This window comes from Hemiscyllium ocellatum, chromosome 1 (genome assembly GCF_020745735.1).
Source record: "Hemiscyllium ocellatum isolate sHemOce1 chromosome 1, sHemOce1.pat.X.cur, whole genome shotgun sequence".
NCBI classification, from domain to species: domain Eukaryota; kingdom Metazoa; phylum Chordata; class Chondrichthyes; order Orectolobiformes; family Hemiscylliidae; genus Hemiscyllium; species Hemiscyllium ocellatum.
This window is the reverse complement of record NC_083401.1, coordinates 159083687-159227865: the sequence shown is the minus strand read 5'-3', so window position 1 is coordinate 159227865 and position 144179 is coordinate 159083687. Positions and strand designations below refer to the sequence as shown.

At 40.4% G+C, this 144179-nt stretch overlaps 1 protein-coding gene across 2 annotated transcripts; it reads left to right on the top strand.

Moving 5' to 3' along the window:
- Nucleotides 1-48169: 48169 nt before the first annotated feature.
- On the top strand, nt 48170-141085 carry smad1 (SMAD family member 1). Of its 2 annotated transcripts, none has more exons than XM_060827147.1 (7): nt 48170-48245; nt 67690-68322; nt 97633-97884; nt 101042-101161; nt 116722-116943; nt 119132-119388; nt 138784-141085. In XM_060827147.1, exons 2-7 carry the CDS (start codon nt 67923-67925, stop codon nt 138925-138927), a joined length of 1395 nt encoding a protein of 464 aa, XP_060683130.1. In that variant the 5' UTR covers nt 48170-48245; nt 67690-67922; the 3' UTR covers nt 138928-141085. The 2 variants fall into 2 exon arrangements, with proteins under 2 accessions (XP_060683130.1, XP_060683121.1); XM_060827138.1 differs by having other exon boundaries at nt 101039-101161.
- The last annotated feature ends 3094 nt before the right edge of the window (nt 141086-144179 follow it).

Below are 144179 nucleotides of genomic sequence, written 5' to 3'. Positions count from 1 at the left end.
TTTCATTAGTGATTCATTGCCTCTGTGTTAAATGATTGAAGTTTCACTTCACACTCAAGAGACTTGAGAACAAAATCGAGGCTGACACTGAGTGCAATATTAGGGAGTGCGGCATAGTTAAATCATGACCTCATCCACTCTCTCTTGTGAACATTGAAGATCTCACAGCAAAGGAGCGCCAGGATTTTTCTTTTGTGTACTGATCAACCTTTATCACTACGCATAATAACTAAAGTTGTTTTTAGTACAAAGTAAGTGATGGTGGGAGTGTTCATGAGGAGGAGGGCGTAATGTGATTGGTAATATGGGCAGGTCCCCTGTCCTACCTGATGCTAAGTCCTTCAATTAGGCACTGAGTGACTTTGAATAAGAATCCCCCTCCAGGAAAGTACAAGCAATCTAGATAGGTTTGTTCCCATATGACAACAGGCCCACCTGCCTAATTAGCAGTGGGGTGTGAATGCCATCCATGGGCCTTACCTCCATGGATTCATTGGGGATGGAGGCAGGAAAGTGGTAAGGTCCCTTGCCCTCTACCAACTTGCCCTACTAAATACTGCCCCATCTCCAATCTTCCCACAGAGGAAAAGGTAAAGTAGATTTCCTGGATTTTGGCTCAGAACAACAGGAATGTCAATAGTTTTCCAACTCAAGTTGGGATGTGAATTGAAAGATATTTGGAAGTATTGACATCCTATGGTCTTGAGGTTTGACTGCAAGGCTCATGGTTAATACACGCACAGGCAACCAACTTGAATGAGTCTTTCTAATGTTTTTGAAAGTTGATAGGATACATAAAACTAATCATCTGAATAAGGAATAGTTGATTGGTTAAATCTGAATTAATTGAATTCACCAGAAATGGATTAAAAGATATTTGGTTGAGGGACAAGCCTACTGTCTCCAGTTTAATAGATTAAATCTCCTTGTAAAATTAGGTTACATACATGTATAATGAACACTTATACAGACAAATAGTGTGCATATAAAACAAATAAATGAATACAATCTTAAACCTATAAGAAGTTCCCTAAAGTACATCCTCACAGTACCCATTACCCTGCAGTTAAATTAAATCTTTAAAAAGAAGCTCACATTACTCAATTAACAAATGATTTTTATTAGTCCATTAATAAAATTGGATCTCAATTTAGTATGAAGCAAAACATCTTTTTTTAAATGAAAGCTGGCATATCTTGTGGACGCTACTTAAATTTAACTTGCAACTTTCAAAAACTAACAAAGCTAAATAATAAATATCCTATTACAAGCACTGTTGAAATTGCTTTTATTCAACAGCATTTTAATTCCTTTGATTAAAAAACGAAAATACACAGAATACAAACAAAACATGTGCACATTTATTGATTTGCATTAACACACTCTAAAGAAAATCCTGGGAAAAGGTGTTACATAAATTTGAAGTTTTGGAAGTAACAGTTGTTAAATTGCATATTGGGTGCTCTTTGCTCTCCATCAGTAATTGTACTGACAGTGTGCAATTCGAGCAGATACTCATTACTTAAATATTAAATACAGGTACAGGGTACAAGTAAATTGTTTATACTTTATTGTTAGGCATTGAGATTTCATTCACACTAAACTATTGTATTAGTTCTTTAAATGTTGCAAATAGGTTTACTCGTTTGAGGGCTCTGAGTATACTCAATCCAAGCCTTCTTCCTTATAAAGCATTCAAATGACATTGCAGTTTCTCATTAATCTTGCATTTGCCTCAAACAAGATTATTAAAATAGACAATTTGATCATTATCACTCAGTAGTTTTAGGGACCTTTCTGTGCATAAATTGACTGCTGCACTGCCCACTGTGCAAACTAAAGTAATTAATTGTTGAAAAACATCTTAGAAAGTCCTTAGATCACGAAAGATAATATGTGTAATTTATTTAATTTTTTAAAACATCTGAAGTCAGTTACACTAATAAACATTAGAAGCAAGTTTCCCGGGTCATCTGATATGCCTGGAAGTCTTTTTTATTCATCATTCATGGGGCCTGGGTATCACTGACTGGGCCAGCATTTGTTGCCCATACCTAGTTGCCCTTCAGAAGGTGACAGTGAGCTATCTTCTTGAAATGCTGCAGTCCATGCCATTAGGGAGAGAGTTCCATAATTTTGACTCAGCGACCATGAAGGAATGGCAATATATTTCCAAGTCAGAATGATGAATGGCTTGGAGCAGAACTTGCAGATGGTGGTGTGCTCATTGTTTTGTTGTCCTTGTCCTTCTAGACGGAAGTAGTCATGCGTTTGGAAGGTGCTGTTTAAAGAGCCTTGCTGAATTTCTACCATGCGTCTTGTAGATGGTGCACACTTCTGTTTCTGAGTATTGGAGGTGGATGCCAGTCAAGTGAGCTGCTTTGTCTTGAATGGTTTCAAGTTTCTGAGTGAAGTTGGACTGCACTCAAACAGGCAAGTGAGGAGTATTCCTGACTTGTGTCTTGTAGATGGTGGACAGAGTTTTGGGAATCAGGACATGACTTACTCACTGCAGGATTCCTAGCTTCCAATCTGTTCTTATAACAGCAGCATTTATATCTCTAGCCCTGTTCGGTTTCTGGTCATCCCCTCAGTTGTGGGGGATTCAGCAATGATAACACCATTGAATATCATGGGGAAGTGATAGATTTTCTCTTAAAGGTGATGGTCATTTCCTGGAATTTGTGTGGAACAAATGTTATTTGCCAGACATCAGCCCAAGCCTGGATATTGTCCAAGTCTGGATGCATTTGGTCATGAATATACATCAGTTGTGAATATCGCTAACATTGTGCAATCATCAGCGAACTGGTCCCGATTACCCACACTCGGTCCACATCCGTTTAAACCTTTCCTTTTCATGTACCCGTCCAAATGTCTTTAAATGTTGTAACTGCAACTGCATCCACCACTTTCTCTGTCATAAAGTCATAGAGACAGAGAGACATAGAGATGTACAGACCGTGGTCCAACTCGTCCATGCCGACAAGATATCCCAACCGAATCTAGTCTCATTTGCCAGCACTTGACCTGTATCCCTCTAATTCCTTCCTATTCGCAAGGTTTGTGAAGGTTTGTAGCTCAGGTTGAGGTTTAGGGTGTAGGTTTGCTCGCTGAGCTGTAGGTTTGATATCCAGACGTTTCATTACCTGGCTAGGTAACATCATCAGTGGCAACCTCCAAGTGAAGCGAAGTTGTTGTCTCCTGCTTTCTATTTATATGTTTGTCCTGGATGGGGTTCCTGGGGCTTGTAGTGATGTCATTTCCTGTTCATTTTCTGAGGGGTTGATAGATGGTATCTAGATCTATGTGTTTGTTTATGGCGTTGTGGTTGGAGTGCCAGGCCTCTAGGAATTCTCTGGCATGTCTTTGCTTAGCCTGTCCCAGAATAGATGTGTTGTCCCAGTGGAAATGGTGGGTTTTTTAAATCCGTGTGTAGGGCTACGAGGGAGAGAGGGTCATATCTTTTTGTGGTTAGCTGGTGTTCGTGAATCCTGGTGGCTAACTTTCTTCCTGTTTGTCCTACATAGTGTTTGTGGCAGTCCTTGCATGGAATTTTGTATATGACTTTGGTTTTGTCCATGGGTTGTACTGGGTTTTTTAAGTTTGTTAGTTTTTGTTTGAGAGTGTTGGTGGGTTTGTGTGCTACTAGGATCCTGAGGGGTCTTAGTAGTCTGGCTGTCATTTCTGAAACTTGGAATCCTAGTATTCCAAAAGTGGCCTAACTAGTGTCCTCTACAGTGCAACATGATCTCCCAACTACTATACCCAATGTGCTCCTGATGAAGGACATTTGCCTGAAACATTGATTTTCCTGCTCCTTGGATGCTGCCTGACCTGCTGTGCTTTTCCAGCACCACTCTAATCTTGACTACTGTACTCAATGCTCTGACCAATAAAGGAAATTATATCAAATGCCTTCTTCTCTTCTCTATCTGCGACTCCAATTTCAAGAAGCTATGAATCTGTACTCCAAGGTCTCTTTGTTCAGCAACACTCCCCAGGACCTTACCATTAAATATACAAGTCTTGCTCTGATTTGCTTTCCCAAAATGCAGCACCTCATGTTTATCTAAATTAAACTCCATCTTCCACTCCTCAGCCCATTGATCCACCCGGTCAAGACCCTGTTCGATCACATTGCTGAGGGCTTGAAGTCACATGCACATCAGAGAAGACAGCAGTTTGCTTTTCCAAAGATGGCTTTTGATGATGGTAGTTTCATAGTCACCATTATTCAAATTCCACCAGCCTACTGGTCTGCACTCTACCATTGCACCCTCACTCAGCCTGCCTGAAGACTGCTGCACGCTTCACTGGTGACTTCTACAGCTTTAACTTTTTGGAGCAATGATTTCGGCATGCTCACTGAACAACCTTGGCCTTGTTTCCAAACTTTCCTGCCGTAAAGGTTTTTGACATCCCCTGCTTCAATCACCCAGCCATAGTAAGGTCTTTCTGGAGGCTTTCTTCCTGAGCTTATTTTTGCATTGTTCTATCATTGAGGAGAGAGCAGAGAAGCTCCATCACATACCATGCACGAAGTTACAACTAATCTCATCTGTCCGCATTGTACTGTTTGTATTTATGTGAATAACAAATTTACTTAATTTTTACAGTATTCGATAATTTCAGGTCAGCACAGAGCAGGCAGATCCTTGGAATATCAGGCAAGTACAGTGTGCACTTTTCAACTGACTGGTGCATTTCACAGACAAGTTAGGGAAATCATTGACTTTTGAATCCCAGTAAGGAGGATCAGACAAGGCCAATCAGGTTTATATAGTGTTTTTTTTGTTTTCCCAAGGTCCATGACTACCTATTCTGACTAGACAGACTGCATGTGATAGAACGATTCACCTTTTGGAATTTGTCTGTTCCTATTCCATTCATGGAATAAAGTCACATCACCGGATGGCTAATGGAGGACCCACCTACTGCTTGCTCCCAGGAATAATGATCATGTTAATGCCCACAAACGTCAGCAGAGTAGTGCCATAATGGGGCTCAATCTTAATTGTCATGAAGGTGACTGAAAGTAGTGTTTTTGTTGTTTTGAAGGATCGTGAGAGGGTTCCATAGCAATGTTTAATTTCAAGTAAAATTGTCATGCAGTAAAGTGTGCATTTGGACAATGTGGGGAAATGGCATAACTTCTAGGAGTTAGATGTATAGCATGGGAGCATCTCAATGGTCATTACTAGAGCACTCCTCAGTGAGTGCTGAAAGATACATTAGAATACAAACGATTACAGTGGTCTTGTGTTTAACACAGTGTATCTTTGTCACCATCGATTCAATTACTACCCCCACATTCAAGTAAAGAACAGGGACTTCAACCCTGTATACTTCCAGGAACATGCTAGCACTTCAGATATTTTCCCTTCTACAGCCCATGCCAATATCCTGACTGAAAAAGCATCTTTGATGTTTAGAACATAGAACATACAGTGCAGTACAGGCCCTTCAGCCCTTAACCGACCTGAGAAACCAATCTGAAGCCCATCTATCCTACACTATTCCATTTTCATCCATATGTTTATCCAATGCACATTTAAATGTCCTTAAAGTTGGTGAGTCTACTATATTATGGGCAAGGTGTTCCACGTCCTTACAAGTGTCTGAGTAAAGTTTCACTGTAATCTCCACAAAAAAGAATATTTAAAACAGCAGGTTCTAGTTTAATAAAACAAAATGAACAAACTTGTTTTCACACACTGTTCTTTCTCTAAGTGACTAAACTTGCCCTTCTTTTTCATCTTGTTACAGGGATGCTCCTGCTGAATACATTGGTGGAGCTGGTTCCTGGCAAGCCTGGTATTACCTCCTTCGCTGCGTGTGTACAATGAGCTGAGGAGGAAGGACAACTGGCCTTAGTTGAATAAGAGAAACTGCAGAGAAATCAACAGATATTATTGAATTCAAATTTCACAAGCTGTCATTGTGTGAGTCAAGCTCATGTCCCCAGAATATTAATCTAAGGATCTGGATTACCCCCCAGTGACATTATCGCTAACACCACCACCTCTCCATGGCAATCACTAGATTCTGGGAGCCCTGGAACACAAAAGGTTGTATTCCAGCTATTGGCCTGGAAGCCAGTGCAGAGATTGTTGTTTTTGTTGTTCTCTGCTCTGTACCAACCTTCCCCCAACCTTCTGCCTTGGGACCCTCCAACCACATGGGATCAATGTCAATTTCACCAGTTTCCTCATCTCCCCTCCCCCTACCTTATCCCAGATCCAACCCTCCAACTCAGCACCACCATCTTGAACTGTCCATCTTCCTACCCACCTATTTGCTCTACCCTCCATTCCGATCTATCACCATCACCCCACAACCTTCATCCACCAACTGCATTCCCAGCTACCTTCCCCTCAGCCCAACCCCCCCCCCATTTATCTCTCAGGCCCTTGGTGCACCCCCTCATTCCTGATGAAGGTTTTATACTCGAAATGTCAACCTTTCTGCTCCTCGGATGCTGCCTGATCGGCTGTGCTTTTCCAGTACCACACATTTTGACTTCCCCCAACCTGACATCTGTGTTCGATATTCTGGGTCACACCTTAAATTGGAGTCTCCATAATTACCTATCAAAACTTTCATATGTTCCATTAATGTCTGCAATGGGCCAGACTTTCCAAAAGTTAAGAGGAGAGACTGAAGTCAAATACCTTCCAATACATGGCATAAGCTGCATTTTTTGCATTCTTCACAAACAGATACTTTTTCTTAATTTATTGTGCTTGCTGTCATCAGAAAATGATATGGAGGTCGCTAGCAAAACAAAAAGATACATTTTTCCTCCAAACTCTTTTTTCAATGATTTATCCTTCTTTGATTGAAGATGCAAGTTCTGTGGTGCAACTATCATAATATCACAGAAACGTGAAAAAACAGAAAAAGGACATTTAGCACATTGTACTGGTACCAGCTCTCTGTAAGAATAACAAATTTTGAACAATCACAATAATGTATGTTCCAGGAATAAAAGAGTGCTGACTGATTAGCAAGTTGTTGCAATTGTTTGAACTTGGCATTCTTGCATTTGTCCTGACGGGTGTAAGACAAAAAAAAATGCATAGTCAACATGGCTCTCTTTTCAGGAATATTCAGCCATTACTGAGACAAGGTCACAAGGAGATTGAAGTTGGGATTAAGTATACAGGTACATGTGACTTTTGAAAGGACAGACAGGAAGGAAAGGGTGGGGGAGCATTGTTATTACAAGATAGAATGCAAAAATAGCAAGACACGCATCCTAGATTGGAAAATGTAGAATCCTTCTGGGTGGAAATGAGAAATAACAAGGGGAAGAAGATGCTGGTGAAAGTGGTCAATAGGCCAGCAAAAAGTAGTTATTCTGTAGGATGTAGAATAAATCAGGTAATAATAAAGGCATCCACACAAGCTACCAAGATTTTTTGTTTTCAAAAGAGTGCACCAATTATCTTTCCTCTCAATGACAATCTCATTATAGAATCAAACTGCTAGAAGAAATAGTCCCAAAACCATCACTTGAAATCTTCAAGACTCACCTTTAGGTGATTTCTATTTATAAGTGATCATTGTCAAGCTCACCATTCAGGCAATGCTTGGTATAACTAAAGTCTCCACATAAATGTTGATAAACTCAAATTATAGTCTGTGAGCCTGACATAAGAAAAGTGGAAGAAGCTGAAGCAGGTTTTATTGAATCTTATTTTCCAACAAACGTATCGAGCAGCTAACTAAGTGTCAAATGCATTGCTGCTGATCTGATTCGACATTATGCTGTAATCTTCAACCTGAAATTTTTATTTTTAAGATGCACACTAATTTTAGATTACCTCCAGAAACTGACTCCCACTTGAAATTTGCACAGATGAATTCTCCATTAGATAAACAAATTTATGGTTGCCGACATGCTGAAGATTGGTTTGCTCACTTTCTCCTACATGCTGAAATTAGTCTCCTCACTTTCTCCTACATACTGAAGATTCAGACCTGGGAGCATCTAAAAGCTAACCACATCAGTGCAAATGAACTTCAACTCATCCCATGGAATTTGGGGCTCATTACCTTTAGTGTCTGGATTAAACTCAAGAAAATACATTTTTAAAGTTATACTTTTCTCTTTGCCTCCTCAATCCTCATATCAAGCAAGTGCAGAGAAGATTACCATCCATTTTAGCTTCCCAACCTGCATTATTCCTTCTCCTTGGTTCTCCAAACCACACTACATTTAAGTTCTCCCACCCCTTCTGTAGAACTGAGCTCACGCCTCTGTCTCATTGCTCCTTATTCTGCCCTTATTCTGACTGAAGTACTGACCAGCCAACTTCACACTCTGCCCCCACCACCACCATGCTAGCAGATCTCACCTCCTCAGAAACTATCCCCTTCACTTTCAAACCTGTGATCTCCATCAACCTCCTCCAAAGCCCTGTTGACCTTTTGTCTTTGTAGGTGACCAAAACAGCTCTAACCTTGCTGCATCATCCCACATCATCCTTCCCAACATGTCTTCAGCCTTTGACTTGGCTGACTGAACTACCTTGTTCCAAATATCTTATCTCAATTATCTAGCTGTGTGGGACTGCCTTATCCTGATTCTATTGTCATCTATCCACAGCTCAAGAATCTCTTTAAATGGTGTCTGTTCTTTCAAAAAACATTTACCTCTGGGATCCTCCAAGAGTCTTCCTGGTGCATCCATTCCATTTCTCTTATAAACGTAGTGCAATGTCAATGTCAGTTAGCGCTGGAATTATGAATCCTACATGAATGCTGATGATGAGCAATTCTATGTCACCATCGATTCTCTCAAGTCCTTCATGGTCTCTGTAATGTCAGGTTGCTTGTCTAATGTACTATATGGAATGAGCTGAAATTTCTTCCAATTAAACATTGACCAAATTAACACCATTGGCTTTAATGATTAATGCATCCTATATGAATTGGAGGTAAGCTTCCAACTGCATTGGCAATCCATCATCAAGACCATCTATGTACACACCTGTAACATTGTCCCTTGCCTCTAACCCCATTTGCTGCTGAAGTGATATCTGTGCTTTTGTTCCCTCCAGACCCCAATTATCTCTGAGCCATCTTTCATTTTCCAACCGACATTAATTTGAGCTCCAACAAAATTCTGATGTTTACATCCAACCTCACTGATTGTTCACCTATCAATTTACATTGGTTCTAATCCATGAATGCCTCGACTTTAATATTCGTTCTCATGTTAAAATCACCACATGGTTTCATTGCTGTTTTACTCTACAAACTCCTTTAGCTCTAAACACTCAAACAAAACGTTGTTTCTCTAATTCTGACTACTTGCTCATCCCAGCTTCCTTCACCCCAGCGCTGGCAGTCATCCTTACCATGTCTTGGTCTTAAGCCCTTATTTTCCTCCTAAAATCTCTTGACCTCCCCACCTCTCAGTCCCCCTTTAAGGTGCTTTTAAAGCAAACATTAAGAGAAAGCTAAATAAATACCTGACAGAGAAAGGGATGAAAGATTATGTCAATCAGGTGAGATGAAGAGGAATAGGAAGAGACCTGGGCATGTAGCATTAGCAATGGTAAGGTCCAGCTCGGCTGGATGGGCTATTGCTGTTCTGTAAATTCTATCTCATTCTAGAAATTAATATGAATGGTCCAAGTATTTCCTTCTTTAACTTGTAAATTATTTTTCTGATTACACTCCCATGAAGTGCCTTGAGATGTCTTACGAGGTTAAAGGTGCTGTATAAATGCAGTGCTATTGATGTAAATTTGATTCTCACTTTCAAAATTCAGGTACAAATAGAAAAGAAAGAAAGGGACTATTTGAACAATATATTGAGCACAGTTAGAGTGTTCTTACTTTAATGTTAGTTACGGTTGTGTTAGTATTTATTTAATATTTTAAAGTTATGATAACTAAACTATTTCTGATATTCGATTCTTTTTCTTACTGTGAAGTTAATTTTGCTTTCAGAGTCAGAATGGCACTTACACAGATAAACAAAATCAATCAGCATTTTCCTCAGTCAGGTGACTGAGAATAATGGACCACAGCTCCCTGAAAACAAAATGAAGAGTTCACAGCTGATTTCATCAGCAAAATATCCCGCAAGCTCAAGACATTTACCACCAGTTAAAAATCTCCAGAAGCTGACAGTTGATTTTTACCACCTTGTCATGTTAATTTGTAGGATGCAAGATCACTGGTGAGGCCAACATTTGTTACCCATTCTTCATTACCCTTGAACAGAAAGGACAGTTCAGTGTCAACTGTATTGCTGGGGTCATCATAGACTCATAGAATTCTTACAGTGTGGAAACAGGCCATTGACCCAAAAAATCCACAACGACCCTCCAAAGAGTAACCCACACAGACCCATTCCCCTACCCTATTACTCTACATTTCCCTTGACTAATGCACCTAACCAACACATCGCTGAACACTATGGGTAATTTAGCATGCTAATTCATCTGACCTGCACATTATTGGATTAGATTAGATTCCCTACGGTATGGAAACAGACCCTTTGGCCCAACAAGCCCACACCGACCCTCCAAAGAGTAATCCACCCAGACCAATTCCCCTACCCTATATTACCCCTGACTTGGCAATTTAGCATGGCCAATTCACCATATCTGCACATCTTTGGACTGTGGGAGGAAACCAGAGCACCCGAAGGAAACCCACGCAGACACGGGGAGAACGTGCAAACTCCACACAGTCAGTCGCCTGAAGCGGGAATTGAACCTGGGTCCCTGGCGCTGTGAGGCAGCAGTGCTAACCACTGAGCCATGGCGTTGCTATGCTTTCATGTATAGTCCTGAGTCAGAACAAGAGATTTCTTAATGAACCAAATGGGAGAATGACTTTCAATTTCAGAATTATTAACTGCATTTAAATTCCATCAGCTAACTGTGTAATAATGATGTCAGGCTGCCATGATTATGTACAAAAAGCAGTAGAATTTCTGCGTGAGTCAAAGAGTGTGCATGTATCCACCATGCTGTAAATAATGAGTTTTAAACATTTTTGACTCTAGAAGCAGTATTTGAGGGAACTAATGCTAGTTAGATCCCATGCACACAATAAAACAGCTGTTATGGGGGAATAAATAAGCACTACTGCAGTAGTGTGGGGTAATAAGAAAATTAAAAAGGAGAGAAAAGATAAAAAAGAATAAAACAGTTGTCATAGTGGGATATGAAACCTAATCTGCAGAGAATAGCTTAGACCTCTGATGTACTAGCCAAGTAGCTAACGTTACCACCACACCAGAATACCAGCACCACTCAGTCTCCCAGTAATTCCTTATTCCAGCATCTTTAAAAAAAAATCAAATTTCACCATTTGCCAGAAGTTAAAACCATGACCGCAAACATTGCCATGGCTTCTGGATTGCTGGTCTACTGATATTACCACAACACCACATCTCTTGCCAGGCTCGTATTATTTTAAAGAACTTGCCAGATTTATGCATTAATCACCCACTAAGTTTGCAGTAGAAAGTCAGTGCTAATAATTAACAAGGTAAATACTTTTTTAATGATGTGATAGTCGTCAATGCAATACCAATCAATCTCTCTGCCCAGAGGGAGAATAATTTAAATCGTTGAATTTTATTTTCACATTTGGTGATTATTTTAGAGATCTTTTAACATTTATTCCTCACTTTTCCTTTCTGTCTTAATCCAATTGTTTTCCCTTCCTATTATTCCTTTAGTACTTGATTTCATAGAACCTAGAAGAGTACAGTACAGGAACAGGCCCTTTCGCCCACCATATCTGTGCCAGCCATGATGCCATTATAAACTAATGCCATCTGTCTGCACATAGTTCATATCCCTCTATTCCCTGCCTGATCATGTGTCTGTATAAATGCTATTGTGTTTACTTCTAGCACTTCCTCTGACAGCACGGTCCAGACATATATGTTTTAAAATCTTGCCTCCTACAACTCCTTTGGACTTTTCTCCAAAGTTCATGTCAATATAATTCAAATTCTGGAGTCTATAGGATGTACAGCATGGAAGCAGACCCTTCTGTCCAACTTATCCATGCTGACCAGATATCCTAAATTAATCTAGTCCTATTGGCCAGCACTTGGCCCACATCCCTCTAAATCCTCCCTATTCATATACCCATCCAGATGCCTTTTAAATGTTGCAATTTTATCAGCCTCCACCACTTCCTCTGGCAGCTCATTCCATACAAACACCACCCTCAGTGTGAAAAAGTTGCCTCTTAGATTTCCTTTAAATCTTTTCCCTTTCACCCTAAAGCTACATCATATAGTTTTGGATTCCCCTCCCCGGGGGAAAAGACTTTGGCTATTCCTCTTATTTATGCCCTTCCTGATTGAATAAAAGAAGGAAATATACAAAGATCATGAGAATAGTTGAAAATCAAGAAGCAAAAAAAGTTGGAAGGCAGTTAAAACAATCATTTTCACGAGAGGAAAAGAAATGAAGATGGATTCTAATGTGATTTAACTCTGACAAGAACTCTGAAACTGATAACCTGCATCCCAAAGTAGAGTCATAGATTCGTACAATATGGAAACAGATCCTTTGATCCAACCAGTCCATGCTGACCATAATTCCAAACTAAACTAGTCCTACCTGTCTGAATGTGGCCTATATCCCTCCTAACATTTCTTATTCGTGAACTTATCTAAATGTCTTTTAAATGTTGTAAATGTACTCATATCCATCACCACATTGGGAAACTCATTCCATACAAGAACCACTCTCTGTGTAAAAAAATTGCCAACATACCTTTTTAAAATTTTCTCCTCTCACCTTAAACCTATGTCCTCTAATTTTGGATTCCCCTACCCTGGGGAAAAGACCTTGTTTGTTCACTTTATCTACGCCTCTCATGATTTTATAGACCTCTCTAAGGTCACCCCTCAGCCTCTGATGCTCCAGGGAAAGTTGTCACAGCATATTCAGCCTCTCCCTCTCGCTCAAATCTTCCAACCCTGGCAACATCCTTGTAAATCTTTTCCGAATCATTTCAAGTTTAACAACATCCTTCCTATGTCAGGGAAACCAGAATTGAATCCCATCATCGCCAGAGACCATATTATCAAGCAGAGTCAGCATGGTTTAAACAAGGGAAATAATGTTTAACTAGTGTATTAGAGATATTTGAGGAAGTAACAAGCCAGATGGGAACCTATAAATATGATGTACTTAGATTTCCAAAAGGCATTTAATTAGAGCCACAACAAAGGTTAAACCATAAAAAATGGCTCCTGCTGTAGAGGGAGCCTGACATGTTAGTATGGATAGAGGATAGCAAGATTAGCTAACGGAAGCAGATAGTTGGGCTAAATTGATCACTTCTTAGGTGTTAAAGTGTTAATAGTGGTGTACACGAGAATCAGTGCTGGAGTCTCAATTAATTACAAACAATATCAATAACTTGGATTAAGGCACTGAATGTATGGTGACGCAAATTTGCTGACGACATAAATCTAGATAGGAAAGTAAGATCATTAAAGAATCCCCACTGACTACAGTGTGGAAACAGGCCATTTAGCACAACAGGTCCACACCAACCCTCTGAAGAGTAACCCACCCAGACCCATTCCTCTACCCTGTTACTCTACATTTACCCCTGACTCATGCACCTAAGTTGTCAAGAGTGCGCACAGTGTCTGCAAAAGGATTTAGAAGGATAAAGTAAGTGAGCTAAAATTTGGCTCAATTTAAGAATTGAATGTAGTATTCCAAAGGTGGCACAACCCATATCCTGTACAGCAGCAACATGACCTCTTAACTCCTATCCTGAATGCACTGATCAATAAAAGCAAGCATATCAGATAGCTTCTTCCTGCTTACCTGCAACTCCACTTATAGAGTCATAGAGTCATAGAGATGTACTGCATGGAAACAGACCCTTCGGTCCAATCCGTCCATGCCGACCAGATGTCCCAACCCAATCTAGTCCCATCTGCCAGCACCCGGCCCATATCTCTCCAAACCCTTCCTATTCATATACCCATCCAAATACCTCTTAAATGTTTCAATTGTACCAGCCTCCACCACATTCTCTGGCAGCTCATTCCATATACATACCACCCTCTGCATGAAAAAGTTGCCCCTTAGGTCTCTTTTATATCTTTCCCCTCTCACCCTAAACCTATGCCCTCTAGGTCTGGACTCCCCCACCCCAGGGAAAAGACTTTGCCTATTTATCCTATCCATGCCCCTTATAATTTTGTAAACCTCTATAAGGTCACCCCTCAGCCTCCAACGCTCCAGGGAAAACAGCCCTCAGCCTGTTCGGCCTCTACCTGTAGCTCAGATCTTCCAACCCTGGCAACGTCCTTGTAAATCTTTTCTGAACCCTTTTGAGTTTCACAACATCTTTCCGATAGGAAGGAGACCAGAATTGCATGCAGTATTCCAACAGTGGCCTGACATAGTTAATGAAGTGAGTTTGGTAAAACAAGGTGAGAAAGCTTGCTAGGACTTATGGTTTGAGAACCTCTATTCCAAAAAACTCAAAGCAACTTATACTTTTTTTTGGCAAAGTCTAAGATTCAGTTCAATGATTTTCCAGCTTTCTCCTGTTGCTTTTTTAATATCTGTGGACAGGGAAAGTCCACAAAATTGATCTGGTATACATAACTCAGAACACCCAAGTTGCTATACTGCTTTCCCCCCATTTCCTGATGTCAACATTGATGGAAATACTGTAAAGTATTCTTTCAGGTCCATGGAACAGCTTGTAGACTATACTTTGCATTGGTCAAAGAGCAGAGAGTGAAACAAAACAATGTCATTTTACAAAAAGGTGTTTGTCTGATTTTAGCTTGACTTTCATGACAAATTATAAGTGACCCTCCAGTAGGTTATGGAATGATGAGAGCATAGACAAAAGCCATTATACTTGTCAGCTCTGTTTTCATTCTTTGCAAGAGCAATCTCATTCATTCACCCTTTCCAAATAGTTCTGCAGTTTATTTCTCTTCAGCAATCATCAAATTTCATTTTGAAAGCCTTCGTTGAACCTGTCTGCACCTCATTCTTGAACAATACGTTTCAAATTCCAACTACTTGCGGCATTTGAACAGTTTTCCTCATATCAGACTGTCAATTCTTTGCTATTCATATTAAATCAGTGTCCTCTGGAGCTGGATGTTTCCACCAATAGGAATTATTTCTCTGTACATACTATGTCAGGACCCTTCTAATTGTGAGTCTAGATCCTCTCTTGTGAAAACCTTGCCTGAACTTTCTCTCAACCTTATCCAACCATCCTAACCATCCATGCAATCTGCTCACCCTGAAACCATTTTCATAAACCATTTCTCCACCCTTTCTAAACCCTGCAGGACCATCCTAAAGAGCAGTACTCAAAATTCAAGATTCCCAGACCTACAAAGGAGACTTTGAAAGCTGGGTGTGGGCATGGAATTTGGAATGCTGCACACAAGGTTAGCTCCCCACTTTTTTGTCAATTCCAGCAGATCTTTCCCGGGGCAGGTTTTAAGTATACGGCTCCCCCAACGGTCCTCACAATTGTGGCTGCTAGCCTCTATTGCACTCCCATTTTGAGTGATCCTTGACTGGATGGTGACTTCAGAGATGCATCTTAATTGATTGTATTTCAGAATATTCTTCCTGTGAAACACACCTGACCTAAGTGGGGAGAGGAGCCAGAAATAGTCTCAATCCCTGAAAATATTTAAAGACTAGATGATTGTGTTCCTAGGTGGTAGGCTGAAGTAAGAATCGGGAGTCATCAAAGCATGGGCTCAATTGAATTCATGACTTCATTTAATAACTTATGAAATAAGATATTTTAATAACTTCAGTCTCCAGTTCTTAAATATGATCAGACAGCTACTTCTCAAAACGTTTAAACCTTAAAATTTATGAAGCGCCTACCCTACAGTTATTTATAAATAGTTAGAGATATTTATTAAGAAACTATAGTTAAATATGAAAATGCAATTATTTTAGCATTGTGCATGATCTATTATAATGCAAGCAAAACAACTTTCACAGGAAATATTGCTTCACTACTTTCAGTAAAGCCATATATTAAAGTTAGTGACCTGCTTTGGCTTCATTTATAACAACACATTAATATTTTTTAAACGGTATGTCTGGAAGTGTTGGTTTAAATCAGCAATATAAAGACATAAGTCGAGAGTGCGATGCTGGAAAAGCACAGCAGGTCAGGCCACATCCGAGGAGCAGGAGAATCGATGTTTCTGGCATAAACCCTTCATCAGAAATGAGGCTTTTGAGCCTTGGGGGTGAAGAGATAAATGGAAGGGGAATGGGGCTGGGGGGAAGGTAGCTGGGAATCCGATAGGTAGATGAAGGTGAGGGTGGAAGTGATAGGCCGGAGGGGAGGGTGGAGCGGATAGCTGTGAAGGAAGGAAGATGGACAGGTAGGACTACTCAAGTGGATGGTGCTGAGTTGGAGGTTTGGGACTAGGATAAGCTGGCGGGGAGGGGAAACAAGGAAACGGATGAAACCCACTGATCCCATGTGGTTGCAGGGTCCCGGTCAGAAGATGAGGCGTTCTTCCTCCAGGCATCAGGTGATTAGGGTTTGGCAATGGGGGAGGCCCAGGACTTGCATGTCCTTCATGGAGTGGGAGGGGAAGTTAAAATGTTTGGTCACAGGGCAGTGGAGTTGGTTGGTGTGGGTGTCCCAGAGATGTTCTCTGAAACGATCCGCAAGTTGGCATCCTGTCTCCCCAATGTAGAGGAGGTCACATTGAGTGCAATGGATACAGTAGATCATGTATGTGGAAGCACGGGTAAATTTCTGTTGGATGTGGAAAGATTCTTTGGGGCCTTGGACGGTGGTGAGCGGAGAGGTGTGGGCACAGGTTTTGCACTTCCTGCAGTGGCAAGGATAGGTACCGGGGGTAAAAAACAATGACTGCAGATGCTGGAAACCAGATTCTGGATTAGTGGTGCTGGAAGAGCACAGCAGTTCAGGCAGCATCCAAGGAGCAGTGAAATCGATGTTTCGGGCAAAAGTCCTTCATCAGGAATACAAGGGCTTTTGCCCGAAACGTCGATTTCGCTGCTCCTTAGGTACGGAGGGTGTGCTGGAGGTGGGGGGTGTGGATCTGACAAAGGATCCGGAATGCAGATGGGATGGGGAGGGAAACATATCCCTAGTTGTGGGATCTGTTTGCAGGTGGCATAGGTAACGGAGGATGATGCAATGTATGTGGATGATGGTGGGGTGGAAAGTGAGGACCAGATGGCTGCTGTCCGTGTTGCAATTGGAGGGGTGGGGGTTCAAGGAGCAGGAAGTGGAGGAGATGCATCCAACAGGGAAACCCCACCCCTCCAATAAAAACAGGGACCAATCCTCCACCCTTGAACCCCACCCCTCCAATTGCAACAGGGACAGAACCCCCATGGTCCTCACCTTCCATCCGATCAATCTCCAGAAATATCACATCTTCCTCTGCCACTTCCGCCACCTACAAACAGACCCCACCTCTGGGAATATATTTCCCTCCCCACCTCTATCTGCGTTTCAGAGAGACTATTCCCTCCACGACTCCTTAGTCAGATCCACACCCTCCACCAGCCCAATCCCACACCCTGTACTTCCCCTGCCATTGCAGGAAGTGCAAAACCTGAGCCCACACCACTCCCCTCACCTCCTTCCAAGGCCCCAAAGGATCGTTCCACATCTGACAGAAATTTACCTGTGCTTCCACACACATCATCTACTGTATCTGTTGCACCCAAAGTGGTCTCCTCTACATCAGGGAGACAAGATGTCAACTTGCAGATCGTTTCAGAGAACATCTTTGGGACACCCACACCAACCAACCCCACAGCCTCATGGCCGAACATTTTAACTCCCCCTCCCACTCCATCAAGGAAATGCAGGTCATAGGCCTCTTCCATTGCCAAACCCTAACCATCCGACGCCTGGAGGAAGAACGCCTCATTTTCCATCTTTGGACCCTGCAACCACCCGGATTCAAGTGGATTTCGCCAGTTTCCCCATTCCCCCTCCTCCCCCCCCACCTTATCTTAGTCCCAAGGCTCCAACTTGGCACCGTCCCCTTGATCGGTCCAACCTGTCCATCTACCTTCCTTTCCATCTATCCGCTCCAGCCTCCCTTCTGACCTACCACGTCCACCTGCACCTTCATCTACCTCTCACATTCCCAACTACCTTCACCACCCCCCCCACCCCGCCCCAGCCCTTCTACATTCCCGTTTATCTCTCAGCTCCTCCCAACCCACAAGCCTCATTCCTGATGAAGGGCTTATGCCTGAAACCTCGATTCTCCTGCTCCTTGGATTCTGCCTGACCCGCTGTGCTTTTCCAGCATCACACTCTCAACTCTGATCCTCCAGCAACTGCAGTCCTCACTTTCATTTAATATAAAGACATAAGCCAATTTCACTTGAACAGGCAGTGTTCAGTTATAAATGGAAAGTATTGTTTAGTCAAATGGGATTCGTCTCCCAATAAATGTTTTAATTGGTATTTAGGAAAATTCAACATCACTTATTTCATTAAAGCTGTGTTTTGAATAGAGATGTTCAGAGACAATGCAGATTAGCAAGAATCGTATTACTATATCACAAGTGAGTCAGCAGGCATACATGTGAATGCAATGATGAATGGGTTTCTTCTGTTGTGACTGTGCTCTAACTCACATTTACAGAATATAAACAGAATTGCCAAAGGCAATATCTGTTGATGTTTCACAATCTTACCAGGCTTGTATGCAGTAATTAATTGATAACTGTTTTTCCTGGTTTACAGATCTGTTAGTGTGCTACTGCAACCTTTATAAAACTACTAACAAAATTAAGGGACATTTTTCTGTCTGTAGAAGTGACCATCAACAGACAACTAAATTTCCACTAGGACAATATACGTAAATAGATTTCTTTTCACATCTGATTAGGAACTATTTAGGGTGGTGACCACCTTTGCCATGTTGCAATTTATAGTCGGGTGTTCTAGATTCTGCATGTTGAATGAGGAAACACAACCTCAAAGGAATCATAAATTTGCTTTTTCGTAAATGAATGATTTCTCAAAGGAGAGAATAAATACAGGAGCAACAATTGGGCAATTGATGTATAAAGGTAGGTAAAAACAAAGACTGCAGATGCTGGAAACCAGATTCTGGATCAGTGGTGCTGGAAGAGCACAGCAGTTCAGGCAGCATCCAAAGTGCAGCGAAATCGACGTTTCGGGCAAAAGCCCTTCATCAGGAATAAAGGCAGTGAGCCTGAAGCGTGGAGAGATAAGCTAGAGGAGGGTGGGGTTGGGGAGAAAGTAGCATAGAGTACAATGGATTGGTCAGGGAGGAGAGATTCCTACTCAGGGAGTCCCTCTCCCACTGCAACTCTCAGGTCATTTCCTCTGCCCTGAAGCTCTTCAACCATGTCGTGCCACCTATCCACTCTACCCTCTCCTCCCTGACCTATCACCTTCATCCCCTCCCCCACTCACCCATTATACTCTATGCTACTTTCTTCCCACCCCCACCCTCCACTAGCTTATCTCTCCACCCTTCAGGCTCACTGCCTTTATTCCTGATGAAGGGCTTTTGCCCGAAATGTCGATGTCGCTGCTCCTTGGATGCTGCCTGAACTGCTGTGCTCTTCCAGCACCACTAATCCAGAAATTGATGTATAAAAGCAACTTGTTATATAATTAGGAAGTGTGGGTGTTTTGTAGTGTTGGTACAGAAATTAATGCTTCGCCATCAGTCTCCCAGATTGGTCTGTATGACCCCAATTAATGACGCTATCAATTTCAACATTATTTCAGGATCATTCTTTAAGGAACAGCGGCCCAAAACTCTCTTCTTACTAAATTATACCTTCTCCATCACAGAATTTAAGATTTTACAATCACCATGGGGATTTTGCCAGTCGTGTGTATTAACTCCAGGGGGAGAATGGTGATGCCTTTCAGTCAACAGCACGGATGCAGCTGCCGTAGGTTTCTGTTATTTTCAGGATTGCTGGTTGAATTAAGTCCCTTCTTACTCTTCCAGACAATTGTAGGTACCAATCCACCCTCTCCAACCTTTCTTCATAACACAATCTACCCATTCCAGGTATTAGCCTGGTTAACATTCTAAAGCAATAATGCTTCCAGAGTATTAATGATTCCTTCAATAAGGTGACTGATATTGTGCACAGTACTCCAGATATGGTATCATCAGTGCCTCTCTAACTGAAGAATAACCTCCTTCCTTTTGTATTCAATTCCCTTCGTGATAAGTGATAACATTTTATTAGATTTCCTAATTACATGCTGCACCAGCATATTTGCAATTAAGACACCCAAATCCCTCTCCAAAATCTCACACCACCCAGATACTATGTTTTGTCTTTCTTCTTTCTGCCAAAATGGACAATTTCATATTTTCCAACATTATATTCCATTTGCCAGATCTTTGCCCACACACAAAATCTATTTATATCAGGATTTTATCCTCCTTATATCCTCTTCAGAACTTATTTTTTGATCTATTTTTGTGTCATTAGCAGATTTGGCAACCATACCTTGCATTTCTTCATCCATGTCATTTATATAAATTATGAACAGTTGAAGTCCCAGAACTGATCCCTTGTGACACAGCACTTGCTACATCTTGTCAGCCAGAAAAGGACACCTTGCTGCCTACTTTATGCTTTCTCTTATCCAGTCAATCGTTTATTAGTTAGGTTTGGTGGAGTGGTAGCATTCTCATCCCTGACATTGAAAGCTGTTGGTTCAAATTCTATGCTGGAGACTTGAAAATGAATTTGAATCAGCTACTCCAGTGCAGTACCAAAGGACTGCAGGACTGTCAGAGTTGTTTCTCTTCAATGGCATCACTAGATAAGTGGCTTCACTGAGGGGGAAAGTCAGGTATGGTGCAAATAGAACTATCAATTTGTTATTTCCTGCTTTCCACCAGACGCGAATAAAAATTTCACACCATTGTCAGATAAAACACTAAACTGCGACCATTTCTGCTTCCTCAAGTGGGTGTAAAATCTCCCATGGCATTCACAAAAGAGCCAAACTAAGATTTGTTATTTATAAATTGATTACATTTAACAAGTAGGACATTAGTCTGAGATATGCGAGTTGCCCTGGGAACAGGGAATGTTCTACATGGATTATTGTAAACCAGGTGTATCAGAATATCTTGGGTTGAATATTTTCCTCCTTCAGGGAGGGATGAGTTATCTGCGTGATTATGTACGTTAAGTCTATGGCTGTATGTATTGATATGTGAGTAAACTGCCAAGTGGCCAGCAGACAGGATGGTCTGGCCCCACTGAGATATTCCAAGCTTCAATATCCCAGTGCCATATTTAACAAACACAACTTCACTCTGTATGACACGGGCATCATTCATCCTCTGCTCATCATCCCACACAGCCCTGAAGATGTCAGGGAGCAGTAGTAAGAGAGCCCCATGCTTTACTGATACCTCTCTGGGTTTCCTCCTCCAGACTATCCACGGATTTGCTGTTTCTCAGGGATGGTAATAGGAAGCCATCGCAACTGACCAAGACGGCCTAGTTGGAGGTAGTTGTGGTGGTCACTGCCCATTGCAACCAGAAGAGAGATGGGATACATTGCCACAAGAGGATGTAAAATCTCTTTGACAATGTCACTGTCTACTCAATGTTTAATTCCCCTAACAATGTGAGGTAGCAATGTAAGCCTGCCACTGCACAGAACTGTCATCATAAGATTAGGTGCCAGGCACCTCCATCAAGTACCTCAGGTGCAATCAATGGTTGCTGCAATGAAGTGACAGGTAATGTAGACCAACTAGCACCCCAGTGTGCCTGCCTCTCTCCCCTCTGCCAAGGGTCATATTTCGAAAATTAAAAGAGTGACAACATTCAGCAGCTCACACGTCACAAACTCATTGATCTTTTATGAGAACTGCAGAACCTACACATTTCATAGCTTCTTACCAAAGATTTGCATAAGGACACAGCCACAAAAGATGGCTTTGGGATGGACACCATATTAAATGCGTGAATTTCCATCAGCTATAATTGTTTGACTACACTGAACAACCTTTCATTTAGAGGCTTTCATACTTTCTCCTATTCCACATGATGCTTCTCAGTAAACTGCACATATCATCACAGCCCTGGAGATACCTGTGCATCTGTGCAGCCCCTTTACCTCTTTCTGATAGGTGAATGCTCCTGACAAACTAAGCGTTTTGGCATTCCCATCCATGCAGTCCCAGGTATGCCTGCCGAACTCCATATTGATGCTCATGGTCAGCGAAATGAATGGATAGCTGATGGTACAAAGGGAAAAAATAATGTACATTGAATGACAAACAGAATATCTTAGAGTTTGACAGACTTGAAACAAGCATTCCCTTGAGTGCAGGAATGCCCCTGCATTGTAATTGGCTCTTGTTTCTGCGTCAAAAAGCATGGTACTGGAAAAGCACAGCCATTCAGGCAGCATCTGAGGAGCAGGAAAGTTGACGTTTTGAGCATAAGATCTTCATCTTGTTTCTGAGTGTCCATAAATCATAGAATGCTTACGGGGTAGAAACAGGCCACTTGGCCCAATAAATCCATACCAACCCTCCAAAGAGTAACCCACCCAGACCCATTGCCTTACTCTATTATCTATATTTCCCCTAATTAATGCACCCAGCCTACATATCCCTGAACACTATGAACAATTTAGCATGGCCAATTCACATAAATTGTACATCTTTGGACTGTAGGAAGAAACTGGAGCATTCGGGGGAAACCCACACAGACTTGGGGAGAATGTGCAAACTCCACACAGTCACTTAAGGCTAGAATCGAACCCGGGTCCCTGACGCTGTGAGGCAGCAGTGCGAACCACTGAGCCACTATTCATTCTCAAACCCAGCTCTATCAGGTTCTCATGGGCCTGTCTGCCTTATCTCAGAATCGTCCTGTTTTCCTTCGCATCCTCAGCATCAGCAGTGGCTCCCTCAACATCTCTATCAGATTCCTCTTCTTTCTTGGAGACAGAGGCTGCTCCATTTCCCCCTCTTCTAAGTTCTCACTCTGCTTGGTTGTGCAGTAATCAATGACTATTCTTGAGACCAAGTGCCGACAAGTACTGGAGTATACCTCCTGAGCGGTCCAGGCAATGGAAGTTGGTCTTCAATCAGCAAGTGTTTAATGATAGCTGTAACAGGTACATGTACTGCACTTAACTCTGTTTGACAATAGCTGGAGGGTCTAGTACTGGGGTCATTAATGATGGAATCGGGGGTACTCCTTGGCATCCAGTAGCAAGCCCTTGAAATGATGCAGGAAAGAGTTTATTCGAGTAGCCTGGGAACTTTGCAGTGTAACTGTCCTAACATCACTCTGGGTGTATCTACAGATTGCAGCTGTTAAAGAGAACAGTTCACCACCATCTTCTCAAGGGTAACTAGAAATGGGCAATAATTGATGGCCCATATCCCATAAACAGATTTTAAATAAAAACATGAATGGGCAACATCTGAAATGCATGAATGATGTCAAAATAGATCAGGAAGAGTTTCAGGACAAGGCAGGCAAGTGGCTTTATATGTCTGCAGAATATATACAAAGAGATTTTATTTCAAACTAAATTATAAAAATAAGACAAGGAGGTACATGCTTTAGCTAATTAAACCAAGGAATCACAGAGCTGGTCCAGGACGGAAGAGGCCATTTGGCCTGTGATGTCTGCCCTTTTTTTTGGTCGGAGTAATTTACCCAGTGCCACTTCCCTGTCTTCTCTTTTTTTTGCTCTCCACGTTCTTCCTGTTCAAGTGACAGTATAAGGTATATTTAGGATTGTTGTGAACTTTTTTTTCATGTACTGGAGAACGAATATGGAGAATAAAATTGACCTGCATTTCTTCAAGATGGCTACCGAAGGGGCCAGAATTTGCTGTACAAGTGCTTTGTGAGCAAGAAGATACTAGAGCAATGGAGTACCAAGCCAGAGAGATGGCTCCTCAGATCATAGATGCAGCGCTGAGAGGCAAAGTTCAGGAGAAAGAGGAAAAGAAATTGACTTTCCACATTGATTCAGGATGTCCTCCAGAAGACTGTCAAATAGCTAGCCACTGAGGTTAGTGCCATGAATCTGATCATATTCAACCCAAAAAATTAACTCTGTTTCTGTCTCCACAGTTGCAGTCCAACATGCTGAGCATTTCCAGTACTTTCTGCTTTTATACCATCTACCCTGATAGACCTAACCACCACAACAGCTTGCCAACCACACTTCACAACTTCCACGTACATCCAGCTATTCAGCTATGAAAGGCACATCACCCAAACACATTGCAACACTCTCACTGACACTCTTCCCTCCCTCTTGCAGTACATTATTTAGCAGCCACCAGGTTTTGGTGAATGGAGGAGACTGCTGTGGACAGGGAGTTTGTACTGCTAGCTTCCTCCCAGGCAGTGGACTCATTGCTTCATGACAGCCTGTTTCATGACAATTTATAGCTGTAGCATGGCTCTCATTGTGGGACCACTGTCTATCCATAAGACCTTGTGACCATAAGATTTCGGAACAGAATTAGACCACCCCATCATTGAGTCTGCACTGTCATTCAATAATGGCTGATATGTTTTGTAACCCCATTCTCCTGCCGACTCCCCATAACCCTTGATAGTCTTTTGAATCAACACACATAACCCAGAATATTCTCTGTTAGGCAGTTGCCTCATGCGAACTATGAAAGCTCCAAGTTACCTGTGCTCACTCTTAGAAGAAGGCCTGCTAGATCTTCTGGCCATCCAGGCACCTGTGTGGTCACCTGTGAATATTCCCCTCAGATGTGGATCCTGGGACATCTTGTCCACATGTAACCTACAGCCAATAAAGGGCACTCAGTAATACCACAGTAGAGACAGGGACTGCTGTAGGACCCTATCAGTTGTATTGCATGGAGCTGAAAAAGATGCTACAAAGTAGCCTTTAAGTTTTCTTTTGCCCACTTAAGGGACATAGGGGAGGTAGAGTGGGACGTTGCCCAAAGGCCTTCCTACCTGGATCTTACTTGAGAGGATGCAAGGTATTGGTCCTGACAGTAGCCCACCTAATTTTCCAGACTTCCCACCTCCTTTCTCACCTCCGCTGCGTCCTGAAATGTCCCCCCATTGTTGGGTTGTTGAGGGGAATCATCAGAAATGTTTACCACAGCCAATCCTTGCTACTGAGAAGTCTCTGATTAGAACCAAATTTCAAAAGTCATTAGAAAGACTGAGTGGTGCAAAGTTGAATGCATTGTAAAAGTTACATTTGCTGAAGTCATGAGGGGCATAGATAACGTGAATAGCCAAGGTCTTTTCCCCAGGGTAGGGAGCCCAAAACAAGAGGACATAGAATATGGTGCCAGAGAAAGTGGTGGGTACAATTACAACATTTAAAAGACATTTGGACAGGGACATGAATAGGAAAGGTTTACAGGGATATGAGCCAAACGCAAGCAAAGATACTAGTTCAGATTAGGAAACTGGTCAGCCTGCATGAGTTGAGCCAAAGGTTTCCATGCTGTGTACCTCGATGATCCTATGACTCTTTGACTCTAAAACGTGTAGACTGTGCAGAGTGCACTTTATTAGTGGAGGAAATAAATCAGCAATGAGGATTTTTGAGCTAATCATCCAATATTCTTTATGGTTTAAATTTAATTTTCAGTAAACAACCAGATCCTGTGGTCCATCCTCCATCAAAACCTTATAGAAGAAATTATTTATGTGCAAGAGAAGAATATTTTATATTTACAGGAAAATAGCATACTATATAATTTATTGGCTATAGAATTTTTCTGTAATTAACTGCATATTATTCATGTCTATCTTAGTGGTAATCGGGCCCCAAAATCTTGGCTATCCTTCAGGAACCATCTTAGGATCCTGGAGGTCTACGCTACATTAAAACACCATTTAGTTTATTGCGTATCTTTGGTTTCAACACCCAATCCCAAATCATGTTCACTCACTAACCCTGTGTTTTTCTCTGAGGAGAAACTGAAGATTGCAGATGCTGGAGATCAGTGTTGACAAGTGTGGCGCTGGAAAAGCACAGCCGGTCAGGCAGCATCCGAGGAGCAGGAGAGTCGAGGTTTCGGGCCTAGGCCCTTCCTGGTGATGTGTTTTTCTCTGTTTATTTCTGTTGTACTGTTACTAGACCTATAAAGGCTAAAAAAACATGGTTCTGTCAGTTTTCTTTGTATCACTATTAACAATAATATAAAAATAATTATATTCCACTCAGATAACTTTTTTTTAAAGTTGAGTGGCAATAGGTCTTAAGTCAGAACGTTTTAAGTTAGGTCAGAATGCTTTAACTGCATATTATTCATGTCTATCTTAGTGGTAATCGGGCCCCAAAATCTTGGCTATCCTTCAGGAACCATCTTAGGATCCTGGAGATCTACACTGCAGGTGCTGCGTCTCAGCTTTCCTAAATAGAGGACAACAATTCATCTAAAGGAAAGGGTGACAACAGGCAAACAAGTTGTATGTTGCACAACTTGCAGCATGTGGGAAATCTTAGACACACCTGGCACCTAGATGACCACACCCGTAGCAAGCACCATCGGTTTAATCTATATGAGGGCTTTGGAGCTTGAACGTCGGCTGGAAGCACAGTACATCTGCCAGGCTGAGCGTTACGTGGACAGTATGTTTTTAGCTGTAGCCACCATACAGCTTAAAGAAGTGTAGTCAGGGAAGCTAATGGGTGACCATCAGTCAGAGGAAAGGTTGCAGGCATGTGCTCAGGAAAGCCCCAAGAATGCATCTCACTTAAGAACAGATTTTATGTGTTGTGTGAGTCGTGGTTCCTCTGAAGGTGTTGGTTTGTGGGGTGGGGGCGGGGGGCGGCGATGGGGGTGGAACAGAAAGTGAGAAGAACAGTAGTGATAGGAGATTCAGTAGTGTGAGATATAAACAGACATTTCTGCAGCTGCAGGATAGTGTGTTGCTTCCCTGAGGTCAGGGTCAAGGGTGTCACTGAATAAAGAAGGGCATTTTGATGTTGGTTCACATTGGGACCAATAATATAAATCAAAAGAGGGATAAGGCCTTGCAACAAAGAACTTTCGGATTAGGTAGCAGATTGAATAGCAGGACCTCAAAGGTTATAATATCTCCTTGTGCCACACACTAGTGAGTATCGGAATAGGTGATTCGGTCAAATTAATGCGTGGTTGACAAGTTTGAGCAAAAGGGATATATTTCTGGGGAAGGTGGGAATTTGTACAAGTGCACTTGAACAACAAAAGGACCACCACCTTTGTTTAGTTTTGTTGGTGGGAAATTAAACTGATTTGAGAGCAATGGGATACAGAATGGAGGTACAATAGTGCACAGTCAAATGTGGAAGGAAAGCCAAGTCAGTCTGGCAGGTAAAATATATACTGTATTGTCAAATTAAGGCAGAAGTAAGCTTAGCAAAGTTGGATGGCATTGTTTTAATGCAATGAGTCTTGCTATTAAGGCAGATAGCAGCCAAACATTCGGGGGTATAGAATCTTCAGGAGAGATGGGGAGAGGGTAAAAAGAGGAAGAGATGTTGCAACATTGATCAAAACGGTAATTATTGCAATAAAGCAGGCTGATATCTTGGAAGGTTCCTCAACTGAGTCTATATAGGTGGAACTTAAAAACAATAAGGGGGTAATCACATTGCAAGGATGTATTATAGACCCTGTAAACAACCAGAGGGATAAAAAAGTGGATATGAAGGCAACTTTCAGAGAAGTGTAAAAGTAATTGGGGAATCATAGTAGGGAATTTCAACATCCCCAATCTAACTTGATATGGAAAAGGACAATGATGGTCCTGAAATCAAAATCTTCAATTAGGGGAGGCTAATTTTAAAAAGATTAGATATGATTTTGCCAGAGTGGACTGGCAGCAAATACTTTGAAGTAAATCTGTCTCAGAACAATGGGATGCAATCAAGAAGGAACTATGGAGTGTACAAAGCTAATATATTCCATTAAGTGAAGAGGTGGAACTGTCAAATCATGTGTGTCATATCAAAGGATAGACATCATCAGATTAAGAGAAAAGGGAGGCTTATTGCTGAGTGTTAAAAGCAGCAGAAGCCCTAGAGGAGTACAGAATGTGCAAAACTGAATTAAAAAAAATTAGGAGAGCTAAAAGAGGATTTGAAAAGATACTAGCAAGTAAAGAAAAATCCTAAATTGTTTATAGGTACCTTACAGATAAAAAGGGTAAAGAGGGAAAGGTCATGCCCATTAAGGACCACAACGCTGGAGGACAGACAATAAGATACTATTATTCAAGAAAGAAGCAAAGGATAAACCAGGGTATTAAAGCATGATAAGTCTAATCTTGGTGGTGGCAAAACTATTGGAAGCAATTCTGAGGGACAGAATTAATCTGCAATCAGAGAGGCAGGGATTAGTCAAGGATAGTCAACGTGGTTTTGTCATGTCTGACCAACTTGATTGAATTTTTCTAAGAGGTGATTGGGCCTGTAGATGAGGGTAATGCTTTTGATGTAGCATACTCAGATTTCAGCAAGGTTTTTCATAAGGTCCCATATGGGAGACTGATGGGAAAGGTAAAAGCCTATGGAACCCAAGGAACTTTGACAAATTGGATCCACAATTATCTGAATGGCAGGAAGCAGAGAGCGATGGTTGAGGGATATCTTTCTGACTGGAAGTTTGTGTCGAGTGAGTTCCCACAAGGGTCAGTGTTGGGGCCTTTGCTGTTTGTGGTTTATATGAATAATTTACAGTTGAATGTAGGAGCAGTAAGTTCACAGATGATACAAAATTGATTGGGTGGTGAATATTGAAGAGGATAGCATAAGGAGGATGGGCTGGTCAGCGGCAAATAGAATTCAATCTGGATAAATGTGAGGTGACAAACTGGGGCAGGCCAAAAAAGGCAAGGGAATACACGACGAATGGGAGCACTCTGGGAAGCACCGAGAATCAGAGGGACCTTGATGTGCAAATACAGGACAGGGAGCATAAAATGCTTAAGAAGGTACATAGTATACTTGCCTTTATTAGTCAAGGCATAGGGTTTAAGAGTAGTGGGGTTGGAACTGTATAAAGCATTGGTTAGGCCACAGCTAGAGTATTGTGCAGCTCTGGAATCCAGATTATGAGGGGTATGATAGCAGTGGCGAGGGTGCAGAGGAGATTTATCAGGTTATTGTCTAGACTGGAGAGTGTCACTGATGAAGAGAGATTGTACAGACTGGGGTTGTTTTCTTTCGAACAGAGGAGATCGACAGGAGTCATGATTGAGATAAATACAATTATGATGGGTACAGTTGGGGTAGACAGGTAGAAACACTTACCCTGATGGAGGGGTCAATGACTAGGCAGCAGAGATTTAAGGTAAGGAGCAGAAGATTTTGACAAGATGTGAGGAAAAGCATTTTTACCCGGAGGATGTTTGAAACCTGGAACTCTCTGCCTGTAGGGGTAAGGCAGAAACTCTCAAAATTTCGAAGAAGCATTTAGATGTGCAGTTGCAAGCCAACATATACAAGGCTATGGATCAACTGTCGGAAAACGGGATTAGAATAGTTAAGTGGCTGTTTTTGACTTGACTGGATGGATGTGATCAGCCAAAGGGTCTTTTGCAATCCTATAGGTTTCTATGACCCTAAATCTTGAGTAGAAAGACTTATGGAGGGTGGAATTCTTAAAATGCACCTATGAGATCTTTTTACACCATCGAATGGAAAGTCTGACAAGATTTGGGACTGTTCCTGACCTAATTTTAGGGAACAAAGTGATAGAAGTGTCAGTGCCAGATTATTTCAGTGATAGGGATCATAACTCAATAAGATTGTCATGGAAAAGGACAAAAATGGATGAGAAGTAAATGTTTTGAACTGGGTGAGGCCAACGTTAACATAATAAGACAGGATCTGGCCAAAGTGGATCGGGAGCAGCCAGTTGCAGAAAAGTCCATATCAGAGAACTGGGAGACATTCAAAAAGGTGAAAGTAAAAGTGCAGAGTCAGCATTTTCTGTAAATGGGCTCAGGAAATAAAAGTTGCTGACAGATACCAAGGGCTCAGAATACTGGTAGTTCTCGAGGTGTACAGAAAGTGCAGGACATTACTTGGAAAAGAGAATTGGAAGGCAAAGAGGGAGCATGAGAAAACACTGTCAGATAAATGAAAGGAAAATCCAAAAGCATGTTTCAAGTATATTAGGGACAAGAGAATAAACAGGGAAAGAGTGGGATCCTTGAGGGACCTCAGTTGCAAACTATGCTTGGGGCCAGAAGACCCAGGTGACATTGGAATTGTTATTAGAGTTATGGGAAAGATTTCTGATGGACAGAATTAATAGCCACTTGGAGATTCAGGGATTTACCAAAACAGCCAGCATGGCTTTGCAAAGGGAAGATCATATCTGACAGATATGATTGAGTCTGTCGAGGAGAGCACTAGGTCTGTGGATGAAGAAAGTGAAGTGGATGTGGTCTACGTGGACTTCAGAAAGGCTTTTGACAAAGTCTTAAATAGGAAACTGGTCAAGGAGATAGCCTCAGAGTTGGAAGTCACACGACACCAGGTTATGGTCCAACAGGTTTATTTGAAATCACAAGCATTTGGAGCATTGCTCCTCTGGTGCATGAACTGCCTGACAAAGGAGTAGTGCTCCAAACGTTTGTGATTTCAAATAAACTTGTTGGACTGCAACCTGGTGTCATTGTGATTTTGTCCGTCCCAGTCCAACACCAGCACCTCCACATCAAAAAGACAGGAGCACATGGGATCCAGGACAACTTGTCAAGTCGGATCAAAAATCAGCTGAGTAGCAGGAAGCAAAGGGTAATATCAAAAGGGTGTTTTTGTGACTGGAAGCCTGCGTCCAGTGGTGTACCATAGGGTTCAGTGCTGCGTCCCTTTCTGTTTCTGGTGCATATTAATTAGATTAGATTCCAATTCTAGGCTTCCAGTCACAAAAACACCCTTTTGATATTACCCTCTGCTTCCTGCTACTCAGCTGATTTCTGATCCAACTTGACAAGTTGTCCTGGATCTCATGTGCTCCTGTCTTCCTGATGTGGAGATGCTGGTGTTGGACTGGGATGGACAAAATCAGACCAATGGTAAAGTCATGAATGAAAGAGGTTTGATTAGTATGTTTGCAGAGATATGAAAATTGTTGATGTGGTAAATAGGTAAGGAAGAAAGCCTTAGACGATACAATCGTATAGGTAGGTTGGTCAGTTTGGCTAAAAGCAGAAAATGGAATTTAATCCTGAAATATGTGAAGTGATGAGTTTTGAGGCGACTTACGAGGCAAGGGAGCACATGATGAATGATAGGACCCTAATCTGTCCAGAGAATCAGAGGGATCCAGATGTGCATGTCCATAGATCCTTGAAAGCTACAGGACAGATGGATAAGGTGGATCAGAAGGCTTATGGAATACTTAGGTAACCTGTCCTACCTGCCTATCTTCCTTCCCACCTATCCACTCCACCCTCCTCTCTGACCTATCACCTTCATCCCCATCCCCATTCATCCATTGTACTCTTTGCTACCTTCCCCCACCCTCCTCTCTGACCTATCACCTCCATCCCCACCCCCATTCACCTATTGTAGTCTATGCTACTTTCTCCCCTCTCTTCCCCCCGACTCCCCCCCACCCCCCTCTCATTTATCTCTCCACCCTGCAGGCTTCCTGCCTCTATTCCTGATGAAGGGCTTTTGCCAGAAACATCAATTTTCCTGCTCCTCGGATGCTGCCTGAACTGCTGTGCTTTTCCAGCACCACTCTAATCTAGACTTATGGAATACTTACCTTTATTAGTCAAGGCATTGAACACAAGAGCTGGGAGGTTGTGTGGAAACAATAATACAACATCAGTTAGGCCATAGCTGGTTGCTAAACTATAGCAAGGATGTAATTACACCAGTGACTTTGCAGAGGAGAGTCACAAGGAGGGTGCCTGGGCTGGAGTGATTCAGATATAAGGAGAAAGTAGATAAACTGAGAGCAAATTACTGCTAATGCTGGAAACTGTCCTGGAAACAAGAAATGGTGGATGCCAAAGAGGGTCAGGCAACATCCATGGAGAGAAAGCAAGCTAATGTTTCAAGTCTAGATGACTCTTCATCACAACTGCAGTGAAGTGTGGAGGGGGCAGTATTTATGCAATAGGAGGGGGAAGCTGGAGTCCCAAAACATCAGCTTTCTTACTCTCTGTGAATGCTGCCTGAACTGCTGTGATCTCCAGCACTTTTTGTTTTCTGTAGATTCCAGCATCTGCAGTCATTTGCTCCTCCAATGTGTTTTATCGACTGCTAAGTCTCTTTGAAGAAGTCCCACCTTGAAGAAAGTTTGCTCTTCCCTCCAACAGGAATTCAGGTTGTCTCTTTCACCATGCACATCTTCATTGCGTCCCATTTCATTGCTGGTGTTCGACAAGGTGTTTGCCAAACTCGCTGAGCTATTAACGTCCTTTATCCTCCAGCACTCCAACCACCCTCCCACTATTTCATAAACGCTGCCCCTGCATACTTCATTTCAGCTCTGATGGAGAGTCATCTAGACTCAAAATGGTAGCTTGCTTTCTGTCCATGGATATTGCCTGACTCCGAGGTAAGTTGGGTTGTTTTCCTTTGAACTGAGAAGGCTGAAAGGGGACCTAAGGGACTTGTAAAGAAATAAGAGAGCACAGGTAGGGTTAATAGGAAGGATGTTTTTCAATTAGTAGAGGGATCAATAACTAGGGGTAGTAGGTCTAACTGAGGTGAAGGGCAGGAGGTTTAGAGGAGACTTAAGGAAGAATTTTTTTTCATCCAGATGGTAGTGGCTATTTGGAACTTATTGACGGAAAGGATGGTACAGGCAGGAAAATTCTCTTTCTGTCCTGAAAATCCTTTTAACTTATGATTCTAAGTCACCCCAGTAATGTTTATCCTTGTCTTTGTATCTGGATTCTGAGCAACAGTCTAGAAGCTTGGAGTTCATTGCTTGCCTGTGTAAATACAACATTAATTAAATGAAGCCAAGCTTGATCATAACATGATTGAATTTCACATGCAGTTTGGATGAGAAGTGTGGATCTAAGATTAAACTTAACAAAAGGCAATTATAAAGTTCTGAGGATGGGATTGGCTAAAATGGAAAATAGTTTAAAGGATGGGATCGTAGAAGAACAGTGATGGACATTTGAGAAGTAATTTCATAACTCATGGTGAGGATATATCCCATTGAAGAAGATTCTGAGAAGGATTCACAACCTGTAGCTATTAAGGAAGTTAAAAATTATCTCAAATTGAAAGAAAAAGTAAATAATACTGTGATGATTAATGCATAGGATGTTGGAAAGATTTTAGAAATTAGTAAAAATTGCCTGAAAAAGTAATGAGGAAAAAATTACAGAATGAAGGAAAACCTGCTAGAAGTATAATAGCTAATAATAATAGTTTCTACTTATATTTAAATGAAAAAGAGTAACTAAAGTTACTCTTTCAGCAGTAGCTAGTGGGGCAGGATCATAAGACAGAATTTATATCAAAAGATCATTGTGTCATGCAACTGATATGATATATTGAACAGGCCTAGATCACTGTTAAGTCTTTCATCTTTAAAATGGGTCGCAGGTATCTATTCATTAATATGTAAGTCACAGAACTTCCTTCAAGTCACATTCCCTAGATAACTTAAGTTTTATAAAAAAAAGTGACATATCAGCTCAGACAATGCACGAAAGGTGTGGGGTTAGAGTCTGTCTATATTCCAATCTGGAGTCAGACTGGTTCTATTTCCAAAGTAGGAATTTATAAAATGTCACATGGATTGACTACTTGCAGATTGTGTGCTTTTTGAACAAAATAGAATGTATTTGCAAATACAATTCCGCAAATGCAATTCATCCTATAGACTTCTGTGTGTGTTGGGTGGGCGGGGGGGGGGCTGCAGGAGGGAGAGAGAGAGGGAGAGAGAGAGAGAGAGAGAGTGTGCATGTGAGTGTGTACATGTGAGTGGGTGTGTGCATGCTTAGTAGAGTGTGTACATGAGTGTGATGGAGTATAAGCCTGTGAGATGGTGTGCATGTGTGTGAGAGGGTGTGCACATGCGTGAGAGTGTGTGAGAGGGTCTGCATGAGTATTTGAGCATGTAAGAATGTGTGTGTGTGTTTGTGTATAGTGTAGTGTGGTCACCCGCAGTGTGAGATTAACTCAAGGTCCCAGTTAAGGTCAAGGATCCCGAAGCCGAACGTCCCTGACTGCTGAAGTGTTCCCGACTGGGAGGGAACATCCCTGTATGGTGATTGTTGTGATCATCAACTCTAAAGGTGAATGTGGCCCTAAATTTTTTTGTAAGTGTATCTTTACAGCAAAACTATAAATGAAATCCGTAAGTTTGCTCATTGAGCTTGAAGGTTTGTTTTCAGACATTTCATCACTATACCAGACAATATTATCAGTGAGAGTCTCTGGTAAAGCACTGGTGATATGTCCCACCTCTCTATTTGACTGGGACAGTACACACATCCTAGGACAGGCAAAACAAAGACACGCATAAGAATTCTTAGAGACATGGCATTCTAACCAGAACACCATCAATAAACACATTGATTTAGATCCTATCCACCTTCCCTTGAAAAAAAGAACTGGAAATGACATCATCCACCTTAAGAAACCAAGACCTATAAATAGAGAGGCAGGACATCCTACCAGTGCTTCACCGGAGACTGTCACTGATGACATTACCTCATATGATAATGAAATCTCTGAAAACAAAACTTCAAGCTCAGTGAGCAACTTTACAAACTTATCACCAACTTGAGCTACAAACCTTTTGAAAAATCACTAAAACTATAAGTTGCTCAATGATACCTTTTGTCGTGTCATAGATGTCATTGTAGCTTTGCTCTTTTATCTTCTAAGATACTCTGACAAGTGTTAATGTCTTCACTGGTGCAATGTTCCAATGGTCTGTGCAATTCATTGAGTAACAACAAACTGCAACAGCAAGTCTGAAAGAGACAAAAGTCTCACTTCAGTGACTTTGCAAGGTTTCAGGGTGTCATTAATTGTGCTTAATGTCAACAAGGCACCAGTGGGCGAGCCCTGTGTAGTAATCAATAAAAAGGATTTTCACTCTCAAAAATCTCCAATCATATGCAACCATCTAATGAATAATACAAGTATGTGCAGGTACCCAGGCAGTATCTATGACTCACACATGTTGAGGAATTCTTACGTACCAGATTTATCCAATGGACTTGATGGTTTGGAAGAATGGCTGTTGAGGGACAAGGCCTATCCCTCAAAAATATGGCTCTTGATATTTGTTGGGCAACTTAGACAACAAGTGAATAAAGAAACAATGACAGCCTTGACATAATGAAGGCTGTGACTGAGCAATCTATAAGTCACCTAAAGATGAGATTTAGTTGGCTGGACAAATCAGGGGGAGCTCTGCAGTACACACCAGCCAGAGTGTCCCCGACGATAGTTGTAAACTGTGCTCTGTAAGCTGGCATGACAGAGTTCCTACAGCAGATATCAGATAACACTAATGAAAGTCTCCCTGTGGATGTGGACAGACCACCATGTGAAGAAATGCAGGGCTGTACTAGCGAGCACTTTGATGGCCGTGAGGCATTACGGATGCAGTGGTTTCAGTCGGGTATACAGTACACCACTTCAATCAGGGGAGAAAGTGAGCATTGCAGATGCTGGAGATCAGAGTCGAAGAGTGTGGTGCTGGGAAAGCACAACTGGTCAAGCAGCATCCCAGGAGCAGGACAATTGATGTTTCAAGCATAAGCTCTTCATCAGGAACGTTCTTGATGAAGCGCTTATGCTCGAAATGTTGATTCTCCTGCCCCTCAGATACTGCCTGACTGGCTGTGCTTTTCCAGCACCACACTCTTCGACTCTGATCTCCAGCATCTGCAATGCTCACTTTCTCCCAGTTGATTATAACCTTACTGTGAAGCCTCTTCCAAGGATGCCTAGCTCAAAGAAGTTCTCCTCCTCCCTCGACAAGGATCTCAGTGAGTCTCTCTCTCTCTCACTGCACCCCCCCCCCCCCCCCCCGGTCATCTCCTCAGCCCTGAATCACTTCAATCAACCTAGTATTTAATCTATATTCGCACCAGGGCACCACCCTATAACAGCACTTTCCATGATTAGACCATAAGATGTAGGAGTGGAAGTAAGGCCATTCGGCCCATCGAGTCCACTCCGCCATTCAATCCTGGCTGATGGGCATTTCAACTCCACTTACCAACATTCTCCCCGTAGCTCTTAATTCCTTGTGACATCAAGAATTTATCAATCTCTGCCTTGAAGACATTTAGCATCCCGGCCTCCACTGCACTCTGCGGCAATGAATTCCACAGGCCCACCACTCTCTGGCTGAAGAAATGTCTCCGCATTTCTGTTCTGAATTGACCCCCTCTAATTCTAAGGCTGTGTCCACGGGTCTTGTCTCCTCGCCTATCGGAAACAATTTCCTAGTGTCCACCCTTTCCAAGCCCTGTACTATCTTGTAAGTTTCTATTAAATCTCCCCTTAATCTTCTAAACTCCAATGAATACAATCCCTGGATCCTCAGCCGTTCCTCGTATGTTAGACCTACCATTCCAGGGATCATCTGTGGGAATCTCCGCTGGACACGCTCCAGTGCCAGTATGTCCTTCCTGAGGTGTGGGGACCAAAACTGGACACAGTACTCCAAATGGGACCTAACCAGAGCTTTATAAAGTCTCAGTAGCACAATGGTTCTTTTATATTCCAACCCTCTTGAGATAAGTGACAATATTGCATTCGCTTTCTTAATCACGGACTCAACCTGTATGTTTACCTTTAGAGAATCCTCGACCAGCACTCCCAGATCCCTTTGTACTTTGGCTTTACGAATTTTCTCACCGTTTGGAAAGTAGTCTGCGCTTTTATTCTTTTTTCCAAAGTGCAAGACCTCTCATTTGCTCACATTGAATTCCATCAGCCATTTCCTGGACCACTCTCCCAAACTGTCTAGATTCTTCTGCAGCCTCCCCACTTCCTCAGTACTACCTACCTGTCCACCTAACTTCGTATCATCGGCAAACTTCACTAGAATGCCCCAGTCCCTTCATCCAGATCATTAATATATAATGTGAACAGTTGCGGCCCCAACACTGAACCCTGCGGGACACCACTTGTCACCGGCTGCCATTCCGAGAAAGAACCTTTTATCCCAACTCTCTGCCTTCTGTCAGACAGCCAATCCTCAATCCATACCAGTAACTCACCTTGAACACCAGAGGCCCTCACCTTGCTCAGCAGCCTCCCGTGTGCCACTTTATCAAAGGCCTTTTGGAAGTCTAGATAGACCACATCCACTGGGTTTCCCTGGTCTAACCTACTTGTCACCTCTTCAAAGAATTCCAACAGGTTTGTCAGACACGACCTCCCCTTACTAAATCCATGTTGACTTGTTCTAATCCGACCCTGCTCTTCCAAGAATTTAGAAACCTCATCCTTAATGATGGATCCTAGAATTTTACCAATAACCGAGGTTAGGCTAATTGGCCTATAATTTTCCATCTTTTGTCTTGATCCCTTCTTGAACAAGGGGGTTACAACAGCGATCTTCCAACCATCCGGGACTTTCCCTGACTCCAGTGACTTTTGAAAGATCTCAACCAATGCCTCCGCTATTTCCTCAGCCACCTCTCTCAGAACTCTAGGATGTATCCCATCGGGGCCAGGAGATTTATCAATTTTAAGACCTTTTAGCTTTTCTAGCACTTTCTCTTTTGTAATGGCAACCATACTCAACTCAGCCCCTTTAATTGTTGGGATATTATTCAGGTCTTCCACTGTGAAGACTGACGCAAAGTACTTGTTAAGTTCTCCTGCTATTTCCTTATCTCCCATCACTAGGCTTCCAGCATCAGTTTGAAGTGACCCAATGTCCACTTTTGCCTGTTGTTTGTTTCTTATGTATTGAAAGAAACTTTTACGATCATTTCTAATATTACTGGCTAGCCTTCCTTCATATTTGATCCTCTCCTTCCTTAGTTCTCTCTTTGTTACCCTCTGTTAGCCTTCCCAATCTTCTGATTTCCCACTGCTCTTGGCCACTTTATAGGATCTCTCTTTTTCTTTAATACATTTCCTGACTTCCTTTGTCAGCCATGGCTATCTAATCCCTCCCCAGATAATCTTTCTTTTCTTGGAGATGAACCTCTGTACAGTGTCCTCAATTATACCCACAAACTCCTGCCATTTTTGCTCTACTATCTTCCCCGCTAGGCTCTGCTTCCAGTCTATTTTTGTCAGTTCCTCTCTCATGCCCTCATAATTACCTTTATTTAACTGTAACACCATTACATCTGATTTTGCCTTCTCTCTTTCAAACTGCAGACTGAACTCTACCATTTTATGATCGCCGCCTCCTAAGTTTTCCCTTACTTTAAGATCTTTTATTACTCAGCACAGTGCCCAAAGCAATGCCCATGAACCATCCATTCTCCATGTGAACATCATAATTGAACTGTACCTAATAAACCTCATGGAATTAATCATTTTGCTCCTTTTCCAAGTGTAAATAAAGCTCTAAACAAAAGTGGAATAGGAATGCGCCATTTACTTTGTGAAAATCCCCTAATGTGTTGAGGAAGCCAAAGAAAACATTAAACACACCATAGTGAACACACCTGCTCATCACCAGAATAATCCTTAGAAAATCATAATATTATCTAGTAGAGTCAGCATGGTCTGTTCAAGGGAAACAATGTTGGACTAGTATATTAGAGATATTTGAGGAAGTAGCAAGCAAGATGGATAAAGGGGAATCTATAAATGTGGCGTACTTATATTTCCACAATGCATTTAATAAGAACCACAACAAAGGTTACTCCATAAAAAAAGAGCTCCTGCTGAAGAGGGTGACATGTTAGTGTGAATAGAGGATGCTAAGATTAGCTAAAGGAAAGTAGACAAGCAGGAGGCTGGAGGAACAGAGCAAGCCAGGAAGCATCAAGAGGTGAAGGAGAAATAATGAAGAGGATTGATGAGGGCAGAATGGTGGACGTGATCTATATGGACTTCAGTAAGGGGCTTGACAAGGTTCCCCATGGGAGACTGGTTAGCAAGGTTGGATCTCATGAAATACAGGCAGAAATAGCCATTTGGATACAGAACTAGCTCAAAGGTAGAATACAGTGGGTGGTGGTAGAGAGTTGCTTTTCAGACTGGAGACCTGTGACCAGTGGTGTGGCACAAAGATCAGTGCTAGGTCTGCTGCTTTTCGTCATTTATATAAATGATCTGGATGTGAAAATAAGAGGTATAGTTAGTAAGTTTGCAGATGACACCAAAATTGGAGGTGTAGTGGACAGCGAAGAAGGTTACCTCAGAGTATAATGGGATCTTGATCAGATGGGCCAATGGGCTGAGAAGTGGCAGATGGAGTTTAATTTAGATAAAAGTGAGGTGCTGCATTTTGGAAAAGTAAATCAGAGCAGAACCTATACACTTAATGGTAAGGTTCTGGGGAGTGTTGCTGAACAGAGAGACCTTGAAGAGCAGGTTCATAGCTCCTTGAAATTGGAGTTGCACGTAGATAAGATAGTGAAAAAGACATTTGGTATGCTTTCCTTTGTTGGTCAGAGTATTGAGTACAGGAGTTGGGAGGTCATGTTGCGGCTGTACAGGACATTGGTTAGGCCACTTTTTGTCCGCAATTCTGGTCTCCTTTCTCTCTTGAAAAGGTTCGGAAAAGATTTACAAGGATGTTGCTAGGCTTGGAGGATTTGAGCTCTACAGATAGGCTGAATAGGCTGGGGCTGTTTTCCCTGGAGCATCGGAGGCTGAGGGGTGATCTTATAGAGGTTTATAAAATCATGAGGGACATGGATAGGACAAATAGACAAGGTCTTATCCCTGGGTTGGGGGAGTCCAGAACTAGAAGGCATAGGTTAAGATGAGGGCAAAGGGATCTAAGGGGCAACTTTTTGACACAGAGTGTGGTGCACGTATGGAATGAGCTGCCAGAGGAAGTGGTGGAGGCTGGTACAATTGCAACATTTAAAAGGCATCTGGGTGGGTATATGAATAGGAAGGGATAATAGAGATATGGGTTAAGTACTGGCAACTGGGACTAGATTAACTTAGGACATCGGGTTGGTGTGGATGAGTTGGACCGAAGGGTCTGTTTCTGTACTTTACATCTCTATGATTCTGTGACTCTAAGTCAACATTTCAGGTGTAATCCTTCTTCAGGAGTCCTGAAATGTTAACTTCTTCACCTTGTGATGCTGCCTGGCTTGCTGTATTCTTCCAGCCTCCTGCTTGTCTGGTTTGGATTCCAGCATCGACAGTTTTTTTTCTTTCTCAGTAAGATTAGCTAAAACTTGACCTACTCTTGGGAAATAAAGCAGGGCAGGTGACTGAGGTGTCAGTGGGGGAGCACTTTTGGGCCAGCAACCATAATTCTATTAGATTTAAAATAATGATGGAAAAGGATAGACCAGATCTAAAAGTTGAAGTTCTAAATTGGAGAAAGGCCAATTTTGACAGTATTAGGCAAGAACTTTCGAAAACTGTTTGGGGGCAGATGTTCGCAAGTAAAGAGACAGCTGGAAAATGGGAAGCCTTCAGAAATGAGATAACAAGAATCCAGAGAAAGTATATTCCTGTTAGGGTGAAAGAAAAGGCTGGTAGGTATAGGGAATGCTGGATGACTAAAGAAATTGAGGGTTTGGTTAAGAAAGAGAAGGTAGCATATGTAAGGTATAGACAGGATAGATTGAGTGAATCCTTAGAAGAGTACAAAGAAAGTAGGAGTATACTTAAGTGGGAAATCAGGAAGGCAAAAAGGGGACATGAGATAACATTAGCAAGCAGAATTAAGGAGAATCCATAGAGTTTTTACAAATACTTTAAGGACAAAAGGGTAACTAGGGAGAGGATAGGGCCCCTCAAGGATCAGCAAGGCGGCCTTTGTTGGGAGCCACAGAAAATGGGGAAGATACTAAATGAATATTTTGCATCAGTATTTACTGTGGAAAAGGATATGCAAGATATAGACTGTAGGGAAGTAAATGGTGACATCTTGCAAACTGTCCATATTACAGAGGAGGAAGTACTGGATGTCTTGGTGGATAACTCGCCAGGACCTGATTAGGTGGACCCTAGAACTCTGTGGGAAGCTAGAGAATTGATTGCTGGGCCTCTTGATGAGATATTTGTATCAATAGTCACAGGTGAGGTGCCGGAAGACTGGAGGTTGGCTAATGTGGTGCCACTGTTTAAGAAGGTGGTAAGGACAAGCCAGGGAACTATAGACCAGTGAGCCTGACCTCGGCGGTGGGCAAGTTGTTGGAGGGAATCCTGACGGACAGGATGTACATGTATGTGGAAAGGCAAGAGCTGATTAGGGATAGTCAACATGGCTTTGTGCATGGGAAATCATATCTCACAAACTTGATTGAGTTTTTTGAGGAAGTAACAAAGAGGATTGATGAGGGCAGAGTGGTAGATGTGATTTATATGGACTTCAGTAAGGCATTCGACAAGGTTGCCCATGAGAGACTGATTAGCAAGGTTAGATCTCACAGGATACAGGGAGAACTAGCCATTTGGATACAGAACTGGCTCAAAGGTAGAAAACAGTGTGGTGGTGGAAGGTTGATTTTCAGACTGGAGGCCTGTGACCAGTGGAGTGACACAAGGATCGGTGCTAGGTCCTCTACTTTTGTCATTTACATAAATGATTTGGATGCGAGCATAAGAGGTACAGTTAGTAAGTTTGCAGATGACACCAAAATTGGAGGTGTAGTGGACAGCAAAGAGGGTTACCTCAGATTATAACAGGATCTGGACCAAATAGGCCAATGGGTTGAGAAATGGCAGATGGAGTTTCAGATAAATGCGAGGTGATTTTGGGAAAGCAAATCTTAGCAGGACTTATCCACTTAATGGTAAGGTCCTAGGGAGTGTTGGTGAACAAAGAGATCTTGGAGTGCAGGTTCATAGCTCCTTGAAAGTGGAGTTGCAGGTAGATAGGACAGTGAAGAAGGCGTTTGGTATGCTTTCCTTTATTGGTCACAGTATTGAGTACAGGAGTTGGGAGGTCATGTTGCGGCTGTACAGGACATTGGTTAGGCCATTGTTGGAATATTGTGTGCAATTCTGGTCTCCTTCCTATTGGAAAGATGTTGTGAAACTTGAAAGGGTTCAGAAAAGATTTGCAAGGATGCTGCCAGGGTTGGAGGATCTGAGCTACAGGGAGAGGCTGAACAGGCTGGGGCTGTTTTCCCTGGAGCGTCAAAGACTGAGGAGTAACTTTATAGAGGTTTACAAAATTATGACGGGCATAGATTGGGTCAATAGGCTAAGTCTTTTCCCTGGGGTGGGGGAGTCCAGACCTAGAGGCATAGGTTTAGGGTGAGAGGGGAAAGATATAAAAGAGACCTAAGGGGCAACTTTTTCACGCAGAGGGTGGTACATGTATGGAATGAGCTGCCAGAGAAAGTGATGGAGGCTGGTACAATTGCAACATTTAAGATGCTTTTGGACGGGCAGATGAATAGGAAGGGTTTGGAGGGAAATGGGCCAAGTGCTGGCAGGTAGGACTAGATTGGGTTGGGATATCTGGCCGGCATGGACGGGTTGAACCGAAGGGTCTGTTTCCATGCTGTATATCTCTATGACACTATGACTCAGCCAGTAGGGATAAATGGATACTTTTTCAATGTTAAAGTGTTAATAGTGGTGGAATCTCAATGAATTACAATCAATATCATTGACATGGATTGTCAATGAGGCACAGAATGTATGGTAGCGCAATATGCTGATGACACAAAGCTAGGTAGGAAAGTAAGTTGTCAAAAGAGCTCATAGTGTCTAAAAAGATATAGAGAGTGATTTAAAATTTTGTTAAATTTAAGAATTGAATGCAGTATTCCAAAAGTGGCCTAACCAATGTCCTGTACAGCTGCAACATGACCTCCCAGCTACTATACTCAATGTACTGACCAATAAAGGCAAGTATGCCAAATGCCTTTTTCACTACCCTGTCTGTGTGTGATTTCACTTTCAAGGAAATATGAGCCTCCACTCCAAGGTCTCTTTGGCAACACTTCTCAGGATCTTACCATTAAGTCCTGCCCTGATTTGCCCGACCAAAATCTAACATTTGGGTCAGGTGAATTGGTCATGCTAAATTGCCCGTAGTGTTAGGTAAGGGGTAAATGTAGGGGTATGGGTGGGTTGCGCTTCGGCGGGTCGGTATTGGACTTGTTGGGCCGAAGGGCCTGTTTCCACACTGTAAGTAATCTAATTTCACATGTACCTAGATTAAACTCCATCTGCCACTCCTTGTCCCATTTGATCAAGTCCCACTGTAGTCTGACGTAACCTTCTTCACTGTCCACTACATCATAAATTTTGGTGTCAGCTGCAGACTTACTAACCATCCCTCCTAAATTCTCATCCAATCATTTATATAAATGATGAAAAGCACGGTACTAGTAAACCAAGGAAGAAGAGAAGCTAATTAGGTGATAATGGCGTTTGTGAGTAGTTGAAAATGGGTTGGCTGTATTGAAAGCAACTCATTTCATGACAGGACTTGTGGTTGTGGGGGTGGGTGATATACATGGAAGGAGGTGGTCATGCTTAAACATTGTTAGATTCAATATTGAGACCTGAGGGTAAAGTCTCCATGCGGAAAATAAGGCGTTGTTCTGTCTTAAGCCTGTTAGTGCAGGCCTGAAACAGAAATTTTGGCATAGGAACACAGTGGTGTTGAAATGGCAGGCAACTAGAAGCTTGAGGTAATCTTTTTCTGCAGAACATAGGTATTCTGCAAAGTCGTCACCCAGTCTGCATTTCATTTCCCCAAATTGGAAAAAGATTATCACAGAAATCTTACAGCACAGAAAGCGGCCTTGTGCCTGCATGAGCTCTTCAAACAAGCATCAATACCTATTGCTGATCTCCTGCCTTTTCTCTACACATTTGTACATTATTTTCATCCAAATAGTCATCTAATGCCTCCTTGAATGCCTCAGTTATACCTGGCACATTTTCAGACACAGTAGACCATACCCTAACTACTCACTGAATAAAAGGTATTTTTCTCATATCTCCCTTTCTTCTTTTGCAAATAATTTTAAATTTATAATCTATGCCCTGTTATTCTTGTTCCTTTCATAAGTGTAAACAGTTTCTCCTTGTCTACTCTATCCAGCTCTCGTGATTTTGGAACCTTCTACCAGATCTCCTCTTAGCCTTCTTCTCTCCAAGTTGACTCTTTATAAAACGTCTTGAGCGAGTGGATAAATAATTAGCCAATGAAGTACTATTTGGATAAATGTGTGCTATCCACTTTGAAAGCAATAACAGGAAGTCATTTGATTATTTGAATAGCTATAAATTGAGAGAGGGGAACGTGTAATGGGACCTGGGTGTCCTCATACAGCAGGTGGTAAAGAAAACAAATCATATGTTGTCCTTCATAGTGAAAGAAGTTCATGTGCAGGAGCAGGGATGTCTTGCTGCAATTAAACAGGGCCTTCGAAGGATGTTCTTGCTATAGAGAGAATGCAATAAAGGTTTACTAGACTGATTCTTGGGATGCTGGGATTGATGTATGAGGAAAGTTTGAATTGGTTAGAATTATACTCGCTGGAATTCAGAAGAATAAAGGGAAATCTCATAGAAGGCTATAAAATTCTAACAGGACTAGACAGAGTAGTTGCAGCAAGGATATTCTTGATGACTGGGGAGTCCAGAAAAGAGTCACAGTCTAAAGATACAGGATAAACTATTTAGGATTGAGGTGAGGAGAAATTTCTCTGCACAAACAGTGGAGAGCCTGTGGAATTCACTAGGTCAGAAAGCAGTCAAGGCAAAACTTGGCATGATTTCAAGAAGATAAAGTACTTTGGGCTAAAGGATCAAAGGAAAAAAGGTTAAAGCAGGAACAGGCTATTATAATGAGCCGTGATCATAATGAATGGCAGAGCTGACTCACAGGGCCAAATGGCCTACTCCTGATCCTATTCTCCATGTTTCCTTGGAAGTCACTTCTCCATTCTCTCCAACGTGTTCGCAGTCTTCTTATAGTGTCTCTCTCAGAACTGTACTCAATACTCCAGCTGAGATCTCATAAGTGTCTTATACAAGTCCAACCTCACCTCCTTGGTCCTGTATGCTTCTGTTAATAAAGCTGAGGATACTTCTGCATTACTAACTGCTTTCCTGTCACCTTCAATCATACACATGTACACCCAGAATCCTCTACTCCGACACCCTATTTTTCAATGTTCTTCTTACAAAATACATCACTTCACATTTCTCTATATTGAAATTCATCTGTCACCTATCTGTCCACTCCACCAACTTTGTCAATGTCATTTTGGTGTTTTACATTTTCACAGTTTACAATTATTCCAGTTTTGTGTCATATGCAAACTTTGAAATTCTCCTCTGGGCACCAATTAATATAGATCAGGAAAAGGAAGGGTCCCAATACCCATTCCTGAGGAACTCCACGACAAATTCTATTTCAGCCCAGAAGTCTCTAAAAAGGGTTCTGGCCTAAAGCAGTCCCTGCTCTGGGTACAGCAACAATATTGTTGATGCTGTCTCGCTGACACCATCAAGAGTCCCTGCTCTGGGCAACACCACTGCCAAGAGTCCAGGTTCAGGGCCTATTGAAGCCGGGAATCCTTGCTCTGGGAACTGCCATCACTAAGAGTGTAGGCTCCGGGTCTACCACTGACAGGATTCCTAGCTCCTGACATTGCTGCTGCAATGATGAAAAGGAGAGCGAGAAAGGATGCCGGTTATTTAAGTAATTTCTTTTTATCTTTCTGTAATTCAAAATGACATCAGATTGTGATTACAAAATAGTTTCACTATATCTTCCTAGATATGTGACAGTAAAATTATTTATTCATTCAAAATATTTCCTTATCATTAACCTCTGTTCCCTATCAATCAGCCAATTTTTGTATCAGTGTAATTACTGACGATTTTATTCCATGACCGATAACTTCCTTCACAGGCCTGTTTGTGGCACTGTATCTAACTTTCTCATAGAGTCATACAGCATAGAAACAGACCCTTCAATCCTACCAGTCCATGCTGACCATAATATCAAACTAAACTCGTCCCACCTGCCTGCATTTGGCCCATTTCACTCCTGACTTTTCATATTGATATACTTATCCAAAATATAAATGTGCCCATACCTACCACTTCTTCACAAAGTTCATTCCACAAACAAAGCGCTTATTTAAAAATGACATGAGGAGCAGGTTTTTCTCACTTTCTCTTCTCATCTTAAAAATATGCCCCCGAGTCTTGAAATTCCCCACCTTTGGGAAAACTGATCTATACCGCTCATGATTTTATAAACACTATAAGGTCACCTCTCAACCTCTTGTGCTCGAGTGTAAAAAGTCTCATCCTTTCCTTACAACTTAAACCATTTAATCATTATTGCTTAAAAATATTCACTACTTGTGACAGCTTGCTGTGCACAGATTGGCTGCTACGTTTCCTACATTAAAACAGTAATTATAGTCCAAAATAAACTAACTGGGTGTAAAATAAGTTTGGGACATCCTAAGATTGTGAAAGGCACCATGTTACTGCAGGTCTTTATGATTAACAAGAATGAAAGTGATAAAGCTGTTGAAGTTATGCCAGACTGAGCCAGTCGATCTTTGGCGGAGAGATACTCGGTCAGTTCTATCCGGCTGCACGGGGCCATCATCTCGGTTTGAATTTTCTCCAGCTTGTAAACTGGATTCTTCACCTCCCCAAATGTTAAAGACCATCAACAACCTTACCATCATTGAACCATTCCGCTACCTCTTCGAAATAACTCCAGCAAGTTAAACATGATTTACCCTTTCGAAATCCATGCTGACTCTTAATCAATCTACCTTTTTTGTTGTTACTACTAATTCTATCCGGAATAATTATTTACCTGATTATTCACTGGGGAGTTTTATAATGTGCAACCGTATTTGCCTTTATAAGGTGCAGATCAAAAGGAATCTATCGGTTGCATCGCAAATTTGTTCTGAGGCTGTGAACCAATACTACAGATATGTACATTCTTTCTTTTCCATGCTTATCTTTTAATCTTTGCCAAACATTCTTTTGTTATTTACAATCCTGATTTTTATTGGCTCTTATTTCTAAAGACGGCAACTGTGAGACTCAACATAATTCTTGAGAGCAGCTTTAAAAATGCAAAGAGGTTGAAAGAAATTGTAGATTAATTACTGAATAGACAACAATTGCATTGCAGATCAGATTTGTTTAAAGAGGGTTTTAAATGCATCATAACTCTTGGAATCATTTAAATTGGAGTCTCCACAAATGCTTACATCAGTGAATCAAACTGGAACTGATTGCTTTAATAATGATTTTCATACTTGAAAGTTACAGGATCTTATTAGAACAGCTCTGCTTGTAAGGTTCAAAATGGGAGAGACTCTGGTAATAATAAACAAAAGAACTCCAGATGTTGGAAATCAGAAACTAACACAAATTTCTGGAAAAACTCAGATGGTCTGGCAGCGTCCCTAAAGAGGAGAGACAAAAAAAAACTACAAATGCTGAAAGCCAAAATAGACAGGCAGGAGGCTAGAAGAACTCAGCAAACCAGGCAGCATCAGGAGGTGGAGAAGTCGACTTTTTGGGTTTAACTCCTGTTCAGGTCCTGAGGAAGGGCTACAGCTGAAACGCTGACTTCTTCACCTCCTGATGCTGCCTGGCTTGCTGTGTTCTTCCTGTAAAGAGAAACCAGAGTTAACTTCTCGGCTCCATCGACCTTCCTTCAGAACGGGTTCTCTGGTAACAATATCTTACATGCAGTGAGGAATTAACTCTTGCAGAAATGAAAAAAAATGAAAATACATCAAAGAAATCGCAAAAGTGGGGAAAGAAAAAGTAAAATAAGGAGCCGGTATAAATACCTACTGAATGAACTTAAAATAAAAGATGAATAAGGTTAGAGGAGGAAAACATAAGAATTTGAGTGAAGGGTCTAAAGAGTTGAACAGCTTGACTCTGCTGTTGGAAGAGGTTGGGGAAATAGTGCGGCTGGTCCGGCGGGCTGATCCATAGGCGCGGTGAGCAGTCGCAGCCTGCCTGACGCCGGGGCTCGCGCTCTATGTGTGTGTGATGCGGCTGTTGAAAGTGCGACCGATGGAGCGCGAGCGGCAGGAGCTGGCGGCGGCGGCTGAGGGCGAGCGGGTGGCGTTCAGGTAGGAACACCGCCAACCGGTCACTGCGGCAGGCGTCGTCAGCCCTCTTCGACGACCGCTCGCCTCTCGAGCGGCGTGGGACGGGAGGCGCGGTTTTGTTTTTGGACAGAGGGAAAGTTATCGCCATGATCCCCCCCCCCCCCCCCTTGAGGAGTACTTTTTTTTTAGGACAACATGGCGTCACCGGGGTAAGAGAGAGAGAGAAAGCGGAGCGGGTCCGCCCGACGGTCAACTCACCAACCACCGGGGGGGGGAAAACTTCGACGGAGTTTTTTTTATTGTTTAAATGTTGTTGTTGAGTCTTAGTTTCTTGAACTCGCCTCGGGGGTGAATCTTTCTTCTTGTGGGGGGGGGGGGGGTTTGGCTGAAACTGCAGCGCCGTGTGGTGATCCGCTGCGAAAAGTTTTCCTCCCCTCCTCTTTTTATATGTTTACAAAAGTGCGGCGGATCTGCCTTGCTCTCCTTCGCGGCCTCGTCCCGGCGACGGGATAACGTCCCCCCCCTTCCTCACTGAGGTTTGCACCGAGGCGAAGATGGTTTTAATAATTTTGGTGTGCGCGAGCGCCATAAGCTTTTAAGTTAACGGAGCTTTAAAATTCTTGGAGCGGTGGTTTTGTTTTTCTCTCTCGTGTCGTGATAGTTGATTAAGAGTCCGTGGACGTGATTTAATTTGTTTTTAAAAATCCGACTATTTTTTCTGGTGCGAATCTCTTGGAACCACCGTCTCTCTCTCTCTTTCTCTCCCCCTCCCACCTCCATCTTCTTGAATCCTCGACTTCCACTTCCATTTGAAGGTCTCCAAATGTGCCGCGTTTCTTCTCCTTCCTCACCCATCACCACCGGGTGAACCGAGGAAGGTCTCAAATGTGGCCGCGTTTCACTCTCTCTTCCCTCCCCCCACGTACTGAAATCGAGCTAATTCTGACCAGCGACTCTTCAGAAAAACAGAAACGCCGAGATTAAAATTGTACGAACACTCGGGTCGAGCTAGGAAGCTTCAGTACGAACGATGCTGTGTTGAAAGTGTTTGATTGTTTAGTTAAAATACTGGTTCAGAAAATATCGAAGTAGCTGCTCTGCTCACGTTCTAAGGGGGAATCGTTAGTATTTGCTTGGGTGTAAAGGAGATATCTTCTAAAGTTAGCTTGCCAAGAGCTTTTTGCCCTGGATCAGTTTCATGTGTCCTGTTTAGTAATCTGCTGTAAATGACAGGTACTCTTGGACGTGGCTGAAATGCCCTCTGTGGGTTAGCATATTTTGATAAATGTAATGTGTGCAGTATGTTTCTTTTATCTGTGCAACATTTTTCTCTGTGCTGGTGCATTATCTGCCATACATCCTTCTTGGCATTTTGACAAGAATCAGTTCAACGCAGGGATTGAGTTACCAAAAGGACAAAAAAGGTCCTTGTCTGGATGTTTTAAAAGAAATGTTAATATTCAATTACTTTTTACCACCATTACAAACTTTGCACCAATGGTTTTGTTTTCCTGTTGTCAGGAAATTAGTGTCCTGAAAGTTTTTAAAAAAAATTAAGACCATTTTTGTCATTAATGTCAGCCCTTTGAACGATACCTCAAGTTAGATTTCATATGTTTGTATGTGGCAGTGGGTTATTGTTTGCTTTAAAAACATCTTAAGATTTAAATTCAGAACAGAAATTAGAGTTTTCATTTGGAGAACACATTTTAATATATTCTGCAATAGTTTCCCATGAATATTTGAGATTTAAATCGGAACTGAAATTGCCTGTTCAATGGCTAAAGCACAGGAAAGAAAACTCAGCTTTGCAAACAGTGCAATCGTACTTTAATAGTTTCTACGTCTCTTTGCTTATGTAATTATTTGATTCCTGTAGATTTAGGATTATGACAACTGTTGGTTTAATTTTTTCACTCACTTCTATTTAAGGGTGTGTTAGATGAACTTTCATTTGCAGAAATAATCTAACTAATTTACATTAAATTATATCAGAATTGAATTCTGCAAGTGTGTTGACTATAGCTGATTGGTAATAACACTAATCTAGAGAATATTATTTCAAACAAATTATAATGTGCATTATTCACCTTCTGAATATCGCACCACTTTGGGAAAACATCTTAAGAAATAATTTACAATGAGGCCTAAGTTATAAACCAGAATTAAATTCTGTTCCCTTTATTCTAAATGTAAGTATTCTTGCACATTCTGACTGCCCTTGTTTCCATTTAAAGTTTTTATGTTAATATAACGCACAGCTGGAAATAATAGTACAAGTTAGTCTATAGTTTTTGAGGAACAAAGGAACCAGATAGTCCAGGTGGGAAATTGAAAGAAATTACTCAAATAAGATAAGCACTATTAAGACCCTGTTCCTCGTCTGTGACGCTGCTTAATGGTTGGAAAAACTCTTGTACTGAGCTTGGCGCACCACATCTGAACCAAGAGACCCAGGTTCAAGTCCCACCTTGATGATAATATCTCTGGGCAGGTCAATTTAGAAAACAGAGGTTCAAAACTTTCACTCAGACAAGCTAAGTCAAATGTTGACCAGCCACACTACCTGCATATTTAAATGAATAGAATACAATAACCTTTTGTTGCCACATGTACTCAATGAGTATAGTGAAAAGTTTATACATTGCCAATTAGATATAAAAGTACCTAGGCACAGCTTCCTTAGCTATGAGGTTTAGTCAATACTGATATAAAATGCCCAGCACAACAGAAATAAAAGTTCAGTGCAGCAAACCAGGCTGGCAGCTAGCTTCCAGTCTGCAGTGGTCCTGGCTCCACACAGTGCTGGTGTTATACTGTGCTGGCGATATACTATGCCGGAAGGTCGCCACACCAAATTGGGAGGTCACTGCTAGAGAAGGCTGGGAATCGTTGTTCACCAGAGCCTGGGGATCATCGTTGGAGGCTAAGAGTCGAAGAGGAGGAGAAAAAGAATAACATCAGAAAAGCACTGAGTAAAAAAAATAAGAGAAGGGTGGAGCATATGGGCTTGGGTTGGAGCGTCCTACTCTGCCACCATCTTGTACAAGGATTTTGATTTTAATTTTAACAAACATTTTCTTTTTAATCTTTGTTTGAAATGAAAGCATCCTCCAGTTCTATATCATGTATGTTCCAACCTGTCTCAATAAATGCTTTTATATTTTTAAGATTCTGAATTCCACTTTCTGGAGAAAATACTGCTGTCCTTCTAAGCATTATTGTCAGCAGTATTTGAGTATGATTTGAAGTTGGATAGAACACTTTGAGTCTCATTCATTAGTGATTATCGGGCAGCTTCTTGTGCTGAATAGTACAGTCAGCTCGGTCTTTATAAATACAACACTAATGACCTGTCATTGTAAAACTGGCAGGAATAGCTGCACGAGTGACATTGAAATCTTATTTCTGTCACATCTTAGTGATTAGATAATGCAGAGTTGGCTGTAGTAATAAACCATACAGATCAGGAATAACCTGGGTTAGGTTCGTATTTTGATTACAATGGCTTATCCACAGCATTTGGTCGAGCTATGCCTCGACTAGAAAGGGTACATTCCAGTTGGAATTGCAGCTCTAACTATTGTATTTTTGCTGTTAGAAATGTGTATTTTGTTTGAAAATGGAATCAACTCAGCTTTGATGTTCTAAAGTGCTGACAAAGTCCACTGATGCCTTTGTACCGTTCATGAAGAATAGAACTTCAAGATATGGTAAATTGGTTTGCAATACATAGTGTTACGTACTACTTTGTGTTGTAAACTTGAAATTTTATGTGTATCCTTGCCATACCCTATTACCAATAAAAGGAAAGATACATTTGATCATTTGTTTGTTATTGTATAGTGCATGGGCACGTACCCTTTTACAGTTTTATGGTCAGTTAATAGGACTGGTGGCAAGCCACCTTCCTCCTCTTTGCTCTTTTGCTGTATATGGCCTAGCAATGAAGGTAAAAAACTTTCCTTGCTGTTATTGTACTGATTTTGGAAGAGAGTGAAATTGTTGGAGCTAGTGCTGCATAAGCCCTTTTCATGATCACATCATCTACCAGCCAATCAGGTTCTTACAAAATGTAGTTAAATGTTTGAAATCTAGATAATTTCTGTATTGCCAGCACCCACAAACATCAATGTGATAAAGACCAGATAATTTATTTTTACTGTTTTGATAGTTAAATGTTTGAAATATAGTAGTGCCGTGGGATTTGTTTCTACACTTGTCTGAGGGTCCTTGGTTTAATATTTCATCGTAAAGGTGCAGCACTCCTTTGAAAGTCAGCTTAAAATTTGACCTGGTGATCTTCGAGTGGAACTTGAACCCATGCTCTTTTGAGTTGTGCTAGCCTTCTCTACTGAACCATACCTGACCTGTGTTGGGTATTGATCATCTTCATTTGTTTGGAACGTAGGATTAGACTGTTCAGCTTTGGTCTAGCATTCTTAATTGTGGCTGATCATTTTCTGAAACATAATTTTGTTGCACTATGTACCTTGATATCATTAATATCTAGAACTCCATGAATCTGTCTTGAATGTACTTAATTACTGACTTCCACAACCCTTTAGGGCAGGGAATTCTAAAATTTTGCTACCCTATGAATGAAGCAATAAGGGACAAACATTGGGACTGAGATGTTAAGGTTTATCCCTTATTTTGAGAGTATTAAATGTTTCTTTTGTCAATGGAGTAGTAGGTACTGTAACACATGATGTGAAACTCAGCCATACAAATGAGGAAGGTTTGAATTTTCATTCTTCAAGTGATCTCACCTCTGATATTTATGAGACGTTATGATTGGTTGTAGTGTTTGTGTTAAGGGAAGAATCAGCCATGTGCTATTCATGATTGCTGTCCCTTGATCTTTGCATGTGACCAGGTGTGGTTATTTTCAGCTATGATTCTGCAGTTTAAAGATTGTTTACATTCCCTGGCAACTTGTATAAGGGAGAAATACGAAAGATTGTGAGCATCTGTGGAGCTATACCTATAAGATTCAGATTTAGTTTGTACCCCCGCATTACATATATTGAATAATAATTTTTTTACCCTGTTTTACTCTGTCTAATGAAGTAGCTCCTGTTTATGTGTAGCAATACCTAGATGTCATTCAGATTTAGTCTTTATAAATGTGGCCACAAGTCTGGGAATTACTATCTCCAAATAGAGAATGTAACTATCAACCCTTGAAGTTCAATGGCATTAATATTGAATTCTCCACCATCTGTATCTTGGGGAGGAGGGGGGGGATTCATTTAACAGAAACTGAACTGTAACAAGCCATGTAAATACTGTGATGACAAGAACAGCCGAGGCTTGGGCTTTCATGGTGACTGACTCCTGGGTCCCCATACATGGTCACCATATTCAAGGCACAAATCAGGAGTATGTTAGAATACTTGCCTAGATGAATAAAGCTTCAAAAACACTCTAAGAACTAACCAGGACAAAGCAATCTGCTTGAATGGCACTCTATCCATCACCTTTCAAGATTTGCTCCCTTCACTACAATGCATAATAGTACCACTTTGCACCATCTACAAGATTCAGTGCAGTAACTCAGCAGGGCTTCTTAGATTACAGCTTCCCAAGTCTCAACCTATACAGCCTGGAAGGACAAGGGAGCACCACCTAAAAATTTTCTTCCAAATGCTCATCATTCTGACTAGACCTTTTATTACTGTTCCTTCTCAATTGCCCAGGTTGAAATCATGGAAGTGCCTTCCTATCAACAATTGGGTGTCTACACTGCAGTGCTTCAAGAAGGCAGGTCACCACCATCATTTTCCAGAGTAATTACGAGAGACAGTAAATGCTAGCCTGGCCAGCTTCATCCTCATTCTTTGAATTTTTAAATAAAGGGGAAAAACCTGCATCTGGAACCATCTGCAGCGGGACAAAATGTTTTAGTCACTAGGGCTGCTTTTATTTTGTGGTCAAATCTGATTTTGAGTTTCGTTGCAGTTTATGCATTGGCTAGCAATATGAATGTATTTAAAATGTAGAGGATTTTGTTGTTGGCAGATTTGTAAGTCACATTCTAAATAGATTGAAAGTAGTCAAACAGATTTAAGAAACTGTTGCTGCGAAATTACTTCATTTGAGTAATAAATAACTTTCAAGAACCCTGGAACCATGCTATAATTCAAAACCAAATACTAGAAATTACTAATTTTCAGCAGCTGCTTTGTCTTCCTCACTTTGATTGAGTTTCCTGCTATATACTCCAGCTTCATGTGCACCATTACCATAAAGACTGTTTTATAAACTCCAGAAATAAGTTTGAATTTATAAATGAGGAGTATGCCCTAGAATACTGTATCTGTACCCTGTCAAGACGGTTTTGACTTCTGAAATTTATAGTTTTTGGTGGAATAAAAGTTGGAGATGTGGTAACTAAGCTGAGCTTGGACTATTTATCAATTAATTTGGAATATCTGACTGTCTTTGCATGTTTGTGAAACATTGATAACATTTTTAGTTGTTATTCTGTGACAAATCTATTTGATTTTTCAAATCACTTTCTAATTGACCTTCGTCGTAGCTCTGCAACTTTGTGGATTCTTGGCAGGAATTAACTTTTCTTAATGTTAAAAAATCACGCAAGACCAGGTTATAGTCCAACAGGTTTAATTGGCTTTCAGAGTGTTGTTCCTTCATCAGGTGTAGTGGAGGGCTCAATCCTAACATACAAAATTTATAGCAAAAATTTGCAGTTTGATGTAACTGAAATTATACATTGAAAAATTGATTGCCTGTTAAGCTTTTCATCTGTTAGAATACCGTGATAGTTACACATGAAAGAAGTGAAACTATCACGGTATTCTAACAGATGAAAGGCTTAATAGACAATCAATTTTTCAATGTATAATTTCAGTTACATCATACTGCAAATTTTTGCTATAAATTCTGTTAGGATTGAGCCCTCCACTACCACCTGATGAAGGAGCGACGCTCCGAAAGCTAGTGTGCTTCCAATTTAAACCTGTTGTGTGATTTTTAACTTTGTGCCCCCAGTCCAACACCGGCATCTCCAAATCACTCTTCTTAATAGTTCAGTTGATCCCTTTGTCAAAAGATGGCGTGAGAGAGCCCTATTCATGGATTTAAAAATAGCCGTAATCCATTGTAATGCAGGAATGATGGTATGCTGTGTTCTTAGGAGATCCAGTTTGAATAAACTATTGTAATAGTCAGAGCAGTGAAAGTTTTCTCGCTATCGTTAGAAGTAGACAATTAGTGGTACTTTATAATTGTTGGTGCAGTCTTGAAAGAAACATTTGAGTTCACGCAGATCGCTTGAATTGTACTATAAAGCTTTTGTTTATTGAGCTTAAAAGCTTTAATGGGCACACAGCTAGTCTTTATAAATAATGTACATTCTTTGTAAAATGGAATCCCAAGAGACCGCACCGAAAGCGTCATTATCAGACTCTTCAACCTTCTTTGAAATCCTCAATTGATTTACAGCTGAGAAATTGTGCAAAATGATACTCCAGTCTACATCAGGTCAGTCAGTGAAATTCAGGATGTGAGCCCATTATCCCAGATGCAGTAATTAACCCATTCGATTGAATGTGAAATCAAATTGCCCCATTCAGTCTTTTTAGTCTGGAGTGTTGAGTAGACTATAGATTTTATTATATAAGTTTTATTAAATATTCAAGATTATACAATCTTAACAAATCTGAATAAAAATTCCTTGATCTGTTTAAAAAAAAATTGACTTCAGATTTCTTGACTGAAATCATGATAATTGAGTTCTTAGTATTTCCCATATTACACCATTGACTTTCCTGTGCAGGCGCTATCACTTCGTGACCTATTCCAGTTCAGTTAAAGAAAGGGTCAAATGGTATGCTCATGCTATTGTGCCATGTATCTATATTCTGTGTAGGGTAACAAATGTCTGGTGGTGAGTTACAAGACTGTAATTCAGTTGAGCTATTCTCATGCTGTAAATTGAGTGAACATCAGATCTGCAAGATTGAATTACTGTCTTAAACTCACTGGCAGTCTTATTAGGCAGCTGGAAGGCAGCAGTGTCATTACAAAAAATGAGGAATCCTCCCTGCTTTGCTATGGAATCACATGGGTCCCTGATTCTAGACTTGGACAGCTTGATATTGGTGCAAAGCAAAATTATTTTGGACTGATGTTCATGAGCTTGTCAGCCTTGGAATTGAGGTTATGCCCATATTGGCACTACTTGGTTTTTCAGAACAAAACATTGGAACATATTAATTCAGATTGGAATGCCTTAATTTGCTGAATAGGGAAGACCAAATGATGTGACCGCCAAACACTTTAGGGTATAAATTCAGTTCTCACACATTGGATTGAATAACTTCTTTCTTTTATGGATTCACTGCTTCCCTACATCATCGAACTCTTTAAAAAGAGAAGAAATCAAACAAAAAAACATGTCTGGTCTTTGAACAGTGCTGATTTTGAGTGTGGATCTACAGTAGTAGTCTCTAGTTGTATTAACCATTATGCCATATTTACATTAGCTTTTGTTTGAAAGGATACTGCAAAGAATTTGTTCTCGCTTCTAGTTATATAAACTCCAAATGTAACTTTTGTGCAAGATTAAAAATTTTGCTTGGTATTTTGGAGATGAAAGTAAATTCCTCTGACTTTATGCTAACTTCAGTTTATCCATCCAAGAGAACCTTGCCACCCCTGCTGTTGTAGCATCCACTAACCTCTAACTTTTTTTTTGAGTGTTCCACTGTGGTGTGGTGATCAGTCTTGTGAAGAGATTCATTTCTTCACATTGTCTTAAATTTGCTATTTCATAATTTGAACCTATATGGTTGTATCCTACTGTTGTAGTTTGCTTTGGCCAATTCCTGCTCCAGATTTGTATGTAAAAAAATTTGTATATTTTGGGCATTCTGTCAGTTGTCACAGTAATGGAAATGTATGATTTACAAAGTTAAAAATCTCACAACACCAGGTTACAGTCCAACAGGTTTATTTGAAGTACTAGCTTTTGGAGCACTCCTCCATACCTGACAAAAGAGCAGCGCTTCAAAAGTTAGTACTTCCGAATAAACCTGTTGGACTATAATCTGGTGGTGTGATTTTTAACTTTGTCCACCTCAGTCTAACATTGGCACCTCCTTATTATGATTTACAAGGCTAACAAGATACTTGTTTTTCTCTTGATATTTCTGTTTATTTCACATCTTCACTACCTCAGATGTATGAGCTCTTGTGGGTGGGTGATAGGAATTTAGAGTAATTTGCAGTTCTTGTGAACAGTATAACTTAATCATCTAAGAGAACGTGAATATATTTTATCTATGACATTCCTGTCAAGCTGAGGTTCTGATAGGAGCAGTTTTGATCGATCAGCAACACAAACAGTGGTTCTATTGGTATGAGATTGAGAGATGGAAAATATGAAGAAAATAGCTTTCATGTAAATGTGAAAATAATGTCTATTGGTTAGGAAGATAATTTGCATATATTACCATGACAGAATCATAAGGTACGAAGTTTGAACACTTTCAAATAGTCGAATTACTTTGCATGTCAATCTTCCTGTAAAGCCTAGCTCATGATCAGTAAAATATGCAATTCAGAACCTTTTTTTTTTAAAAAGCAGTTCTAATTTGATGCTTGTGGAGCAGATCTGCAACACTTAGGTTCAGTGATAGGTTGTAAGATTCACTAACCATTTAGAAATATGGTAAAGTTTCACAAACAGATTTTCATCTTTATCTTGTTGCAAATGTATAGACCACTGTACTGTGCTTTGAATAGGTAAAATTGGAACTCTTTAAATGACAAAAATACATCAATATCTAAATGTACCCGAAACATCGACTTCACCACCACCCAACGCTGCCTGGCTTGCTGTGTTCTTCTAGCCTGCTGTCTATCTGTGATTTTAAATTTGGTGTTTTGACCTTTTTACTTGATCTGTATATTTTGGTTGTTTCTTTTAGTCTTTAAGTGCTTGAGTTCCCTCTATTAGCAACTGATGCTTGATTACTTATGGAAGAAAAAATGTTTCTGTTAAAGTAAAAATGGGGACTTTGAAGTACTGCATGTAGTTGCAAAGTTGCACTTAGATATGGTCATCCATGCTGAATTGATTTTTCTGTCTCTTTCCCCTTTATCCCCCTATGTGATAAATATGACACCTTTCTGTGGAGTTCTTACAGGAACATATGTGTCATCTAAGATTAATTTTGTTTTAGGTTTATAATGGGTGCAGGGTGCTCACTCCAGTTGGCAAGAAAGATCATGGTCCTGGAGGATATTTGAGTCAGCGTAATTTGATGTGGTATTTGGCTCTGCAGTTCACCTTCAGCTGTATTGTTGCCAGTTTGACCAGCATTAATTTTGCATGTTTTAAAAGTTGGTATTCAAGTGGATGGATGATGTTTAGTTTAATGTGACCTCATGAAATTGGGTATTGTTGATTTACAAACAAAATGCCTGAACTTCAGAAATTCCCATTGGGGGAATTGAAAATTATATGATATCTAAGCAAAACACATTATTAATGAACGTTTTAGTCTTTGGTAGCATATAATTTTGTGCTAAGCTACTTTAATCTTTTATTTCCTTATTCCATCTTCCTTTAAGATACTTAAGGTTTAATTGAGCTTCAGAAACGATCTGTCAGACAATGGGACTTAAATTTCTGAAATACATCTGAAAGCATGACTTTGCTTCATGTAATTTGTATTTATAATGTAGCATATATTGACTGTTGGCCCTGCCTGCAAAAGTACTCCTATTCCCAATGGAACTAAAACTTAGTGACTTTCATGATTTTTATTTGCCAGTTTGTGACCATCGGGTTCTTTGCAAATTAAATTTTCATAGGTTAACAGCACCTGTAAACATATTTAAAAGTTGTTTAAATATTACTGTGCACTTTTCAGCCAAATAGATAATATTTATAACAAAACTTTTGTTATAACCAGTCCTCTTGATAAACTGCTAAAAATTATCTCCAATGCCATGGTTTACTGTATTGTTCAGACCAATTATAGATTTTAATTTATTTACCTCAATGTAACTATACTCTCGGTTGTTATGTTGCCATAGTCTTACCAGATCACAGGGGCTATACTCATTAGAGAGAAACGACTGATGGTGATTTAACCTGAGGGCCACCAGATGGCCAGACAAAATATCAACAGTTGATTCAGTTTCTCTTCAAATGCCTCAATCTGCTACAATTTCAAGTAGTCAGTTGAGGGTGTAAGAAAGAATGTTCTTTGCTGCTAATTTTTATTTTAGGCAAGGTTACATTAGTATTTAAGTAATTTATGGTATATGTACAGTATACCTCTTGCTATGTTTCTATTACTTGATATGTGTTTTTACATGTGGACCTCTTGATTATCTATCTGGAATATTTGATCAACTGTGATACAACTGATGAGATTAATGCTCATTAGTTTCTTTCAACGCAACATTTTAGAAAAATAGAAATGACAGTTCAGTTTCTTTATAATCCAGAATAAAAATGAAACACCTTTCGACTTTTTTTTTGAAGTGCAAGCAAGTAGCTTTAACTCAATTGTTACATAGATCAGTTACAAGCAATACCTCACCAAAATTGCAAAGAAACATGCCGTTCTTTTGTTTTTCCAGAAAAAGAGTTGGATGGAGCTCTTCAGGATAATGGAATCAAGGGTTATGGGAATAAGGCAGGAACAAGATACTGATTGAGGATGATCAGCCATGATCATAATGAATGGTGGTGCTGGCTCGAAGGGCAGAATGACCTACTCCTGCATCTATTGTCTATCAATGTTTTACATTTTTACTCAGGTTATATGAAGGTAGGAAAAAAACTGGTCATGGAAAGATCCAAATTAGTCCTCCTTCCTTGCTGTAGTATCTTCAGATTATTTTTACTTATTCATGGGATGAGGGCATTGCAGGTTTGGCCAGCATTTATTGCCCATCCAAGAGGGTAGTTAGGAGTCAACCTATCACCCATAAGCCAGACCACACAAGGATGGCAGTTTCCTTCTCTAAAGAACCTTAGTGAACCAGTTGGGGTTTTCTGACAATTGCAGTGGATTCATAGTGGTCATTAGACTTTTAATTCCAGATTCCCATGGTAGGATTCAAACCCTGGAACAATACCTGGGTCTCTGGATTAACAGTCCAGCGATGATACCACCTCTCATTTAGGATTTTGAGAAGTGGTGGATAATTGAATGTTAAGCTGAAGTATGCAGCTGCTGCTTAACTTATGAAACCAGCTTAAAATACATCAGTCACTGGAGAATGGTACTTGTTGCAAACGTACTAAAAATGGGTGAAAGGTGACTGAATTTTAAAGGAACTAGTTGGATAAATTCCAATGCATCTGGATGTTTGCCTGAAGGCTATATGTAGAGTTAGAAGATTGCTCATAATTTTTTACTTTTGGCAAGCTTATTTAAAATGTTATGAAACTTTGATATTGTAGTGCATCTGCACTATTGCTAAGGTCTCACCTGCAAGCAGTTAATAAATCATCCTAAATGTGTTATGACTTGCAAAGAATTTAACAAAATCTTATTAGAGCATTTGACTTGATGAAGCCCAGTTAAAGGAGTGATTTGTGTCTTTATAAAGTTAGTATTTTGAAGAGTTTTCTGTTTGATCCCAGGTTTCTACAGCTAAATGAGGATGTAAAATTGAAATGAATTTTTCTCTTTTTGGAGAAAACCAAAAGCTGTAGGTTTTGAACTTCGACTGAGTTTTGAGTTAGTTATTATCAAGATTACATTTTCATTTGAAAAGAAAATGTGTTTGGGAGCCCTTTTAATTTCATAGTTAATTTCAGATGAATCTGATTTTTGTATTTTGTTAAAATTCAGTACTTTGTCCACAACTTTGATTTGTGGTAAAATAGAATGTGCTAGTCTGCAAAACTTGGTTGAAGTCAATTCTTTACTCCAGACTCTGTTGGTTTGTTTCGACAACAGGTGGAACCTTGCTCCTATGCGTGCGCGCGCTCTCTTGCTCCTGCACGCACGCTGTGGAACACAGTATTCCAAAAGTGGCCTAACCAGTTTTCAATTCTGATTTCCTCCCATCAGAAGGATGCTGTTGAAAGGGTTCAGGAAAGATTTATAACTCAAATCGTCCAAACCTGACAATATCATTGTAAAACCTTTTTGAAACCTTCCACGCTCTCAACTTTCTGATAGCGGGAAGACCAGAATTGAACAAAATATTCCAAAAGTGGCCTAACCAATGTCCTGTACGGCCCCTACCTCCGGTACTCAATGCTGTTATCTTTTCCATCTATACTTCGACTGAAATTTGATTGTTAGATTTTGAATCATACATTGAAATATATGATTGAAATTGGCAATTGTGGCAGAGCTGTTGATGCCATTGTCAGTTTGTACGCCATATCATATGCATGCTAAAATTCTTCTACTGGCAATGGGAGAGTATGAATGATAAGTATTTTTTAAAAAAGTAAACTTTTTGAGGGTTCTGCAGCAATTGACAAACTGTATGGGACAACACAATTTCAATTTTTTTCTATTAATTAACTTTTGCTGTTAACAATGAAAGTAGAAGTTGGTGGCTATGTTGGAAAGTTCTTAGATGACCATATATAGCTTGTAGGGTTTGAAACATTTTCTTTCTTTCCTACAGATCATAGTTTCCTTATCACTAGTTTCCTTATTTACAATGAAAAGGAGCTCTCTTGTGGCATAGTGGTAGTGTCCCTGCTTCAAGTCCCATCTGCTCCAGAGGTCTGTTATTAAATCTTTACCTAGTTTTCAAATCAAACTATTCAGTGTAGGTAAGATTGTCATTTTGTGTTTTAGTTATCTGTTAATTGCAATTCTGTGGCCTGAGGGTTGTTTTGATAATCAGTTATTATTTAAGCTTATGGTGCAAAATAAATCAAAATCTCAAGTGTTTATCCTAAAGCCAATAAAGTACTGAAGAAAAAGCAATAAACTTCTTACCGTGTTGCTGAAGTGTTGCATGTTTTCTAATTAATGTTTTTCTGTGAAGTCTTTACTTTTCAAATATAAGAAATACTATATTTTGAGGCCTTGTAATAACTTAACAAATTTATCTTCTGGTTAATTCACATATTAGGAAGGTCCCTGCTTTTATTCCTGGGTTGACGACAGTTGGTAAGAGCTTCAGTCAACCTTATGTTGTAGATGTCCCAGGTCTTGTTAATTTTTAGACTTACCCTTTTTAATTCTTGAAACGTATTTCTCTGATTACTACTGATTTCCTTTTTCTCCTCTATTTCCTGCCTTCCTAGCATTTGTATGGTGCTTTTAAAGTTGTAAAGAATCTCTTGGCGGCTTAGTATGGTATCAAGAAAAATATGGCCTGCATATGGAAGGTTAGAAAAAATTAACAAAACGAAAAGTTCAATTTTAAATTGCTAAAGTATTTTTCGGTGTTTGAGTGATCGTGATCTGTGTGGCATAACTGCCACAGACTTAAACAATTGCATCATTAACGGAGATCTTTAATTTGATTAGATTCATCACATGTACTCAATTCTGCTTCTTTCAACCAGTTCATATAGAAATGTTGCATTAGTTTAAAGTCAAAGTAAAATAATAAGATTCATTGCATCACACCTGAAACCTCTCTGATTGAGATACCAAAATTTCTTTTTAGTTAAAAGATAAATGAGATTAAAGAACAAACTGCTGAAATAATTTATTATGGTAGCTCCTGATACTTATTTTGATAAGTCATAACTGAGGAATTTTCAGCTAAAATTTTGACTTGTGGGTTACAGTAATGGATGCTACTCCTCATCCTGCAGGAATACTGTTGACAAAAAACAGCTTAGTTTGAAATAACAGTAATTCTTGGTGATAGTTATGTTTTATTTTTATCAACTCTCATTCTATAACTAATCTGACTTAAAGTCTCCATTATTATGTCTGTTTTGGCATAATTATCTGATGGGAGTTGGGCATAGATTTAGGCTTCTTTTTAGATCATGAATATTTTATCAGCAAATGTAGTTGGTTGGGGCAGAATTGCTTTGTGATGACCTGAATGTAGACAAGTACATTTCCAGGCGAAAGTATTGCAGCTGGGTATCCCATTCCCTTGTAGATTATAGTTGACTTGCTTTCTGCAGCTGCATGCAGATGATCCTTTATTAGGAGTGTTTTAAAGGAGAACTCAACTTCTGCAACTGAAGAATTAGGTTTTTTAAAAAATTTAAATCTCCTGTTATGAGCTCTCAAAAGTTATCTTGCACTTGATGACTCTTTTTCTCTTTCCCATTCCCTCTGAGTGTGCAGGGAAATAGAAAGGAAGAAATACTGGTCCAGGTTTGTACTGGTAATGAAGATGAAACGGTCATTCACTAACAATATGTGGGAAATGTAGTACCTCTAGTCATTGTACGTGTGCAATCGAACATTGAAATCTGGAAGTTTCTATCAGTGAGCTTCCTGTTCTCATTTCAGAATTATTGAGCTTGTACATTAATTCCTTGAATGTGTTTCAATTTTAGTGTTTATTTTTTCTAAAATTAGAAAAAGTGAATGCTAAGATCTGTTAGCCCTGGTTTGTTGGCTCTGAGAACTTTTCAGTGTGATTGGCCTCTTCAACTACTTGATGACCAACATCCTCTGCGGCTAGTGTCTGAATAAAGTTCATGTCAAAAAAGTGAAAATCTGGCATTTACCTTGTGAGCTTTATGTACAAGTTTCTTCTAAGGCAGCAAAAATGCTGTCATTTTATTCAGAATGCAAAATCCAGGCCATAATTTCATCAGTGCCAGAATTACCAGTATCCTTCATTCAGAACTGTAACCTTCATCTCTTCCTGTCCCAGTAAAATGACCACAGCATTCTGGCAGGTATTCAGAATGATATTCATCTTGCACCCTTTCATTATTTGAAAAGATTTTTTGGAAAAAGGAGAATATTAGTTGTGATTTTTCTTCTCACCACCCAGCCCCCCCCCCCCCCCCCCCCCCCAAAGCCAAATCCCTTGCTGCTCTTGAATAAAAACGTTTCATCGTGTGCTATATTATTCTCAGGGGCAGAAGCTCTGGGGTTTTCTGTTGTGTTCTTTGTATTTTAATAATATTTATCGTGCCTATTCAAAAATAAATCTGATGTATGTCATATGTGTGCAAAAAGTATACCTTAGTAAATACAATATATCTTGCCATTTCCAACTCCATATTGCTTTGTGGAAATTTGATGCTGTTACATTTTTTGTATTAATTCTGAAGCCACTTCTTTTTGTAAGATTTCCCATCTTTGTCTATGGGTGCTGACTGAGCTGCAGTTTATGTCTATTGTTTGTTATTTTGGTTTATGTTACTTGAATTCGACTCTAAGCAGCTCCCCTCCCTTCCCCTCTCAACATGAGAGGAATGGTGCTTCTATCTCTGCCCACCAACAAATCTTACCTTGGAGGGTTGGAGAGCTTAGGCTTTGAATTTCTGGTAGGGAAATCTATTTCCAATAATTATGCCTGAAATGTCTAATACTGTGTGCCATCAGGGGGGAACCACAATGAAGGGAATTACAGAAGTCTGGATAATCCTTTTTAGTCTGCAACAAAGCATTGTCATTTTTTTTCAGATTAGCTTTGCAAATCCTTAATTGGTTCCTAAAGAGATGCATAATATAAATGCCAAAGCAATGGAGCATCCTGAGTTTCTGGTTCAGGATAGTGATTCCACTTCACAAGTGGTGCATACAGTGGAGAGTAGTTTGGGTTTGATCCAGCCACTGTCTGATCTGACCATAAATGAAAGCATTGATTTGCATGGTTAGCATTTGAGTTTGGAAATTTATCAAGAGGAACAATAATCACAGTGCAGTCAAGTTCATTTTAGAAGAATCAGAGTAAGAACCCAATCCATTCCAATTATCACACTTGTTTACAAAACTTTTTTTGCATTTCTTTACCAGTGTTTGAATGCAACCTTTTTAAAGTTAGAAGTTCTGATGGGCACAGTGCTCCTGGCAGCCATTCACTGTCCCTAAGTTTGTCCAGATGTAAGCATGCACTGTGCTCCATAACTTCTGCAACAACTAAGCACAAGCTGTGCTCAACATTAGTCGCTGTTTGTACTGTTCTTTAAATGTGTGTATTGCAGCAGACCAGGGTGGTATCCAACAGCAACTGGTCTGCTTGAAGTTCTTTTTGCTGCTGAAGTGGTGCTTGAAAGTTAATTCAGCCTATGATGCCCTTTCTTAAAAACGTTTAAGCTGCCTCAAATTATTGATGAGGGGATCTTTATCCTGGGGAGAATTTTTTTTCTAGAAATAGACTTGTCCTATGCCACTGGGCATCCTTTAATAGACTTTTACTATATTGATTTAATTCTAGTGTAATAGCATCTGGGAATCTAATTTGTAAAGTGTTCAGCCTCTGTTGCTGTCTTGGAGTTATTTCACTTTAAGCCCTTGAAACCACTGCTGCAGATAGAAATCTAAAGTGCTGCATTTTAGAATCTTTTTAATAAAAAGGGGAAGAAAGCATTTGTACAGCACAGAAATGGATCCTTCGGTCCAACCCTGTCCGTGCCGACCAGTTATCCCAACCCCAATCTAGTCCCATCTGCCAGTACCTGGCCCATATCCCTCCAAACCCTTCCTATTCATATACCCAAGCAAATGCCTCTTAAATGTTGCAGTTATACCAGCCTCCACCACATCCTCTGGCAGCTCATTCCATACATGTGCCCCGCTCTGTGTATAAAAGTTGCCCCTTTCGGTCCCTTTTCTATCTTTCCCCACTCGCCCTAAACCTCTGCCCTCTAATTCTGGACTCCCTAACTCAGGGAAAAGCCTGTCCATTTATTCTATCCATGCCTCTTTTATAATTTTGTAAATCTCTATAAGGTCACCCCTCAGCCTCCGATGCTCTCGGGAAAACAGCCCCAGCCTATTCAACCTCTCCCTGTAGCTCAAATCCTCCAACCCTAGCAACACCCTTGTAAATCTTTTCTGAACCCTTTCAAGTTTCATAACATCTTTCCGATAGGAAGGAGACCAGAATTGCAGCAATATTCCAACAGTGGCCTAACCAATGTCCTGTACAGCTGCAACATGACCTCCCAACTCCTGTGTTCAATACTCTGACCGATTAAAGGAAAGCATACCAAATGCTGCCTTCCCTATCCTATCTACCTGCGACTCCGCTTTCAAGGAGCTATGAACCTGCACTCCAAGGTCTCTTTGTTCAGCAACATTCCCTAGGACTTGACCATTAAGTGTACGAGTCCTTGCTAAGATTTGTTTTCCCAAAATGCAGCACCTCTCATTTATCTGAATTAAACTCCATCTGCCACTTCTCAGCCCATTGTGTTTTTCAATGACTCTCCAAATTGCTAACAGTTAATGGCTTCACTGAAAAGTACATAACTATTGTCATATAAGAAATCCTGGTATCAATAATAATATGATTATTGCTACCGAAAGTACTTGACATTTTGCTCCAGAATACTGCAGTCATATTGTCAAGTGGAATGATTAGTGCAACAAGTCAGCTTCCCTTTTGCTTTGTTCCCCTTTGATTAGTTTGATGGAAGTAATTTTAGCAAATCCTTCCTGGCTCAGGCTGTTCTGACTTGAACTTTTGATAATTTTCTTGTCTTGGAATATAATTTAGTTAACACGGAGAGATAAGTTGTTTGTCAAAACTAGTTTACAGACAAATGTTTTTTTTAGAGAGACCAAGTAACTTTTTAAAAAAAATGGTAGTGTTAATTTAGTACTAACTGCATATCCTCTTGCTTGATGGATGGTATTAACTAAGTGGGAATTGGAGGAGAGTAAGAAAGTCAGCATTGATTCAGAATCGACTATGTTATCACTGCTTTTCAGCCAAGGTCAAAATATTTTTTGTTTTTTTGTGAAAAACGTTTGGGAATAGATCTGAATCCTGATTCATCTGTCACGTTGGGCTGTAAAAATACCCTTTCCTAAATCTGGATACTTTTGCTTAAATTTTCACACTTTAGTAGGAATATTGCAAGTTTAAAATGTTATTTGTACTTTATTCAGAAGCAGACATGAAAGAATAACAAAGTACTGTACATGAAATTGGATTGAATCTGCATGTAACCATTAGATGTATGTGTCTGACCAGCTATTTTGACTTTGAAACTCTTAGATGACACTAATGTGTTTCTAAATAAAATCATGAATAGACTTTCACAATTCATTTACCATGAAACCAAAATGGAATTTGAAGCTGGTTAATTTATACAAGGTGAATCTTGCAATTCTAATATCTAAATTGCTAACTGCAGTTCTAGCTTGTTAGCAATAATGCTTGTAAACACTAAGTGCCAGACTTAGTGTCCCCCAAATTTTCTTTTTACACAGTACCTTCAGAAGGCATTGAAAGGGTTTGGAGTATTTAGATAATTTTAATTATTGCTGTAAATAAAAATCAGATAATATTGAACAAGATTTTCTCAGACTAACTTTTCAATCTCTTGTTTTCTCTTTAGATACAGAAGAAAAATATCTGAACACATTCCATCACACAACTAAGACTCTCTCTGCCTTCGGATTTTTTTCAAACAAGTACTTTGGGACATTCCAAATAAAAGTGCACAGAATTTCATAATCTCCAGTGGATTTGATGCTTAAAATAGTACTCTTAGAAACCATTTGTTCAGAATTTCTGTTCATTTCTTATACACAATAGCATACTTGCTATTGGCTTCAAAAACTGGTCAGGATGACGATGGCAAGTTTGTTCTCATTTACCAGCCCAGCTGTGAAACGCCTACTGGGCTGGAAGCAAGGCGATGAGGAAGAAAAGTGGGCAGAAAAAGCTGTTGATGCACTAGTCAAAAAACTTAAGAAGAAGAAAGGAGCTATGGAGGAGTTGGAGAAGGCACTAAGCAGTCCAGGCCAGCCCAGTAATTGTGTCACTATTCCCCGCTCTCTAGATGGTCGACTTCAAGTATCACATCGTAAAGGACTACCGCATGTAATTTATTGTCGGGTGTGGCGATGGCCAGATCTTCAAAGTCATCATGAACTGAAACCACTAGAGTGTTGTGAATTTCCATTTGGCTCAAAACAGAAAGAGGTCTGCATTAATCCATACCACTACAAACGAGTTGAAAGCCCTGGTAGGTCATTTGGTTAATCTATGTGTGATAGAATATTAATTACTGAATATATATGCCGAAGGCAAAATGTCTGGAGGTGGACAGAATTTTCCTTGAGTTAATAAGTAGCTGAATGTATGTCCATGTCTTTGATTTTTTTTGTCAGACTTTCCTAATGGATATTTAATCAAGCTGATTCTTGGATACTTCCAAATCTGCTCTATCCAATAGAGTAGATTTATGGTTTGAAACTTTTAATGTGAACGTGGTTTTAATTATCACTTCACCTCGCTTCCATAGTATTGAGCATAAGCACAGAAACTTGCATTTGTTTAGCTTTGGAGGAAGCCCTGTGTCAACCCTGAAATATAGGGTTTCCATGGCACAACCGCCTGAGTGTACTGCATACAGTTTAAATCTCCTTATTTAAGTAGGCATCTTCATATATTAAAGACGGACAGGTTAGAAAAGATTCACGTGGTGAACTTATTGAAACGTCAAGAATTTGAGAGAGTTTCTTGTGTGGCATTCAAAATAAATGATCACCCATTTAAGATGGGGATGAAAAGAGAAAATTCTTCTCTTATGTTAGGCCATCTTGGGAATTTCTGTATTCCAGTGTAGTCTAGGCTGTGTCATTGAATATTAGATGGATTTGTAATTGGCATAAATGGAGGGTTATGGGGACAGGCTCAACTTAAGGTAATTATTAATTCAGTTGTGACTTTTTCGGATGGTGGGGTAAGTCTAAGGAACCATATAGATTACACGCCTTATGGCACAGTGTGGTGTTCCTATCTTTGGGCCAGAAGACCTGGGATTAAATCCTACCTGTCCCAGTCATGTATTGTAACTTGCCTGGACAGCTTGGTTAAAAATATCTACTCTTCCAACTTTTGGCTCTTCGAAGTTTAGGTAATTGGAAGAATGTTGGCTATTATGATGCAAAATAAATTGAACAGACCACCCAAGGTTTTGCCAATTTCAAATTATAATCCCCAGTTTAAAAACTAATATTGCACTATTTATTGGCTAAAAGTTTTTACATTTTGGAGCTTCCCTACTTGTGCTCACCATGAAAGACAGTTTTTATTGACAGATTGAGCTTCCTCTCAACCAAAATTTAAATTTAATGTGCATGCTTTACAGCATGCCTTAGGACCAGCAGTTTATCTGCTGTATTATACTGGAAATATGAGGGAAATTTTCAAGTATTTAATGTGAAATGGAGCTAGTTAATACTCAAAGGACAAGAACGACACAGGTGGTGTATGGCAAAGAAGTGTAATGAGTAATGCCAATGAAGGAAAGCGGTATAGCGGAGTCCGTTCCGCGCCCCCCCCCCCCTTCTTCTGGAGACTGACTTCTCTCTTGATTTTCATTGTGTTAAAAAATATCAAAAGGGAATACTGAATTTTCTAACCTACTCTGAAGTCCCGAGCACACCATAGCATTATCTGCAAAGTTTCTGCTTACTTCCTTTAAAACCTTAGGACAAGGCTGTTTCAACCCTGAGTATTTGCTATTTATGACCATATTAATTTTGGTTAGTTCCTATCTTTGATTCAATATTAGTTTCCTTGGTACTTCTGACACACTGATCTGCTGCTCCATTTGTAATAGTGAAACAAAACAATTGTTTATTATTTTCATTGATTACAGTGATTTGAGAGAAGGGAGTGGCAAGAGGTGGTGGGAAGGCTTATGCTGTGCGGAGCTGTGTAGTGTGTTTAAAATGAAAAATCTTGCTGTAGTAGTTGTGACCAAATCACTGAAGTTCTTTCCACAGATTTGTTGCTATGTTTGTAGTGTGAAAATCTGAACCATCAAATACTCAGCTACTTGCCCACTTACCACGTTCTTAAAGGAAAAATGTCTTCCTCCTAGCCTCCACTGGAAATGAACATTTCACTTAACCAGTGTAGTTCAGTAATTAATTCGTTAAAGATGCCCAACTTTTTTTTGAGATGTAAGCCTCTTTTAAATTGTGAGTACTGCAGGTTTCTTATCTATCCATGGGCAAGATGACAACTGATATAAACACTGACAGCTTACTCAAGCCATGGAAATAAGACATGTATTTCAAAGTGATACCTGCTGCACCACATTCTGGCAGGCACAGATGACACATCATAATTTTTGGGCAGAATTTTATAGGCAGAAATAGATCAAGGGTAATGTTGACTTTGCATATATTTGATGCAAAGAAAGTAAATATACATGGAAGGCCTTCAAAGGAGAGATGATTTGTGTATAAACATGACATTATATTGAGAAGGAGAGAAATTCAATAATAGAACAGATTTTAAGATTTTGTATCTAAACGCACAAAGCCTTCAAAATAAGGTGGACAAACTGATGGCACAAATTGAGGATAAATTAATATGATCTCATTAACCATGTTTCTGTAATGACTACAAGGAGATCAAAAGTGGTAACTTAACATTTTAGGGATGTTTTGACCTTTTTGGACAGAGGGAAGTCCATAAGAAATGAAATGAGAACAGTTGTGAGAAAAGATATAGGCTCAGGTAATGTAGAATTCATTTGAGTGGAGATTTTAAAGTAGCAAAGTAAAGAAGACATTGGTCGAAGCAGTGTACAGTCCTCCAAATGGTAGCCAGTCTGGGAAAATAAATCATCAAGTAAAAGGTGCATGTAAAAAGAATAGAGCAACAATTATGGTTGACTTTAAACTTGTTGATTGAGTGAATCAAATTGGTAAAGGGATGTTTGATAACAAGTTTGAGTGCATTTGCAATATTTTCCTAGAGCAATGTCATGGAGCCCACCAGAAAGCAGGCTATCTTGGATCTGGTTATTGGAAATCAGGCTGGTTTAATGACCTTGGAGTGAAATTTCCCAAGGAAGTAGTGACCATTGTGTGACATAATTTAATGTGCAGTTTGATAGTAAGAAACTTGGGTGTAAACAACTGTGTTTAAGTTAAAGGGAATTTTTGGTCATATGGTGGCTCAGTGATTAGCACAACCGCCTCACGTACCAGGAACCCAGGCTCAATTCCAGCCTGTAGTGTCTCTGTGTGGAGTTTACGCATTCTCCCCATGTCTGCGTGGGTTTCCTCTGGGTGCTCCCAGTTTCCTCCCACAGTCCAAAGATGAGCAGGTTAGGTGAATTGGCCAAGCTAAATTCCCATGGTGTTCAGAGATTGTCGGTTAGGTGCACTTGTCAGGGAAATGAAAGTAATAGGGTAGGGGAATGGATCTGGCTGAGATGCTCTTCAGAGGATTGGTGTGGACTTGTTGGGCCAAATGGCCTGTTTCCATAGTGTAGGGATTCTATGATATATTCTGGATTAGTGGTGCTGGAAGAGCACAGCAGTTCAGGCAGCATTTGAGGAGCAGTATATTCTATGTTTCGGGCAAAAGCCCTTCATCAGGAATACAGGCAGAGAGCCTTATCTCTTCACTCAGGCTCTCTGCCTGTATTCCTGATGAAGGGCTTTTGCCCGAAACGCCAATTTTACTTCTCCTTGGATGCTGCCTGAACTGCTGTGCCCTTCCAGCACCACTAATCCAGAATCTGGTTTCCAGCATCTGCAGTCATTGTTTTTACCTATTCTGATATATGATGAGCTAGCTAAAATGAACTGGGCAGATAAATGAGCAGGAATGACATCAAGCAAATAATAGCAGACATTTTAAGGAGCTAATTCCTGATTCTCAGCACAAACACATCTAATAGGGGGGAATGAGAAGGATAAATCAACCATGGCCAACCGCGAATGTTAAGGAGAGTATAAAGTTGAAAGGAAAAACAGAGTCCAAGATCAGTGATAACTTCAAAGACTGGGATAAATTCAGAATCCAGTAAAAGAGAAGTTTCAGGATAATAAAGACAGGAAAATAAAAAGTGAGAGATCAAAATAAACATAGGCCCCTTAGAAAATGAATCTGGGGAAATGATTTTAGGGAACAAGAAATGGCAGAGAAGTTGAATAGATATTTTGCATCAGTCTTTATGGTTGATGATACTTTGAACATCTCATTAGTGCTAAAAAAAAAGTACTGGGGAGGAATGAAGTACCATCACCATCATCTAAATAAATAGTATTAAACAAACTAATGGAGTGAAAGACATAAGTCCCCTGTCCCTGGTGGCTTGTATTCTAAAACAGGTAGCAAACGAGATAGTGGACGTATTAATTGTTTTCCAAAAATCGTTGGATTCTAGAGAAGTTCTAGAGACCAGGAAAACTGCTAATATAACATCAGTTTTCAAAAAAAGGAGGGGTTGGGAGCCAGAAGTAGGTAACTATTGGCCAGTTAGCCTAACACCTGTTGTAGGAAAGTATTTGAATTGAATATTAAGGAGATAATGCAGAACATAATGAACTTGAAAATTAAGAGGCAACAATGAGGGGGTAACTAAATAATCACCATCACTATGGGACAGTTGTTGGGAAAATGTCAAAATTTGCATTTAAACAAGTCCCACAGCCAGATGACGTGCATCCCAGGATCTTCAAGTAAAGTGGTTGCAGACATAATAGTATGGAAACAGACCCTTTGGTCCAACTCGTCCATGCCGACCATATACAGAGGAATCTTGATTATGGGTGGGCTCTATTTCGTTCGGATAATTGATTATTCGGTTAATTTATTCAATGCCTTTCCTCTGGAGTTCGGAAATTTCTGTAAAGTCTGCTCCCTGTTCAGAAGACGAGGCAGCAACGCAGCGCGCGCGCGAGCCCCTGTCCCCAATCCTGTCCAACGCTGCCCTCGCCCCCTGCCCTCCCCCCAAACCCCGTCCAACACCACCCCCCCATCTGCCCTCCAATGAGGACCCTTGCCCATACCCAGCACCGCCCCCGGCCACCCCTCAAATCCTGTCCAGCACTGCCTCCCTGCCCCCCCACCACGCTGTCCAACACCGACCCCGCCCATCCTCCCAACCCCATGCAACACCACTTCCCGCTCCCTGCCCACCCGTCCAATACCACCCGTCTGCCATCCAATCCTGTCCAACACCGTCCCCAACACCATACCCTGCCCACCCCCTTCAAATGGAAACCAGTCTGGGAAAATAAACTGTCCCTTCAGAGATTATCTGGGGAAGGAGGGTTTTGGGGACACCGCTGTGTAGAACTCCAGGGAAAGTGTGGGGACAGGGGGGGGTGGGAGGTCAGTCATTTAGAGACCGTGCTTGTGCTCCCATCAGTCCAGGACTGTTCAGGGCAGCACTTTTGATCACTTTAAACAAAAGTCACGATCAAGTGTTGGAAGCACATCTTTGATGTAATGTTTATGTCGGGACCTCGAGATCTCCTTCGGAGAATCTGATTTTCGGATAATTGATATTCGGATGATCGAGGTTCCCCTGTATTCTAAATTATTTATAGTCCTATTTGCCAGCATTCAGCCCATATCCCTCTGAACCTTTCCTATTTGTACACCCATCCAGATGTCTTTGTGGTGTAACTGTACCAGCCGCCACCACTTCCTCTGGCAGCTCATTCCATATATGCACCACCCTCTGTGTCGAAAAGTTGCCCGTAAGGTCCTTTTTAAATCTTTCCCATCACACCTTAAACACTGTGCTGTCTAGATTTGGTCTCCCTTACCCTGGGGAAGGGACCTTTTGGCTATTCATCCTACCAATGCCCCTCATTTTATAAACTTCTAAGATCATCCCTTAGCATCTGGCAAGCAAGGAAAAATAGCCTCAGCCTCTTCAGTGTCGCCCTATAGTTGAAACTCTCCAACCCTGGCGACATCGTTGTAAATCTTTCCTCAACCCTTTCAAGTTTCACCACATCTTGCCTGTAGCAGGGAGACCAGAATTGAACACACTATTCCAAAATTGGCCGAAACAATTTCCTGTGCAGCCACAAAATGACCTCCCAGTTCTTATACTCAATGCATTGACAAAAAAGGCAAGCATACCAATGCTTTCTTCTCTATCCTGCCTACCTGTGACTTCACTGTCGAGGCACTGTGAACCTGCACTCTTAAGGTCTCTTAAAGTAGTATTTGGACAAATGCCAAAAGGCCTGATCAAAAACTTTAAGGATCACCTTATCAAAGGAAAAAAAATAAGGAAATTCCCAAACTACTCTATCATGACATTGCTGTCTCAGAGCTCAACACCAAAGTTGAAATTCTCCCTATTTGTGAAGTCCAGCTTTACTTCCTGCTGAAAACTAGCTAAACCCTCATAATGACACACAAATGAAAAAAGGTCAGGTCAAATTTCAATGATTGTTGGCAAACAAAGCTTTTGAATTGTAATCTGCAAGACAGGATCTTAAAGATTTGCTAACCTCGCCCAATGAGCTCTTAAACTGTATTTACAGCTACTCTGTCAAACAAGCCCATCAGTTCCCAGATGTTGATCACAAATCGGGCAGACTCTGAATTCTTGCAGTTTAGATCAGAGTGGTGCTGGTAAAGCACAGCAGGTCAGGCAGCATCCGAGGAGCAGGAAAATCGACGTTTCGGGCAAAAGCCATTCATCAGGAATAGAGGCAGGAAACCTCCAGAGCAGAGAGATAAATGGAAGGGGCTGGGGAGAAAGTAGCAACGAGTACGATAGATGAATGGGGGTGAGGATGGAGGTGATCTTCAGGGCAGAGGAGACGACCTGGGGGTTGCAGTGTGAGAGAGACTCAGATTCTTGTGGAGAGAAGAGAACTTCTTCAAGGTAGGCATCCTTGCAAGAGGATTCGCAGTGAATTCTTGCAATCCACTTTCAACTCTACTTCCTAGTATCTGCTCCTGGATGGGCTTTCTTCCAAGTTAAATACAACTATGCATCAACGGTTGAACCATTAGTCCTCCCTTTACAATGAGTGAACTGCTCTTTTTCCATTTTGTATGTCATTTTATGTTTTCCACCTACTATTTGCTAATATCTTGCTAATTCTCCTGGTAAAGCCTCCTATGCTACTTTGTTGAGTCTGTGGGCTACAGACTTGATCGTACGAGATCCACAATTAGTTTGACAATGCACGAATTTGACTGGGACACCAGGCACTATCAGGCTCCGTGATCTCTGCCAAAACACATTACTGTGAAAGATCCCTTTCCCCCAATTGTCTGAAGTGTTAAATCTCTTTTCCTTGTCCATCTGTTCACCCCCTAACAGCTAACGCTTTGTCACTGTTGAAGTCACTCATTTGGTTGCTTCCCTTTGCAAGCTGATCAGTTCACAAGGCTTCACTTGCAACAGCATCTTTATCTAGTCCAGCACTTGCCGGACTGTAGTTTGCTAGCCTCCTCTCTTCTGAAGCTCTGATGGTTCCTGGCAAACCCATGTTCTGTTTTAGTCCCTCCCTGAAGCATGACATTGTAAGGGAAATGAATAAACTTGGCAGGTGAGCAAGGAGCTCTATAAACGTGTATGCTGGTCACATTTGCAACATGTTTTCTCCTGTTTGGCCTGGGTTCCCACCTGCTATCTTTACAAGGGTGCTCTATGTTATGGCACCTGCATAACAATCCTGGGCCAAGAATCTGGAGTGGACCTTCAGCGAGCCTTCACTCTGAGAATATGGAGTGCTTGACTGAAACCTTTGTAAATACATGAAATAACTGCTGTACAAAGATTCAAATACTGATTTCATTTGCATGTGATAGATTATTACATAATGCATCGTGCAAACCCAGTTACTGAATAATACTGTGCTGCTTTAATGCAGTTTTGATTTTGTTGACGTCTGGGGTCACGCACAACTTAAAATAGTATAGGAAACACAGCTAAGGTTCCTATCCCATCTTTGCATATGCCGTTCCTGAGCTCATGTCACCTGCGACCTCTTGCCTTGATTGCATGCATATTAAATTGTCATTCATTGTTTTCCAACCTGATGCTAATGTTAAAGAGCTTTCTCTTTTTGACCATTTGCCCCTCAACTGCCACGATGAGCCACCTTAAACTTACCCTTGATTCTTCTGTCTTCAAAAATACCCACAAAATTCAATCTCTTACCTCTGCTCCTTTAACATATTACCTCCTGCATCTTTGCTTATCTTATTACTTAGATTAGGATGAGTGTATCTGGTGTATAAATTGTTTAGCATTAGACTTCAAATCTGGCTGAGTAACGGCAAACAGAATTGCTGGCTACTCTAATATCCTGTAAAGTAAAGGTGAGTATTGGATTTTTATTCTCTCAGCCGGTACGGAATATGCCCCAGTCAAAGATGTATCATCCTCTTTGTCCAGTACGTCCATCTCTCTCGGCACTTGAAACTTTCTTTCATGCCTTTCTCGCCTCAGCAAACGTCATTCAAACTGACATCCGAGACAATTTCTCATCTTTTATCCTTGGATCATTCAAAATTCTGCTGGCCCTATCCTACCTTGGTTCAAGTCCTGCTTACCTGTTGCTCCTGCACCTGCTGTACTGTGTTGTCTTCCACCTGTGCCTCAACCTACAGGTCTCTGCTCATGTTAATTGTCTTTATTATTATACTCCTTTACTGTCTCTCCCTTCTAAATAAATTATTTCCAGCCTTACATTCCTCGAAGAATACTACATTTCACTCTTGCCTTTTATCAGTCTGTCCTCCCTTTGTCTTTCAATTGGTGACCATGCCATCCAGGCCCTTTTGGTCTCTAATTATATCCTTTAGCTTCTCCATTTCCTCCTTTTCATTTTTAGATCCTCCTTTAAAATGACTTATTTGACTGAAGCTTTAGTTACTTTATGATCCTTACCTAGCTTGACATCCTTTTGTATCTGGTTACTTCCATCAAGCACCTTGTGATGGTTTTTTTACATTGTGTTGTATTAGCTTAGTTTTTATGGTTGTTAAATTGCTGTTTTTGGGCAAGAAAGGCCAATTTTGAAATGATTGTATTAACAATGCAGTTAGAGTTCCTTGTTTGCTCATAGGATCAGATTGGGTGGTTTACATAACAAGGTATGCAGGGTAAAAAGGTAGTGAGATTTTAAACATAAACTGTTAGGTATTTTTTGAAACTGAGAGTATCATTGCTATTAATTGATCTTTGTTCAGTTGGTATTTTGCATAAACTAATGTTTTGTTTGCATCCTGTCAAAAGTCACTTATTCTGGGTACTGCATGTTTTTAATAGCATCTGAAATGGATCCTTGAGGTATGCTCATTTCCACGTATACTCCTGCCTATGCCACATTATTCTTAGTTATGTTTCAGAGTAACTACTGAATATGGTATCTGTACTAAAGTAAAAATCTGAAACATGTATTAATCAGCTTCAACTAACCCTAAAATGTTTTGGACTGTGACTCCTATTTTAACACTTGAAAAATTGATGTGACCATCAGAAGCCAATAAAAATAAAGCAGCATAGTAACACTCTGTATTTAGAAGTTTGCATGTCCTAAATCAACTTGCTGCATACATAAGAATCTGTGTTTTAATGTTTTGTCAAAGTTTTATTATTTCATTTACGTACTTAGACTTCAGCCAAGATCTCCATTGACAAGATGACTAAAAAACGGCCCTTTTCTCGAGATTTTTGGCTCAGGATGGCTGCAACTACACAATCTGGGCACTCAAGCCTGCTCCATCATTTAATAAGATCTTTGTTGATCTGCTTGTGTTTTCAATTCCACATTCGTAACAAATACTGATAATCCTATATTTCCCCTGCCCATCAAGAATCTATTGACTTCTCTCTTAAAAAATATTCACGACTCCGCCACCATTGCTTTCTCGACAAAAGTGTTACAAAATTGTACAACCCTCAGAAAATTTCTCATCCTCTTCTGTCTTGAAAGGATGACCTGTGTTTTTGGATGAGCCCACAAGAGAATATATCATTTTCACTTCCAATTTATCAAAACCTTTTGAGAATCTTCAATCTGGTCATCCTCACTCCAGTGGAAACAAGCAGAGCCTATTTGACCTATCCTTTTTAAGACAACCTGCTCCTTCCAGGTGTCAATCTAATAAACCTCCACTGAACTGCCTCAAATGTGTTTACATCCATACTTGAGTAAGGACACCAAAAGTGCATACTCTATTCATGATTGATCTCACTTTTATATCTTTCCCCTCTCGCTCTAAACCTATGCCCTCTACTTTTGGGCTCTCCCACACCAGGGAAAAGACTTTGTCTATTTATCCTATCCATGACCCTGATGATTTTGTAAATCTCCATCAGGTTACTTACAACTGCACTTTCAAGGAGCTATGAACCTGCACTCCAAAGTCTCTTTGTTCAGCAACACTCCCTAGGACCTTAAGTGTATAAGTCCTGCTCTTTTTGAAAAATTTTTAAAAGTTTTTTAAAAATTACTTACCGGTAGCGTTTTCCCCTTGACAGCAGGAGCGGGAGCAGCAGAGGACCAGAGGGGCAGCCGGGAACGAAAGCAGTGACCATATATATATCAGCAAGAACAAGAGTAGGGAAGTAATTCTGGAACTTTTTGAAACATTGGTTAGACCACAGCTATAATACTGTGTGTAGTTCTGAAATCCACATTACAGGGGTGATGTGATAGCACTGGAGATGAGAGTTAAGGTTAGAGAGCTTCAGTTATGAAAGAGATTGGTCAGGCTAGGGCTGTTTGTCCTCAAGCACCATGTTAGCCAATCTCCAGTCTACCGGCATCTCACCTGTGACTATTGATGATACAGATATTTCAGTAAGAGGCCCAGCAATCACTGCCCTAGCTTCCCACAGAATTCTAAGGTACACCTGATCAGGTTCTGGGAATTTATCCACCTCTATGTGTTTCAAGTTGTCCAGCACTTCCTCCTCTGTAATATCAACATTTTTTAAGATGTCACCATCTATTTCCCTACATTCTGCATCTTCCATGTCCTTTTCCACAGTAAGTACTGATGCAAAATGCTCGTTTAGTATCTCCCTCATCTCCGGCTCAATACAAAGGCTGCCTTGCTGATCTTTGAGGGGGCCCTATTCTCTCCCTAATTACCCTTTTGTCCTTAATATATTTGTAAAAACCCTTTGGATTCTCCTTAATTCCATTTGTCAAAGCTATCTCATGTCCCCTTTTTGCCCTCCTGATTTCTCTCTCAAGTATACTCCTACTGCCTTTATACTTTTCTAAGGATTCACTCCATCTGTCCTGTCTTACCGCTGACATATGCTTCCTTCTTTTTCTTAACCAAACCCTCAATTACTTAAGTCATCCAACATTCCCTATTCCTACCAGCCTTTCCTTTCACTCTAACAGGAATATACTTTCTCTGCACTCTCACTTCTGAAGGCTTACCATTTTCCAGCTGTCCTTTTATCTACTAACATTTGCCCCCAATCAGCTTTTGATAGTTCTTGCCTAATACCATCAAAATTGGCCTTTATTCAATTTAGAACTTTTAAATCTGGTCTATCATTTTCCATCACTATTTTAAAGCTAATAAAATTATAGTTGCTGGCCCCAAAGTGCTCTCCCACTGACACATCAGTCATCTGCCCTGCCTTATTTCCCAAAAGGAGGTCAAATGTTGCACCTTGTCTAGTAGGTACATCCACATACTGACTCAGAAAATTTTCTTGTGTACACTTGACAAATTCCTCTCCATCTGAACCCTTAACACTGTGGCAGTCCCAGTCTATGTTTGGAAAGTTGAAGTCCCTGACCATAACCACCCTATTATTCTTATAGATAGCGGAGATCTCCTTACAAATTTGTTTCTCAATTTCCCTCTGATTATTAGGGGGTCTATAATACGATCCCAATAAAGTGATCATCCCTTTCTTATATCTCAGTTCCACCCAGATAACTTCCCTGGATGTATTTCCACGGATATCCTCCCTCAGTACAGCTGTAGTGCTATCCTTTATCAAAAATGCCACTCCTGCCTCCCTTTCTATCCTTCCTATAGCGTTTGTATCCTGGAACATTAAGCTGCCAGTCCTGCTCATTCCTGAGCAATGTTTCTGTAATTGGTATGATATCCCATTCCCATGTTCCTAACCATGCCCTGAGCTCATCTGTCTTCCCTGTTAGGCCCCTTGCATTGAAATAAATGCAGTTTAATTTATTAGTCCTATCTTGATCTCTGCTTTCTCCCTGCCTGCCCTGACTGTTTGTCTCACTTCTGTTCTCAACTGTACTAGTCTCAGATTGATCTCTTTCCTCAGTATCTCCCTGCGTCCCCCCATCTTCTAATTTCAATCCTCCTGAGCAGCTCTAGCAAATCTCCTTGCCACTATACTAGTCCCCTTCCAATTCAGGTGCAATCTGTTCTTCTTGTACAGGTCATTTCTTCTCCAGCAGTCATTCCAGTGATCCAAAAATGTGAATCCTTCTCCCATACACCAACTCCTCAGCCGTGCATTCATCTGCTCTATCCTTCTATTCCTATTCCTGCTCTCTCCTAGCTCGTAGCACCAGGAGTAATCCAGATATTACTACTCCCGAGGACCTCCTTTTTAAATTCCTGCCTAAGTCTCTGTAATCTCCCTTCAGAATCTCAACCTTTTCCCTTCCAAGTCATTGATTCCAGTGTGTAAAATGACCTCTTGCTGGCCCCATGAGAACATTCTGTACCCTTTCTGAGACATCCTTGATCCTGGCACCAGGGAAGCAGCACACTATTCTGATTTTTCGCTGCTGGCCACAAATATCAGTTTGTACCCCAAATTAGAGAATCCCCTAACACAATTCCAGGAATTCCTGTGCATGTCTCTGTTTGGCTTGTCCAAGGATGGATACATTGTCCCAGTCAAATTGGTGTCCTTCACTGTCTGTGTGTATGGATATCATGTCTCTTGGTGGCTAGTTGGTGGTCATGTACCCTAGTGGCTAATTATTTTCCTCTTTGCCCTATGTAGTGCTTTTGGTAGTCTTTGCATGGTATTGTTTACAACATTGGTCCTGTTGGTTGTGGGTATGGAATCCTTGATACTTATTTAATAGCTTCGCAGTGTGGTTGGTGTGTGGGCTACCATGACACTCGGGTTAGCGTAGTCTCGTGGTCGTTTATGATATGTCCTTCGTGTATGAGAGTGTGTCCGGATGTGGTTTGTCTTCCTGTTGTGGTCTGTTGCGTACATGTTGGTGGACTACGCTTTTCAGGTACCCGTTGTGTAGATGTACAGGAAGACCACCCACATAGACCAAGTGCTCCACTACTACAACAGCAAGCGTCCCAACATCCAGAAACTGAGCTGCATCAGAACATTGTTCAAATGAGCAATTGTGTAATTGGAGTTGTGTAAAGCAGAAGAAGAACATCCACACAATGTCTTGAGAAACAACAGGTACCCAAAATGCATAATCCGCTGATACCTACATGACAGACCACAACAGGAAGAGACAACCTGTCCGGATGCACTGCTATACATTAAGGACATATTAGAAATGACCATCTGACTACTCTGACTCCTGAGTATCATGGTAGTCCACACACCAACCACACTGCGACAGCTACAAACAAGTGTAAAGGATCCCATACCCACAACCACCAGGATCAATTTATCTGCAAAATATCATGTAAAGACTACCAATGTACTACATATGGCCAAGAGGAAGGAAATCAGCCACTGGGGTACATGAACACCAAGTAGCCACCAATGACATGATGAGTTGTCACTCATTGTCCATGTGTGGATATCAAGGACACCAATTTGACTGGGACAGTGTATCTATTCTAGGACAGGCCAAACAGAGACATGCATGGGAATTCCTGGAAGCCTGCCACTCAACCCAGAACTCCATTAATACGCATGTAGAATTGGACCCCATATGCCAATCACCAAGAAACAGAACCAAGCAACAAAACTGGAAATGATATCACCAACCCCAACAACACCAGATTAATAAATTGTAAGCAGGACATAACATCCACGCTTCGCTGGAGGTTCACTGATAATGTTACCTAGATGTTCAAAGTTTGTGAGAAGATTCATAGCTCGGGTGCTCGTTGTTGTGGTTCTGTTTGCCAAGCTGGGAATTTGTGTTGCAGACATTTCGTCCCCTGTCTAGGTGACATCCTCCATGCTTGGGAGCCTCCTGTGAAGCGCTTCTGCGATCTTTCCTCCGGCATTCATAGTGGTTTGAATCAGCCGCTTCCGGTTGTCAGTTCCAGCTGTCCGTTGCAGTGGCTGGTATATTGGGTCCAGATCGATGTGCTTATTGATTGAATCACACTCATCCACAGATTCAATCAATAAGCACATCGATCTGGACCCAATATACCAGCCACTGCAACGGACAGCTGGAACTGACAACCGGAAGCGGCAGATTCAAACCACTATGAATGCCGGAGGAAAGATCGCAGAAGCGCTTCACAGGAGGCTCCCAAGCATGGAGGTTGTCACCTAGACAGGGGACGAAATGTCTGCAACACAAATTCCCAGCTCGGCGAACAGAACCGCAACAATGTTACCTAGAATAGTGACAAAACACCTGCGAACAAATTTACCAGCTCAGCAAGCAAGTCAACAATGTCTTAATTCAAATTGTAAGCCATTTAGGCCCCAGTACAGATCCCTGAAGGACTCCACTAGTCACTTTCTGCCAATAAGACAAGGGCCCCCATTTGTGTATACTGTCTATTCTGTCAGTTAGCCAATCCTGCTGTAGGTGCTGCTTCCTAGGAATTCCTTAATGAGATCATTAATTAATCCTGTCGTATTACATGATACCAAATGTAAGCTGCTCTCTGATCAGTTGCAATATGTGCTCCTGTAAGAAAAGCATTCTTTGAACTGCATTTCCAGGTTACTACTTCCAATCTGATTTTTGCAGTTTGTTTATATTTAAGTTGTCCACAAATATTGCTGCCTTTATCGCAAGAACCCAAAATTTCTTGGTGTTACTTTGTCCAACATTATTGTTATTGTTAAGGCACTTGTAGATTTCTTTCCCCTACTATTCCTCATCTCCACTTAAAACCGATTTGTACATGTGGATCTCCTGAACAAAGGCCATGTTCATTTATTGCACAAAGGTCATCCTCGATTAGCAGTGGTACTCCTTCCACCTTTTACCCATTCTCCTGTTTTGATTTTCTCATACCTATCCATATTCAGCACCCGGTCCTTGAAGCCTTGAATCTGTAATGCCTATCAGCTCAAAGTTATTTGTCTCATGGTGTGCTGTCAGTTCATTTACTTTATGAATGCTATGTGCATTCAGATTTAGAGCTTTTATTTTTGTTTTTGTTGTCTTTCTAGCATCTAGTCTTGATTAATCTACTGCTGTATGTTTTGCTTTGGCTGTTTTTGCCATTCTCTAATTAATACTTTCTATATTGCTCCTTTTTCTGTCTTGTGTCTGCTCTTTGACCTGCCAGACCTTTCAGCATTTGATCACTGTCCACTCTCTTCTTTTCCCCCCAAAGATACTACACACTGTCTCCAATAAAGATGGTGGCTAGTTCCCCCAACCTATCACCAGAAGAAACCTTGCAACGACCATTCCATTGAGTGCAAACGTGGGTACAGCAACTTCTTATTCATTAAGATATTTACCAAGGCACCCTGTTCAACCAACAAGTCAAGTGCTCTTTTTTTGCTATGCCTTGCAGAGAGACTGAGAAGATGAGGGTAAAATTAACTGGATGCTACGTGAGCCTCAGTGCAATGGGGAGCTTGTGATTCCACATGGTTTGATGACCTACTGGAGGTTGCATGGTGTGTGAACTGTCTAGGGTAATAAAAGCTCTAGCTCATGAGATAAAGATGGATTGGTTTTGATCTTGCAGAATTTCTTTGAATTCAGAGGCTAGGAATTTTGCAACAAATAACTTAACTCCTGTTTCCCCAGTACTTTTTCCCCATGTAAAAGGAAGAAGTCAGATGTGATGTAACACTCTATTTGCCTGGATGCTGCTAGATGCAATGTGACATGAGTTGTTCAAACATTCAAGACTGCAGTACTTGCACCATCTTCTGTGGTGACACCCTTCATTATTGATGCACGGAGCAGTATTGTGTACTATCTACATGATGCACGATAACAACCCTCAAAGGGCCCCTTCAGCAGCACCTTCCAAATCCCTGACCTCCATCAATGAAGAATCGAGACATCAGCTATGAGAACGCAACCTGTCAATTCCCTTCCAAAGTGCACACTGTCATGATTTGGAACCATATTGTCACATTGTGTGTTTTTGTTGTGTTCACCAAGCAGCTTTACTATATTCCTAGCTCCCAAAAACTGCATTGGTTCAAGAAGGTAGTTCACCACAATCTATTCTAGGGTAATTAGGAGTGAGCAATGAGCCTGCATCCTTAAATAAGACAAACCAAGTCACTGAACCCTATAATTTGGAATGGAGGGATAGGGAACTGTGAGCCATTTGTAGGAACAGGGCAGTCTGAGTCAATACTGATTTATTAAACTGAAATTGTGTTCAACATGTTAGCTTATTAAGATTGTAGCCAAAGGACAATGTAGTACATTTTGTGCTTTTGGATTCTGAGAGAATTCTCTCGGATGCCTTGAGAAATTTGAGACCAATGGCACTAAACAGGAAATATTAACGTGAATTGATTATGGACTGATTTAAGTGAACATTGAACATGTAACAGTACAGCACAATAACAGGTCCTTCGCTCCACTTTGTCAGCTATGATGCCATTCTAAACTAATCCTGCCTGTCTGCCTGCACACGGTCCATATCATCTTCCTGACCTGTTGACACCCTTGTCTACATGCCTCTGAGACATGGCTGTTGTATCTGCTTCTGTCACCTTCTCTGGCAATGTGTTCCAGATACCTACCACCTTCTTTTTCCTCTTTTTCTTGAAAAAAAATTTGCCTCTGACATCTCCTTTAAACTTTCACCTTAAGCTTACTCCCCTAGTATTTAACATTTCCACTCTGGGTAGAAAAGTCTAACAATCCACCGTATCCATGCCCCTCATATTTTAGACACTTCCATCATGTAGTCTCCTCAGCCTCTGAAGCTGTAGCAAGAATAATCCTAGCTATTTTTCACTGAAGTGTAGGAGTTTGAGGGGTAATCGTATAGAGGTTTATAAAATCATAACATGGGTCAAGTTAATGGTCAGTGTTTTTTTCCCTTTCAATAGGGGATTTCAAGACTAGGAGACATATTTTTAAGGTGAGAGGAGAGGGTGGGTCATGTATGGAATGAACTCGCTGAGGAAGTGGTGGATGCAGGCACAAGTATAACATTTGGAAAAGAACAGAGGGATATGGGCCAGGAGCAGGCAGGTGGGACCCTAGTTTAGTTTGGGATTATGTTCCGCTTGGACTGAAAGGTCTGTTTCAATGCTATATGACTTTATGTCCAGTCCCTCCTTATAGCTAATACTCTCCAATCTTGGTCAGTCTTTCGCACCTTCCAAAGCCTTCACTTTGTGCCAGCCATGATGCCATTCTAAACTAATGCTTGCACATGGTCCATAACCTCTTCCCTACCTGTTCATACGCATGTCTGTAGTGTGGTAATCTGAACTGCACTCAATAGTCCAAATGTTGCCTAACTGTAGTAAAACACACACAATTCAGATTGGCAAGCTATAACTAAACAGAATGGTACAAGGATTGGTACTTGGACCTCAGCCATTTATGTACTATATCAATGACTTAGATAAGGGGACTGTGTAATATATTCAGGTTTACTGGTGATACAATGTTAAGTGGGATGGTATTGTTTGAGGAGCATATGATATTGTGAAAAGCTAATGATAAAATGAGCAGGTCATATAGCTTGGTAAATGTGTAGAGAAAAGTGAAGTTGTTTACTTTTCAAGGTAAAGTAGATAATTTTAAAGAAATCGTTGCAAGTTCTCTTCCAGGTCATGCACAATCTAATTTTGAATTATATTGCCATTCCTTTTTGATGTTTGGTTCTAAATCCTGGAGCTCCCTTTCTGCCAGTTCTACTGTTGTCCTACAGCCCAAAGGCAGCAGCTCACTACAGTGATGTGCAGCACAATTAATATGTGCAGTGATGTCCATGTCCCATGAACAAATATTGAAAGGTGAACCACTGAGAAGTGTCTGTATTCCAGAGGGATCTGGGTACACTTTGATGCCAGTTGCAAGCATGAAAATGCAGCAAGCTGTTAGAAAAGCAAATTAATGTTATGTGGACCTTTTTATTACAGTGGAATTGGAATACAAGCATAACGGGATTGGAATAACATATAAATAAATATTAGAATTAAATCGTATGTTAAAGAAAAACCATCCATGCATTATCATCTAAAGTTTTTTGGTCTCCTTACCACAGAGTATATTTACCTTGGAAGGAGTGCAGTGAATGGCAGAGACTGATCACTGGGGTGAAGGGTCTGTTCCAAGAAGAGAGATCGAGTTGCTTAGACATATATTCACTGGACTTCAAAAGCTGCCAGCTTTTATTCATCAATAAAATGTAACAAAGTATGTGCTGGGAGGGTATTTTCCTTGGCTAGAATTAGAGGGTTGAGTCTCAATATGAGGTTGGCCATTTAGGACTGACATGAGAAATTTTGTCATGCGGCTATGGAGTTTTGGAGTTATTTGCCCCAGAGAGAGTCAATTAAACTGAAAGTCCGAGATTGATTTGTTGCTCAAGATGACTAAAGAAATTGAAGTGCGTAGGGATAGTGCAGGAAGATGTAGCTGAGTTATTGGATTAGTATGCTCTTAATTAATAGCAGAGCAGACTTAAATGATGGAAGTGTGTGAAATCCTGCTCCTAGTTTAATGTTTACAAAGTAGCAGATTGTGATGAGGTGTTTGAAATTAGCAGAGCATGAAAATTGGAATTCAATGGTGAGACATGTGAGACAGTGCACTTTGAGACGACTAATTGGCTGCAACATTGGCGCAGGTAACATTGTGAGGTAGGCCCAGTAGCAAAAGATTGGTGCCTGAGGAGTGGCAACATGGTTGGGTCCAGCGCTGGCAGCAGCGAAGCAATGGGGCAAGGGTTGTAGACTCTCAAACTATATCTTTTTATTTTTAAATTATTCTTAAACTGTTCAAAATGGTGCCAGATTGTGGCGACAGTGGAAGCATTTTACTGTATTTGTTCACTAAAATCATGTGACAGTAAAATCATTCACTTAATTTGAAGGGCAGTATTTTCTAAATGGTTTTAATTTGAAGAGTGTAGGTAGGTGGACATTTCTTGTTGTAGGACAAATTGATTTGGTAATCAAAAACAAACTGCTGGAGGAACTCCATAGGCCTGACAGTATCTGTGGAGACAATAGGTGGTTGATGTTTCCTTTAGGCGGACAGGTAACAATCCTGGTATAGTCAATAGTTTCCTCTACCACAAATGTGTTAGGACCTTATTAATTAAACATAGAATCCCTACAGTGTGGAAACAGGATGTTTGGCTCAAGTCCACACCGACCTTCTGAAGAGTACCCACCCAGACCCATACCCTAATGCTATCAATCTACACTTACCCCTGCCTAATGCACCTAGCCTACACATCCCTGAACACTGGACAATTTAGTATGGCCAATACACCTAACCTGCACATCTTTGAATTGTGGGAGGAAACCGGAGTACCCAGAGGAAATCCACACAGACATGGGAAGAATTTGCAAACTCCAAACAGACCATCGCTCAAGGCTGGAATTGAACCTGGGTTCCTGGGCTGTGAGGCAGCAGTGCTAACTACTGAGCCAGCATGCCTCCCAGAAATATTGAATAGGCCACTCCGTTCAGTTCACATGGTTTTATGGATTTTAATTAGGTCTAAAATATCTTAAGACGACGAATTATACATATATAAGACCTTGCTATAGCATCACAGTTAGGTTAAATGCTAATGTTATACAAGATATATTCTATCTAATGTGAAGCTGAAAGTAAAGATATTGTGGTTTCATTGGAATGCTACCTAGCATGAGGCAGCACACCTGTAGCAAAAGAGGACTTGAAAAGTGTAGATAGGTCTAGCAAATCATTCTGTTGGAAGAGATGAGTAATAGTTATGTAAAAATATTAAATGGTGGGGCAAGATCAATAGAAATAGTCTGCTTCCATGAATTCAAGAGTGAAGATCCTGAAGCAAACTATTTAGGACCGAGCCGGAGAATGTATAAAGCTGTTGCAGTGCAGTCCTTCTGAAACAGTACGTGGTGGTTGGTGATTCAAAATAAAGCCATACCAGCACCTCATGATCTGGTACTCTGAATAAAGCAGCAAAATTTCTATATCTCAAATACTGCAAAGTTTACTGTATTATTATTTCCAATTAATAAAGTTTCTTAATTTATTTGCCTCTGTGTAAATAAACTCGTTCAAACGAATGGCCACATGAAATATTAACAATTGATTCACTTGAATCAATTTCTGCTCAGGTGTTACAATGTCTGGGTAGTCACTTGAAGGTGCACATGAGAAGGTTCTCTGTGCTAAGCCTTATTTAAGACGAAGTTTCATTATTATTTTAATGATTTGTGCTGTAAATAAAAATAAGTGGTTATACTCTTATTATATGTTTTTATATTTATTATGTGGACTACTTGATTATCTGGAATATTTGATCAATTGGTCCTATAGGTGCCAGTTAAGAAAAGGCAGTTTAGGAATAGTTTAGGCAGGTAATTGAAGGAGAACCTAGACGTAGAAACTTGGAGGGTACATGAGATTAGAGCTGCTATTTATGTAAACGATGAATAACAATGGATTGTCTGAACTTGACAATGTGCAGAAAAGATTATAAGAATGTTGCAGGACTGGCAGGTTTGAGATATAGGGAGAGGCTGAATAGGTTGGGACTTTTTTCCCGAGACACTCTGAGGCTGAGGGATGCCCAGATGGAGGCTTGCAAGATCATGAAGGGCAGCGATAGGATGAATAGCCGAGGTCTTTTTTTCCCCCCAGGGTAAGGGAGTTCAAAATTTGAGAGAGCATAGGCTTAAGGTGAGAGGGGAAAGATTTTAAAAGGGACTGAAGGGCAATTTTATCTCCGGGTGATGCATGAGTGTATAGCATGAGCTGCTAGAGGACGTGATGGAGGCAGGGACAGTGGCAGCATTTAAAAAGCATCTGAATGGGTATGTGATTAAGAAGGATTTTAGAGGGATATGTGCCAAATGCTATCAAATGGGACTAGATCAGGTTAGGATATCTGGTTGGCACGGATGAGTGGGACTGAACATTTTTTTTTCCATGCTGTAATACACCCCGACTCTTTTGATTGAAAACTAGTACAATTAAGCTTCCATTTGGGCAAAGCTTTTGTTCATCTGGCAAAATTATTATTGGTTTAATTATTAGTTTTATAATATTTTTGTGAAGAGCCGTGGGTCATTAAATATAAATACAAATTATTCTAAGTTGATGCTTGTAGGTGTTTCCTGAAATGAGAATGCTAGCCTAGATTCACTTGTATGATTTTTGTGCAACCTACTGTATTTAACTTATTTTTGGAGATGCTGGTGTTGGACTGGGGTGTACAAAGTTAAAAATCGCACAACACCAGGTTATAGCCCAACAGGTTTAATTGGAAGTGCACTAGCTTTCAGAGCAACGCTCCTTCATCAGGTGGTAGTGGAGCCCTCCACTACCACCTGATGAAGGAGCGTCGCTCCGAAAGCTAGTGTGCTTCCAATTTAAACCTGTTGGACTACAACCTGGTGTTGTGATTTTTAACTTAGTCAGCAAAAATAGCAATAAGTTGCTATTTTTCCTCAGTCATAGAGATGTACAGCACGGAAACAGACTCCGTCCAATTTATCCAGGTCAACCAGATATCCTAACCTAATCTAGTTCCACTTGCCAGCATCCAGCTTGTATCTCTCCAAACCCTTTCTATTCATATACACATCCAGATGCCTTTTTAAATGTTGCAATTGTATTAGTCTTCACCACTTCCTCTGGCAGCTCATTCCATGCAACGTACCACACTCTGCATGAAACAGTTGCCCCTTAGGTATCTTTTATATCTCCTCCTCTCTCCCCCCCCCCCCCCCCCCCCCACCCTAAACCTATGCCCTCTAGTTCTGGACACCCCCACCCCAGGGAAAAGACTGTCTCTATTTATCCTATCCATGCCCCACATGGTTTTATAAACTTCGATCAGGTCAGCCTCAGACGCTCCAAGGAAAACAATCCCAGCCTATTCAGCCTGTCTCTATAGTCCAAATCCTCCAACCCTGGCAACATCCTTGTAAATCTTTTCTGAACCCTTGCAAGTTTCACAGTATCCTTCTGACAGGAGGGAGACCAGGTTTCCATGCAATATTTCAACAGTGCCCTAACCAATGTTGCTGTGCAGCCGCAACATGGCCTCCCAACTCTGTACTCCATACTTTGACTAATAAAGGAAAGCATACCAAACACCACCTTCACTATCCTATAAACCTGCGACTCCACTTTCAAGGAGCTATGAACCTGCTGTCCAAGGTTCCTTTGTTCAGCAGCACTCCCTAGGACCTAACCATGAATTGTATAAGTCCTGCTAAGATTTGCTTTCCCAAAATGCAGCACCTCTCATTTATCTGAATTAAACTCCATCTGCCACTTCTCAGCCCATTGGCCCATCTGATCAAGATCCTGTTGTAATCTGAGGTAACCTTCTTTGCTGTCCACTACACCTCCAATTATTAAATCTTTGGGACTTGCCAGTGTGTTAATATTATCATGCACTGGATGTATATGTGTGTATGTTACCTTTTTTAAGAAGTTGCTTCACTGGTTGAGAGGAGTGCTATTTGTAGTTTTATTTCTTGTGCTCCATTCAGACTGAGACTTTTCAAATAAAATCCTAAGTCAAATGAAGTATCAACTCCACTGTCAGCTGATAAACTCAACAGCTTGGCCCTAGGCTAAGCCATTTGTAAGATACACACTCTATTTTTTAAGTCCTGTTAGACCATTGAAAGCTGTTAATCCAACCCAGGGGAATGGATCAAAAATCCTCACCCTTGTAACCAATTACCTCTACTAAATTTTTGATAGAATGTGCCCATTTCTCCTGTATCAGATTTGTGCCTTTCCTGCTGTATTAAAAAAAGCCTAACTCAAATCACATCATAACCCAGAGATATTGCTTTCCTACAGTTTTAATTTCACCTGAAAATCTGTGATGCCATGTTGGTCTGCTTTCTTTTGCTTGCTTCTACTTAACTAATCATGCCTAGATCATCTCAACTGTAGCTTCTTTCTGTCTCAGCACCATCCCCTCAGAACCCCTAAAGATTCTTAAGATTATGTTTTATCATTGTGTACTCAGTGCCCCTCAGTGGCACAATATTCCAATATGGCGTAAGCTTCTATCCCACCTCATGTTCAGTGTTGCTTCCTTGTTCTCTCCCTTGCCACATCCCATTTGCACACCTGAACCTGTTATCAGACAACTCGACTGTCATTCTGATGAATTGGATGAATATAGATTTTCAACAGCGAAGTTTATTGGGAAGACCAATGCCATCATCCCGTGTCATGATAAACTCTTTAACCTTGCCACAAACTCCATTACTTCCAAGGTGAGCCAGGCTTCACAACCTTGTCTAATTTATCCCCAAGCTGATTGTGCAGCATGTTCTCCTCTTGGTGAAGACAGCATCCACTCTTGAGTGTCATTTAGACCCTTCTGTGAGCAAACAAAAATGTTTGTCAAAGAACCTACATGGCTGAGGAAACCTGTCCCAGTTGTGATGCCTGTGGACAACTCCTAAACTGTTTTACCATGTCACTTTGGAGAGGCTAGAGATGACATCCAAGGTCAGTGTTGTCTGATACCTTATTCAAACAAAAGATGTGTCTCTTTTTTAAAATCTCTTTGAAATACAAGTTACGTGTATGGCCTCTCGTCAGGAAGTTCTTTATTATAGGGAACGGTTATAAGTTGGCAAAGTATATCTCATACACGAGAGAATTTTAACTGTATTGATAAGCTTTGTACTATGAAGCTTGATTTCTTGCAGACCAATAAATTTGAAAATGGCCTTTTAATACTTTGAACCCACACTGTTCAATCTCACAATCAGAACAAAGAAAATAAAAGCACAGGAACAGGCTCTTTAGCCCTCCAAGGTTACGTGATCCAGATCTATCTAAATCTGTCACCTGTTTTCTAAGGGTCTGTATCCCTTTGCACCCTGCCCATTCATGTACCTGTCTAGTGTCATCTTAAATGATGCTATAGGGCACGCCTCTACCACCTCTGCTGGCAAAGCGTTCCAGGCACCCACCATCCTCTGTAAAGAGTTTTGCAAGTATCTCTCCCCTAAACTTTTCCCCTACCAATTTGAACTTGTGACCCCATGTAGTTGAGCCCTTCATTCTGGGGGTAAACGCTTCTTGCTTTCTACCCTGTTGACACTTCTTATTTTGTAGACCTCAATCAGATTCCCCCCAACCTTTATCTTTCTAATGAAAATAATCCTAATCTACTCAACCTCTCTTCATAGCTAGCAGCCTCCATACCAGGCAATATTTTAGTGAACCTCCTCTACACCCTCTCCAAAGTATCCACATCCTTTTGGTAATGTGGCAACCAGAACTGTACGCTGTATTCCAAATGTGGCCAAACCAAAGTCTTATACAACTGTAACCTGCTTTTTCACCTCGTCAACCCACTATTCTTGCCTCCAGCACCTCATTATTTACTGCAAGTTTTTAACTGATCCAAGTCCTGCTAGCTGAGTCTTTGTCCCACACAACACAACACAACTCTTTCCCTACCTGCTCATACCTTTACAGACTTTCTCATTCCCTCCTTTTATCATTGCATGATAACTGATGGCATTACCAGCTTTCATAAGTTTCTGGCAGCCAGTACTTAAGTTATTGATGCACAACATCCAGTGATTATAACAACAAAAATTACCAGTCCTTTACAGTAAATCAAATTTCAAGGATCCTCCAATGTGGAAAAAATTCACCAGTAAAGTTCTTAAATCCACAGTCCTTAGTGACCATTCCATCCCCGCCAACACAAGTGGAAATGAGCCAGTGTCCAAAATCATCTTCAGTAAAGTCCAACCTGAAAACAAAATTCAGTTTGTCCTTGTGCATCTCTTCACGGAGAAATGTGAATTCTTAGAAGAGGGCAGTTAAATACTTAACAAAATAGATGAGAATTATCCTTCCAGAGATGCTTGAGATGGAGGATACTGGCACAGCTGCGCATGCTGCAGCTACTGCAACAGGTGAGGTGAATGCTATGTCCAGAATTCTCTAAAGGTTAACTTGCAGGTTGAGTCTGTGGGTAAGAAAGCGAGTGTGATGTTGTAATTTATCTTGAGGGTTGGAATATAAAAGCAGCAATGTGCTACTGAGACTTTATAAAGCTCCAGTTAGGCCCATTTGGAATAACAATTTTGGGCACCACACCTCAGGAAGGACATACTGGCACTTGTATGTCCAGCAGCAATTCACATGGATGATTCCTGGAATGGTAGGCCTAACCTATGATGAATGGCTGAGGATCCTGGGATTGTATTCATTAGAGTTTAGAAGGTTTAGGGCAAATCTAATAAAAACTTAGAAGATAATGCATGTCTTAGAAAGGGTCGATGCTGAGAAGTTGTTTCTGTTTGATGGGGAGTGTAGGACCTGTGGGCACTGCCTTAGAATTAGAGCGGGTCAATTTAGAACGGAATGAGACATTTCTTCAGCCAGAGTGGTGGGCCTGTGGAATTCATTGTCCACGGAGAGCAGTGGACGCTGGGATGTCCAATGTCTTCAGGGTAGAAATTGATAATTCCTTGTGAGATCAAGAATTTAAGGGCTATGGGGAGAGTACGGGTAAGTGGAGTTTAATGGCAGAATGGACTTGATGGGCCTTACTTCCATCCTATGTCTTATGGTCTTGTGGACAAGCATACGCATGGTGTTTACAACTGCCTGCAGATATTAAGTGAGTTTACATGGCAGTTCGTCATCATCAGAAATCTACATTAAGGTTATACCTCCATGTTCTGGACTTTGGGTAGGAAATATGATTGACAATGAAAATCTAAAATCTTTTCAACTTAAAACCTCAAATTTATCTTTCCCCATCTCGATCAACATAAGCTTTCTGAGGTGAGGTGTCCTGAACTAACACATTACACCACTGATGGAAAAGACATAAAAAGCATTATAGTTAATTTAGAAATTGATATGTAGTTGCATTGCCAGAATTAGTGGAACATCAGTAATTTGTTTCAGATTAAGTCTGATAAATTTGAAAACTCATTTACTGTTCAGTTTTCTATAACTTGTTATTCAACAGATGAAAAAAAGTCACCTAGCTTCTACAATGGTTGGTGAACTTTGTATCAATCTGAGAATTATAATGCAAGCTTAAAGCGCTAAGATCTGTGCTAACGCAGTGGTTGAGATTTTAATATCCATTAATCATATGTTAATGAATTTTTTTCTTTACCCCTGAAGATATTAACCTTAGCTTTATTGTGATATGTTGTCCATGTCCTTTCAGTTTGAAATGTATGACATTTGCATGAAGGAAGGGAGGAAGGTTGATATGTAGTCTGCTAGTCTACTGCTGATTGGAGTGCATTGTCGTGTCATTAATCAGCATTACTCATCCACTTTCATACTAATTTCTGTATTGATATTTTATTATGTTAGCTGCTGTTCCTTGCACAGACTCCATATTGATTTTTCTAACTGTCTGTGGTTGAGAAATGACAGACTGATTGCAATAGGTGAGATGACCATCAGCTTGATTAGCTCATATCAAGGTTCTCTTGCAGACTCATACACAAAGGATGATACAGATTTACTGAGTAATGCAGTCATGGGTACTTTGTAATCCTGTACTGTCAATCAGAGGATAAAGGACATTTATAGTTGTGAACAGTCAGCTGTTTTGATGCGTTCAAAGATTAAAATGCATCCTGTTATTGTACAAGGACATGCCATGACATCAATTTTGTTTCAATGGCTCCAATACTTTATTTTCTGTACATGTCTCTTGAAAAGCAGACGGTTAACAAAAAAAGTATTTTATTCAATATGTTAAACTATTTAATGTTTATTGCAGATTTGGAAAATGATGGGAGATATGTTTTTAGGTTACTCTTCCTGTTCTTGTTTTTATTTTTCTTCTTATGGAATGTTTGTTTTCAGTCTACCTACCCTGTCAGGTAATTATGTTGCATAGCATTAAAGAATTCTACGAAAATTAAGAAATGCTATGGATGAGATTTTCTCTCAATGCTAAGTTTGACGAACATGCTTTGTTTCAGAATGCGTGATACACTGGTTCATTTGCTGTGCAAAATGTAATTTTCAAAATAGGGGGTAAAGCACTCCCAAGAAATTAAATCCAAGAGTTGCCATTGAATCTTAGTGTAACTTTGCTGCTAGTGTTCCATATCAGACCCAGGCCAAAGAGAAACAGTTGCCTATTTGGATCTCCCCATGAGCCCTTCTGAGACAGCAATTAATGATCCATCATTAATTACCCTGATTCTGCCCGTCTCCCACTGCCAGAAATGGCCTGCGTTTTTGGTTCTGAAATCGAATTTTCTGTCTTGCATTGAGATTGATGCTACCACCAATTGGATAATAGTCTTATAAAGTGAGATTGTACAACAATTTTGAGTCTGCCAGGACTAATCATCACTCTTCTTTCATGAAGTAGAAACATTGACTTCCCCTTAAATTGGTATTCTTGTGAATTGTCCTGATGAATGCAAAGCGGAAAACTTCAACATTTGTTTTGGGAATTCAAGTATTGATGACCTTACTCAATGAACTTTCAAATTGCTTGATATATTTTGTGTGTCAGTGTTTTGTCAGTATCTTGTTAGAGTAATCTTGTTAGATTACTCACAGTGTGGAAACAGGCCCTTCGGTCCAACAAGTCCACATTGACCCACCGAAGTGCGACCCGCCGAAGCGCAACCCACCCATACCCCTTACCTAACACTACGGGCAATTTAGCATGGCCAATTCACCTGACCTGCACATCTATGGACTGTGGGAGGAAACTGGAGCACCCAGAGGAAACCCATGCAGACACGGGGAGAACATGCAAACTCCACACTGGTTCATTTGCTGTGCAAAATGTAATTTTTGAAATGTGGGATAAAACTCTCCCAAGAAATGAAATCCAAGAGTTGCCATTGAATCTTAGTGTAACTTTGCTACTAGTGTTCCATATCAGACCCACACAGCCTGAGGTGGGAATTGAACCCATGTCTCTGGTGCTGTGAGGCAGCAGTGCGAACCACTATGCCACTCTGTTGCCCACTTGTTAGTGGAGATTACAACTCATATTACCACTACATAGCATTATGACCCAAACTATAAGTGACCAAAGCAACTCAGTACTTGAGATATATATGCAATGTGGTTGTGAAGAGAAGAAAGCAGGTTTTTTTTTTCAAAACATAACCACATCTTTATGTCGGAGCATGTCAAGTATAAAAAGCCTATATGTGCTGCAAGTTTTTAAAAAAGTCAACTGGTCAGACTCTTGTCTGGTTTTGCAGGTGGGTTTTTTTTTTGGAGTGGGGGCGGGGACGCGGGTCCAGTTTGCTGAGTTGGCTGGATGGGTGGTTTGCAGTGCAGTCTGATTTCTCTTCCCCCCCCCCCCCCCCCCCCCCCCCACCCCACCCCACTGGAGCACAGATTTCTTTTTCACACCAGCTGAGGTTACTGTAAAGGTCCTGCCTACTCTGCATTGTCCCTTGTCAGCTGCTTAAATTCATCACCAGCTGTGTGTCTCCAGAGACGGTGCAGCCTTGTGGTCCTCTGGAACTTCTCTTCTGGTGCATTCTAAGTTGTGACAGTTTGAAATCCTTGCATTCGGCCTGAAGTGTGCTAGATGAAAAGTTTGGCAACCTGTCTCTTTTCAACAATGCTATAAATTCAGATCTCTTTCTTCAGTTTACCATGGGTGTCATGTGTGTAACAAACATAGAAAATGCTGGCGAACCTCAGCAGGTCCTGCAGCATCTATGGAGAAAGAAGCAGTTAACGCCTGAAGGCAGAATGCAAGCTTTCAGAGTGCTGCTCCTTTGTCAGGTAGGGAGTTGGCCGCACTAACTACCTGATGAAAGGGCAGTACTCTGATAGCTTGTACTTCCAAATAAATCTGTTGGACTATAACCTGGTTTCGCGTGATTTTTAATTTTGTCCACCCCAGTCCAACACTGGCACCTCCACATCAAGTCAGAAATGACAATGCTGCAGAACCAAAGTTACATTGAACTCAAAACACTAACTCCGCTTCTCTGTCCACTGATACTATCAGACCTGCTGAGTTTTTCCAGCATTGTTTGTTTCATATTTCCAGCATCCATTTTTTTTTGATTTTGAGTCATTTGTGTCTTTTAAATGTTAAATATCCACCAGTTATGGAGTAGTTGGAATGGACATAATGGTAGATTTAAAAATATGTACCATCAGAGATATTTGTTTATACTCTGCACTTTATTTGCTAATTAACTGCAGGTTTAAAAGACTTTTTGTTGGAGAATATTTCATTTTTTTAACCTTCCCTTTTGTTCCAGTTCTTCCTCCAGTGTTGGTTCCAAGACACAGTGAATTTAACCCACAACATAGCCTACTTGCACAGTTTCGTAATTTGGGACATAACGATCCTCCTATGCCACAAAATGCTGCCTTTCCAGTTTCCTTTCAACAGCCAAACAGCCACCCGTTCCCCAACTCTCCCAACAGAAGTTATCCCAGCTCCCCAGGAAGTAGTACATATCCTCATTCTCCAGCCAGTTCTGGACCAAGCAGCCCATTTCAGATACCAGGTAAGAGTCATATTGTGCTTTGATAATATTCCTTAACCATCCTTGCTATTGCCTTCATTCTTGTATTAATTACCTAAATTGGGTCTAAACAAAGTGGTTTACTTTTATATGCATCTCCTACCAACACTTTTGAACAAGAAGTGGGTGCCTTTGACATCATTGTGTGCCCACAATGCAATGGAATTGGACTCTTTGTTACAACGTGTCCCTTGCTGGCCACGTCTTGCCCATTCTTGCTGCTGATTGCCCCTATCACCCACTCTGACAGTGGCGCAATATGTGAGGTAGTGCTTGATATACTAAGCGCTCTTGAGTGGTTTTCTCATTCATTCTAGGGTTGCTGCATGAGTATGTAATCATTGTAAAAGTCTGCTGTCAGTAATATTGAAGGGGCTACAACTGTATGGGCTGTGAAAGCACTCTGAACAGTTGTGAGGACAACAAATGCTGCTTAAATGTATTGCTGAAATGCTTCCCTTCTCTAGTCCAAAACAGCTGTCTTTAGGGATTTTTAATTTTCAGCTCAATATTTGTGAAGAAGTATCAAAGGAATTGGGGTAATGGAAATGTATGAAAAATAATCAATCTGACTCCTGTGGACACAGAAATGAGTTATGACTGTCTCTTTCGAACAGTCAGTGGATGCTTGGAATTCACTGCCATAGACAGATGTACAGTAGTATAATCACATTCGAGGATAAGCTGGTCTGGTCTAATAAATGGAACATAGCATCTGATTGATTGTTACACTAAGGTTGTCAGGTACAATTGATAGCATGCTTCCTCTTGTGAAAAGAAAACAGACTGATTTGATCATGACTGCAGTCATAATGGTTTTCTTCACTGAAATTGATTCTGGGAGGGAAGGCCTGTTGTTTATAACTCTGAATAAGATAGAAGCGATGGTTATATAGGGTGAAAGATTACTGTTGATTATTTAATTTTAAAACAAATAATTGAAATTTTTAGATTAACTTGTTTAAATGTTCAATAATTAATATCTTTTTGGTGCCATGAGTCTAGAATTCTAAATTAAATTGCTGAAACTTGATCTCCTAACTTCACTGAAGAAACGAATACTTGACTAACTAAGCATAAAGTGTTAAAAGAACAACAAAGCTGAGTCACTCTGAAATTAATTTTGAGAAATCCACAACTAAAATGTATTTTAACATGAAGACTGCTAGTTTAAAATTTTGAAGCAGTTTTCTAACACATAGAGAAAAATAAACCTAACATGATGAAGCATATAATTTGGTCATTAAGCTTTTAAATCTATATTGGGCATTTGCATTTAACTTTTGGTTTTACTGTTTCTACATTCCTTTTTCAATCAAATAAGTTGTTTATCAGTTGTTAATAGAATAGATGCATACAGCCACTTTGACCCTTCTTGGTTGTCTACTCATAAAAGCTCATTGTCCGGCATCCAGTTATCAGATTATTCTGTTGTTTTTCTCACTTTTAACCAGGTAGTTCAGTTCGCATGTGAAAAACATTTTTACATCAGATTCCAACATTCCTTTGCAGTTGATCTGTTGTCTTGTTTTAATATTGTGAACTAAGTTAGTGCTGAATTTGCTTATCCCAAGTCTCCTATCTATTGGGAGAAAGTGAGGACTGCAGATGCTGGAGATCCGAGTTGAGAGTGTGGTGCTGGAAAAGCGCAGCAGGCCAGGCAGCATCTGAGGAGCAGGAGAATCAGCGTTTGGGGCATAAGTTTGAATGCAGCCTGACCTGCTGTGCTTTTAATATTGTGAACTAAGTTAGTGCTGAATTTGCTTTTCCAGAACCCCCCACACACATTCTATCTATTGGCCCTGCGTGAGACTGAAAAAGCATACATTTCCACTTTGATAAGCATGATACTTTGTCACAGTGATTAGCTTTTACATAAGTCATTTGGATTAGTTGGTCTGTTTCTGTACTCTATATTTGATGTCATTGTTCATATAATTGCACTGCTTCCACGTCTCCAATGACTTCATTTCCACCATGCTTCATATCCCACTACTTGAATCTCTCTCATGTACTCTTGTGTCTCTTAATGTTGGTACTGTCTGTTGCAGTGTTTCCATATGGCAACGAGTTCTACATTCTTGCTGTTCTCTGTGCACTGATTCTCATTTAGTGTTTTGATGTACAAAGGATCCTTGATTTATCCGGTATTCGATTACCTGAATTTTGGAATATTTTGAACAAGATCTCAAAGTCCTGATGCTTGGCTAAATTACGTTATCCAACATTCGATTATCCGAACATTTGATTACCCAAACAAAATACTCCTCACCCATGTAGTTCGGATTATCGAGGTTCCTCTGTATTAGTCATGTTCTTATTTGTCTTATGTGCTGATTAGTGCAAAACATTCTCTTAATCCTCACTATCAAGCTTATTCATTTTAAAGACTTCATCAGGCCATTACTTAATGTTCTTGAGAAAAGAGCCTTTCCTTTCTCCATCTCTCTTGATAGTTGCACTTGTTTGATTCTAATAGCTTAACATTGTTTATTTTGTCTGCTGCTTTTCACTGGTTAAGTCACACATCTAATAGTGTCTAGAAAATGTTCAATTCAAAATGTACCCATTTCATTCACATTCTTCTTATCATATAGAATGTTAGAACTTTTCCCCCATTTATACTCAAGTATGGATTGTCGTCACATGAATAGTTTGTCATATATTTTATTTGATCCATGGCTACTTCCGAGTCAGTTACTCTGCGACCCAACTACTCTCATTTGTCTCTGAGCACTGAAGTTCTGAAGACAGATCATGCTATTTTAGTTTCATAATAATACAATCCAGAGTAGGCAGTTTGGCTTGGTGAGCCTGCTCTGCCATTCATTAAGATCACGGCTGATCTATCCAGTGGATCAGAGTTCACAACACTCCACTCAATAGTCTTTCCCTATCCCAGCCACATAACGTCATTCCTCCCAAATATTCAGTGCTGTTTATCCTTTAACCACTTTGTCTGTCTTCAACTTTATCTAGAACTTTCACTACCTTGAGTTTAACTTGCAGATTTTAACATTGATATTTCCTCAATTAAGTCCTCAGATGCTTGCATTTCTGTAGTGACATATTTTCATTTATTTGGAGCCACTTAGGATTCACTGTACATAGTTGTAATTTTGTTATCTTTTGACAGCAGATACTCCCCCTCCTGCCTATATGCCACCAGATGATCAAATGACGCAAGATGGTTCACAGCCCATGGAAACGTCAAATGTTCATGTACCTACAATACCACCACATTTAACCAACAGAGCAGGTAAAGAATAGGAATTGCAAACAAAGTCTGAAAACATAGATCTTGTAATTTTGTTTGACCCAAGAGAAGTGTCTGTGGATATTGATGATAGCTGATTTATTTTGGTTGTACATATGACTCAGTTTGGAACTGTATTTTATACTGTGAATCCTTCACTTACAGGGTCTAAAGCAGCTGCTTCATGAATTTTATTTAGTTTGCATTGATGCTTCACCTTTTTACACATTTAATGCATTTTCTCTGAAGTTTTCATAATTTGACTTGGACACTTTTGGTAGTTGTTAGTTGATCTGAACTCAGCATGTTGAGGGGGGCGGTGGGGGGTAACTTTTAATTGATTACCATCTTCATGATCGAGAGTGAGGAAAAGCACCAAGCTATAGGTCCACAGTTGATCCAGTGACATCCATTTGAAATTATATAGAAAAGAGAACATTTCACTATTCTCCATTTTATTGATGCTCCATGTTTAAATTGCGTATAAAAAATGGGTGTTTGGAGACATGTCCAAGATCATATGAACATACAAGTCAGGAGCAAGTCACTTGCCCTTGAGCCTTCTCTGCCTTTTGAGAAGGCCATGCTGATCTGAATGTGGTCTTAACCCATTTCCTGTCTGTTGTGATAAATCAAGAATTTGCAAAAATTTTTGAAATATTCAATGACTTTGCCTCTACTGCTGTCTGGGGGAGAGGGCAACTCTTAATCTCCTCACTCTATCCCCTTGTTTTAATCTATTTGCTAATTCTTGTCTGTCCTACAAGGAGAAATCCTTTCAGCATCCGACTTGCTAAACCCCTTTGGAATCCAGTATGTTTCAATAAGGTTAACGATCATACTTCTAAATTCTAACCTGTCCAATTAGTCTATGTAACATAACCCCTCGTTCCAAGGTATGTGTTAAGGTTTGCAAAACAAGCTTAGGGTTGTCCATGTGCTTTTTGTTGAGCTAGAAAATTCATTGAAGTGATTACTCATCCCCAATTATATTTTCGAATGTTGAATATGAGTAGACCAAACTTATTGCCCTAATATGGTGCTAGAATGTCAGCTCTTTGAACTGGTATGTAGCCCTGTAGGGCTAATGTGCCTATAGTGAAGTGTGGAATTAAACCAGTGATGATGAGGGGTAATATATCCAGGTCAGAATAATATGGGACCTGGAGTGGCTGTTTCCACAACATTGCAGCGCTTGTTCTTTTTGGCCATCAAAGACACAGGAATAAGCTGCTGTTGAATGAAATGTAGCTAGTTGTGTTTCATCCTATAAATCATGCATACCACAAATAATGTGCAAATGGTGCCTTGGATAGATTTTGAGCTGGATGGGAAGAACGACAAACCTACTAACATGAAAAATCCGATAGAATACTTGCCACCAACACAGATGGTTGTTGCTGTAACAGGTGAAAGGTCGTGATACAGACCAGAATTTTTTTTGAAGATGAAATGTTTTGGTGAACTCAGATTACACACGTGCAGGTTTTGCAGTTTCTTAAGTTTGCTCATGCTGCAAAGTTGCAATAGTCTGTCCTATTTAGTTACTGGCTTGAATTCAAAAGAGAAAATGCTGGAAAATCTCAGCAGGTTTGGCAGCATCTGTAAGGCGAGAAAAGAGCTGACGTTTCGAGTCTAACTGACCCTTTATCAAAGCTAAGCATTTTAGCTTTGACAAAGGGTCAGTTAGACTTGAAACGTCAGCTCTTTTCTCTCCTTTCAGATGCTGCCAAACCTGCTGAGATTTTCCAGCATTTTCTCTTTTGGTTTCAGATTCCAGCATCTGCAGTAATTTACTTTTAACTGGCCTGAATTAATGCCTTAGTATTGGGAGTTTGAAGACACTTCACAAAGAAGTGTTGAAGAATTGGGAAATAGCTGGTCTTTGACTCTGTGACTGTACTCTTGCAGAGATTGTTCTAACAGGCACTTGCATGGTATTGATGTTATCTGTCTTTTGTTATCCAAAGCCTAGCTGTTTTTGCAAATGTATACACTAAAATCCTCAGTAAACAGCCAGGCTGGTCTTTGAAAATAGTTAAACTCCAGATGCTTTCCTGCAAAACACCTGTTAGTTTGTGTTGAAAGGATGAAATGAATATCCATTGAGAAGCATGACCATGATGTTGGTTAAATATGATTTCAGCCACTGCAGTATTTTTCTTTGACTCCAATTAAGATGACTTATTTTAGGCCTGTTGATGTCTTTTCTTAAATGCCATAAAATTGAGGACAAGTATTCTTGCCTCTGCTCTAGGGTTCAGTTCTCCTGTCCATGACTGATGCTTGGAGATGAGCAGTTCTGACATTATCCAGATTGTACATTAGAACATAGAACAATACAGCACAGAACAGGCCCTTCAGCCCTCTATGGTTGTGTCGATTTGTGAACTATTCTCAGCTCATCCCCCTGCACTATCCCATCTTCATCCATGTGCTTATCCAAGGATTGTTTAAATCTCCCTAATATGGCTGAGTTAACTACATTGGCAGGTAGGACATTCCACGCCCTTGCCATTTTCTGCATAAAGAACCTGCCTCTGACATCTGTCTTAAATCAATCACTCCTCAATTTGTAGTTATGCCCCATCGTACAAGCTGACGTCATCATCCTAGGAAAAAGACTTTCGCTGTCTACCCTATCTAATCCTCTGATTATCTTGTATGCCTCTATCAAATCCCCTTTAAGCTGCTGCCTTCTTGCCAATGAGAACAGACCCAAGTCTCTCAGCCTTTCCTTGTAAGACCTTCCCTCCAGACTAGGCAACATCCTGGTAAATCTGCACCTTTTCCAGTGCTTCCACATCCCTCCCAAAATATGGCTACCAAAACTACATAATATTCCAAGTGTGGCCGCACTAGCGTTTTGTTTAGTTGCAGCATGATATTGCGGCTCCGGAACTCAATCCCTCTGCCAATGAAACATAACACACTGTATGCCTTCTTAACAGCCTGATCAACCTGGGTGGCAACTTTCAGGGATCTATGTACATGGACACCAAGATCCCTCTGCACATCCACACTACCAAGAATCTTTCCATTGACCCAGTATTCTGCCTTCCTGTTATTCTTCCCAAAGTGCATCACCTCACATATTTATCTGCATTGAACTCCATTTGCCACCCCTCAGCCCAATTCTGCAGTTTATCCAAATCCCCCTGCAACCTGTAACATTCTTCCAAACTGTCAACTACTCCACTGACTTTAGTGTCGCCTGCAAATTTACTAATTCATCCACCTATGCCTGCGTCTGAGTCATTTATAAAAATGACAAACAGCACTGGTTCCAGAACAGATCCTTGTGGCACACCACTAGTAACCGGACTCCAGACTGAATATTTTCCATCAACCACCACTCACCTCCTTTCAGAAAGCCAGTTTCTAATCCAAACTGCTAAATCACCTTCAATCCCATGCCACTGCATTTTCTCCAACAGCCTACCATTTTGAACTTTATCAAAGGCTTTACTGAAGCCCATGTATATCACGTCAACTGCCCTACCCTCATCCACATGCTTGGTCACCTTCTCAAAAAACTCAGAGGTTTGTGAGACACGACCTGCCCTTGACGAAACCATGTTGACTATCTGAAATCAAATTGTTGCTTACTAGATGATCCTTTCCAAAATCTTTCCTACAACAGAAGTAAGGCTCACTGGTCTATCAAGTATTAATCAAGTATTGTTTAATCACAATATTGACCAATTTCAGTGAAGTTTTGGAAGGAGTTGGTTGATAAGCGGTTCATAAAGCAGTAATTATCTATGTTAGACTTTTCTGTATTAGATTTTAACTTGTGGAAACAACGACGATTTAAACTAGTAAGGCGGCGGGGGGGTGCGTGGGACCCAGGGAGATAGTGAAGAAAGAGATCGAACTGAGATGGGTACAGCTGAGAACAGAAGTAAGTCAAATAGTCAGGGCAGGCAGGGACAAGGTAGGACTAATAAATTGAACTGCATTTATTTCAATGCAAGGGGCCTAACAGGGAAAGCAGATGAACGCAGGGCATGGTTAGGAACATGGGACTGGGATATCATAGCAATTACGGAAACATGGCTCAGGGATGGGCAGGACTAGCAGCTTAATGTTCCGGGATACAAGTGCCATAGAAAAGATAGAAGGGGAGGCAAGAGAGGAGGGAGAGTGGAATTTTTGATAAGGGATAACATTACAGCTGTGCTGAGGGAGGATATTCCTGGAAATACATCCAGGGAAGTTGTTTGGGTGGAACTGAGAAATAAGAAAGGAATGATCACCTTATTGGGATTGTATTATAGACCCCCCCCAATAGTCAGAGGGAAATTGAGAAACAAACTTGTAAGGAGATCTCAGCTATCTGTAAGAATAATAGGGTAGTTATGGATTTTAACTTTCCAAACATCGACTGGGACTGCCATAGTGTTAAAGGTTTAGATGGAGAGGAATTTCTTGCGTACAAGACAATTTTCTGATTCAGTATGTTGATGTACCTACTAGAGAAGGTGCAAAACTTGACCTACTCTTGAGAAATAAGGCAGGGCAGGTGACTGAGGTGTCAGTGGGGAAGCACTTTGGGGCCAGCAACTATAATTCTATTAGATTTAAAATAGTGATGGAAAAGAATAGACCAGATCTAAAAGTTGAAGTTCTAAATTGGAGAAAGTCCAATTTTGACGGTATTATGCAAGAACTTTCGAAAGTTGATTGGAGGAAGATGTTCGAAGGTAAAAGGACAGCGGCAAAATGGGAAGCCTTCAGAAGTGAGATCATAAGAATCCAGAGAAAGCATATTCCTGTCAGGGTGAAAGGGAAGGCTGCTAGGTGTAGGGAATGCTGGATGACTAAAGAAATTGAGGATTTGTTTAAGAAAAAGAAGGAAGCATATGTCCGGTATAGACAGGGTAGATCGTGTGAGTCCTTAGAGTATAAAGAAAATAGGAGTATACTTGAGAGGGAAATCAGGAGGGCAAAATGGGGACATGAGATAGTGTTGGCAAATACAATTAAGGACAATCCAAAGGGTTTTTACAAATATCTTAAGGACAAAAGGGTAACTAGAGAGAGAATAGAGCCCCTCAAAGATCAGCAAGGCAGCCTTTGTGTGGAGCCACAGAAAATGGGGGAGATACTAAATGGATATTTTGCATCAGTATTTACTATGGAAAAGGATATGGAAGATATAGCCTGTAGGGAAATAGATGGTGACATCTTGCAAAATGTCCAGATTACAGAGGAGGAAGTGTCTTGAAATGGTTAAAGGTGGATAAATCCCCAAGACCTGATCAGGTGTACCCGAGAACTGTGGGAAGCTGGAGAAGTGATTGCTGGGCCTCTTGCTGAGATATTTGTATCATCGATAGTCACAGGTGAAGTGCCGGAAGACGGGAGGTTGGCAAATGTGGTGCCACTGTTTAAGAAGGGCGGTAAAGACAAGCCAGGGAACTATCGACCGGTGAGCCTGACCTCGGTGGTGGGCAAGTTGTTGGAGGGAATTCTGAGGGACAGGATATGTATGTATTTGTAAAGGTAAGGACTGATTCAGGATAGTCAGCATGGCTTTGTGCGTGGAAAATCATGTCTCACAAACTCGATTGAGTTTTTTTGAAGAAGTAACAAAGATGATTGATGAGGGCAGAGCAGTGGATATGATCTATATGGACTTCAGTAAGGCATTCAACAAGGTTCCACGTGGGAGACTGATTAGCAAGGTTAGATCTCACGGAATACAGGGAGAACTCGCCATTTGGATACAGAACTGGCTCAAAGGTAGAAGACAGAGGGTGGTAGTGGGGGGTTGTTTTTCAGACTGGAGGCCTGTGACCAGTGGAGTGCCACAAGGATCGGTGCTGGGTCCTCTACATTTTGGTCGTTTTGTTAAAAGATTTGGATGCGAGCATAAGAGGTACAATTAGTAAGTTTGCAGATGACACCAAAATTGGAGGTGTAGTGGACAGCAAAGAGGGTTACCTCAGATTACAACAGGATCTGGACCAGATGGGCCAATGGGCTGAGAAGTGGCAGATGGAGTTTAATTCCGATAAATGCGAAGTGCTCCATTTTGGGAAAGCAAATCTTAGCAGGACTTATACACTTAATGGTAAGTTCCTAGGGAGTGTTGCTGAACAAAGAGACCTTGGAGTGCAGGTTCAAAGCTCCTTGAAAGTGGAGTCGCAGGTAGATAGGATAGTGAAGAAGGCGTTTGATATGCTTTCCTTTATTGGTCAGAGTATTGAGTACAGAAGTTGGGAGGTCATGTTGCGGCTGTACAGGACATTGGTTAGGCCACTGTTGGAATATTGCGTGCAGTTCTGTTCTCCTTCCTATCGGAAAGATGTTATGAAACTTGAAAGGGTTCAGAAAAGATTTACAAGGATGTAGCCAGGGTTGGAGGATTTGAGCTATAGGGAGAGGCTGAACAGGCTGGGGCTGTTTTCCTGGGAGCGTCGGAGGCTGAGGGGTGACCTTATAGAGGTTTACAAAATTATGAGGGGTGTAGATAGGATAAATGGGCAGTCTTTTCCCTGGTTAGGGAGTCCAGAACTAGAGGGCATAGGTTTAGGGTGAGGGGGGGAAAGATATAAAAGAGACCTAAGGGGCAACATTTTTACGCAGAGGGTGGTACGTGCATGGAATGAGCTGCCAGAGGACGTGGTGGAGGCTGGTACAATTGCAACATTTAAGAGGCATTTGGATGGGTATATGAATAGGAAGGGTTTGGAGGGATACGGGTCGGGTGCTGGCAGGTGGGACTAGATCGGGTTGGGATATCTGGTCAGCATGTATGGGTTGGACTGAAGGGTCTGTTTCCATGCTGTACATCTCTGACTATAACCTGGTGTTGTGGTTTCTGACCTGATACTCGAGTGTTAGATTGCACTGTGGTTTTTGATACCACTGTTGAAAGCATTGATGCCTCACCCGCTTGATTACCTAGCTGTACACAATCATTCTCAACTGGATGAACACTGTTGCTTGTGGAAGTGCTCACCTCTATTTATAACTTGATTTTTGGCAGAGTTCATGCTGATGTAGTAGCTTTGTATTTTATCTTAGTCTTTTTATCTTTTTGCTGTTGTAGATGTGTCCTTCTACACTTGCTCCTTTGAGCCAGGGATGGTCTGGCTAGATAGAATATGCCCTGCAGAGGTCAGGAGTAGTGGATGGATCTTGAGATTCTGTAAATGTACTCAATTTATTATTTGATTGGATTGTGGGGCAGCTGTCCAATTTGTGCACCCTGATTCATTTTATAAAAGAATCCTTTTGGAATGTGACAGCCACAACATTGTTGCTCATCCCTAGCTGTTAATCGAACTGCTGCAGTCCTATTGGTGTAAGCACACTTGCACTGCTGTGCGGAGGGAGTCAGGATTTTGACCCTTTGAAGTAACAGCAATTATTGTTCCAAGTCAATATGGTGAGAGTCTTGGAAACATACTTCCAATAGTGGCACAAACACAGAAGGCTAGCAAAATCCTGCAGATCTTGCATCATCTGTGGAGAGAGAAACAAGAGCTAATGTTTAGAGTCTGTTATGACTTCTCTTCAGAATTGACTTTTCCATATGTTGGCTAGGCCAACATTTATTTCCCATCCCAAATTGCAACAGTGCAGACATGCAGCAGTAGTGAAGTAGAGGGGGTGAATTTTTGAGGTGGTTGGAATGCTAATCAAGCAGGCTGTTTAGCCCTGGATGTCAGGGTTCTTGAGTGTTTTTGGAGTTGCACTCAGCTGGACAAATGAAAAATATTCCATGATGCATGTAAAGATAAACAAGCTTTGCTGAGACCATAAGAGCCATTTGCTGTAGAATCTTTGCCTCTCACCTGTTTTAGTTGCATTATTTATGTCTGGTCTAGTTGAGATTAGTCAATGGTAACCCACAGGATTTTAATAATTGACAATACGATTGAATAATGAGGGAATATTCTCTTTTTTTTGTTGTCTGGAACTGGTGTAACATACGTTATGTCAGTTTCAGCTCAAACTTGAATGATGGTTAGGTCTTGCTGTATATGGACATGGATGGTTCTATTTCTGACAAATCATTTTTGATAACAAGCACTTCACAGACATCTGAAAACATCCCCATTTCTGAACTTATGATATAAGTAAAGTCATTGAAGTGGCAGCCCTTGGCTGGGGACTAGAAATTAGCCTGACAAACTCCTCCAGAGATATCCTGAGCTGAATTGGTTGATTTTTGACAGTGATGAAGCCAACCAGTGGGCATTTTTCACCTGGTTCAACTGATTTCTGTTTAACTGGGACTACTTACAACCACTTTAGTCAAAAGCTGTTGTGATGTCTAGGAAGTTATACACAATGTGTATCTTTGAATTCAGCTTTTTTTTCTATGATGGACCAAGTTTGTGATGAGATCAGGAGGTATGTGGCCCTGCTACTCTCCAGACTGAGCATCGGTGAGCTGTTTATTGCTGTGTAAATTTTAGTTTTTGAATTTTCTGATGTGACTTAGTACACTAGAGCCTTAGGACTCAGCTATTTCTGGTCAAGGGTTTGCCACATTGTGTCAGTTTAGAGTTAAAAGACCAAATAAGCGTGGCAGATTTCCTTCCCTAAAAAATACGAATGAACCTGATGAATTTTTACAGCAATCTAACAGTGATGGTGGTTTTAAAAAAAACTTTTTAATTTGGATGGACTTATTCCTTGGGTTTAAATTCTACCATTTGAGTGATGTGATTTGTATTCATGTCCCCAAAGAAATAACAGATGCTTGAGAGCATCAGTGATAACCGGGCTGAGAATACCTAAATTTTATCTTCAAAAATATGTGGATTACTGGTAAGCCCATTTATTTTGGTGACTTTGTAGTAATCCTTTTGGTGGCAGTTTTGCTAGAACACTTCAGAGGGCATTAAAAATTAACCATGTGGAAGTAAGTGAAAGCCAGATTGGCTGGGCATGAACAGCAATCTGTATTCTTCAGCAGATTGCAAAGTACTAAACATTGGAAGTTAGTATGGGCCCCATGTACACCATGATTGATATAATAATTCAAATAAAGTTTTAAAGTACACTAGGGAACCTTGATTGTGCTCAAATTGTCCAAACATTGCAAAGTAATAACCAAAAGTCAATTGCATGTTAAACCAGATAACCGAAAGACAGAATACAGTTTGGAGCAAATTGTACTAGTGACTATACATCTTGAATACTTTGTCCTTTTCTGGTCGCAGTTTGCTAATGGTTGGGTTGTCCTAGGAAGAGCCACAGTGCTGTTGCCCTGACTATGATCCATGAAAGATATCTGAAAGCTGGTTTTGGAAAAATGTTGGCAAGTTAAACTGAATGGACTGTTCTAAGGGTCTCTGGTCTACCTAAATTTATACAGGCAAATTTCTAGGACTCAGGTCGAGTATTCTTCATGCAATTGTTCATGACTTGGAATTTAGAGATCGTGGAAACTGCAATCATTAATGCACCTGCTGCTTACTGCAATATGGGTCTGTACAGTTATGGATTGGTGAGCTGTGCTAGGGTCTTCTGAGAAATGAGATCAACATTTGAAATTCTTACTTTGAGCACATCTTTGTCCAATTTAAGTTACAAGCAAGTCAAAGGTAGTTATTGATGTGTGAATCATCCATCACCAAAGAGTTTTATTTCCACACTTTGTTTCCTAGGAAATCTAGATTTATCCATTGAGCAGTAGTATTACTGACCTTAATTCCTGCAAAGTTTGACCAATGACGACAGCTATACATTTTCAGCATGTTGCCTTATACTTCACATTTTCAATAAACCTAGTTTAATATTTACAGCTAGGTAACCCATCCCTAGTGGCCTTTGAGAAAGTGACGGTGTGCTAGATTTTAGAACTTCTGCAATTTATTTGGTGTAGGTAGATCATAATGTATTTAGAACAGGTTTTTAGAATTTTAACCTAGTGACATTGAAATAATGGTGGTACATTTTCAAGTCAGGATCATGAATAGTTTGGCCTTGTCCTTCTACGATCACTACCATCTAGGATTTGGAAGGGGCTTTCTAAGGAACCGTGGTGAATTTCTGCAGTGCATCTTGTAGATGGTGTACACTGCTGCTACTGTGCATTGCCAGTGGTGTGACTGAATACTGTTGGATTTGGCACCAGTCAAACAAGTTGCTTTGTCTTGGATGATGTCAAGCTTCTTCATGTTGCTGGAGCTGCACTCAACAGGTTGGTGGGGGAGTATGTGGAAAAATGTGCCATATGGGGGAATACCTTCAGAGGTCAAGGGGCAGTGGTTAGATATCTTTTTTGTTAGGGATAGCCATAATCTGACACCGCATGAATGCTGTTGTCAGCCCAAACCTGGATATTGCTGCATTTAAGCATAGACTGCTTCAGTGACTCAGGTTACGAATTGTGTTGAACATTGTGCAAACATCAAACATCTCCACTTTGTACCTTGTGATGGAGAGAAAGACACTGATGAAGCAGATGAATTATAGTTGGATCTAGGGACATCACCTTGTGGAATTGCTAAGGGCTCTTGTGATTTAAGAGGTCCAAGTTCAACCCCCACCTGCTCCAGAGAAATGTAATCTTATCTCTATATAGGTTGATTAAATTATCTATCTTGAACTCCCAAAACACCACTACCAGCAGTTCCCAGTCGCTTCAGTTTTGCTAGGGCTACCTGATGCTCCACTTCGTCAAATGTGGCATTGATCTTAAGGACAGTGACTCTTACCTCTGAAGTGTTCAGCTGATTTGGTCATGTTTGAAGTAAGGTTGTAATGAGGTCAGGAGTTAAGGTCCCTAATGGAACCCAAACTGAGCATTACTGAGCAGATTATTGTTAAGCCTGTGATGTTTGATAGCACTATTGATGAAACCCACACCCCTTTATTGATGATTGATTTAGACAGAAGGGGTGGTTGGATTTGAACTGCTTTTTGTGTACTGGGCGTGCCTGGACAATTTTCCACATTGAGTAGATACCCGTGTTGTAGCTGTCATGAATAGGGCTTGGTGTGGGGATTGCAAATTCTGTAGCATATGTCTGCAGTATTATGTTGGAATGTTGCCTGAGCCTATATCCTGTACCATGTCGAATACTTCTGGCTGTTTCTTGAAATCGTGTAATGACTCAAATTTGCTGAAGAGTAGCATCTGTGATGCTGGAGACATCTGGAGAAGGCCAAGATGGTTCAATCAGTCAACTGATTGAGAGTTTGACAGTTAGGGTTTGCTTGACTAAGCTGTGAGACAGCTCACCCAGTTTTGGCATTTAGTTTCCAGGTATTGTGTTTATGATGCCTTAGTCAGGATCACCTGGTCCACATCTAGTTTCATTTCTTTTTCAACACTTTGCAGTGGTTAGCTTTCTAAGCCATTTCAGAGAGCAGTTAAGAGTCACATGGGAATGGACTAGTATGTAAGCCAGTCCAGGTAAGGATGGCAGTTTCCTTCTCTGAAGAGCACTAGTAAAGGAGATGGATTTCTAAGAAAACCAGTAGTGGTTTCATGGTCATTACTAGACTTCTAATTCCATACTATTGTTTTCATATTCAACCATCTGTTGTGGTGGGATTCATATCCAGGACATCAGAACACTGCTGGGTTTCTGGATTACTCGACTAGTGACAATACCGCTGTCATTCCCTTTCCATAGTCTTAAACTCTATGTAGCTCACTCAGTATCAGAAACAAGTTAGCCATATTTCCTTAATTTTACCAATTAAGAAGTAGATCCTTGTAAAAAAAAATAAAAATTTGCTTGAGCAAAGGTAGTTAATTGATTAATGCAAGGTTTAAAATGTACAATGTGTCCTTGAAAAGTCACACATGTCCACATAACACCACTACCTTTGGAGGGGAGAGCGAGCTTCACCATATTGAATGTTTCTATACAGGGAGAGCAAATTCTCAATAAATTTCTAACAAGATTCATTACATATTGTACAGAAAACATTTTCATTTTTACACTTGTATCATAATGCAAAATTATGAAAACTTAATGCAAGCAACAACATATACGCATTAAAAATAGGATTAGCAGGGTATTAATGCAATACATGGCAGCTTTTTTATTCTAATCCCTTCCTTACATTCTGCAAAGAATGTATCAGTTAAGTCCACAGTCCAATTGTTGTTCTTTTTTGTCAGCTGGAAAAGTCCTTCCATCTTTAAATTCATTTGCTGTATTCAAACATGATTAGTACTCTGTTTCAGACAGCAAGATGAAAATGGGTTCTTGGTGTGTCAGCAACTCCTTTCTTTTCCAATCAAAAGCCCCTTTTGGCTGATTTGAGAAATTTACTGACATGTTTTTATGTTCAAACAAATGTGCTGTATTCCTGTTGACATTGATCACTGATAATTTCTGGGATTTTTTTTTCTCTTGATAGTATTCTGAATAAGCTTAATTCTTTCTGAGCGATGCTTACAGATTCCTTGCCCACATAATTTTCAAATGACGTCTTTCTAATCCTGTTGGGGTTTTTCGCAATCTTTTGTGAATTGCTCATCTGCCTGGATTCCTGCTACTTTTAAAGTATGGATTTATTCTTCCATACTGTGGATCTCATAGTTTGTTCTCCGAATAACACTAGAATTGAAAAACATTCATTGCTCCTTTTGCAGTTCCAGGACATCTCTGCAGGTGTTCCTTAGGGTAGTGTCCTAGTGTCCGAGGCCCAACCATCTTCAGCTGCTTTATCAAAAACTTTCCTTCCATCATAAGGTGAGGGAATGTTCACCAATGATTGCACAGTGTTTCGTACCATTTGTTGACTACTCAGATACTGAAGCAGTCCATATCCAAATGCAACAAGATCAAGAAGTGGTAAATAACATCTGTGCCACAAAATGCCAGCTATGTCCATCGTCAATAAGAGTCCATCTAACCACTGCCCCATGACATTCTATAGTATTACCATCACTGAATCCCCTGCTATCAATTTTCTGGGCATTTTCATTGACCAGAAATTCAACAGGACTCACCACATAACTACAGTGGCTAGAAAAGCAGGGCAGAGTCCACAAATACTGCTGTGAGTAATGTACTCCTGATCCCCAAACTCTGTCCACCATCTACAAGGCACATGTTCAGAGAGTGATGGAATATTCACCACATGTCTGGATGAGTGTCGCTCCAAAAACACTCGAGAAGCTTGACACCATCCAGGACAAAGCAGCTACTGGATTGCCATTATGTACACTCCCTCCACCACCATCACTGAATAGCAGCAGTGTGTACTATCTGCAAGATGCACTGCACGAATTCACCAAAGATCCTGAGATAGTACCTTCCAAACCCATGACCACTTCCATCTACAAGGTCATAGGCAGCAGATCAATGGGAACATCACTCCACCTTCAAGTTCTTCTCCAAGCCACTTATCATCCTGATTTGGAAATATATTGCTGTTCCTTCATTGCTTGGTCAATCCTGGAAATCCCTCCCTAATGGCATTATAAGCAATCCACAGCAGATGGACAGCAGCAGTTCAAGAAGACAGCTCACCACCACCTTCTCAAGGGTAACTAAGGGCAGTCAGTGACGTCCACATCCCGCAAATGCAAAGTCCAAAAAAAGGAAGTTTCAGAGGTTCATAAGCTGTTTTTCCTTTCATTGTTGAAGGTGTTTTCCTACTTTCTTGTGGCTCGTGATACTTTAAGTTAAGTTTTAATTCAGAATCTGTCTTACTGAATTTGCATCTACAAATTTATCATTTAGCTGTTACTCGTCCTCCTTCAAGTATCTTAATTTATTGGCAGATGCTCATGCCTTCACAACTGTTTAAGATTTTCATCTATCACATACCTCTCATCATTTTTGGCACTTTTTTTCTTTATATTTGTTAATTATTGACAGTATGCTGCTTGTTGTTAGTGGCCACAGTCATTTTAGAGAGTTTGGCAAGATCAACATGGTAAGGTGCCAGGTGCAACATAATGGTCAGCATGATGCCATCTACACCAGCCAAATCATAAACCGTTGTAAAATCTACCATTTCAATAAACGCTGAATAATTTCCACTATCTTTACTCCAATTCCTAGGCTACTTTGAAACAACTTTTTATACAAGGAAACTGATTCATTAATCCAATGAATATCCACTGTTTTTCTTTAATCAAATTACCTCGAACACGAATCATTATCAGCTACCGTCAATGTCTGAGCTGCCCCAGTGTGTCTTTAAACATTAACTTGTTTTGTTGGAGGAACTTAAACCTCCATTTAAGTTGGTTCTGAGGGAACACATTTACCAGTGCCATTGCTTTAACATCTATTTGATTTTCTGGTGCATCCTCTCCTGTAGCCCCTAATATTACCACTGGCCTACAGTTTGGTTTAAACCAACTAGTTCTATCTTATGGCAATGGAAGCACATTAGCTTTTGGGCATCACTTCTACTCTTAGCATTTTGGCCTGAGGAGAGGACCCCTTGTGTTCCTAATGATTCTTGTCCTCACTGTTCCTTTCTATTACCCTCCCACTTTGTTAACAACCTGAGAAGAATACCTTGGTATCAGGGATTGTGGACAAACTTGTAATCATCAGCCATCTGGGCTGTTTGACTAGGTTTTGAAGCCTTTTGGCTCTCTATGCATGTCTTTGCAGAGATTGAGAGTATTTAAATTCTTCAATTTTCTGAGCCTTTCATAGGTGAGCTTTTAAGTGCCAGCATCCAATGGTTGATGACAAGGTGCTTCACCCTCTAAGACTCTGCAAGTCTGCTGAGGCTATGACTGGAGGTTTTGACATTTCTGCTTGTAAGTTTTTAGCACAAACTCGAGCTCTAAGGATAGCCGTTTGGTCATCTTGTGATTTGAAAAAATCTCCTCAAAGTTTTACAAACCTCAATGAACTTTGCTTGCTAACTTGTTGTACTTCCTATACATGCCATTCACTGATAGTCAGACTTTTGTAATGCTGATTGTTTTGTCAACTGTCAAGTTTCTATATCCACATTTAAATTGGAAAAAGTCCGTATAAATTCATCTCTGCATAATCTGGTCACAGGATCCTGCTGCTCTTGATGCTTTTTGAAAATGTTTTCATAAGTCATTTTATCCTTTTAATAATTTGAATTTCCAGTTTTCTGGAACTTGTAACTCCTTTGTGAGTGCAGCAAGATGGGAATGTTTGGTAAGTAAGGGGAGTCTAACAACCAGGCTTTAGAAAATTTCTGAGAGGGATAACTTATTCAGCAACCCCAAGTATCACAAGTTCAAGCAGGCAATAGAATCCCAAAGTACAGATCCTTTTAATTCACAGTTCTTGCGTATATTAAAATTCCATTACTATGGTGTTACGTTGTTTTACCTATAGTACACAAAGCTTTGAGGGGCCTCTATCCTGGGAGACAGGTGATGGGTTAACACATGTGCTACATGCTGGTTGCTACTCCTGATATGATTAAAAATGGCAGTCCGGTCTGTTTGCATAATTAAGAGGTGTTAGTAAAAGTTGCGAAATGTTAGTTTAAAAAAAATGCTACGTCTATATGCTCTAAATAAGTTAGAAATTAAGTACTTTTTTTAAAAGAATAAAGGATATTAAACTGATTACTGCAACTGGGTTGAGATATGTATGTTAATGGTAAGTTTTCTTCTGCAGATGTTCAACCAGTTGCTTATGAGGAACCAAAACACTGGTGCTCTATTGTCTATTATGAGCTGAATAACCGTGTGGGAGAAGCTTTCCAGGCTTCCTCTACTAGTGTCTTGGTGGATGGTTTTACTGATCCTTCTAACAACAAGAATAGATTCTGCCTTGGGCTTCTGTCCAATGTGAATCGTAATTCAACTATTGAAAACACCAGGAGACATATTGGCAAAGGTAATTGCTCAATTTTTAAGTTCCATGGGAGGTGTTGCATAAATAGGAGCTCCAGTTCCTGGACCCTTTCCACAAACAATTGGAATCTTCCTCAAATTTACTTTCTTACTCCAGCTATCCTTTGAATACCTCTGGGGACCAAATACTTACAAATTTCATCCTTGGGCAGGTTTGGAAGAATTACAATCTGTGGGCTGCATTTGGCCAGCAGAACCTTTGGTCAGAGGGCTCCATCTCTGTACAGAAATTTTATAGGAACAGGGCAAAAAAAGTACATAAGGGAAACAACTGTCCCAGGACATTACGGCAGGAGTTCCTCAGGGTAGTGACTTTGGCCCAAAGTCTTCAGCTACCTATTGATGATCTTCATAGAACATAGAATATTACAGTGCAGTACAGGCCCTTCGGTCCTCGATGGCTCCACAGGTCGGTGCAACAATCTGAAGCCCATCTAACCTACCCTATTCCATTTTCATCCATAATATTTACCAGTGACCATTTAAATGCCCTTAAAGTTGGCAAGTCTACTATTGTTGCAGGCAGTGTGTTCATGCCCCTACTATCTAAGTAAAGAAACTACCTCTGACCTCTGTCCTATGTTATCACTCCTCATTTTAAAACTACGTCTCCTCATGCTGGCCATCGCCATCCGAGGAAAAAGGCTCTCACTGTCTACCCTATCTAACCCTCTGATTATCTTATACGTCTCAAGTCACCTGTCAAACTCCTCTTTAGTGAAAATAGCCTCAAGTCCCTCAGCCTTTCCTCATAAGACCTTCCCTTCATACCAGGCAACATCTTAGTAAATCTCTGAACCCTTTCCAAAGCTTCCACATCCTTCCTATAATGCGGTGACAAGAACTGTACGCAATACTCCAAGTGCGGCCACATCAGAGTTTTGTACAGCTGCAACGTGATCTCATGGCTCTGAGACTCAATCCCTCTACCAATAAAAGCTAAAACACTGTATGCCACCTTAACAACCCAACCATCTGGGTGGCAACTTGCAAGGATCTATGTACATGGATATAGAGATCTCTTTGCTCAGTCACAATACCAAGAACCTTACCATTAGCCCAGTACTCTTTATTCCTGTTGCTCCTTCCAAAGTGAATCACCTCACACTTATCCCTGTAATGTAATATAAATTCTTTAAAGTCAATCGAGATATGTTTTTTCTCTTTCGTGGGGTGTGGATGTCACTGGCAAGGCCGGCATTTGCTACTTAATTGCCCTTGACTGATTTGATGGGCCATTTCAAAGGGCAGTTAAGAATCCATCACACCTAGACCAGGTAGGAATGACTGACTGATTTCCTGAAGGGAATTCTTTCTCTAAAGTATGATGAACCGATATATTGCTATTTTCCAATAATTGATAGTGACTGAAATTATCGCACTAGTTTTCAATTTAGATTTTATTAATCAAATTTAAATTTCACCAGTTGCCATGGTGAAATCCAAAAGAGTGTTTTCTTGAGTCACTGGATTACTGTTCCAGTAGTATTATCCCTAGGCCACCATAATTCCCCTCACATTTGATGTTGCTGTTGTAACTGAGGTGCATGTGCAAATTGTTTTTTTTTTGGTGGTGTTTGAATGAGAAATTTGGCTAAGATGGCTTGAGGCTGGCTAGTTTGTGCTGGAAATTTCATACCTTGGATCACTACTAATATGACTTAGTGGTCAAATTGAGCATTATGATCGTAGGTCTAGAATGGAGTGAACAGCTATTTTCCCAGCTAAAATCAGAACCAAGTTACTGTACTTCAAAACTGAAGGCAAAATAGTTTTCAAATATCAACAGGGTCATAGTCAACTTAATTTGAAAGATTTTTTTTCTGACAATGCAACATGCTGTCTATTCTGCACTGATTATCCTCAAGTTTAGACTGAAAAATGTACTTCTGATGTATCACTTAAGGACAAATGTATTGTGATGTAGCAATATCCACTGAGTACATTTGCTTGAACATGCTTTAAAAGCTGCAATTCTAATAGCCTTCCATGATTAGAGAAGTTTAGAAATGTGCATTAAAAACTCAATTTGGTGCTGTATTCACATGTTCAGACATCTCAAAGTACTTTATGATCAGCAAATTCCCTTTGGAGTTAAGTTTTTGTTAAGGAAAATGGAAGTAGTAGCTTGAAATATATGGAACACAAACCTATGCCTGTTGATTTTGTAGGTGTTCACCTTTATTATGTTGGAGGAGAGGTGTATGCCGAGTGCCTGAGTGACAGTAGTATTTTTGTACAAAGTCGCAACTGCAATTATCATCATGGCTTTCATCCAACAACTGTTTGCAAGATTCCCAGTGGATGCAGTTTAAAGATCTTCAACAATCAGGAGTTCGCCCAGCTTTTGGCCCAGTCGGTAAATCATGGTTTTGAAGCAGTTTATGAGCTTACCAAGATGTGCACCATACGCATGAGTTTTGTGAAGGTAATAAAAATTTTACAAAAGTTCTGAAGTAAAGTTATAGATGCTTTTCTAGTTTTCACCTAGTAGTAAGGGAAACTTAGAAAATGTTTGCGAGGAGAAAACAGTTGAAGGATACGTTAATGGAGGAAGGTCAAGTAAATGTTTGGGGTGAAGGAAGAAATGTGCTGATTCATCTTACATTTTGAAATTTCTTCCTAGATTCTATTGAATGTCCTGTCCTTTACTGTAAAATTCTTTCTATTTAGTATTTTCTTGCATAGGGTACCTTTCCATTTCCTAGAACTGCTGCTGTCCTTTCTCAGTTTCCCATTGACCTTGCTCTGGCTTTTTCCTTTCTTCTTCACTCCCCCATCATTGGAAAAGGTTCTGTCAAGCTATCCTCCGTTTCTTGGAAAATTCTACAAACATCTGTCAAATCACCATTTCTTCTTGTTTATTGCAAGTCCTAAGAGCCTTGTGTATATAATCTCCTCAATTGGCCTTGTTAATGTACTGATAAATCTGAGCTTCACTCCTTCCTTAAGGCTCTATACCCTTAAGTGTACAGAATTGTAAGCAGTATTCTAGATGTTATAGCCATGGTTTTATATAGCTATAGCAAGTTGTCCATCCCCAATGTCCTAGATCTCTAGTTAAGAGCTAGTAATTATGTGGCTTTTCTGGTTATTTTGTGTACCTTAGTTTTTTGTTTAGTGTTTACTTGGATCCATGATTATCTTTGAATCTCTCCTGTTTCTAGATATTCATTTATTGGTCCAAAATGGATGACCTCATGCTTGCCTGTGTTGAAATTCAGCTGCCTCAGTTAATCTACTCAAAAATTTGCCAGTTTCTTTGGAATTTTATGTTCCCATTTCCACTACTTGCCATACCAAAGTGCAAGGACAAGAGCACACATTATTAAAGTTTTCATTTCACTTTATTGTCCATACAGCAGTTTATTTTGAGTACCATGTGATTTATGTTTGCATACATGTAATTGAAAATGATAGAGAAAAGTTACTCTGTCACAGAAATCTATTCTACTTATTTAGAATAATTAGTCTGAATCTTCCCGAGTGCATATTCTCGTCTGTGTTGAGAGTGTGGTGCTGCAAAAGTGCAGCATCCGAGGAGCAGGAGAATCGACATTTTGGGCATAAGTCTTTCATCCTAGTGGAGGGCCCGGAACGTTGATTCTCTGGCTCCTCTGATACTGCCTGACGTGCTGTGCTTTTCCAGCACCACACACTCTACTCTGATCTCCTGCATCTGCAGTCCTCATTTTCTACTATATTCTCATCTGTACCTCACTCCTGTGAAATGTCCTTATAGAGAATGGCGCAAGTGATTCAACTGCTGATTTGTTCTGCATCTAAGAAATTGTAACCTTTTTTCTGAACATACCGAAGAATAATAGTGTACCAAGGGATGGTGATGATGATTCTTGGTCCTCTTTCACCAAATCTTCTTTGAGATCAGATTCCATTATGGAAGATCAGCTTATCAAATATCCTTCCTGCCTAGTTTAGTAATTTCGATACTCTTAAAGACTCTGCTTTCCTAAGAAAGCTGTAACAGGCAGCTTTTCCAGTTCAACTACACTTACATCAAATGATTTCATATTTATAACTTAATCCTATAATTATTTTAATTTTGGGGTAGTATGTTTTTTGTACATTGTTCCCTCACAAGCTGCCATTTTCCCACATGGGTACTTGTGATTAACTACTTTAATCCGATGAGAGTGTGCAGCACTATGTTAAGAGTTTTCTTCTCTTTCATGGAAAGATATAAAGGGAAAATGCGAGAGAGAACTTGTTTTCACAGCAAATGATAATGGCCTGACAACGAGGGTGATGGAAGCAGATAGGATGAGTGATTTTACAAGGAAATTAGATGGTCACTTAAAGCAAGTAAACTTTGAGATAAAGCAGGGGAATGGAATTGACTGGCAAGCTCACTAGGGCAGTGGACTGTCTGAGTCAAGTAGAATCCTATTCTACAATTACTCTGCCATTTACTATGTCTTCAAAGTTGAATGTATGGATCTTATTTGTGATATAATACATTGATAAATAGGGCCTAACATAAATCCTTGTGAAATGCTGAGAACAAAAATTTTTGGAAATTGCAGCTCTGATGAAGAGTCATCTAGACTTGAAATATTAGCTTGCTCTCTATCCACAGATGCTGCCTGACCCCCAGTGATTTCCAGCATTTTTTATTTTCAATACAGATTCCAGCATCTCCAGCAGTTTACTTCTCCTTGTGAAATGCTGCTACTTGTCAATTCAGTCTGTGTTGGATTTTACCGTTACAACTTCTACCTCCTGGCCAGATTTATAACACACCTTTGGTTCCATAAACTATAATTTAGCCTATGTCTCTTTTGTACAGTTTTGGATTCCTATTCAAAGAAGGAGAGTGCGTTGGATGTTCACCAGACCAATCCTTGGGATGGAGTGATTGTTTTATATGAAGTTGAGCAAATTGGCCCTGTATTCTCTGTAACATAACAACAACACGACGGTTGGAGGAAGAGCGCCTTATCTTCCGCCTTTAACTCTCCCTCCCACTCCACCAAGGACATGCAGGTCCTTGGACTCCTCCATCGCCAGAACATAACACGACGGTTGGAGGAAGAGTGCCTCATCTTCCGCCTGGGAACCCTCCAACCACAAGGGATGAACTCAGACTTCTCCAGTTTCCTCATTTCCTCTCCCCCCACCTTGTCTCAGTCGATTCCCTTGAACTCAGCACCGCCTTCCTAACCTGCAATTTTCTTCCTGACCTCTCCACCCCCACCCGACTCCGGCCTATCACCCTCACCTTGACCTCCTTCCACCTATCACATCTCCATCGCCCCTCCTCCCTACCTTTTATCTTAGCCTGCTGGACACACTTTCCTCGTTCCTGATGAAGGGCTTTTGCCTGAAACGTCGAATCTCCTGTTCCTTGGGTGCTGCCTGACCTCCTGCGCTTTAACCAGCAACACACTTTCAGCTCTGATCTCCAGCATCTGCAGACCTCACTTTTTACTCTGCTGTATTCTCTGTAGGTAACAATGTAAGGTATTCTCATTGCAACTTCGAAAGTTCTTTGAGGATGGATACAGATAGAATGCATAACTTCACTGATGAGCTGAGAGTCAGGGAACATAGTCTCAGAATGAGTGGTCGGCTGTTTATGTAGAACAGAGAACAATACAGCATAGTACAGTCCCTTCAGCCCTTGATGTTGTGCTGACCTTTTTATCGTACTCTAAGATCAAAATAACTTCATGTCCTTCATTTTACTATCATCTGTGTGCCTGTCCAAGAGTCGATAAAATGTCCCTAATATATCTGACTACACAACCACTACTGGCAGTGCATTCCACACACCAACCCCACTCTCTGTGTAAAGACCGCTGACATCTCCCCTAAACCTTCCTCCACTCATCTTAAAATTATGCCCCCTTGTGATAGCCATTTCTGCCCTGCAAAAAAAGTCTGACTTTTCACTCTCTCTATGCCTCTCATTATCTTGTACATCTCTATCAAGTCACCTCTCACCCTTCACTCCAATGAGAAAAGCCTTAGCTCCCTCAGCTTTACTTCATAAGGCATACCACCAGTCGAGGTAGCATCCTGGTAAATCTCCTCTGCACACTCTCTAAAGCTACCACATCCTTCCTATAATGAAGCGACCAGAGTTCTTTACAGCTGCAGCATAACCTCGCAGCTATTAAACCTAAATCCGCCGCTAATGAAAGCCAACACACCATAAGCCGTCTTAACAACCCTGGCAACTTTGAGGGATCTATGGGCATGGACCCCAAGATCCCTCTGTTCCCCCACACTGCCAAGAATCCTGCCTTTAACCCTGTATTCTGCATTCAAATTTGACTTTCCAAAATGAATCACTTCACACTTTTCCACACTTGTAAGATGGAGATGACGAATTCCTCACTCGGTAACTCTTCAGAGTTCTGTACCACGGCTGCGGAAGCTCAATGATTGAGTATTTTCAAGACAGAAGTTGATGGATTTCTTAATATTAGTGGTATCAAGGAAAATGGGGGATACCGTGAGGAAGTGACGTCGAGGTTGATAATAAGCAGTGAATTGAATGGCAGAGCAGGCTTAGCAAATTTGCTATTTCTGTGATGTTCCTAAACATTAGACCTGAAGGCATTTCCTTTGTCTATTATTTCAGTTACTTCCTCAAAAATTCACTTAAACGTTTTAACTTGTTCCCTGCCTTTTACATAGGCGCTCTAATTAGATCAAATTTCTGTGCCCCTGATTATAGATTCCAGTTGCTTCCTGTGACAGATTGAGACACTGGCTCTAATTTATTGGGTTTTCCTCTATAGCCTTTCTTTCGTAATGGAATTGCATTGAAGTGTTCTACTCTGAAGAGAATTTCAGAATTGAAAGCTATGGAAGAATATACCTAAAACATCTACAATATTCTCATCATTCTCTTTCTAAAATTCAGTGAAGATCATCAGCCCTGGGGGATTTGTCAATGTTTCGTGTCATTTTTCCCCTAAAATTATTTTCTCTGTTAACTTCAATAGTTTCCAGAATTTGGTTCACCTAGGGCTATCCACTTTCTTATTAATAAGCCTTTTGTTGATCATTATCTCTGATAAATTTCTTATCATATGTTTTTACTTTTTTTTAATCTTTGCAGTTTCAATACCTCTCCCAGTCTCTTGGAATAGCACCATTCTTTCTAGTTTTACATGCATTGTTGCTTTATGTTCCCTCATCTATTTTGTTGACATAGCAGTTTTATTTGATATGTATAATGTTCCTTTAGGTGTATATACTGTTCCTGTACTAAATGAGAAAAACATTTTGAACAGATCACACTGTTTGAACTAATCTGAAGTCTGAGCTAATCATCCGTAGATGTAATTCACACCCTGCTATGGGACTAAGAAAATTTGAATTCACTTGGTTCAGTAAATCTGGAATTTTAAAAAAAATCACGAATAAAGAAAGCACCTGTCCTTAACAGGTCTGGCTTACATGCGACTTTCAGACCTGCAGTGTAAAAGATCACTTTGGCAACCTTCTCATACAAAATCTGGGATGGTCTATAATCTTTGCTCCTGAAGATATTGCTCCAGAAAAATAAATTATGTACTTGGGAAATTTTTAATCATTTATCTCTTACCAATTAGATAGATTTATAGCAACCTTGAGATTTCTAAAACACCATCCCATCTATAGATCATAAGACAGGAGCAGAAATTAGACCATTCAGCCCATCGTCTGCTCCACCATTCAATCATGGCTCGTAAGTTTCACAACCCCCTTGACAATCAATAACCTATCTATTTCTATCTTAACTACAGGGACCTAGCCTCCACCACCTTCTGTGGCAGTGAATTCCATAGATTTACCACTCTTTGGCTGAATAGGCTTTTTCCTTATCGCTGATCTAAAAGGTTTTACCTTTACTCCAAGGCTGTGCCCTCAGGTCTTAGTCTCTCCTACCAATGGAAATATCTCCCCAATATGTACTCTGTCCAGGCCATTCAGTATTCTGCAAGTTTTGATTAGATCTCTCGCTTCTCTCTTCTCTCTCTCCTCTCTTTCCCCCCCCCCCCCCCCCAAAAAACCGGATCCCCCCCCAAAACCGGATCCCCAACGTTCTTCCCATGTTAAGCCTTCCAGGCCTGGGACCATTCTTGTGAACCTCCTCTCAACCCGCCCCAAGGCCAATACGTCCATCCTGCGATATGGAGCCCAAAACTGTGCGCAATACTCTAAATCTGGCCTGACCAGAACATTTTTAACCTTCCAAAATGCATCCCTACTTTTATATTCAGGTCCTGTCAAAATAAATGTCAACATTGCATTTGCCTTCCTAACTATTGACTCAACCTGCAGGTTGACCTTGATTGAATCCTGATCTAGAGTCGTTTTGCATTTCAGACATCTGAATTTTCTCCCATTTAGAAAATAGTCTATGCCTTTATTCTTCCTACCAAAGTCCATGACCTGTCATTTTTCCATGTTTTACTCTACTTGTCACCTCATTGCCCATTCTCCTAACCGATCCAAATCCTTCTGCAGCCTCCCCACCACCTCAATACTACCTGTCTCCTACTTATCTTTGTATCATCTGCAAACTTAGCCAGAATGTCCTCAATTCCTTCATCTAGATTATTAATGTAAAAAGTGAAAGGTTGTGGTCCCAACATTGAGCCTTGAGGAACACCACTTGTCACTGGCTGCCATCCTGAGAAATAACCTTTTATCCCCACTCTGTGCTTTTTGCCAGACAGCCAATCCAATCTTCTATCCATGCTAGCACCTTGCTTCTAACACCATGGGCCTGTATCTTAATCAGCAGCCTCCTCTGCAGTATCTTGTCAAAGGTATTTTTCAAATCCAAGTCGATAGCATCCATTGGCCCTCCTTGGTCTAACTTGCCCATTACCACCTCAAGGAATTCTAACAGATTTGTCAGGCATGATCTCCCCTTGATGAAACTTTGTTTTATTTTACCATTCACTTCTAAGTATTCAGAAATCCCACCCTTCACGATGGACTCCAAAGCCTTACCTATGACTGAGGTTAGGCTAATTGGCTTGTAATTTTCTGTCTTTTACCTTACTCCTTTTTTAAACAGGTGTCATATTAACGTTTTTCCAGTCCTCTGTGACCCTCCCTGACTACAGTGATTCCTGACAGATCACCATGCACACCTCCACTATCTCTTAGGCTATCTCTTTTAGAACTCTGGGGTGTAGTCCATATGGTCCAGGTGATTTATTCACTTTAACACTTCACAGGTTTTCTAACACCTCCTTGGTGATGGCCACCATACTCTGCTCTGCCCCTGAATCTTTTGAATTTTTGGGATATTACAAATGCCTTCCACTGTGAAGGTTGACACAAAGTAATTATTCAATTCCTCAGCCATTTCCTTGTTCCCCACTGCTATCTCTCAAGTGTCATTTTCCAGCAGTCAATGTCCACTTTAGTCTTTCTTTTGCCCTTACCGTCTTCCTTTTATGTTACAGGCTAGCTTACCCTCCTATTTAATCTTCTCCCTCCTTTTTTTTTGTTGCTGTCTGTTTGTCTTTTTAAGCTTCCCAATCCTCTGGTTTCCCACTGCCCTATACCACGTTATATACTTTCTGTTTTGCTCTTATGCTATCCCTGACTTGCCTAGTCAGTCACGGTTGCCTCATCCTCCATGTACCATACTGCTTTTTGTAAGATTGAACTTTTGCTGTGTCTCCTGAATTACTCCCAGAAACTGCTGTCATTGCTGTCCCACTGTCTTTCTTGCTAGGGTCTTCTCCCCATCAGTACTGCCCAGCTCCTCCCTTGTGCCTCTGAATAAAGTTGTTTTTATTCAGCTGTAGTACCATTACCTCTGATTCTACCTTCTCCCCCTCAATTTGCACCGTAACTTCAGTTTTGTTTTGATTACTGCCTCCTAAGGGTTCCTTCATAGTCATAAGTCTGCCTCCTTATAAAGCCAGTATTGCCTGTTCCCTAGTGGGCTCTACCAAAAAGCCGTCTCATAGACATTCCACAAATTCCTTTTCTTGCAATCCACAACCAATGTGATATTCCCAGTCCACCTGCATATTGAAATCCCCCATGGTCACTGTAACTTTGCCTTTTTTACACACTCTCTTTCTACCTGGTGAATCTTGCGCCCTACCTACTGTTGGGACCTGTACGTAACTCCAGCTTTTTTTTTTAAAACCTTTTGCGGTTCTTCAGTTCTTCCCCCACAGATTCTACACCATGTGTCTCGACTTCTCTTCTTACCATTGATTTAATTTCATTTCTTACTAATAAGGCAACTCTACTTCCTTTGCCCGCCTGCCTGTCTTTTTGATAGAATATCTTTTAATATTCAGCTTCCAATCCTGACCCTTTTGCAGCTACGTCTCCGTGATGCCCACTACATCATACCTGCCAATTTCAATCTGCGTCACAAGCTCATTACCTTATTCCTTATACTGCATATATTCAGATATAACACCTTCAGTCCTGTAATAACTGTCCCTCTTCTCATTATCATTTGCTTGTCCAGTGTGCTTGAAGTTGATTGCTGACCCTTTCCAAACACTGTCCTATTTGGAGAAAGTGAGGACAGCAGATGCTGGAGATGAGAGTAGAATGTGTTGGTCTGGAAAGACACAGCAGGTCAGGCAGCATCTGAGGAGTATGAGAATTGACGTTTCAGCATTCCCGATGAAGGGCTAATGTCCGAAACATAAATTCACCTCCTCGGATGCTGCCTGACCTGCTGTGTCTTTCCAGCACTACACTCTCGACTCTGTGTTGGAGACTTTAATAACCTCTCCTGAGTTCTCATTCCCTGTCATTCCTTTCATATTTTTCCACGCAGTTGAATCCACCCCTATAGATGTTAACCTTCTGCTTTGATTTCTGCTGGGGGATGTTGCCTCTCACCTTTCTAGTTTAAAGTCGGTTGACCAGCCCATTTACTCTTACGCTAGAACTTTGGTTGCAGCTCGTTTTGGGTGGAGACAGTCACAGCAGTGACAGAATCTTCTGTTCCAATACTGATGCCAGTGCCCCATGAAAAGAAGCCCCTTTTTCCCCACCATTCTTTTAGCCATGTGTTTATGCAGTAAAACATTCTACCACTTCGCTGCTATCAAAGACCCTGCAACCAAATCCCATTGAATTATTTGGTCCCAACTTATTCCTCAATTCTAACCATGTGTCTGTGCTGATTTGTTCTGTTACTAGTATTGTAAAAATATATTTAATTAATAAGCTACACTTCCTCCCCTTCCAATTTAAGAAATATTTTATTCCTAGTTATTACCATTTTGCAGTTATGCCTCTGTAATGGTCAAACTTTATATCTGCATGGATGTATTTGAGATTGCAATTCAATTAATTTTTATATGCTGTGCATTAATATTAAAAAATTGGACTCCAGCCTGTCATTCACCCCGATGCTGTCTTTCTCATATCCATATGTGCTTTCTCTGAGGTTGGCTAGCTCAGTTGCCTGGATGGCCAGTTTGCAATGCAGAATTATGCCAACAGTCTGGGTTTATTTCATATACTGACTGAGGTTGCCATGAAGCAGTTTCCTTTTCAACCTCTCCCTTCATCTGAGGCATGTTGACCGTCCAGTTGAACCACTACCATTCATCGGTCTTTGTTAAAAGAGCTGCTCTATGGTCTGGTAAGACCTATGGTTGCTTTACCTTATGTATTTTCCTGTATATCCTTATGTCCATTCTCAGTCCTTATACCAGGCTTTAACTGATCTGGACAGCTCTCTTCCTCTTGGTTAACATTGTAGCTGTTCTGCTTTTACTATTTCCCCTCATTGGTAGCACTGCCTTGTGCTTTACTGGATAGACCAGTCAATCAACGAGAGAGGGAACTGAGGGGAGATGGAAGAAAATGTTGTGGAGGCAGTGATATTGTCAAAATAAGTAGAACCTTCTGCGCACAGCAGGTGAGCATGGAAGTAGGAATGTGCACAGGTTGAGTGGCGGCATTCCCAAACTCTGTCACCACCTTGTGTGTGCTAGAATTAAATCTGAGCTGGTAAGGTCCATGGTTGACCTTCCTGTCCTGCTGCTAGTCAAGGCCCTTATGACCAATCAAGGCCACTTAAGGTCCTTTTGCTGCTGTTGGGATGAGCCCGCCTGCAAGTGGGACTGTTGTCATGTATTGAACCTGATGGTTCAACCTGTGTCAGCTGGTTGGAGAGGAGGAATAATCCGGGAAGGTTGGTTGATCAAAGACAATTGGTGCCTGATTTGAGGCAACTGGCAGGATGTGTTCTCTTATGCTCATTTCCCATTTATTCTGTTCCTCTCTTGTCTCCAATATATCTCATCTTGCCAAATTGATCCCTTGTCCCCATTTTTTATGTTCTAAAGTGACAATGCAGTCAGTGCCCTCTGCCTGTATGTACTTAATGAACAAGCATCTTTTAACCACTCCCAATAAATTTTCATGGTTTTCATTTTTACAAGCCACATCATTTAGCACATTCATCCCAAGCTGTAGCTTTTCGCACAGTATGTTCTGAAATATCTTGCAGTTCAGTGTATATGTCTATTCCATATTTTTTTTTGCCAATCTGTTGTCCGCATGAAATTGTATCTGCCTTGTCTGCCATTGTGTCCTCCTTGCTGTTCACTATAATTGATCATCTGAGTTGACAAATTTTGGACTAAATTTCTCTAAATCACGCAAATCATCTTGTGTATCCGAAAAAAATAGCCTCCTCACTAAATGCTGTGAGGTATCACTTGTGTTCCTTTTGCAATCTGAACTACTGCCTGCTTTTCATTTAGGAACCGTATCAGTGTTTTAACTGTTTTAATTGAGGAAATGGTAAACCTTCTGTCTCCATTAAAATCTCAGATGGATAATTTGTTGTTGTACACGTCTGCTTCTGACCTTGTAACATTAACACTGTTACGTTGTAAACATAATTAACTCCAAAACCTTTGTTCAATCAGGTTTTTATTTATCTTGTATTTAACGCAAATATGTACCACTAAAAGCAGGTTAATACCTCTAAAGCACATGAATTATGGAATTGATAAGTCTAGACCTGTATTTGTCCCATGAAGTGGTTGAGACAACTATATATTTATAAGGTTTGTGACCATGCATGAGGTCTCTTCCTCCTTCTCTTCCTCCTCCTCCTCTCCCCTCACCCCAGCCACTTCTGTACTGATTGCTTCACGAGAGGATAATGATTGCAGTGATTTCTCTTTCGAAGGAGAGTTGCACTAACAACCTAGCATCTAGAATGGGGATAATCTTAGTGAAGATTAATTATAGATCTCTCTCAAGTCGCATATTACATTTGTTTTTGTTACATTCTTGTATGAAGTGGAGGTATATCTAATGAGGTCAGCATTTCATGCCTATTCCTAATTGCTCTTGAGACAGTGGTGTTATGCCACCATCTTGAACTCCTGTAGACCACATGATGTACACCCATAGTGCTGTCAGTGTTCCAGGATTTTGCCCAAACAATTCCAGAACACTCAAGAGTGTGTACCTTTATTTGCATTGAATTTTTATTGGTCAGAGTATTGAGTACAGGAGTTCGGAGGTCATGCTGCAGCTGTATGGGACATTAGTTAGGCCACTTGGAATATTGCGTGCAATTCTGGTCACCTTCCTGTTGGAAAGATGTTGTGAAACTTGAAAGGGTTCAGAAAAGATTTACAAGGATGTTGTCAGGGTTGGAGGATTTGAGCTATAGGGAGAGGCTGAACAGGTTGGGGCTGTTTTCCCTGGAGCATCGGAGGCTGAGAGGTGACCTTATAAAGGTTTGTAAAATAATGAGGGGCAAGGATAGGGTAAATAGGCAAAGTCTTTTCCCTGGGGTCGAGGAGTCCAGAACTAAAGGGCATAGGTTTAGGGTGAGAGGGGAAGATATAACAGAGACCTAAGGGCAACCTTTTCACAGAGGGTGGTACAGGTATGGAATGAGCTGCCAGAGGAAATGGAGGCTGGTACAATTGCAACATTTAAAAGGCATTTGGGTGGGTATATGAATAGGAAGGGTTTGGAGGGATATGGGCCGGGTGCTGGCAGGTGGGACTAGATTGGGTTGGGATATCTGGTCGGCATGGACGGGTTGGACCGAAGGGTGTGTTTCCATGCTGTACATCTCCATGACTCTATGACTCTATTCCCTCCTATTCCAATCTGTGGGGACGGTTAAGAGATTAAAAGACATTTTGTGAATATTTGGTTTAATTATTGCTGTAATAGACTGAACTAGAGAATTACACTGACTTTTTATTGAATCTTGTTTGGAACTCACTTTTGAATCCGGAGTTCAGTTCTGTTCTACATATTATAAAAACAGATCTAGAGGCACTGAAGAGGATGCAGAGAAGATTTACAAGGATGATACCAGAAACAGAATTGATAGTCTGGGGTCTGGTCTCTTACTTGGGGAAGAAAAGAAGCCTAAAGTGTGGCATGATTGAAACTTTTAAAACAGTGAACGATTTTGATAGAATGGATACAGGGAGAATGTTTCCTCTTGTGAGGAGACCATATGTAGGAACATCAATATAAGGTAATCATCAATAATTTAATAGGGAATTCAGACAAAAACGTCTTTGCCACAGGAAGTGATAAAGATGTGGAATTCACTGCCACAGGGTGGAGTTGAAGCAGATAGCATGGATGAGCTGTTTTCAGGGGAAAACAGATAAGCCAGAATTTGAGAGAATGGTGTAAATGGTTATGATTAATTTGGATGAAGAATGATGGAAAGAGGCATGAGTGGAGCATAATCACTGGAATACACTTGTTATGCTGCCTGGGCTTATTTTTGTGCTGTATATCCCATGTGATTAGATGCCCTTCAGTGTGGAAACAGGTCCTTCCACCCAACAAGTCCACACTGACCTTCTGAAGAGTGACCCACCCAGACCCATTTCCTTCTGACTAATATACCTAACACTATGGGCAATTTAGCATGGCCAATTCACCTAACCTGCACATCTTTGGACTGCGGGAGGAAACCAGAGTACCCGGAGGAAACCCATGCAGACACGGGGAGAATGTGCAAACTCCACACAGTTGCCCGGGGCTGGAATTAAATCTGGGACCGTGGTGCTATAAGGCAGCAGTGCTAACCACTGAGTCACTGTGCCACCCCATGTGTTTGGTCATAAGTGTCATTATGAGCAGTAATTTTCAATTTGGTACTCTGATGTTATACAATACGATCTGTATAATGAGCAAATCACAACGAAACCTGTAAGTAATGGAATTTTACGGCACAGAAGGAAGACATTGGACCACACTACCTATGCCAGTCAACAGAATGCTATTCAGTCTCAGCCCACTATCCAGCTCATGATCTGTAATCCTAACAATTTGGCACTTCAAGCAACTTCTAAATGCAATGAGAGTTTCTACTCTCTCCAGTCTTTCAGGCAACAAGTTGCAAATCCTCACTACCTCTAGGTGGAAAGATTTCAACTCTAGCCTTTCTCCTAAATAACTTTAAACTGTGTCCCCTCATTGACTGAAATGCGAAGAAAAATTCATGTTTTAACTAGGATGTCATAGCTTTGTGCATCTCAATTATCTACTCCCCGAATCTCATCTCATCCAAAGACCAGCTTATCCAATCTTTTCTCCAGTGCTGACGACAATAATTGAAGCCCCTATCTAGTATGATGGCATACTTTTTATAATGTGATGAGAACTGGGCACAGTACTCTAGCACTAGCCCAACTAATGTTCTATACAGTTCTACTATAACCCTCCTGCAATTGAATTCAGTGGGTTGCTAAAAGAGGGATGTATCCTCTATTCTGCCATAAGCTCATCTAATCACCATGCCAACTTCAGGGATGCATTTCCTTTAGCCAGTGTTATGGTAATGAAAGTGCTTAACTCTGTTAATTGGAAGTCATGTTTGGTAGAGTTTCCTAGTGTAAAATACATTTTTCAGTGCAAATTGAAAAAATAAATGGACTTGCCCACTTATTCCTGTGGATTTGAAAATGAAAATTTCATCCAAAACCAGAAAGAACCTGGACATTTAAATCCCAGGATATTTATTTCAAGCTTGTGCTATTTATTAACAAGTGCTTGCTCTTTCAAGGCAGTTGGAGCCAACTAGGGATCAGAGGAGTGATGGTTAGATTTGCTTGTTGCAGGTGGGTTATTAGGTAGGGCTTGCGTGACAAGCATGTTACATGTCTAAGCCTGAGTCCTTGGACTCAAGCTGTGCATAACCTGCTTCAGTATCTGAAGTGTTATGAGTGGTACTAAACCTGTGTAATCATTGAACATTTAGGGTATAGCTTTGTTCGCTGAGCTATAGGTTTGATATCCAGATGTTTCATTACCTGGCTAGGTAACATCATCAGTGGCGACCTTCGGGTGAAGCAAAGCTGTTGTCTCCTGCTTTCTATTTATATCTTTCTCCTGGATGGGGTTCCTGGGGTTTGTGATGTCATTTCCTGTTTGTTTTCTGAGGGGTTGATAGATGGCATCTAGATCTATGTGTTTGTTTATGGCGTTGTGGTTGGAGTGCCAGGCCTCTAGGAATTCTCTGGCATGTCTTTGCTTAGCCTATTCCAGGATAGATGTGTTTTCCCAGTCGAAATGGTGGGTTTTTTCATCCGTGTGTAGGGCTACGAGGGAGAGAGGGTCGTGTCTTTTTGTGGCGAGCTGGTGTTCATGTATCCTGGTGGCCAACTTTCTTCCTGTTTGTCCTACGTAGTGTTTGTGGCAGTCCTTGCATGGAATTTTGTGGATGATGTTGGTTTTGTCCATGGGTTGTACTGGGTCTTTTTAAGTTTGTTAGTTTTTGTTTGAGAGTGTTGGTGGGTTTGTGTGCTACTAGGATTCCGAGGGGTCTTAGTAGTCTGGCTGTCATTTCTGAAACTTCTTTGATGTATGGTATGGTGGTTTCTGGCTGTGTTTGACCTGCTTGTTGTGGTTTGTTTTTAAAGAATCTGCACGCTGTATTTTTTGAGTATCCGTATTCAAGAAGAATGGATACTCAAAAAATACAGTCCACAGATTCCTTAAGAACAAACCACAACAAGCAGACTATGATGTTACCTAGCCAGGTAATGAAACGTCTGGATATCAAACCTACAGCTCAGCAAGCAAACCTACACCCTGAACCTCAACCTGAGCTACAAATCTTCCAACGATCATTGAACATTCCCACTTTTTAAACTTAGGGACAGCTGAAGATGGTTTATCTAGGACCTCCTGCAGCATTGACCTGGGACTGAGATGGTTGGGCACCAACAAGGACAGCCATCTAATTTTTGTACTTGGTGTGATTCCAACCAGTGGAGATTTTTCTCCCTTATTACCATTTGTTCCAGCTTTTTAGGGCTTCTAGATGCTACACAAATGTCGAAAGCTAAATGCTGTTAAATCCTAAATGAGATTCAAAGAATGTGATAATGGTAATTTATCACTTGATCTTCCTCTCGGTCTGTAGCTTTTGATAATGTATGTTGATGGAATTGGCTCACTTCAGAATCTCCATGATTTTATCATGTCAAGAAATGTTGAGGACATGCCTTGGACAATACATTTTGGAACCTGTTCAGCCTTTTTTGCTGTGCGGGCTTTGTTGACTTGGTGTTTAGTGTGCTGTTGTTTCATACACCGTCACTCAGCTTGGACGTGAAAACAGTGTAAGTGCAGATTTCAGCATTACGTGATGGATTACTGATGGCTGTGAAGCCTGACTGTGTAAAGCTATCAATAACCTCTAGTGCCACATTGTCAATGATGATTGATAGTGACGTGACAACATTTTTACAGATTTGCTGCTGATATTCTTCAGTGTAGAATGCTAGTGCAGGTTATTGACCTGAGCAACTTTTTACTGGGGACTTGGCAAACATTTGTCTTGGATCTTGATCGGAAAGGCTGATTACCTTCCTGTCAGTTCTGTGTTGTAAGTGGTACCTGCAGTAGATGACCTGAAGGCATATGACGAGGAAAAAGAAAATATGTCACTGATGGCAATATTTGACTCCATTGTGCATCTCTAAGGATTCCAATGTTGCCCTGCTGTAATTGACCTTGCCCATCATGCTTTCATGGAGAGTAGATCACACTGAACAGCTTGGTAGCAGCCAGTTTTCTTCAAAATAAATAGGCTGCCTCTGCTTCTATGGACAAATGCTTAGATGGGTTAGATGATCTGTTAAAACTAAGGAATGCATTATTTCTAGACTCAATAGTCCACTAGTCACAAAATATATTCAAATGTCTTTCCCAGTTACCAAACAGACCAGCTATACACTCTGATCGATCTTATTCAGAACCCACTATAGATAATCAGGCGTCATTAATAAACAGCAAATTTTTTGATTTATGTTGTGGTTCTGTTCGCCAAGCTGGGAATTTGTGTTGCAGACATTTCGTCCCCTGTCTAGGTGACATCCTCAGTGCTTGGGAGCCTCCTGTGAAGCACTCCTGTGATGTTCTCCCCCCGGCATTTATAGTGGTTTGTCTCTGCCGCTTCCGGTTGTCAGTTACAGTTCCAAAAACGGATACCTTCGCAATTTCATCAACAGATGCCTAAGGGAAAGACAACAGAATGAGGACAAGCCACAACCCAAGGACTAGCCACGTTACCATACATCAAGAACATTTCTGAACTGACAGCCAGACTACTACGACCACTAGGAGTCATAACAGCACACAAACCAACAGCCACTCTCAGACAACAACTCACCAGGACAAAGGACCCGATACCCAGCATGAGCAAAACCAACGTGGTATACAAAATCCCATGCAAGGACTGCACAAAACACTACATAGGACAAACGGGCAGACCGCTAATGACCCGTGTCCATGAACACCAACTAGCCACGAAACAACACAACCAGCTATCCTTAGTAGCCACACACGTGGATGACGAGCAACATGAGTTTGACTGGGACAACACTACTATAATAGGACAAGCCAAACAGAGAGCAGCCAGGGAATTCCTAGAGGCATGGCACTTCTCCACAGATTCTATCAACAAACACATCGACCTGGACCCAATATACCAGCCACTGCAGTGGACAGCTGGAACTAATAACCGGAAGCGGCAGAGACAAACCACTATAATGCCAGAGGAAACATCATAGGAGCACTTCACAGGAGGCTCTCAAGCACTGAAGATGTCACCTTGACGGGGCGAAATGTCTGCAACACAAATTCTCAGCTCGGCAAACAGAACCACAACAATGAGCACCCGAGCTAAAATCTTCTCTCAATTTTTGATTTATTTTGAAACTAGTTCAACAAATATGTAAGGCTAATCAGGGCTGGTTGACGTATGAATATAAAAATATTTATTCTTCTAAACAACTCAACATAGATCAGTTAATGAACACTTGTTTAGAATAGCTAGGAAGTTGTTTTTGACCAGCATGGAAGTGATGGGCTGTAGGGCCTTTTTCTGTGCTGCAGGTCTCTGACTTTATAAAAATAACAAAATCTGAGATTAACTTTGGAGAGAGAAATGACATTAGGCAAATATTTGTTGATTCTCAGAATAAAAGAAAAAAATGTGCAAAGTGACTTTTACTTTGACGTTACGATACGTACAGGTGGTGGTCATTAGTCACATGGAGTTGCCACTTGAATCTTTTCAAAAATAATACATTCAGAAGATATCAAAAGTAAGTCCTCTAGTGAAATACACCTGTTTCTGTTTTCAGTTCTGACAGGGGATCCTTTAAGAGGTTTCCCAGAAGGGTGGAAAAGGCTCAGTTCAGGGCTACAATCCAAATAAATTCCAATATCAAAATAGCCACACCTTTTAACAGCCGTAAATTCAGATATTATGTTCAGTTTCGGTTTCCTTATTTAAGAAAGGATGTGCACATATTGGAGATGGTTCAGGAGAGATTTACTAGATTGAATGCTGGAGTGAGCGACAATCCTTGAAAATTTTTAATGTCGAGTAGATTCTTGTTAGGCAAGGAAATGAGAAAGTGAGGACTGCAGATGCTGGAGACCAGAGTTGAAAAATGTGGTGCTGGAAAAACACAGCAGGCCAAGGCAGCATCCAAGGAGCAGGAGAATCGAGGTTTCGGGCATAAGCCCTTCAGGATTCCTGAAACATTGATTCTCCTGCTCCAAGGAAATAAAAGCTTATTGATGGCAGTCATGAGTGGTAAATTTAGAACATAGACATATCAGCCATGATCTTAATGGTGGAGCAAGTTTAAAGGGCTGAATAGCTTGCTTTTGCTCATAATTCATATGCTTCTCTGACATGGAAATTCCACTAAACCCTAGCAATTCCATGGTTTACAAACCTTGTCTGTTTACTTAGTTTAAATATGACTTTTAGTGAGTAGTTTTGAGAGCCTTTCAGACTGAAAAGATCCAGTACTTCACATGAAATCCAATTTTCACAATCCTTTTGACGAGCCCCAAAGAAAAATGAACAGTCGAAGCACCTTTACAACTCATGACAATGGTGTTCTTCACTCGTCTTATTTCTCTTGCAGCTTATTTGACTGAGAAAATGATTTTGATTAAGGTTTTCTCGTTCTGAAACCACACTGGCATTCAGGGTGGGGTAGATATATTTATCCTAGATCTTTTGTATTTGTTCCTGTAATGTGAATGTCACTGGCCATTCCATCATTTAATGCCATCCCTAATTGCCAATGACTCCTCCACATCATGCCTATGGGCTTGTTTGACCACTTGAAGGCAGTTGAGTTAACCACATTGCTGGAGCTCTGTCGCATCATGAGGCCAGAACCGGGTGAGGATGGCAGATTTCTTTCCCTGAAGGACATTATTTGTTCACATGAATATGTTAATGTTCTGGGTTATGAGCACAGTGAAATTGCTGAAACATCACTACCTTAACTACTATGCTGCTGCCTCCCTGATATGACATACATTGAACATATTTTATGCAAAATAATGATTTACAAACACCATTAGGTACAATATGAAAGTGGACAAAATGAGCCATGAGTTTTGACTTTAACATTTGTGGGTGTGTCCCAAAATAAGGGACACTTCGAAATACAAAAGGTTGTAACGTGGACAAATGCTATTATTATGCTCAGCAAGAAGATTACTTGATAGCGATTATATTTTCTGCAGCGACATATTGGTTCTGATGGCTCTCACTTCCTGAGGCATCTCACTCCAACAGTGACAAAGAAGTTGACACAGATGCTGTAGGAGCGCCTCTATCCTTGTTTGAGTTCAGGACGTAGTTTTATTCAACGGCATTGAATTAACTCAAACAAGATCTTGGAGCCCCTCAACTAATAATAGTTTTGCTCAGCTTCTCTATTGTAGATTGATATGCAATTCTTCAATAACAATGGTATATAGTCCATCTCCAGTAACAACACAACTCAGGGTAACGTTTCATCCATTTCTCCAGCTGTTTATTGTAGGTGATTTCCACTGCCCTTGCATCGGCCTTGTTTTCACTGGAGCTGTTTTCTTTGTTTTGACCATAGATAACTTCTGTGTCAAAGGACATATGGATAGTCTGGCAAAGCTAAACATAGATCACAACAATTTTTACAATAAATTAAAGAAAACTTGATTAAATGTGGACCAGAGAAATCTTTTTTGGAATTTACCTCCTGTTCCATGTTATACCAATGTGAATTATTAAATGGGACATTGTAAATCTGCAAGTGTTCAATCCAAATACTTTGAGAATTTGTGCTGATCATAAAAATGACTGATGCATGAAGTATAGCAATAGCATTGTAAGTCATTTGAAGTTGGGCAAGCTAATTATTAGTGCATTTAAGTGGGAAATTTTGCTTTGCATGTAATCTCAATAACTTGTTACTTGCTGTTTTAGTGAAAATGGACTTCTTGCTTTATTTTTATTTTATAAAAAAAGTAACAATTTGCTTTTTTACATTTTTAGGGTTGGGGAGCTGAATATCATCGACAGGATGTAACAAGTACCCCTTGCTGGATAGAAATACATCTACATGGTCCTCTGCAGTGGCTGGATAAAGTTCTCACCCAGATGGGTTCCCCACATAACCCTATCTCCTCTGTGTCATAACAATGCTCTAATGCTGCTTCATAGTGCTCATAGATCCTTGAGTGTTGAGTTTTCCAAGAATTTGTAATCTCACTTGAAAGACATACAGAATGGATACACTCTGGACCGTCTTGATTGGGAATTGGAAAATACTTGATTCTTTGTGACCAATTGTTGGAGAAAGATGATCAGTTTTTTAGTATACTGCTGTTCTTGTGAAAGTGTTCAGTTTACACTGGTATTCCATTTCTACCTACTCTGAAGAATTTATGTAATTATGGTTTTAGAATACAGAGATGAAAGGTGACCAAGCATAGATTTGAATGTTGCAAATGCTGTGTTTTAAGTACTAGTTTGTGGTCAAAATATAGGAGTGAAGTTGTTTTTCCAAGAGAGCACAATTGCTGCACAGTTGTTATGCTGAAGTTGAATATATTTTGCACAAATGATGACTTACAAACCCTCTACACATTAGGTCACTTGACGTCTGTAGTTTTTAAAAAGTGTGGAAGTGGACAAAATGAGCCCTGTGTGCAGCTCTGTCTTAACGTCAGTGCTGACTTTTTTTTGTAATAGTGTCAAGTTACAGCTCCATTCTTGATGGATTTCTAAGGTGTGTATAGTTTTACATGTATGTTGAGGTTTAAAATATTACTTTTGTCCTCATTTTCAATTAGGTAAGGACTTTCAATCTGCCATTAGAAGGAAGTAGGTTAAGGGGCAACGTGTTCTCCACTGTGCATTTGGTGAACTCAGTATTTTTTAACTATTGCATTTAAAATGTACTTTGTAAGAAGCTACTGTCCTCTTGTAGCCATACATCAGTTCTGAAATAGTTAATTCAATATTTTAAAAAACACTTTGCAAGCAAAATTTACCGAAAGTATTTGCTGCACCAGATGTTCTGGCTCTGTTACTTTGTGCTAATTTGTCTGTTTAAAGAATTGTTTTGAATTGATTTTCTATAAATCCTCTGAGCAACTGATTAGTGGCTACCAACAGGTTGGATGTTCATAGGTTGGTAGAGCTAGATTCTTGTGCATTTACTTCCAGCTTGATTAGTTTCGGTTGGCTGGAATCTTGCAACACGTTACAAATTTTAACTTCCCGAGTGGTTAAATCAGCTTGTTTTATATTTTTTTGTTTTTAACAGTGCTAATTTCTTTTCTACTGTTGTATATGCACTTTTACACAAGACTTTGCTGTTGTGCTGTGGAATTGGAGAAACATTTATTCCAAAGATTCTAAGTCTTTCAAAATCAACAATCTGTTCTGGCATGATTTCCTTTGACATTTTGGGAACCTGATTGTGAATTTCACCACTGCAAAGTCTATATCCCTAAAAATTCTACCTTTAGAGACTTCTTAAAAAATATTTTATTCAACTAACCCTGATTTATAACTCATTTGATCCATTTGGATCTTGTGTTTTCTGTTTACTTTTGGTGTGAGGATAAAAATCTTAGGATTTCCTAATCTAAGGTTGAAGATTTACCACCCTGTTCCCAGGCCTGTTCAAAATACTCTTAACTAGACATAGGAGAAATTACAGGCAAGAGGGGAGGGAAAGCTGAGATTTTTAAAAACATTGGGGATGGAATTAGTACAAATTTCACCGGTGCCAGCAAAGTTAGTTCATTACAATATGTTGGTAAAATTTGATCATGATGGCATACAAAAATACAAACCTCTATACGTTGTACTATTCAACATTTGTTGATGCTGTAAATATCAAGTGGTTTAGTCTTCATAAAATACAAACTTCCTGCAAACAAATGAAAACAACAGGCAGGTGGAAAAGAGATGGTTGGAAACCAGTCTGTAGCATTTTCATTTTTAGAAAAGTTTTTATTTTTCTTTTTCAGCTTTTCCGCATCCTATACGGATGAGAAGTTGTCACTTGGATCATGCAGTTCACTAAAATTTCCACATCATTGAAAAGATTTTAACTTTTAACACTATTGTAATGCAAAATTACTTCAGATAGATATCATTCAGCATCCTCACACATGATATATGATGGCTTATCTACTTATGATGTTCTGTTTTTCTTCCTCTATTCCATAATGGACCAGTCTGTAATTTACAATCACAAGAAATCTGTAGACTTGAGGGAGAAAACAAAATAAATATTTTACAGAATTGGTGTACAAAATAAACCTTTTTATTCAACAGAAAACATGGCATATTCTTGAGTACTATGTAGTGCTGTGATCAAATTGCATGAAATGTTTCAATACAAATTCTATAAATTATCAAAAGCCATTTCTTCATGTAACGTTTTGGCTTTGAGGTAATCAATATTAGTGATATGAATTGATCTCCCACACTTTGGGAAAGAAAAATTTTAAAAACGTCCTGTTTTTGCATGTGCTTTTATCTTTCATATCTTTTGTTTCTCTTTTTTATAATTCTCAGACACCAAACGTAGACCATCCTTGAACCAAAGTTTTGCACATTCATATTGGCTGTGAAATATAAATATTGTGAGATTGCACCTTCCAACTTCCACTGGCAGTAGGAGGCCTAGCCACTGTGGACATGGAAGTTCACATCAAATATATGCATTAGAATTTTGTTTATAGTTCACAATTAACTGTATAAGCTCTTATTTCAATGCTGTATTTTGAATCCTCCTTTTCATCTCAACATTGGTATCAAAACAGAGAATGCCTCTTAGCAGTTAAAATGACGTAATCCTAATCTAGTTCTATACTAACACTGTTAGAAGTGCTAACTTTCAGATGAAATTTTGAAGAGGAAAAAGGATATTCTGATCCTGGCCAAAATTTATCCCTCAACGAACAATGAAAACTAGTTATCTGGTCATTTATCTTGTGGAATCTGTGTACAGATTACCTGAAAAACTTTTGACTTTCTGAATCCTGAATCCAAAATCCATAATGAATGAGTTATCAAAAATCTCTGATGGTCTAGCATCAGGATAACATGTGAATGTAGCAAAATTTGCAAACTTTAGCTGGGTGCAGGTGAAGGAATTTGCATTTATATGGACAGCCATTTCCTTTAACATACAGTTCCTTAGGTTTAATGAAGATATAGTTAAAATTGATTTGGCCTTTGAGTTAACATTTTTAAGTCTGAGTTTTAAAATTTATATGTTATCAAGTGATTGCTAAACACAGTTATAATCGCACAGTTGTATGCTTGGCTTTGATATGCTTCTGCCAGTTTGTCTGTACTTATGGTTGCAAAATTGAACAAAATCGTAAATTCTACTGAGATCTTGTTGACAAAGTTAATGTAATCCAATAACATGACCTCAAACACTGTAGCCCTCTTGTACACTGTACAATCAGATGTAGTTCTCAAGTGAAAGAAGGTTCATCCAATTTCTGCTTCACTGTCAATGCCTGTTGACATGAAGACAAATAATATAGGTTACACACCAATCCATGCTATGGCTCCATCTGACGCACGCAGAAAATGATGCTTTGCCAATGCAGGATGAGTATCTAGAATCAAAATCTTGATTAAAAAGAAAATCAAGACCAAAGAGTTTCCAAATTAATGAGGTTATAATATTTTTGAAATGAATATTAACCTTGCTGCACCAATCCAATTAAATCACGTCTCCCATAAGAAACTCCTAATCTGCACTATTGGACCCTATGTTATAAAAGATTGAATCTGACAGCATTCTCTGGAAAATAAAGCAAAATGTATGATTTTGGTATGTGCAATTTTAAGCAGTAGCCATCCTTGCTGTTTGGTGATAATAGTAAATTTGGATAGAGAATGGCTTTGGATGTGCAAATTGTTTAGAAAATTGAAATGTTTGTTAATTCCTTAAAACTTGGTGTCAGCAATTTTAATCTGTATTTATAACTTTAAATTGTAAAACAAAAGCATACAGTGTAAAATGTGTTTGCATATCACTGCATGGAGATTTGTAGAATCTTGAGAACAAAGACTGGGCAAACCTACTTGCAGACCAGTTCAGAATTGAATTGTTCCACTAAAGACAATGTTGAAATAACCAGTAGGTGATCAAACAATGTTTTTGGAAAACCCAATTCAACTTGTATAAAAGTTTTTAAGCTTCCTTCAGTTTCCTGCATCCTTTAAGTGAAAATGTTGACTTGGAAGTACTAGTCCTAGGGGTAAGAGCACTAGAATGTATCAGTCTCACCAAATAGCTGTTCTTAAGGCTACTGATGGCAAAGCCAACTGAATATGCTCCTGTACTTGAACAATATCACAATATTGCTTAAAGTGGGGAGAACAAAATAGTCTAGTTTCCTTTCTATGTTTCTTAATATCTCTCATTTTGTTGGTATTTAACAGTTGCAAGACAAATTTAGTGTGTATGTAGACTTTTGACCCTGCTCACTTTTAAGACAGTCTCCTAGTTCTAGTCTCTTACAAGGAAAGGGTCATATTGATTCAGAATCAATTTCTAACTTGGTAAAGGAAGAGAAATAAACAAGTTACATTTCACACTTTCCTTGGAGACCTAGAATTGTCCTGATCAGTTTATTTTCTATACTTGATACTTAATTGATTTTAATTAGATTCAGAATGATTGAGACAATTTTCAGTTAATCTAAAATTCATGGCAGAGACCGAACACAGGGGACCAACACCTTCCATATGTTGTCTAGCTATCACCATTGTTCACAGCTAACCTGAGAATGCAACTTTTTTTTTAAAAAAAAGTTTTGTGATTTACACATAGAATACAGTGATAGTTTCACTTCTTTCAACAGATGAAAGGCTTAATAGACAATCGATTTTTTTTCAATGTATAATTTGTTACATCATACTAAATTTTTGCTATAAATTCTGTTAGGATCGAGCCCTCCACTACCACCTGATGAAGGAGCGACGCTCCAAAAGCTAGTACGTTTCCAATTAAACCTGTTGGACTATAACTTGTTGTGTGATTTTTAACTCGATACACCCCAGTCCTGAAAATGTGTTGCTGGTTAAAGCGCAGCAGGTCAGGCAGCATCCAAGGAACAGGAAATTCAGTCCAACACCGGCATCTCCAAATCATGACGTATTTTCTACCTATTGTATCGATTATTGGAAACACAATCACTGCAACCACCATTGCCGTTCACCTACCTCCCTCAGCAATCACGGCACTCCTCCTCTTAACACCACTCCCAACCATTCTTTCAACAATTTCGAACATAGAACAATACAGCAGAACAGGCCCTTCGGCCCACGATGTTGTGCCGAACATCTATCCTAGATTAAGCACCCATCCATGTACCTATCCAATTGCCGCTTAAAGGTCGCCAATG

Excerpts from the sequence above, each read along its gene's own strand:
- smad1 (XM_060827138.1), top strand. The coding sequence starts at position 67,923 with ATGACGATGGCAAGTTTGTTCTCATTTACCAGCCCAGCTGTGAAACGC. Across the intron at positions 97,885-101,038 it reads CAGCCCATTTCAGATACCAG|CAGATACTCCCCCTCCTGCC; the intron begins GTAAGAGTCATA and ends ATCTTTTGACAG. Across the intron at positions 116,944-119,131 it reads CAGGAGACATATTGGCAAAG|GTGTTCACCTTTATTATGTT; the intron begins GTAATTGCTCAA and ends TTGATTTTGTAG.